This window comes from Gobio gobio, assembly GCF_949357685.1.
Source record: "Gobio gobio genome assembly, chromosome: 17".
In the NCBI taxonomy this organism is placed as follows: domain Eukaryota; kingdom Metazoa; phylum Chordata; class Actinopteri; order Cypriniformes; family Gobionidae; genus Gobio; species Gobio gobio.
The window spans coordinates 45002604-45127885 of NC_137110.1; the positions used below are offsets into that span (position 1 = coordinate 45002604).

Below are 125282 nucleotides of genomic sequence, written 5' to 3' on the forward strand. Positions count from 1 at the left end.
CTCCTTCACTTGGAAGGACAATATCTATCTATCTATCTATCTATCTATCTATCTATCTATCTATCTATCTATCTATCTATCTATCTATCTATCTATCTATCTATCTATCTATCTATCTATCTATCTATCTATCTATCTATCTATCTATCTATCTATCTATCTATCTATCTCACCTACCTACCTACCTACCTATCTATCTACGCCCAATAAATATATTATAATACATAAAAATAAGCAATTTTTGAATGCTAAAAAAAATTTACAAAATAAAACAAGCATAACAACAATCAACAATCAATCTAATCAAAATCTAAATCTAAATCTAATCTATCTGCCTGTCAATATATTATAAAACAACAATCTGCAATTGTGAATGTTAAACAAAATGACAAAATAAATAAAAAAAACATAATTATCAATCAGTCTGACAAAATAACAAATGACAATCTGCAACAAAACAGGATCTATATATCTATCTATCTAAGACCCCCCCCCCCCCCTGAACCAAATGCCGTAGATATGCTCCTCAAATATATTTATACAATTTTATCAATACATATATAGATATATAGTTTTACCTACCTTTGATGTCGCTGATGGTGCGGCACAAACGTGCGATGTCACAGATTCACTTCTGGACACTGCATTCACACTCGATGTGAATCAAACAGCAGCGCAACGGCACCAGAATCCTGAGCATATGCTTGAAAGGGATGAAAAATAAAATAAAGCCATCTTTTACTCACCCTGCTGTCGTTCCAATGCCCAGCTGAATCTTCATCCCTGGAGGACTCTAGGCCACCCTCTGATGCAGCGAATGAGATGCTGTGTCCCCCATGAGAAGGACCAGCAGCACCACCTGGAAGCTCCACAGCTTGTGATGTGATAGAGTGTGGGGGCTATCTATCTATCTATCTATCTATCTATCTATCTATCTATCTATCTATCTATCTATCTATCTATCTATCTATCTATCTATCTATCTATCTATCTATCTATCTATCTATCTATCTATCTATCTATCTATCTATCTATCTATCTATCTATCTATCTATCTATCTATCTATCTATCTATCTATCTATCTACGCCCAGCACCACCTCCTTCACTTGGAAGGACAATATCTATCTATCTATCTATCTATCTATCTATCTATCTATCTATCTATCTATCTATCTATCTATCTATCTATCTATCTATCTATCTATCTATCTATCTATCTATCTATCTATCTATCTATCTATCTATCTATCTATCTATCTATCTATCTATCTATCTATCTATCTATCTATCTATCTACGCCCAGCACCACCTCCTTCACTTGGAAGGACAATATCTATCTATCTATCTATCTATCTATCTATCTATCTATCTATCTATCTATCTATCTATCTATCTATCTATCTATCTATCTATCTATCTATCTATCTATCTATCTATCTATCTATCTATCTATCTATCTATCTATCTATCTATCTATCTATCTATGCCCACCACCACCTCCTTCACTTGGAAGGACATTATCTCTCTGTCTGAATACCTACCTACACTCAATACATATATAGATATATAGTTTTACCTACCTTTGATGTCGCTGATGGTGCGGCACAAACGTGCGATGTCACAGATTCACTTCTGGACACTGCATTCACACTCGATGTGAACCAAACAGCAGCGCAACGGCACCAGAATCCTGAGCATATGCTTGAAAGGGATAAAAAATAAAATAAAGCCATCTTTTACTCACCCTGCTGTCGTTCCAATGCCCAGCTGAATCTTCATCCCTGGAGGACTCTAGGCCACCCTCTGATGCAGCGAATGAGATGCTGTGTCCCCCATGAGAAGGACCAGCAGCACCACCTGGAAGCTCCACAGCTTGTGATGTGATAGAGTGTGGGGGCTATCTATCTATCTATCTATCTATCTATCTATCTATCTATCTATCTATCTATCTATCTATCTATCTATCTATCTATCTATCTATCTATCTATCTATCTATCTATCTATCTATCTATCTATCTATCTATCTATCTATCTATCTAAGCCCACCACCCCCTTCACTTGGAAGGACAATATCTATCTATCTATCTATCTATCTATCTATCTATCTATCTATCTATCTATCTATCTATCTATCTATCTATCTATCTATCTATCTATCTATCTATCTATCTATCTATCTATCTATCTATCTATCTATCTATCTATCAATCTATCAATCTATCTATCTATGCCCACCACCACCTCCTTCACTTGGAAGGACATTATCTATCTATCTCACCTACCTACACTCAATACATATATAGATATATAGTTTTACCTACCTTTGATGTCGCTGATGGTGTGGCACAAACGTGCGATGTCACAGATTCACTTCTGGACACTGCATTCACACACGATGTGAATCAAACAGCAGCGCAACGGCACCAGAATCCTGAGCATATGCTTGAAAGGGATGAAAAATAAAATAAAGCCATCTTTTACTCACCCTGCTGTCGTTCCAATGCCCAGCTGAATCTTCATCCCTGGAGGACTCTAGGCCACCCTCTGATGCAGCGAATGAGATGCTGTGTCCCCCATGAGAAGGACCAGCAGCACCACCTGGAAGCTCCACAGCTTGTGATGTGATAGAGTGTGGGGGCTATCTATCTATCTATCTATCTATCTATCTATCTATCTATCTATCTATCTATCTATCTATCTATCTATCTATCTATCTATCTATCTATCTATCTATCTATCTATCTATCTATCTATCTATCTATCTATCTATCTATCTATCTATCTATCTATCTATCTATCTATCTATCTACGCCCAGCACCACCTCCTTCACTTGGAAGGACAATATCTATCTATCTATCTATCTATCTATCTATCTATCTATCTATCTATCTATCTATCTATCTATCTATCTATCTATCTATCTATCTATCTATCTATCTATCTATCTATCTATCTATCTATCTATCTATCTATCTATCTACCTACCTATCTATCTATCTATCTACGCCCACCACCACCTCCTTCACTTGGAAGGACAATATCTATCTATCTCACCTACCTACCTACCTACCTATATATCTAGGCCCACCTCCACCTCCTTCACTTGGAAGGACAATATCTATCTATCTATCTATCTATCTATCTATCTATCTATCTATCTATCTATCTATCTATCTATCTATCTATCTATCTATCTATCTATCTATCTATCTATCTATCTATCTATCTATCTATCTATCTATCTATCTATCTATCTCACCTACCTACCTACCTACCTATCTATCTATCTATCTATCTCACCTACCTACCTACCTACCTATCTATCTACGCCCAATAAATATATTATAATACATAAAAATAAGCAATTTTTGAATGCTAAAAAAAAATTACAAAATAAAACAAGCATAACAACAATCAACAATCAATCTAATCAAAATCTAAATCTAAATCTAATCTATCTGCCTGTCAATATATTATAAAACAACAATCTGCAATTGTGAATGTTAAACAAAATGACAAAATAAATAAAAAAAACATAATTATCAATCAGTCTGACAAAATAACAAATGACAATCTGCAACAAAACAGGATCTATATATCTATCTATCTAAGACCCCCCCCCCCCCCCCTGAACCAAATGCCGTAGATATGCTCCTCAAATATATTTATACAATTTTATCAATACATATATAGATATATAGTTTTACCTACCTTTGATGTCGCTGATGGTGCGGCACAAACGTGCGATGTCACAGATTCACTTCTGGACACTGCATTCACACTCGATGTGAATCAAACAGCAGCGCAACAGCACCAGAATCCTGAGCATATGCTTGAAAGGGATGAAAAATAAAATAAAGCCATCTTTTACTCACCCTGCTGTCGTTCCAATGCCCAGCTGAATCTTCATCCCTGGAGGACTCTAGGCCACCCTCTGATGCAGCGAATGAGATGCTGTGTCCCCCATGAGAAGGACCAGCAGCACCACCTGGAAGCTCCACAGCTTGTGATGTGATAGAGTGTGGGGGCTATCTATCTATCTATCTATCTATCTATCTATCTATCTATCTATCTATCTATCTATCTATCTATCTATCTATCTATCTATCTATCTATCTATCTATCTATCTATCTATCTATCTATCTATCTATCTATCTATCTATCTATCTATCTATCTATCTATCTATCTATCTATCTAAGCCCACCACCCCCTTCACTTGGAAGGACAATATCTATCTCACCTACCTACCTACCTACCTACCTACCTACCTACCTACCTACCTACCTACCTACCTATCTATCTACGCCCACCTCCACCTCCTTCACTTGGAAGGACAATATCTATCTATCTATCTATCTATCTATCTATCTATCTATCTATCTATCTATCTATCTATCTATCTATCTATCTATCTATCTATCTATCTATCTATCTATCTATCTATCTCTATCTATCTATCTATCTATCTATCTATCTATCTATCTATCTATCTATCTCACCTACCTACCTACCTATCTATCTACGCCCAATAAATATATTATAATACATAAAAATAAGCAATTTTTGAATGCTAAAAAAAATTACAAAATAAAACAAGCATAACAACAATCAACAATCAATCTAATCAAAATCTAAATCTAAATCTAATCTATCTGCCTGTCAATATATTATAAAACAACAATCTGCAATTGTGAATGTTAAACAAAATGACAAAATAAATAAAAAAAACATAATTATCAATCAGTCTGACAAAATAACAAATGACAATCTGCAACAAAACAGGATCTATATATCTATCTATCTAAGACCCCCCCCCCCCCCCCCCCCCCCTGAACCAAATGCCGTAGATATGCTCCTCAAATATATTTATACAATTTTATCAATACATATATAGATATATAGTTTTACCTACCTTTGATGTCGCTGATGGTGCGGCACAAACGTGCGATGTCACAGATTCACTTCTGGACACTGCATTCACACTCGATGTGAATCAAACAGCAGCGCAACGGCACCAGAATCCTGAGCATATGCTTGAAAGGGATGAAAAATAAAATAAAGCCATCTTTTACTCACCCTGCTGTCGTTCCAATGCCCAGCTGAATCTTCATCCCTGGAGGACTCTAGGCCACCCTCTGATGCAGCGAATGAGATGCTGTGTCCCCCATGAGAAGGACCAGCAGCACCACCTGGAAGCTCCACAGCTTGTGATGTGATAGAGTGTGGGGGCTATCTATCTATCTATCTATCTATCTATCTATCTATCTATCTATCTATCTATCTATCTATCTATCTATCTATCTATCTATCTATCTATCTATCTATCTATCTATCTATCTATCTATCTATCTATCTATCTATCTATCTATCTATCTATCTATCTATCTATCTATCTATCTATCTAGGCCCACCACCACCCCCTTCACTTGGAAGGACAATATCTATCTATCTATCTATCTATCTATCTATCTATCTATCTATCTATCTATCTATCTATCTATCTATCTATCTATCTATCTATCTATCTATCTATCTATCTATCTATCTATCTATCTATCTATCTATCTATCTATCTATCTATCTATCTATCTATCTATCTATGCCCACCACCACCTCCTTCACTTGGAAGGACATTATCTATCTATCTATCTATCTATCTATCTATATATCTATCTATCTATCTATCTATCTATCTATCTATCTATCTATCTATCTATCTATCTATCTATCTATCTACCTATCTATCTATCTACGCCCACCTCCACCTCCTTCACTTGGAAGGACAATATCTATCTATCTATCTATCTATCTATCTATCTATCTATCTATCTATCTATCTATCTATCTATCTATCTATCTGTCTGTCTGTCTGTCTGTCTATCTGTCTGTCTGTTTGACAATATATTATAACACATCTGCAATTGTGAATGCTGAACAACAAAATGACAAAATACAAAAAGCATAACAAAAATAAGTACACTATCTAGCTATCTGTCTGCCTGTCTATCCTATATAAACAACTAACATAATAAAACAATTATAAATAAGAGAGAAATTGACATGCTGACAATATAACAATCTTCAAACAAACAATCAACAATTCAACAATATGCAATCTATATGCCAACAGAGTGCTATGGAAGCAACTAATAAAATATAATGCGAGAGAAATTGCTTGTAGCTTTTGGAGATTGTATAAAGACATGCCCCCAAAACATATTTATAAAATTGTATCTATACACATAACGTTATAGATATATAGTTTTACCTACCTTTGATGGTGCGGCACAAACGTACGATGTCGCAGATTCACTTCTGGACACTGCATTCACACTGTGATCGAACAGCAGCGCAACTGCACCAGAATCCTGAGCATATGCTTGAAAGGGATACAAAATAAAATAAAGCCATCTTTTACTCACCCTGCTGTCGTTCCAATGCCCGCTATGTCCTTCTATATTTGTCGGACCTCAAAGGCAGATGCACACGCCCCTCCATACAATGGCAGCGGCTAAAACTTAACGAAAAGGATAAAAAAGTATCACGCAATCATACAGTGAGACGAGCACCATAATATGGAAAGTGTTCAGGAGGCATACTATAAGATTTTGCGAGAAAAAAACCTTATTTTTCAGTCAAAATACTTTGTGCTCGTTCCTGTGTATGTGCAAGCCGTCTGCAGCGCTCATGTTTACTATAAAGTCGCACTGTTGTCATGGTAACGTTACCCAGGATAAGCACACACACACACACCATTTTGAGAAATCAGGCTCAATAGAAACAAACGCGACTCTTTTCTATAAGGTATATGATAAGAAATAATACACTAATGCTAATAATAAGGTAAACCCAGTGGCATACCATGGGGTTTTAGTCAGGGCCTTCACTAACCATCAACACACCCCACGCTGTTGCCATAACAACAACACACACACACCGATACATACAAAATACAAGCATGCACTGTATGCATTACTATTACGATTCCCGCTTTCAAAGTGCTCATTGGGAAGGTCATAAAGAACTTAAAAGGACACGCGAGAATTAAAGGCAATTTAACTATTTATTGATGCAACTGCACTCGCGCGTCACCGTTTAGGCAATTGGTGAAATTAATCAACATCAACTCACTGACACAAATACTCTTAAACAAACAAACAAAAAACACAGACCAACAAGAACATCAAGAAACACAGAAAAACACAGCTTGTCAGCTAACGTTACCGGCTTGACATCAGGATGCACGCGATGCACACAAAGCCCGCGCAGCCAGTCATCCGCAGCGTCCATAGCTCACAACCCGCGAACAGTTCAAACGGCTGATGACATCACCGGTCAACCTTCTCGGAGGTTGAAGTGAATGTTGTGTAGCGGTTGTCATGACAACATTGCGTGAGAAGCTACTGACGGCTCACGCAATCACTTTCTATCTTCTGTGCAGAGCTCTCAAGTCACAGAAATGTTGAATTAAATAAATAAAAAAAACACTATTATTATTTATTTATTTATACAAATTAGTGTCATTTTAACCTCCGCGCCTCGATCGCCCCCCGGTGGCTGGTCCCAGTATAGCTCATAAACTCCACCTCTTCATGTATTAGAATGGACGCGAGACACACTAAACAATTCAATTACTCTTCAAATAATTGTTTCCTACAGATGGTTTCTGTCATTTAAGGAAGTTTTTATTACGATGATTTCATTTCAAGTGTTCGTTTTTTAAATAAGCTTAGTTTTAGTTAGTTATTTGATGCTATAAAAACGGGGATGCGACGTCATGATTGACAGCCGAGATTGACGGCTTCCCCACCCAAACCCCTGCTGCCGTCGCCAAAATCTCACTCTGAACTCAGTTCAAAACTTGAGAGCCCTGTTAAAATGCTTATCAGTCTATAATATGTCATAACACTGCAATAATATTATCAGAAAGTAAGAGCAGCTTTATGTAAAAAACAACTTAACACGAAATGGGCCTACTTCTCTTCTAATTTGTTTCACAATATGGGCCACAAGAGAAATATTAAGAATATAAATTAAGACAGTTATAGGCTACATATTTTTTTTCATATTCTTTATATATATATATATATATATATATATATATATATATATATATATATATATATATATATATATATATATATTTTTTTTTTTTTTTTTTTTATTGCAATATATACATAAGACAGGGAACAACCAACAATGTAAGACACTTCCATTAGAATAAACACAGAATTTGACTTTACGCAGGAATAAAATAAAAAATAAATAAATAAATAAAAATAAAAAAGGCACAAGGGTCGAGACAAAATGGTAAAATAAATAAATAAAAATCTACAATAATTATGTTTCTTGAAACATTTGAAGCTCTGAAACATATTAACAAACTCACATAGAAATAAATTAAATGAGGGCTTACATTTTGTCCATTTACAAGTATGGATATGATATTTACACATTAATAAAACAAAATTTACAGTATCAGAGAAGGATGAATTTAAATCACATTTAAAGAAGAGGACATCTTTTAGGGTTATAGGAATTATTGTCTCCATTCTTACTGACATCCAGCTATATCAAACCTAAATTTAGAAGTAATACCACAATAAAAAAAATAAATGATCAAGTGTTTCAGGAAAAGAAGAGCAAAAGACACAAGGATCCACATCGAAATGAAATCGTTTCTGTAAAAAATCTCGTCAGATTTCACTTTCACCGACTTTCGCGTGATATATCCACTGACTCGCCTTCATGATTTAAAGCGAAAAGAAAAAAAATCTATATTATGCCGTGACATTTTGTCATTCTTTTCTTTCGTCAAATGATGGACAACGGTTCACATTTTTCCCATGATAATAAAATTGAGTAAATATTAAATAAAATAATTTGTGAAAGTAAAACAAGTAAGTTAATGTTCAAAGTTAAATGAATAAACGAGGCACCGATAGGCTAAACACGGTGGTTTGAACGTCTTAGATTATCCATTTTACAACACGAACTGGAGGCAAGCAACAGTTTGCTAAATTGCTGCTATTTGATAACTGCCTACAGAACTGAAAGATCTCCCTCTTTTCGTTTTCTTTCTTGCTGCATTAAAGATGCAATTGTTCAACTTCTGCTTTCACGCAGGCGCAGTGATGAGAGAGCAATCAGTTCCTAGCTCTGCTTCAGCTTCACCTCACGAGGACATGCCAGAAATTCATCCGACCATCCGATTGCCGTTCGGGAGAGGTTTGTCGCCTCTCGTTTCCCCCTGAACACTGCACAAACACCTCACGACAAACGACGCACGATAAAGCTGAATATCGGCCCGACCCAAAAAAAGAGTCGCTCGAAATCGGACGAAAATCGCACAGTGTAGGCTATTCCCAGCTTAACAAAAATAAAGTAACAAGCTTATCGCGATTTATTGGATAATGAACAAAGTTATAATAAAATAGACTAAACAATTGATTTGGTTAATCAAAACGATTAAAATCATTAAATCTATATTTTATTTTATTAGCTACTGCATCAATACTGGCCATATCCAGGTAAAACAACATATTACAGTTTTGATTTTCAAGATCTTTATTGAAATTCTAAATGTGTGTAATATTCAACTCAACACATATGAGATACAGTAAAAAACAAGGAAAAAAACGAGTGCTTGTTGAAGCCCTGATGGACTAAATATGAAGCATGGCATCTAAAACAGCACTTTAGATTAAGAGACACGTTTCTGTTGCTGTGATAAAGAAAAAGTGATTTAAAAAAAATCTTCAGTCAAAATTAATTACTCTTAAATGAAAACTATTCAGACCTACATGCCTCTGTAACCACTTGAAGTAACTTCACAGCAACGTATAAAAAGAAATAAGGATACCACACACTTATCTTGTTACTTTTGTGCAAGTGACAAAACCAATGGAATATTCTAACAGGAGGAAAATAGGTTTTCATTAATGGGGGAAAAAAACTGGCTTAAGACTAAAAATTCAAACATTTCCAAAACCCTAACAGGTTTACTTGTAGGCCTCAAACATTCTACAATAATACAGTATTGCATACAAATGCTGTCAGAACCAATAATCAGCTCCTTAATAAAGCTGAAAACAATCGGTGCAGAGTAAGCAGACTATCACAGCTCTAGGAATGAAAGAACGCATAAAAAGATGTCAATAGTTATACAAGCGCTACCAGCAAACTGTTTAAGCTGAATAGATTTTGAAAACACATTTATAAAGCTGCATATGAGATCTTAAATCATACCAACAATCATAAGTGTGTACATAGCAAATAAATAAACAGCATTCAGGCATCCATTATGTTTGTTCAAAGAAAAGAATTCCATTAGAATTTGATGCATGATGCCTTTTTCATGAAGAGTTTAGGGGTAAAGTGTGGCATAAAGCTTTTGTGCAGCTTATAGCCTTTGACAGAAGTAGTCTGAGAATGCATTTTCCAGATCTCTTGATTTTAGGGAACATCTACAGTATAAAAGTAAGGCCACGGCTCTTTGCCCTTAAGAACCATTCTCGCTTTTTGCTTGTTTGGAAACCGGTGCTTCATTATCCTGCCCGTTAGAATCAAGAGGTCTCTTCTTTGGACTGGCGGGTTCTGTTGGGGAAAAGGGGAAAACACATTGCTTTGAGTTTGACATCAGTCATATGAAAACAGAAAACTCAGCAATCATTTACTCAACACTTGACCAGTGGAAATGTCATCCTCAAATACACTCTTTTATTCTTTTTTTTTTAATTCAAACAATAACTAATACAGTTACATTTCTTTGCTACAATGTCAATGCTAGAAACACAAAAGGCCATGCAAAAAAACTAAACACACAAAAAACAAACAACACAGTTCTATATAGTTTTGAGTTGTAGTGTTTAAAACTGTCTGACCAAAGTCATCAATCAGGAATAATATCTTTAGGTGTTGCCTACAGAACAGAGTGACGCAATTATTAAAAACAAAATAAGCTTAATTATAATATATTAATAATAATAATTATAATTATTATTATTATTGTAATTTATAACAATAATGAAGATTTTTGTCAGACTATGTCTTAAGTACAGAAAATAATTACACCTCTAAATGGTTTTAAAAAAGAAATATTACTAGGCATGAGAACTTGGAGGTAAAAAAAAATAAAATAAGAAAAAATAAAACATTATTAATAATAATCATACATTTAAAACCAATTTCATTATAGTATTTTATTGGTAACACTATTTGACAGTGTCATTGTTATATACGTCACATGTAGTTGCTATAGTAATAACTTATGACAGTAACAACTTGAGCTGCACGATTAATTGAAATCGAACCGCAAATTGCGATTTGGCTTATGTGTGATTATGAAAGCGCAAAGGCTGCGATTTTAATGAAATAAATAAATGCCCAGCGTGTCAGTGAAGAGCGGCTCTGTGATCAGTAAACACAGCTCTGTCTGAAAGCACTGCGAGTTTGAGTCGCTTCTAACGTGCATTTGAAAAAGCAACATGCGTCAAACATCTTCACAAACTAGTAATGCGAAGCGTTCATAAACCTGTTGTCCAACCAAATACAACGTTTAATAACAGGTTTTAACTCACTTCATATCGTCAGTCGAGCTGATGTGGCTTCTTATCACAGAATGTCAATCAGCACTGCATACTTTATTATTATGAAAATACCCGAGAAGTCAAATACACCATATCTTGTCGCAGAAGTATTATCTTCATGTTTAATCAGTCAAAGCGTTTCTATCCTCGTTTTATTCAGCATACAGTGCAAGCTTCACATCAGGGATTTCCCAAAGGGATTTACTTCTCTGAGGCAAATGTGGAGTTTCTGCTCGAGGGCGCCCTCTGGCTTCCAGTTTGAATGAAACTTTTGGGTAGAAAATAAGAAAAATAAGCGTTATGAATCAGCGAGTCGAATCATGATTCGGATCACGTGTCAAACCGCCAAACTGAAATCACGTGACTTTGGCGATCCAAACCGCTGAATCGACTCACTGATTCATAACGCTTCGAAGCTTCATGATGCATTGTTTTGAAATCGGTCATCACTATACAAGTCGTTATTTAGGTTTTCGTCGCTTCATAAAGTTATTGTAGAACCACTGTAGTGAGATGGACTTTGTAACGACGTCTTTAGTACCTTTTATGGGTCTTGAGAGTTTACAGTGCATTGTGCCAATGGAGGCCTTTCTGAGCCATCAGATTTCAACTAAAATATCTTTGTGTTCCGAAGATGAACGGAGGTCTTACGGGTGTCGAACGACATGAGGGTAAGTAATTAAATGACAGAATTTACATTTTTGGGTGAACTAACCCTTTAATGTTACTCAGTGCTTAAATGTATAATTACAGGGTAACAAAGACACCTTAAAATAAATTGTAACCATTTTATTTTAAATTATAAAAAATAAAATAAAAAACACTTGTGACATCAATCAATGAGAAAAGGACAGGAGAATGTTTCTTTTACCTTCATCTCCCTCTTCATCACTATCAAATTTGGTCTTCTTTCCCTTGAACTGGGTCTGTTCTCTTCCTCCTCGGTCTCTGCGGCCTCCCCTGCCTCTTCCACGACCTCTGTGACCTCCTGCAATTATAGGATACGGCGTGAAATAAGTGCAAATGTTTTAAAAAGTGAGATCATATGGGTTAAAATACCTGTATGTGTCTTTATTGTGTCCTGTGAATTACCTCTGCTTCCTCTGCGTCTGTTCATGGACTCTTGCTGATCCTCAATGATTTTCTTCAGCATCTCCATCTCGGTGTCTCCCTCAAGTATCTCCCACTTAACAACCTGGTCTTTAACCTTCGGATCGTCCCCACCCCGAGCCTCGCGGACTTTCTGCAGGGCCTCCTTGGCGTTTGAGTGGAACAGGATGGTGCCCTGAAAAGGACAAAGACAAAAAATGAATGGAAGACGACATATTTAAGGTATAAATCAAACGATTGATCTGTTTATGTATATTTTTATATGATTAGTTTTATAAGGTATACATCAAATGATTTATTTTATTTGTATGATTTTATTACAGTAATTTGCGAAGCATTCCCTGTTCTCACCTCTTTTGCTCCTCTGGTGAAATCAATCCATTTGATCTGGGCATGATCAGAGAAGACCGCGTGGAAATCCTCTCTCGAGGTCTGACCCAATTCACCAGAAAACTTCAGCAGACAGCCTCTCTGATCATTCAGGGATTTCTGGGTAAACAGAAGAGTGATATTATTAAAGGGGACTCATTATGCCCATTTTAGTCTTCATTTTGTTTTTGGGGTCCACTAGAATAGGCGTTCTTGCTTCGTTTAAAAAAAAAACAAAACATTTGTCACATTTTTGACATTGCACTTTTTCTTCTTTTGCAACAATGTGCTGTGATTGGTCGGTTGGACCAGTGTGTTGTGATTGGTCAACTGCTTCTAGCCTGTGTTGGAAATGCCGCTTAGCATAGGTTTCAATACACTACTAACTCAACCAGGCCTCACCCCTTTATTTAGCACATGCCTTCGGCAGGAATTATTTAAATGAGGAATATTGTGATGTGTTCGTTCCCGAAAGAAGACTCACAACTACAATAGATGCATTTCAGGGAGTTCAGAAACATTGCGCACTGGTATAGAGAAAAGCCTCATTTGGAGTGACTTTGTGCTTTGTAACTTTTCAGACAAAAAGAAATTTGAAATTAAAATTCCATTCATTCACTGCTAAAGGAGAGGAAGAATTGTCTAAACTTCAAAAACAACATGTATGTTAGTCCCTATACTAACTAAACTACTGAAAGAGATGTTTCCAGAAGTCATAGATCATCATCTTAAAGGGGGGTGAAATGCTGATTCATGCATACGGAGCTTTTTACACTGTTAAAGACTTGTATTCTCATGCTAAATATGGACAAAGTTTCCCAAAAAAAAGTTGGGCGTTTGATGGAGTATTTCTGTGTCAAAAAAACTTCTGGTTTCTCACAAGTTTCGGAAAGTTTTTTTTCGAGTATGGGTCTCTCTGACGTTAGACAGGGCAGAATGTCCTTGTTCGGGCCGTACAGGCTCTTCTCTCGCGCGCGGCGAGAGAGCAAACGCTTTAGGGAAGCTGTCTGCGCTGCAGTCACAGGACTTCACGAAATCAACAATGTCACCAAAGAAGTGTGTTTTTGGCTGTCAGGGCAAGACAACCCTGCACAGCTTCCCAAAGAACCCAGCGTTAATGGGACAGTGGATGGAGTTTAGTTTTTGGTTTGTTCCCTGAATTTCGTCGACAATGGTTTATAAACAAGGTACGGTTCAACTCCGGATTTGTAGCTTGTCTAATGCTGAAAGATGGAGCAGTCCCAGCGATCAAGGTCACAGTTGTGAGTTGGGTGCAGGCGGTGAGTCAAACTGCTTCAAATGTCTTTGTGTTGTTAGCTATCGACTCGTACATTCAAATGCGCTGCTATTCCATTGTTTTTCTATGTAAACCGTTCCACTTGCTACTGCTATCATTAAATCACATACAGTCCATAAACCAAATGATGTCCTCATAAACCACGAGTAAGCACACACAAATGTTGTAAAACTCGTGAGCATGACAAGCCGCTAAGCAAGTATATAATTTACAGTTACAGTTACAGTACATACCATAGAGACGTCCTGCTGTAGTCATCGTTGCTGCTTCTCCTGTTCAATTTCAGCCTCTAGATCTGATTCTGGATCATATATGTATGGCTAAATCTGATTGATCTCAATGGTTTATTTAGGATAATGTTTTTTTCTCCACGTTTAAGGATGTCAGAGCTTTCAGACGCTCCAAACGCAATAGCTGCGCGCGCTCGTGATTCTTTAGCTCCGCCCGAACGATAGGCCTCCAACCGCTCGGTTGTTTTCAGAAAGACTCGGTACAGCCTATCTTTCTTTTATAAATATAATAAAACTAAATACTTTTCAGAGATATGAAGGATGCAATACTACTTTATAGGTACTCAAGACAGACATGAAAATTGACATTAGGATCATTAGGATATGTAACAAAAACTTTTAAGGTGGCTGTTATTGAACCTCTCATAAAAAAAACAACAACTTGACCCTAGAGAATTGGTTAATTACAGACCGTTCTAAAATCTCCCTTTTCTGTCAAAAAAAAAAAACTCGAAAAGGCAGTGTCCTCACAACTATGTTTCTTCTTAGAAAGAAATGGTATCTGTGAGGATTTGCCATCAGGATTTAGACCGCATCACAGTACTAAGCTCTGAGTTACAAATGATTTGCTGTTATCATCCAACCGTGGTTGTATCTCTTTATTAGTGTTACTGGATCTTAGTGCTGCATTTGATTTCATCCACAATGTTCTTTTGAATAAACTTGAAAATTATGTTGGCATTAGCGGAATTGCATTGGCATGGTTCAAATCTTACTTATCTGACCATACTCAATTTGTAGTAGTAAATGAGGTGTCATATCGATCGCAAGGCTCAGTACTAGGACCGTTGCTTTTCACCTTGTACATGCTACCCTTGGGATATATAATTAAGAAGCATGGGGTTAGTTTTCACTGTAATGCTGATGATACTCAGCTCTATATTTGTTTGCGCCCTGACAAAACATACCAATTGACAAGATTGACAGAATGCTTAGCTGATATAAAAAAAAAAAATTGGATGACTAGTCATTCTGGAAAAACTGATTCTAATTATTGGACCAAAAACCTTTGCATGTAATAACCTAGAATACAGTCTAACACTTGATGGCTCCTCTGTCAAGTCCTCGTCATCAGTTAGGAACCTGGGTGTGCTCTTTGATACCAAGCTTTCATTTAAAAGCCACATTTCTAGCATCTGTAAAACGGTCTTAAAAATATATCTAAATTACAACATAGTCTCTTAATGACAAATGCAGAAAAATTAGTTCCTGTGTTCGTGAACTCAAGGCTTTATTGTAATGCTCTACTGAGTGGTTGTCCTGCACACTTAAATGGATAGTTCACCCAAAAACGAAAATTTGATGTTTTTCTGCTTACCCCCCAAGGCATCCAAGATGTAGGTGTCTTTGTTTCTTCAGTAGAACACAAATGAAGATTTTTAACTCCAACCGTTGCCGTCTGTCAGTCGTATGATGCATGTGAATGGGGTCTAATTCTATTAGAGTAAAAAAAACATGCACAGACAACTTCAAATTAAACCCTGCGGCTCATGACGACACATTGATGTCTTAAGACATTAAACGATCGGTTATTTCGCAGGAAGTTATGGCGGTCTGGAGAGCTGATGACATTCGTCTGATATGAGGTGAAATAGCATAAATACCGTTCGGTTTCTCGCAGAAACCGATCGTTTCGTGTCTTAAGACATCAATGTGTCGTCACGAGCCGCAGGGTTAAATTTGAAGTTGTCTGTGCATGTTTTTTTACTCTAATAGAATTAGACCCCATTCACATGCATTATACGACTGACAGACGGCAATGGTTGGAGTTCAAAATCTTCATTTGTGTTCTACTGAAGAAACAAAGACACCTACATCTTGGATGCAAGCAGAAAAACATCAAATTTTCGTTTTTGGGTGAACTATCCCTTTAAAGGGTTAGTTCACCCAAAAATGAAAATTCTGTCATTAATTACTCACCCTTTTGTCGTTCGACACCCGTAAGACCTCCGTTCATATTCGGAAAACAAATGAAGATATTTTTGTGGAAAGCTGATGGCTGAGAAAGGCTTCAGATAGGCCTCCATTGGCATTCAGTACATTAATACTCCCAAGACCCAGAAAAGGCACTTAAAACGTCGTTACAAAGTCCATCTCACCACAGTGACTCTACAATAATTTTACGATGCGACGACAATAGTTTTTGTGCGCAAAAAAAAATCCAAATAACACCTTTATCCAACTTGTTCTTGCCTTCCGTGTGTGCCTCCACGACGCATGCGCGAGAATATGACGCAGATCCGGCGTTCGGACAGATGACCCAGAAGCGATTTGTTTACAAGCAGAGGAAGACACGCGTGTCTAAGCTGTTGGATTCTACATTGATTGTGCTTTAGATCTCGGCGTAGTTCTCAAAATGGGACTAAAGTGTGCATTTCATGGATTCCCGAACGCCGGCGATACGTCATATTCTCGCGCATGCGTCGTGGAGGCACACACGGAAGACAAGAACAAGTTGGATAAAGGTGTTATTTTGATTTTTTTTTTGCGCACAAAAACTATTGTCGTCGCATCGTAAAATTATTGTAGAGTCACTGTGGTGAGATGGACTTTGTAACAATGTTTTAAGTGCCTTTTCTGGGTCTTGGGAGTATTAATGTACTGAATGCCAATGGAGGCCTATCTGAAGCCTTTCTCAGCCATCAGCTTTCAACAAAAATATCTTCATTTGTTTTCCGAATATGAACGGAGGACTTACGGGTGTCGAACGACATGAGGGTGAGTAATTAATGACAGAATTTTCATTTTAGGGTGAACTAACCCTTTAATAAACAAACTCCAGCTGGTCCAAAATGCATAGACTAGAAAACGCTAGAACCAGGAAGTATGACCATATTAGCCCAGTTCTGTCAACACTGCATTGGCTCCCTATTAAACATTGCATATATTTTAAAATCTTGCTAATTACTTACAAAGCACTAAATGGTTTAGCTACTCAGTAATTCAGCGAGCTCTTAACACGTTATAGTCTCGTGTCTATGGCGATCTCAAAATTCTAAAACCATCTTCCTAGTGTTGTTCGGGAGGCAGACACATTCTGTCAGTTTAAATCTAGATTAAAGATCCCTCTCTTTTCCCTAGCATACACACAACAAAATCCATTCAAGTCCATTCAAATCCATTAAAGGACTGTTAGGCTGCATAAATTAGGTCAACCAGAACTGGGAGCACTTCCCATAACACCTGATGTACTTGTTACATTGACTGGCATCTACACTAATATTAGTCTGTCTCATCCTTTTCCCGAGGTTACCATAGTCAGCAGGATCCAGTCCATATCCAGATCAGATGGTGGACCTGCACCTAGACACGACCACAACGCAGCCCTGAATGTCAGTAGAGACCGTGTCTACTAGAACAATCCCCTGTGAAGACCCCGCAGACACGACAGCCATCGGGAAAAGATCCTCAGCAAAGACCACAAGAACCAGACAAGCCCTCTGCACAGACCCCTATGGCCAGCTTCATCTCCATACCAGCGTGATGAATCCGATCTTCAAGCAGAAGTAACTGGATGAAATATTTTGAGTGCTACCGATCAACAACCTGACGTGTGATGCAGCCTGAATTATAATCACACCGTGCTTGTTTGTTGCCGTTCCTAAGTTTTTTTTCATCATTTCTGTCACCTGATGAAGTTTGGGTTCCTTGCCAGTGTTGCCTCTAGCGTGCTTAGTTGGGGACACTTAATATTCAACAATATAACTGATTTGACTGCACTGACACTATTGGATGTGAACTCAACTTAGCTGGATGACATCACTGTTTTCAGCAGATTTTATTGTCCAGCCTTGGCTGAATAGTCTTTGGCCTCGCCATACAATCACAGTACAATTAACAATACACAACATCTACAAAACATAGCAATACACAACATCCACAATACATAAGGTAAAATACTCACATATCCTACCCCTTATTCAGAAGACCTATTGCATTTGGTACAAAAATGTGCTTATATATATATATATATATATAGCTTTAGCTGTTCTATAACGACGACATGTTAATTCAAAACTGTGATTCAAAGAGTGTTGTATCTCTTGTTACAGCCAAAGCTCTAAGCAGCAATTTCATATAATTAATCGAATTATGATAAATAAGATTAACTAATTTCATAATTGATGTACTTTACACAGTTATTGAACTAATGAATCAACACTGAACTGATTTCAACTGAACAATGATTGTTTACTGTTGTCTTTTTAGAGTTGCTTTACAGAAGAATTGAATTGTTCGCATCACTGAATCGTTATTTTCCCGTTCATCACTGTAAAGCTGCTTTGAATCAATCTGTATTGAATAAAGCGCTATATAAAGGTGACGACTTGAAAATGTCAAAAAATCATAGTAGGACCTCTTTAACACAAACACATCTGATAACTTGTTTTATTTGCGTTTCTGCATGAAACTCACCAGCTCTTCTTCCTCAGCTTGTTTCTGCTTGTCTTCCTTTTCACTGAAATGCAAAGGTTTACCAATTATAACATTTTAGATCTCATCTCCCTTATTAGTAAAATATATGTAGTGTTGTGCATTACCTTTTTGCTTTAGATTTTGCTTCCACACGATTCTGCTTCCTCTCTGCTATCTTTTTAGAAAAGTAGGCCTCTCTACAGACAGAGGTCAAAGGTTAACGCCTCTAACACCAGTTTATTCAATGCCATTCAGTTACTAGGTAAACATGCAATGCTAAATGAGGAACTAAACTGCAAAGGCACCTACTTCATCAAGACGATCATCTCGTTCCCTTTGTATTCTTTGACATCGGCACGTTCGACAAAAGCCTTGGCAGCCTCTTCAGATTCTAGAACCGCAAAGATTGATCCCTGCAGGCGACAACAACAGTATAGACCTCGGTTTTGATCAGGTAAACAGAACATAGCTACATTTATTCATATATAAATTTAATCCATCCCGGTGTTAACTAAGGGCGTTTTCAGACCTGTAGATCGGGTTAGTTCATTGAAAAATGAAAATTATCCCATGATTTACTCACCCTCTAGTCATCCTATATGACATTCTTCTTTCAGACGAATAAAAGCAGAGTTATATTAAAAATGTCCTGACTCATCCAAGCTTTATAATGGCAGTGAATTGTTTAAAAGTCCATAAAAGTGCCTCCATCCATCATATAACTACTTCACACGGCTCAGGGCGGGGTTAATAAAGGCCTTATGCAGCGTTCACACCGAACGCGAATAGAGCGTCTGAGTGATTTCCATGTTAAGTCAATGGAAAGGCAGGTTGACGCGCGTCTGGAGGTCCTGCAGCGCGTCAAGCGCGTTTCGCGATGGACGCGATTCCGCCTCATTCGCGCATACAGTTAGTGCGAATGACGTGAATTGAGAGCCTTGCACGATACGCGCGTTGTGCACGAGTGGTGCTTTTTGTGCATCCACGCGTTTGAAGCGAATTCGCGCCTGACGCCTGAGTTGAACATTTTTAACTTTAGCGTCAATTCGCGTCACGTTAACCAATCAGGAGCCTGCTTGCTGTGGTCACGTGGTAAAGTGACGTGACGAGAAACCCTGCATAATTTAAAAATACTACTATTGTGTCACAAAATGAGGTTAAGACTATCAGTTGAGAATGTAGTTGTTTAAAGCTCAAATCTGTGGTTTATGTATAAAGAGAGCGCCTATTTTTTTTTAAATATTCTTGCGTTTTTTGGAGTTGTGAGATCCAGGCGATCACCAGGCACTCCGCGCTTATTAACCCCGGCGAGAGCAGCCTTTCCTCGGCCAGTCCTTCTGACGTTTGCCGCTGGCTCTGATGTCCTGTATTGGTTCGTCTTGTGTGGATCTAACGGGCGATCTTTGGTCTCATGAATCTATAATTTGTTGTCTGCCAAAACGTTTTGACTGAGGGCAAAGAGAAGTTTGATAACTATTTTTTTAAGGATATTTAAATACACATGCAGTGAAGATAATGTAGGAGTTTGCCTGGACCACATTTGTGTGGCTATTAATGTTTAATATACATTTCTAATGAAAATGAAAAGAGGCAGAGTGGTGTTTTATGACATATTTCTCCTGGAGCGACTTGAACGTGCATCTATTTAGCTTCAAACTCTCAATTTATATGCGCGTCCAATTCGTTGTGTACGCACGAATGGATTAAAAATGTTCAAGCGTCCAACTAGACGCGGTAGACGCTCTATTCTCGTTTGGTGTGAGCGCAGCATTATGATGCGCTTGTGTAAGAAAAATATACATTTTTAAAACTTTTTAAAGTAAAATATCTAGCTTCCACCAGAATGCCGTCCGTATTCAACTTACGGAAAAAGTGTAGCACCTCTCGCAGAGCAAAATGCTTACGCTACATCTGACGACATTGCACACCAGTTACGCGTTTTCAGGTCTGGGGGAAGCTAGATATTTTACTTTATAAAGTTTTAAATATGGATATTTTTCTTACACAAACACATGGCTTCGCATCATATGGCCTTTATTAAGGCTTATGATAAAGCCCCCCCCCCCCCCCCCCCCTAAACATATATACAATTATTTAGACGCGCACCTGATGTATTATTAAAAATGACATTAAGAATTGACATTAAGATCGTAAAGTTAAAGGAGGCGCAAAGCGTCACCGTAAAGTTTTGCGCAATAACATCCAGGGAATCACCAAACCCGCCATCCGTCGTCTGGCTCGCAGCGGCGGTGTCAAGCGCATCTCCGGTCTGATCTACGAGGAGACCCGCGGAGTGTTGAAGGTGTTCCTGGAGAACGTGATCCGCGATGCCGTGACCTACACCGAGCACGCCAAGAGAAAGACCGTCACCGCCATGGATGTTGTGTACGCGCTGAAGCAGCAGGGACGCACCCTGTACGGCTTCGGAGGATAAACGCCTGAAATCAAGAGAAACCACAATCTGCCAGATCGCAGCTTTTAGCGTTTCTGGAGTTTTCAAAGATGCCATGTTCGTTGTTTTAATGTCCTTCCACCTCGCGCGAATGCGTGAATTCTGTGACGCGGCAAATTAAAATGTAAGCCTATTATTAAATCGATCCTCTGAGTTACAGATCGATCTTTAGAAATTAATATGAAAATCGATTCAGAATTGGTGAATCGATTTTTTCAACACAGCCCTAATTAATTTTCATTAAAACTAGATGTTGGATTAAAAAAAAAGATCCCGACTTTCTTAAAACCCTTACTTTGAAAGTCTTCTGGGGTCCTTTCCTCATGTAGATGTTCTCGACTGTGCCTTTATCAGCGAGCCACTCTTTCACCTCGTCCAGCGTAGTTTCAAGAGGAAAACCTTTCTGTTGAATTTAAACATTAACAACTGTCAACAAAAAGCAGCATGTGGGTAAAGTATCCTATTGTACAATTGTACTGCAGTGCAAAAACAAGACAACATGTCCCAGTTTTACAGAGGACTAGACATGTTCAAATATTATTATAAGCTGTTTGTTTTAGAGAGAAAGAGGACTTAATGTCATTGTTCCCATTCGCTCACCATGTAGATGGATTTGTGTTTGAGCGCGTCCCTGTATTCCTCATTGTTCTCTGGAAGAGGTTTGCTCGGGTTTCGCCTTATTTTGGTTTTGTCCTCGCTGAGCTCCAGCAGACCCGTTTTAGATTTCTGTAGCGACTCAACAATGACAGCCGTCTCTGACGTGAGGATCTTTAGTCTGTGAGGACAAATACAAAATGGGACACCCGCAGCAAAGTTAAGTGGACTGACACAATGAAGAAACATCATGTACCTATTTTTTCATGAAAGTAATTCATACGAATTGTGCAATACACAGAGTTCTCTGGAGCAGTATGATAGCTTTGTGTGAGAAACACACCAAAATGTAAGCTCTTATTTTGACTGTAAACTCACCATTGCAACTCTGAAATGTAATTCTCTGTTGTTACGCACAACGCATACAAAGGGGCCACATGTAAATTTGAATGCATGTGAGAATGACATTTGTGAACGAAATTTCTCTGTTCCGCACACAAAACTATCACATGGCTCCATAAGAGCATGCAGTATATATCATTGTGCATGATGAAGCTTATGGTGCTTTTTTCTATCCTTTTAGGAGCTTTACAGCCCATTTGAACTGTCATAAGGATTTGAGGAGTGTGTAGTCAAAAGTCAAAAATTATAGTATTACACACACACACAAAAAACAGGGTTGGCATGACATGAGGGTTATTAAATAATGACATCATTTTCATTTTTCAGCTTCCGTATTTACAATTCCCTTTTATGCGATAATGAACTGACTGCAGCCTCCATAAGGGGAGGGGCTAAACATGTTGCTCCGCCCCATACATACTCTGATCGGCTTGGTTGTCTTTCATAGGCATACATGATGGAAATGTGTTCGGAGTTGTCTTCACAATAATGAACAGACAATATAACATTAGCCTACATCCCGCAATGGCAAGAGAAATTAGTTATGAAACGTTTATTAGTGGTGGACAGTGTATACAAACCCCATACCTAAGTTAAAGTAGAGAAACACTAATAAAATATCACTCCAGTAAAAGAAAGGTTTCTAATGCGACACAAATAAGATAGACCTAAAACTATGACCATTGCTACGCATTATTAGGAGCACACTTGATCTGAGAATGTTATATTACTCCTGGATCTTGACTCGCTTTTAACGGCTGCAAGTTTAATCTTCTGGATCAGCGAAATCACACATTTTTATTTTATTGGTGAACCAGTTACAGGGCTCCAGACAAAAATATCAATTAAGGAGCCATTGGCTCCTATAAGGGAAAAACGTAGGCGCCAAATAATTTTTTCAAGTGCCACAAAAGAATAAACGCATTAACTTTTCATGCGCAATTATATGGGCGGTGGTGAATTTCATTTTTGGCTTCTTCCATTCTCTCTCATTAAGACAACAGGTTAAGTAAAAAAACATTTTTTTTGTCTTTTTTGCCTGTGTAGAACTGAAACAACTTAAATCCATGCGCCTCTTAACATTTTAACAACACCACACAGAGCGATTTTCGCAGTTTTCTCCACTATAGGCTTTAATTTATTGTCATATACATAGAGCGCTTCACAGCTGTTACACATCACATAGGCTACCCAACACTTGATTTGTCTTGTTAAACTACTTCACTAAAACGCTCCCACATTTTACTTTACTTTATTTCCTTCCTTTTGTTAATTTGGTAAATTTGGAGCCTGAAGAAAAAAGTTTTAAACATGTTGATATTTCCAATCACTATGTTGGACAATTCTTATCAGAATCATTTTTATTAAGTTAGTGTATATTTTTTTAGGTAAAACTGTTAAATTTTTGAGCAATATCTCATGTAGGATTTTTCCTTTGCGTTATATATACTGTCCACTAGGAGGTGCTCTAAGCATATCTTATCCTTGATTTGTTTTCCCTGAATAGACGCTGGTTTTGAAAGTGAAAGAGTGACGCACGTTTGTTGTGTTTTACAGTGAAATGAGAGTTCCGTGTCTTTAATAATATCAACACATTAATTATTTATCTCTCATCCACCCGTAACTATTTACAATGTTGTGATTAGCTCATCACAAACACACTCAAAAATATCCACGCACATACAGCCGCTAAACTTCACTGCGGACAAATAAGCATGATCAAAAACATCCGTGATCTTATTTTTCCTTCAGACAACAAGTTAAGAGAGTCAACAATTCAAAGCAAGAAAGGAATTTTATTCACTATTTAAAATAGCCCGTCGGGCAGGGCGGTGATACGTTTTGCGTATTCCTGTGAAGTTAAGGCAGTAACAGAAAAGTTTAATAAGAGTAAAATATATTGAGAATAAGTATCAGTATCAATTAAAAACGAGAATTGTTACTTATTAGTTGGCGTCCACACAGCCTTCCTGCACTTTTACAAGTAGAGTAGGGTACTTGGATATTCATTCATGGACACATCTCTGTCGCTTTCTATCTCTCTCCGGTTGGCACAGCCGTCAGTGTTGTTGATAAGGGCTTTGAAAAAGCATGATATTTTCCGTTTTGACATCCGTTTCTGACGCGTATTTTGGCGCTACGACTCAGCAAGGTTTATTCCTCTGTAACTTTGCTGTGCGTCGTCTCATTTTATTACGTCAACACACAACAAGACTGGTCGCCAATGGCGATCTCAGCAAAAATAATCACTCGCAAATTAATATTTTTGGTCGCAAATGCAACCTTTTAGTCGCAGTCTGGAGCCCTGCAGTTAAATGAAAAAAAAAAATCTGCTGAACAGATTAGCTCACGAAACGGACATCACTATCGGGTCTTGGAGAAGATCTTGATTTCTTCACTTTAAAATAACGATGAACAGCATTTTTTTCTGAATTGAGGTGGAGGACAAAATGCTTTGCAATGTAGTAAAGAAAAATTACATTTCATAAAAATTAAATTAACAAGGCAGACACATTAGCCCATTGCAGTGTCATTTAGTTATCATGCAACTGCACCCGACATGGCGTATATAAAACCAATAACACCTTCTGTAAAATAAGTTTTGCCATGTTATTTAACGATACTGATACATCTTTTAAATTTCCCTTCTCATACTATGGTGATATGAAGTAAATCACATTTCATTATTTAAAGCCACAATATGTAATTTTTGTGATCGCCACTCGAGGTCGCTTATTCAAAAAGGCGTAGCTTGATGGCGCATTGACTTCGCAGAGCTTTTATTATGCTGCAGACAAATGCTTCCGCTTCTTCCGTTCATTTGTATGTGGGGTAATGTTGTGCTGTTTTATCCTATTAGATTTGAGTGTGTTGAAAGTTCTGTGCTTTTGCTCGGCGGCTAGCATGAGACACTTGTAATTTTTACTTGATTTACTCATGGTAAATCAAGAAATACAGATTTAAACAATAAGACGAACTGTGTTGAGCTATATGATTCCTTTTCTGTCGATGAATGTATCCAAACAGTTGCTCACCTGTCTAATAAAACACATACTATATTAAAAATAATACTATAAAAATCAAGCATAACACTGGTATGATGTCATTGATAGGCGACGCACGGACATAGTCCGTGTCCTGGTTAAAATTGCTTATTTCACTGGATTTAAACATTCTTGGAAACATTTGGGATAATGGAAGTACAAAAGTCAACAAAATATATAACACTGTTCTAGTGGTTTTTGGGTATTTTAATCCAAAATTGTTACATATTGTGCCGTTAATTCATAATTCAGATCTGACCTTCCTGCTGTGGATAATCAACAATACATTTTTGTTTAAATGTTGTGGGGTTGTTCGTATCTTAGCCTAAAGACCAGCTTAATTTAGCAAAACAACAATTTCAGGGACATTGCAAGATACAGACTAAAGTTTTCTCTTCTGTACATTATAATGAAGGCTTTGAGAAACTGCACAGCTTTTACAGTTCGTATAGATTTGAATGACATGCACTCGATCATTTCATTTTCATATGTAGTACATCTATGCGAAGATAGAACCAATCTGAGTAGGTATGCATGTAGCCCCGCCCCGTTCTGCAGGCTTCAGCCAGGTGTACTTGATTTATTCAGAAGCATTTCTCTTGCAATTACCTATTAAATTTCAGCATTGTCTCCAGTGTGACCCAGCCGTCATCTAACTGCATCTGCTCCTTCAGAAACTTGTCTCGGGGGAGATTGTGGTCACCAAAATAGTACTAAACACAGGCAGAAACATTGATATTCATGTCACTGGTATGAATGAAGGCTTGGAAAGATCAAATACTTGTGACAATCTCACCTCAATCTGGTCTGCCACCTTCTTCTCCAGAGGAGACATTTCCTGATTGTCTGCCATCTCTGCTAGGATAAACAAAAACGGTCATGACACTTTCTTAAATTGTTAACACTTAAATTATTTCTATTTTGCATTTTCTATGAAAAAATTACATCACAAACTACATTCTCACGAAAAAATTTACATGAACATGAGTGTGTGATTCTCAAACCACGTGTGAGTACAGCAGTTTCTATTTTAACTGAAATGTTCTCTTTTGAAGTTTATAAACCCACTGTACAACATCATTAAAACACGCTGTATTAATAATATACATAAATGCAGTCAACGTCGGTTATAAGTGGTTATAAAGCATGTACGCCACGCGCGCCACATGTCACAGAATGATCCTGAACAAACGTCGCGCGCTCAATCTGTCATTGCTGTGTTTTCGAGGCTATTTGAAGCATTGCAACACAGTAAATATCAGGAAAAACAAGCAACGCCACCAAAAAACACCATACTCACTTTACTTGCGGTCTGATCTCAAAGAAACGCCACACTAAACGATAACCGAACGTGAGTCAAGTATGGCGTCGCGCTGTTATGATGTCACGCAGAGACTGGTGAAGAATCCTGGGAAATTGAGTACAACACGGAATCCACTCCTCTCCAAGCTTTTTAAATATTTATAACGCGTCATTGTTAAATAATTTATTTAGTTTACTTGAATGCGCATTAAAATTTCTAATTTACATATTTTTCAGTTGTTTTTATTTCCTTTCTCTCATTGAAATGTCCATAGTAGGGGGGAAAATACACTATGGTAGTCAATGGCTACAGTCTGGTTACCAACCTTCTTCAAAATATCTTATTTTGAGTTCAACAGAAGAAATAAACTCACACAGGGTTTGAACAACATGAGGGTGAGAAAATTATGACACAATTTTTAGGTAAACTATCACTTTAAGAGGTTTCTGCACATCATCCTCCACAAAGTGCTGGACTCGCTTCACCTCCAATCCGACACGGGCAATTATTCAAAGAAACAAAAGACAGGCCATGGCTTTTTTTTATTAATTTTTAATAGGACACTAAACATGTGTGTCACAAGTACAAAGGACACAAGATTTGTTGTAAATATTAACAGGAACAAGGTCTCAGTTAAGGTGAATATGGCGATGATCCAGTCATATAAATGGATTTGTTCTGACAGATGCAAGCTTCCCTGTAAATGGTCATATGAACCAATAGTAAAGTCCACATTGTCCTCCATTCATGTCTGTTTGCTTTGAATACAACGTTCTGAATCAGGCTGCATTTCCAACACACATCTAAACTTCAGGCTTATTCAAGAAGAAACATTCACTGCACTGTTAATCTACATCAAGAGCAGCAAGTCTGACACCTTACATGCTGTCAGCACGAGTTACTACGGCCCGGGAGAAAAAAAACGTGGGCCAAAAGTCTGAGAACACATTGAAAATCTGGAAATAAATAAGCAATTGTGCTGTAAAATATATACAATTTTTTTTTAAATTCAAATGTTACGTCTTGCTTATGGAAATAGTTTTAATATTCACAACTACATAGTGATCTCAGACTTTTGGGGCCCACTGTATATATGAAAATATGGTAAGGCAGATTAGTGCTTCCAATAATAATAATCTGTTTCGTATTATATCTTCTAGGCTATTTTCATTTTATAGCAGTACCAGATTGCAATGTTAAAGGCTTTCGCCACAGCCCGGCTGCATTAATTCATACATCATGACAATAATGGCATTCATTTGGTATAGTGATAATATTAAAGGGAAATTTCTATCGTGCAAATAAATATTTATCCAGCATGTTAAAACATTTACATTTGTTCATTTTAATGTTCTACAGCAAACCTCAATGGATTAAATATTAAGCACCTCAGATATCTGTTAAATCCTAACAGTAAGCTTATTTTATGATTTAACTCTCCAAGACAAATGTGCAACGAAACAAAAACTCCGATATTACACCATGCCCAAATGAATTGATCAAGTAAATTAAGTTGTGTGAATTATCTATAATAATAGGAGTACATGCACATAATGCATTACCTGCAGAATAAACATATTGATATTCTATTGGTCAGTCACAATATTGCCTATAATACTGTATTACTCAACTAGAGCTCGTAATTCCCGTAGGATTTCATTGCCACTAGTCCAGGGAATGATTTTCGCACTGAGTGCTTCTGGGCCCTCTGAAATGGCTTTGCACAACAGTTTCTCTAGGGTGAATCCTTTCCTAGGCATTGCAATATCCCCTTCTCTCAATTCTTTAATGGGGCAAAAGTCATTTCCTCCATCTCCAATATAGCAGATCCTCTCATAATGCACATCGGCTTTAGCTTGATTCTCTCTGAAATCATGCAGCACCTTCCTCTTGCACAGGTTTATAGGACATTGCGTACAGTCATGCGCGTGAAAGCAGCGCACACTCATGTAGCCGCGCGCATCTATGTTTGCAGGGTTAGTGAAGACGTCATCTATCGCGGACTTCAACCCTGATGCATGCAAAACCCAGTCTATGAAGACGGTATTAGAATCGGAGATTATAATACAGTCGATGTCGTGCTTGTTCTCGGATATGAAGGTCAGGAGCTCGATCATGCCCTCGGTGAACGGGATGCTCTCCATGACCGCGCGCATGTGGTCCGGGCTGACGGACTGTTCTCCGATGTAGGTCAAGACTCGACCCATATACTCGGTCCAGCGGCCTCTCTCGTAGGACTTCTCCAGCCAGTCCGGTAACGTCTGGTCGGGGGTGCAGCGGATCACCCATGTGTCGCTGTTGTCATCCACTATAGTGTGGTCGAAGTCGAACACTACTAAGGTCTTCATTCTGCGCTGGGAATAACACAAAAACACAATATTGACATGACGGCCGACAAACAAATGTTCCACGTTCCTCTCTCAACAAGTCAAGTAACGAAATGAGGACATCAAATATGTACTGACCTGAAGCGGCAGCCTGAGTGAATTATTCGACTTTGTTAGCGATTCTAAAATAGACACTTGCTTACAACACCAAGCATGATTAGTCACTGCCCGTCTCTGATAGGCTGCGGTGCACGTCAATCAAACCTCACGAGACGCTCTGATTGGTCACTCATATCGGGTCGTTCTTGTTTTCCGTTTCGTCAGTTATTCATTCAGTTATTCGAGATGAAACCGGAATTATCATTTTTGAATCGTCATATAACTGAAATACGTCAGCAGAATTTATGTCTGCAACACTAATTTTAAGCATGAATACGGAAAAAAATGAACATATATATATATATATATATATATTTTGGATCTCTTTTTTTAATCACTCAAAAATAAAAATAATAACCACGATAAATCATGTTTTAGGAATAATGTTATATATAGACTATAGTTTGTGTACGTAATAGCTTTTAAAGATTGGAATTGAAATCTATAAACACAAACAGATATGGTGTAATACACTAAGTGTATTTTGGAAGTTATGAAAGCAAAATAGCATGCGCAAAACAATTTTTTTTAAAGATCATATTGCAAGTCTAAGCATTTAGAACATTAATTTGCATCCATTACATATTGAAAAGCTAATAGGGATGCATATAAAACTACAAAAAATCGAAACTAAAATTACTTTCAGACTTTTAGATTTAATGGTATTCAATTATTTTTTGCTTTTAAAAGATTTGCTGTAATGTTTTACATGTTAATTGTAAAAATAAAAATCTCATATCAGCCAAACTCTACCAATATATTAATAAGCTAACTGTACTTGAATACATTTATGACGATTTCAATCAACAGGACCACTGAAAATCGATGTTCACAGGTTCAGTATCAATTTTTATTTGTCAAATTCAGCAGAACCTAACATTGTCATCTCTTTATAAACATAAAGCCCTTACAAAACACCAAGGTACGCAAACATGTCCCCAACAAACCCTTTTTAAAAAACTGCTCAGACCAGACAGAAACAAAAAAAATATTAAGCAACCATTTTCACTAAGGAACTCGCTAAACATTTACGTCGAGATATGGGCGAGAAAAAACAAATGTCAGATAAAAGCAGGACAAATATAACCGATTCAATTGAAACAAATGAGGATTTTACTGTCTGTATCAGTTATTAAAAATATTCCAGGCGTTGAGGACCAGGTTATGTCCATGATGTTTACACGATGACTAAAATGTCAGTCTCTTTGTATCGTTTGCTGAACAGCAGACCGTTGATGCTTGTGTGGGGAAAAGATAACTAAAAATAGGAGTGGCACACGCAGAGTCTCAGTCACTGTCACTGGAGGAGGCGTCCTTTTTCTTGGCTTCTTTTCTTGGACTCTTCGATTTGTCCTTTGCCCTCTCTTTTGATTTAGGACTCTCGCTCCTTTTTCTCTTCTTGTGTTTATCATCGTCGCTCTCCGAATCGCTGCTTCCACTGTCGCTCTTTTCTCTCCTCTTCCTACCGCTCTGTCGATCGTCTCGCTCTCGGCTTCGCTCTTTCTGGGAAGAGCGTTCTTTGGAGCTCCTGTCTCGTCCTCTGGTTTCTTTGCTCTTTGCCTCATCGGTGCTCTTCCTCTTGTTTCGGTCTTCTGCATCTCTCCCCCGATCCCGAGCTCTGTCTCGCTCTCTGCTTCTCGACCGGCGAGATGACCTTCTGTCCCGGCTGCTGCTGTGACGCCTGTCGCGGCCTCTGTCACGTGACTGGCCACGTTGGCCGCGGCCCCTCGACCGGGAGCGGGACCTCCGAGATGCATCGCGACCCTTCTCTCTGCTTCTTGATCGGTCACGTCGCTGCTCTCCATTCTTCTTCTTTTCAACCTCCTTAGATTTCTCCTTTTCGTTCTCATCCGGAGGTTGTTTGGTCCTTTCTTTGCTCCGGTCTTTCTGTTCGCCTTCCTTCTCTCGCTCTTTGCCATCTTTGTCTTTCTCTTTCTCTTTCCTGTCCTTGCTGCTCGAGCGTCCCCGCTTGTCATCTGCTTTATCGCGCTTTTCCTTCTCCCTCTTCTTTTCTTTGCTCTTGCTCCGGCTGCGAGCTTTCTTCTTTTCCGCATCGGCATCAGTCTTTTTCCGTGCATCACGATCTCTGCTTTTTGAGCGATGTTTGTCCCTCTTCCGATCTCTTCCTCTGGATGGACTGCGGGATTTGTCCCGCTTTGCATCTTTCTTTTCTCGTTCAGAGTTCTTTTTTGCTTCATCCTGTCCTGCAGCTTTGTTTTCGCTGGCTGGCTCAGTGGCTTCTGCCTTTGCTTCTGACATATCTCCTCTAAAATAAAAATAAAAATACACATGAAACATTCTTTTCAAGCTAATTCTAATAATAAATTCTGATTAGGGCTGGGCGATAACACAATGATAATTATCGCAACATAATTTTTCAACGTTAAAACGATAAGAGTTTGATAAATGTTTGTGCTAAAAGCGGCATGAATCGCCACATGGACCATTTATCCGCTCGGCTCAAAGTTCAAACGGAAGCGCAAGCTTACTATAGCAGATGCATTTACTCGCTGATCGGTTTCGGTCGTGTGACCACTAAACAGCACTGTGAGATCCAGTGAGAAGCGCTTGAATTCAGCGAAGAACACAAATGTCTCTGTGATTTATTCTAGTTTAAAGCCAGATGAAACAGCGCTGACAAGCAGGAAAAACACTGTGCGAAACGAAACAGTCAGAAGGCTTTTCAATCTACAAATCACCATCATTTACATTGGATTTACTGTAGGAACACTAACTACACTATGGCAGAAACATGTGATATTTATATAAAATGGTATTACATTATTAATGTATTAAAGGAGTAATGGGATATATAAAAAAAAAAAAAAACAGTATTTATGCTATAGCTTAATGCATTTAGGCTACTGTTTTTCATACAAATACATAGAAACCATAGTTCCATTTTACCATGGTATTTAGGTGCTATGTGTGGTTTTACCTGTGGTTACGATCTAAATGTAGGCTACTATGAAGACCAATGTTTAATTTGAATAAAACTCAGAATATTTACATTTTACTATATAAAATTGAGGTTCTCACAATTTTTACAGATGTTACTGTTCTTGTTGATGAACATAAATTTACATTAAGCTACCATTACTATCAACTCAAGCTACTGTCAAATGTGCATTCTAAGAAACAAAACATGTAATATTTAATACTGCAGCCTGCACTGCACTGAAGATATGCGTCAAAGTCAGGCAACACAAACCTGTATCATGACTTGAAACAATATCACCCGTTAAAATAAGCAGAAATTATTTTTTCTATGAAGATATTTATTTTAAGGAAAAATGACTGGAAAAGTGTAAAGAATTAAAAAATGTGAAAAGTGTGTCATGTTCTGAAAATAAAGAGTAGTTTAAAACCAAAATGAATGGTCTGGTGTCTACAACTTTCACTTAGGAGCAAAAATCTGCCTTTAAACTTGAAAGATTTGACATTTATCGATATCGACTTTGGCCATATCACCCAGCCCTACTTCTGATTAAATAAGTTTAAGAATTCCTCATTACATGAATCCTGTATATCCCATAATATGTGCATGAACTGTAAAATTAGACATACTTGTCCCCTTTGATCCATCTGTCCTGGGTGGCAGCTGTGTTAGTTTTAGCTTTCTGTGTCCTTTGCATTTCATGCCTCCAGTGTGGAGGCGTCTCGCTGCGCCGAAACCGATCCCACGACCGTGAGCGAGATCGAGATGGTGTCCGATAGCGCTACAGACGGACAGAAGAGAAAGTCAAAACAAAATACATACATTTAATTGAGTTTTAATTTCCTCACTACAATCAAAAAGGAAACATTTCAATTACGAATGCATCGAAATGAAAATTCTGGGCCAAAACCAAAACTTCTGTATACACTTGGCCGGAAACCAAAACTGAAAATGCTCTTTAAAAATTATTTTCTTATTTTAAATGACCTTTTTTTGAATAAAAAGGTAACATTTGTATTAAAAGACTTAATGAAATGTAATATTTTTTAAATGATACTGAATTTAAAAAATACAAGCCAATAAAATAACCACACTTTTATTAAAAGTAACACTATTGTTGGACAGAAAATATATTAATATTAAACATCAATATATTATTCTTTATTTATTATAAATATATTATTCTTTATACTTTTCTGTTCCAGAATTATTCTAACTAATTCTGGAACATTAGTTAGTTCCAGAATCAAATTTCATACAGATTTTTTTTCTGACCAATTATCCAAATAATGTATAGTCCTATAAAGCTATTATTATCAGAGCATGTGAGCAAAGTAATGTTGCAAAATATTTTTATTTGAAATTAACACTTTTAAACTTTCGATTCATCAGAGAATCCTTAAAATAAAATTGCATCAAAGTTCTCAAAAATATGAAGCAGCACAACTGTTTTCAACACTGATACAAATATTTCTTAAGCTGCAAATCAGTATATTAGAATGATTTCTGAAGGATCATGTGACACTGAAGACTGGAGTAATGATGCTGAAAATTCAGCTTTGATCACAGGAATAAATTACTTTTAAAACATATTCTAATAGAAAACGGTTATTTTAGAGTGTAATATTTTACAATATTATAGTTTTTAACTGTATTTTTGATCAAATAAATGCAGTCTTGGTGGGCAGAAGAGAACAAAATCTTACCAACCCCAAACTTTTGAACGGAAGTGTATTTACACTGAACTCTTTCAAAGCAAACCATAGTCATTCTCTCACCCTCGGTCCTCTTCCTTTAATCCTGCGCCCAGACCTGGTCATCACCAGTCTTGTGCGGTTTGGCCGTGCATTCGCCATGGGTCTAGAATATAACAAGTTATAAACTGGAGTAAATAATAATAATAATAATAAAATCACACAATATTAATATTTAATAATAAATGTCTTTACAAACAAATGAACCTCCACACCATTACTGGGTGAAATATTTAAATACCACATCTACCTGTCCCTTTCCCTCTCTCTCTCCCTGTCCCTGTCTCTTTCTCTCTGTCTCTCTCTCCCAGAGTCCTCCTTGTTCTGTTCTTTCCCCTGGTCCTCTTCTTTGGCTATCAGGGGGCTTCGCCTCATTAGGAAGCGGTTTTCTGGAATGGGCGGGACTTCCTCTGGGCGGACGGTTGACAAAGGTTGGGGTTCAGCTTCTTCCTCATCAGACCTGGAGAAAACATGTTTAAATTCTTACTCCATTATGCACACGATTATGAAGTTGTTAACAGAAGGTGAAAACAGCACTCAATGCATGTAATAAAATTAAACAAACTATAATTAATTATTGTGAAGTTGTGCATCCAAACAAACTTAACAGAATTCTGATTCACCCGTCACCTGGTAAAAGCTAGTCAAAGGCGGCAGATGCCAACATTGACAGGTTTTGTGACCTCACCAGGGGGTTTAGGGTTTCAGGTAGGCCTACATTAGGTTTATTTAACAGAAATTGAATAATCCAATGTAAAAATAAAACACTACTTAGCCTTCACTGTATGACATGAAATTAAATATACACTGATTCTTATTTACGCTATTAAAGTTCTTGTGTGAAGAGCAGAGAGTAATTTTCTCTTTGTCTATTGTTGTTTGATTATCATTTAAGCACTCACACAGAAGCAGGTTTATTATCAAAGGATCAAATATATTGTTGCACGCTCTCTTTTCTAACCGTTTACTCCACATTAGTCATAACTGACTGTTTATGTGAATATTCACCAAGACGTGTATTTTGACAATTTTGTGTGTATTCGGCCATATAAGCTGTGGAAGAGAACTGAAATCGGGATCACGCTCTCTGAGAAGCATCATCCTGTGCGAGTGAGTAGGCCCTACATCACTTATAGCGCCTAATAACATTAAGCACGTCACATGTATATAAAAGTCATGTGTCCAGTGTATTCTCTCCTCTCAGCATCTTTTAGGAACTTTTCGCCAAAAAAATTTTAAGTATTAAAATCATTATCATAATCATTAGTTATCGTAAGCCATTGCAAGAAGTAGGCCTACATGTAATATTTTGATCATATATATATATATATATATATATGTGACCCCGTCTGTGAAACCCCGGCTAAAGTCGCATAATCTAATGATGATATAGAACGTCAAAGTAGTCATAGCCATAAAAATGACCAAAACAGGTGATTTGTGTTTATTGCTGTAAATGATAGTTTATGCCAAGGGCTTTGAGATGCAGTACTCATTTTTTCATTTATAATATTATAAATACTGAAATTATTTTATTGACGCTACATTTTATTTTGCACCAAAAAATACCGGACGTGGGCTTCTTAAATATTGATTTAATGCTTACTTTCGACACAAACAACTGCTGATTCTTATATCATTCGGTTCAGAAACATATTTTTTACAATTACAAAGTGCAAACAGACCATAATATCAATCCGCACGAGCAACGATCAGGTAAGTGTCGGGAAAGGCAAGAAAACGGCGACTTAAGCTGGGTTCCGATTTCTGTGTGGATTTCTTTGTGCCATCACCGACATTTCAGGAACAGCTTATTCGTTTTCAAACTACACCTTCTGCCGATATATCCATCTTATTTTAAAGACATTTAATGGCTGCAACGTGTCGAAATAGTTTGGTTTTTGGATGCTGATGCGCTGGGTTTATGAATGCCCTCTCTTGACAGGGCGGCCGCAGGCACGCGAAGCGCAAGGAACAGAACAGCTGATAGTTTAATTAATAAGGATTAATATAGGCCTATTGTTTTTTGTAGGCTAATAAAGAACCCGTATTATATATTAATATAAAAAAGTTGCGTATGTCCTTCGGAAGCAAAGCTCTTGCGTCTGATGTTTTGGTTTCGGTTTGTAAGCGAATAGAACATGCCTGAATATGAGAACAAAGTGCAGGACGTGCTTTATGTAAAAGAGTTATTAAGCGCAATGAAACATGAAAAAATCGTAATGAATCATAATCTAATCGAAAAGTGAAGATTCACAGTTATCACTAACTGTATAAAAGTTTGAGACTGACCTGTTCACTTGGTAGGGCATTAGATTTACTTTACAAATGTTACACAGTGAGATTTTCTATGGATGTTTTATATATTCATGGATATATATAGGCCTATTAATTAAATGTTCTACTGAGATTTCATTTTACTAATAAAGTTATAGTCTACAAATCATTAGAGTGAACTGACTTTGTAAATCAAGCTCTTGTGGTGCCCCCATTTGTTTCAATGTTTCACGCTTTTTGGACAAGCACATCATAATAAATAGACTTGTTTTACAAAACTCTAAGAATTTTCCCATAAATGTGTCCTATATCACTGAAAACGGGAGAATCTTAGCTTTTATGTGGTATATGGCACGTAGTCAGAATAATAATGGTTAAAATGTTTTGCAATTTTAAAAATAAGCTTGATTTTAAAATTGGAATTTCTCAAAATCATGATTTTCTGAGGCCGAAATTCAAATAATTTTTTGACATGGTCTTACTCAGTCAATATTAAAGATATCAAGGTTATATTTTCAGTGAATCACCAAAAAATGACTTTAGCTGGGTTTTCACAGACAGGGTCACATATATCGTACAGCCATAATTATTATTAATACAGAAAACATTTTTTTGGTAATAATGTTGGTACTCATGTGGAAGGCAAATTTCAAACAACAACTGTTGAAAGGTGAAATATTCTCAATGTAAATGTGCACAAATTAAATGTATTCGCAAAGTACCCTTTCTTCTCTTTCTTCTTGTGTTTCGGTTCCTTCTTTTTCTTGTGTTCCTTCTTGTGTTTCTTCCGTCGCTTCTTCTCCTTCTCCTTCTCTGATTCCTCCGAGCCCGTGGAGCTGTCTGAAGAAGAGTCTTCATCACTCTCGCTGGATGACTGATGCTTCTTCTTTTCTTTCTTTGCTAAACAAAACAGTTTAAACAAAACTTTAACACACACATAATTTGACTGGGAAAAAATGTGAGTACAATTAAAGCAAGATGTGTGATTAAAGCGTGATGGCCACTATTAACTGTTTTGGATTCAGATATTTTTGCACTGCCGAGTATAATTTTAGCTCATACAAGTTTACAGGAATGGCTATAAAACTTTCTGTAATTAAAGTCAACCCCCTTGAATAACACAATTAGCCAAAGTGACTGTGAAAGTAAATATTGATTTATCACAATTAATGTCATTTAATAAACGAGTACAATCAAGGAGCCAGTTAATTTGTCAAATCTTAACTGATAGTGCTTCTGAATAATTTATTTTTGAGTGTAGAATGCAGCACAAAAACTAATAAGATGAAAAGACAGTGACTGGATCTAAATCATATCTTAGGCCAAAAACATTTTATACATTCAAAATATAAAAGGTCAGTGAGCATACTTGCATTCGTTTATGAATTGCAAACATTCTGAAACGCAATGACACGTGAACTTTGACAAAGACGTGTTACAGTATTTGGCCGTACACCGATTACATTACTTGCCCACCGCGGAACTGCATCCACTATCATTTAGCTTTTTTAAAATAAAAAAAACACCATTTAGTTCCATTGGACAACAAATGCTACAATTATGGTCTGAAAGGCTTGGGAGTAGGGATGCGACGGTGAGGAAATTTTCCCACCGGTTAATTGACGTGTGACAAGACTGGTAATACCGGTATCACCGACTCTGCTTTTAAATCACTAATTATATCTAACCGAAAGTAACATGCACACGACCGCTCAGTCTTTCATAACGCAACTGAAAACTGAACTGAAAACGCTCCAGTGCGTACGCACTGTGAATGACAGCTTGTCCGTAAATGCACGCTCTGTGAGGCCATCAGCTCCCTAGTTCAGTAGTCAGGGCACTTATCAGGCATTGAGTTGTGTCCTGATCAGTGCCATGACTACTAAACTGGGGAGCTGATTGAGACGCACGCCATGAATGAATGACAGTTCGTCCGTAAATGCGCGCTCTGTGCGGCCAGGCACATTTTACTTTCGGTTTTGAATTAGCGCCACTTCGGTGGCGGGTTGCTTGAATTGTGAGTTCATTAGCCTATTATTTTTAATGAAAAACACAACAACAAAAATGACAAACTCCCTTAAATATGCGCGTTTACATTTCGCTTTGAAATCAAATCTCAGTCAGCTCCTCACTCTAATGAATGAAATCTGATGAATGACTCCTGCCGCAACTCAGTCGAATCATGCTTTATTAAGCAGACTCGTTCAGTTTTTATTTGTATTGTCTGTTCTCTAACTGAACTCAATTGTATTACTATAAAAAAAATTAAAACGACGGTGGGGCGGTGACACGGTGGGAAAGTGATGTAACCTGTGTTGAGTCTGAACACCGGAAATACCGACTATCGTAGCAAGCCTACCTGGGAGCCTGTACCATGTTGGGTTAGTTTAACAAACTCAGGGTTACAGGATTAGTTTCAAAGTTGACAAAACCAAACTAATCTACTCAAGCTTTGTTGGTCCCATGAAGCTGATCATCAGCTTTCTTTGTCAACTCAGGCTTTGAGTTTAGGAGTTTAGCTGTGACATCAGTAGTGGACAGCCAATCACATGCTGTGGATCGATCAGTGAAACGGAGATTCACTTCTCCCGAGAGAAGCAGTGAGATTAATTTCTCTCTTCTGCAGAATATTACGAACCACTTTAATGGTACCTAAAACCCAGGATTGGCACAAACTAAGCTTAAACATATCTGGCTATACAGCTAAACCGGCTTCATGGTATAGGCCCCTGGTCTGCTCGATATGGAACAAGCTGTCACAGAGCAAGCGCACTGAACAAAACTCTTAATTTCAGCGATGACTAATCTGAACGCCTCTGATTGGCCATCACATTCATAAGCTCAACAGAAATGTGTGTGATTGGTTATAATGCTCAACACTGCAAAACGAATTCTGACAGTGCCACAGTTGGATGAATTGAATGAACATGAAGTATTTTAGTTTGTTTAACCAATATGAATCACTTAAACATTCTATTATATAAATATTTTGAAACAAATTTCCATGACTTTTCATACATTTTCTGGGTTTATTCATTTTTTCAAAACTTTTCCAGACCTGCAAATTGCCAAATTTCATGACTTTTCCAGGTTTTTTTATGACCGTACAAACCCGGCCCGATGTTATCATTAATAATCAAGCTTATATACTATGTGTTACAATTCCTAGTAGCTACAAGCTAATAACATAAATATGCATAAAACATCCTAAACATGAGAAGAGAAAATACAATACAATATCACCTTTAGATTTTGGAACAAGTTCCCCACAGTTGAGCACTTTGACCTCAGCATAGGGTCGGCTGTTGGTATCCGTCTTCTGACTCTCGATCATCCGGATCACCTCCTGGCCGGAGATCACCTGACCAAACACCACATGAATTCTGGTGGGGGAAAACGCAACAAAACCATTAAACACTGGAAATACAGCACATATAAAATATACTTGAATTTATGTTATCTAGCAGTTTGATTATCAAATATTACTAGTTGGTACTGCATTATCAAACATTAATCCTTAATGGATCACGCTGTACTCCACACTTACCCGTCCAAGTGAGGAGTTGGTTTTGTAGTTCTATGGTCAGGGACACAAAACAGTGAGGCAGAATGTAAATACAAATCTAACGAACACAAAAACAGTGATTAATGCACACCATAAATCGATTTGGGTCATTATCATCCGCAGTTCATAACTCATTCAAGACCAGACCAATGCACTGAGGACATATACATTTATTCAACATCACGGCTGCAAAAAAAAAAGAAAGCGATAGTTGCAGATTATCATCCATTATCCAAGAGGACAGTAAGGACGCCCGGAGAAGCCTGTGGGTTGGACTCACATAAAGAACTGTGAGCCGTTGGTGTCTTTCCCTCTGTTTGCCATTGACAGAAGGAACTCCTTGGTGTGTTTCATTGAGAAGGTTTCATCTAGAAAAAGAAAAATGGCAGAATATTGAACCCAGTGATGTTATGTAGACTCTTATGGTTATCTTATGGAGACACACCTTCAAAGAATCCTCCGTATATAGATTCTCCACCTCTGCCATTCCCTGTTAAAGCAAACATGTCTGTCAAATGTCACCGCACACAAGATATACATAATACAATGGAAAAAAAGTAAGACAGTGGTACCTTCAGTGAAGTCTCCTCCTTGTATCATAAAGTCCTTCACTATCCTATGGAACAGACTTCCTTTGTAGTGCAAAGGTTTCTGGGTAGTCTTGCCAATTCCTTTCTCACCTGGAGAAGAAAATCCCCACAATGCGTAAATACAGACATGTGTGGTGCTTCCCAAAAGTGTTGTGAACTAAGTTGAGTGGTAGAGAACATTAGTGGTATGGCAAGATCTCCAAGATCAACTTGGGCTTGTGGCGCTTTTGGGAAACGCACCCCAGGAAAGTGCAAGACTTGGGCTTCACCTGAAGTCGCATACTTCCCTACTATATAGTAGGTCAATAAACAGTATGTGACAAAATTAGTATGTATGAATTTACAGTACTCATTAAAAAGTACCCGGATGACCTACATCTTCAGGCGAGATTCTGAAGTGTGCATACAATGGATACCATCCCATGAGGCCACGGGAGAGGATTTGTGAATGGCAGTGAAGCGACTGACGCTGGCAGGTCACATGATAAGGCCAACATGGCGAATGTTTTACGTCCAGATTACATTCATACGACACACATTCGTTCTATATAGAACAATCTTTTTTTAATGGTCGTGAGAATATGCAATTTTGAACGCAGCCCCATGTAAAGCATCTCTCACTGAGATAGTGATCCATAGGTTAAAAAAACCCTGACAAATGGCATTAAATATTTAAAATCTAATTGTCTGTATTGATGAAATAATGGTTTCATTACAAATATATAAAAAGAAAGGATATATCAAAAGAAAAAAATTGAATACATTTAGAAATGTGAATTTTAGAGAGCACTTTCCTGTTTTATGCAACATAAGTGCTTGTTTTTGGTTTTGTTTTTTACCTGTGCACAGGCAGCGGAAGTTTTCACATGTCTTGGGACACGCCTCAGAGAAGAGCTCGATGACGACTCGTCCCGCTGTAGAAAGGAAAACCAGGAGAAAAAGATCACAGGGAAATAAACCCCACATTTTCAGACATTGAAGAGCAGCTCTCTAACAAAGTGCATATAGAGTCTTACCTGGTACATTACTGATGCCAATGTCAAAGAAGCAGCGAGGACGCTGCGCCTTCACCCCCATCACGCTGCAAAGACAGACACACACACACACACACACACACACACACACACACATCAAGCTCTAGTACAGAAACAGATCTGTGCTTACAGACTCAATACACATCCAAAACTTGCTTAACCGTTGTAACTCTTACACAGACTAACACACTCCATAAAGTGCATGCACTTTGATCTTTTGATTTTGGTGTGCATTATGACTTGGACACAGAGGACACTGGTATTTGTTATTGCTTGATGTAGCATCTTTCTACATATTGATAGTTTATGTCTACTCTAGCGGATTAATGAAGTAACTGACCGTAAATGTCATTGTAACGTAACCACTTTCACTATCAGCAGAACAACACATTAAGGCTGTGAACATGTCCAAGAGGTCGCTTCTACCTGTGTTTATGACGATTTTTAAGAGATAACTTTTTGAATAACACAACATTAAAAACCTTTATTCGTCATGCTGCATGTTTCCCCTAGCCTCACGGCACTAGTAACGTTACGCTAATACACAACACAAGTGAAAACATCAGCCGCACACCTAGTGTATCACATCGTTTAAAACAGCTTAATTATCTAATGAAGACTTGTGACCTGTATAATCAGCACTATTTGCTTACATCAGTTATAAAATCGTAACATTTAACCTTTTAATGATTGAATGATTAGCATGCTAACATGCTACTGTGTCAACTAGTGCGTCTTTTAATACTTCGTTCTTCCCTTTGTACTAGTAAACATCGGAATATAACTTACATGTCTGATCCAAGTTAAACCAATGCTAGTGTGGTACTAAAATGAAGAGAATATGAACAACATTGACTGCCGTTCTCGTGTCCTCAGCGCGCAGGTCTGTAAAAATGGCGCCGTGAACACTAAAGGAGCATTCTGGGTAAAAAGATGAACAGCCCGAACTGGAGACTATGGAAGCTTAATGCGGACAAAAATCTCACGCGATTTGCAGTTTCGCCTGAATTTAAAGGGATAGTTCACCCAAAAATGACAAGTCTGTCATTATTTACTCACCCGCATGTTGTTCCAAACCTGTATGAATTTCTTTCTTCTGCTGAACACAAAATAATATATTTTGATAGGCCCCATTGACTTCCACAATACTATGGAAGTCAATAGAGTGGTGCAGGTACGTAACTTTGTGGGCCAATCGGCAGTTAGCATCACGCTCGAGATAATACTAATGTCGTAGAATAAAAAGTGAAAGTGTCTTGAGCTTGTGTTCACCACAGACCTTATTTCAGCCATTTAAACAAAACACCATTCAAAAAACCCTTTGACTTTTGGATGAAGGAACCGGAAGTGCAAAAATGCTAACTCACTTCCGCGTTTTGGCCTACAAAGTGATGTCATAGGCTACCTGCACCACTCTATGGGGAACACAAACTGTTTGGTCACCCATATAGCCTATTCTTCAAAATATCTGTTATACAATAAAACTGACGCTCAAGGCCCTGCGTGTTCATTTAGAATGGTTGTCCGTCTCTGTGTGTCTCATTCATATCTCTGTTTGTTAATGTTTTTTTTAGCAGCAGATTGGCGATTCTCCACCTGTTTCACTGGATCAGCTTTTAAAGCTATTTAAATAAGGGCAAAATACTCTCTGCACTGTATTGAACTTCAGTGTTTGGATTTGAAGTGTCACAAAGAAGACAAAAAAGTGTAGGCCTACTCTGGGCTCTTCAGCATATCAGTGATAAACATGAAAACATGCAAATGCCGGTGAAACAGACTGAGAATAAGGCTGAGGTAAATGCCTCAGAGGACCAAATAAACCTGTGATACCAGTGAGTCCAGTCTGTGCTATTATTCCAGCAGCTGTTCAGACATTGACAGGGTTTGATGTTGATATGAGATTTGTAAGAGATGCTCATGATTCTGACATTCATTAGTGATGTGATGAAGCTGCTTCCACCAAACTACATCTGTTTCCGCTGTAGGACATCACATTAAAAACTGCACAACCAATGGGGTAACTGGGCTTCCTAAGATTACAGCTGTTGTGAGCTTGAGCTCTTCTGCCCATCAGTCTGTTAGTTTGAATGTCACTTGTGAATTTACAGGTTTTGCTCCTCAAAAACGGACATGGAAATGCATAGGGATTCCTCATAGTTTCATGGTGGAGGTGGGTTATCCTGACAGAAAGGGAGTCATGATGGACCAAAGTGGGAAATACGTTGTTCTCGTTATGTGTTCCTGTTTGTGTTTGATCTGTTCAGTGAGGCCTATGCTATTGGGAAGAAAGAGACACTGCCCAAGAATGAGCCTTCATCCTCATCCTCATCAGATCCAGTGCCTGATCTGTAAGGATCTGCTGACTGACGCTGTGATGATTCTCTGCTGCAGGAGCAGCTACTGTGATGAATGTGAGTTTGTTTAAGCAAACACCAGTCAGAAACAAACAAACAGGCTTTTTTGACAAAAACCAATACCATCTTCTGGTCTCAGTTATCAGAACGTGTTTTCTGGAGTCTCATGTTTGTCCCACCTGCAGACAGTCAGATGTTTCTCCTGCGCTTTGACAGAAAACATAGTTTTGCATCAAGTAAGACCTTAAACCCTGTTTCTTGTTGTTCATCTTCTGTATGTTCACTTCAAAACTATTTTATGATTCTTTCTCTCACAGGAGGTGAATCATTTTAGTAATGGAACCAGATATTTGCACTTCTACTGAAGTCCAAACCACAGCCGCCCATCCCGGTCCCCCATTCCAGAATCCTCGTCAAACAGGGGTTGAGATGTGAGAGGGAAACGTTCCCATTCTAGATATCCTCTGAACAGATATGTAGACCAGAAGAGACCATGATAAATGATCTCAAAGAAAAACTAGCAGCAAAAAAAGTAGTTTTTATTAACTATATTTTATATACATTTTATATTTTTAAGGAACATTGAGAAATAAATGTGTATACATTCTGCATATTTTTATAAATGCAATAAAGCTACAATAGCAAACAAAGATGGATTTAACACACTTTTTACAACTTCACCTACACACAGATTTTTATACTGTACAAACTGTATATTCTATCCCAACACACTAAACCTACCTATCACAGAAATTGCATATTTACATTTTCAAACCAATGAATACTTATGGGGACATTTTGACCCCATAACGTAGGGCAGGGGTCTTCAACGCTTTTCAGGGCAAGGACCCCTTAGGCGATAGAGACATAGAGCAGGGACCCCCGATACAAAATGTGTCAAACAGAGCTACATATTAAGCATAGCCTTCGATATTAATAGAAACTTACTATATTATGATTAATACTAAGACATATTATGTTAAGACAGTAGATCAGAACTATGCACATTAATGTTGTTGCACGCATGACTGTGTATTACTTTTCATTGTTAAAATTGAGATTTATACATCATAATTAACAACATGTTGCTATAAAAATCACAATTCAGTAGTTGTTTGCAGTTGTTGTAAATTATTTCAATTGATTTGCAGTCATACATTTATTTTTGTAATCAGATGGACAATTAAACATTTACTTAAACCTTAGCTACAAGTTTATTAAAATCAAATTTTAAATTGACTGTGAGATGGACAATTAAGAATCAAATCACTAGGCTATTAGATAGATAGATAGATAGATAGATAGATAGATAGATAGATAGATAGATAGATAGATAGATAGATAGATAGATAGATAGATAGATAGATAGATAGATAGATAGATAGATAGATAGAGAGATAGATAGATAGATAGATAGATAGATAGATCGCAAAACGTAAACTTAAACGTAACGTTTGCCAAATCTGTTTCGCCAATAATATTATACTATTACAGTACCAATGGAGGGTGCTTTGCTTTCGTTTCAGGGTGCTTATATTTTTTCTCCATGTTATAATTTGTTATGATTTAATTGCCGGACCCCCTGCAGTACCACTGCGGACCCCTTAGGGGTCGCAGACCCCCGGTTGAAGACCCATGACATAGGGTTTACTTGAACCACACACACACACAAAGTACTGAAAGAAATAGTATCTTTCAACTTCACAACAGCAGTGTAATATATCAAAACGGATGTGTTTCTGTAAAAACAAAGTAACTAGCCAGTCCTAGCCTAGAATATACTGTATAGTCAATATGTTATTTTCGCAATTATCAGGGAAATCAACAGTCTGCTAGAAAAACACCACAAGTTAGCTGATAGGGTTTAAAAATGTTTATTTTACAAAAAGAAATGCATATACATACATAGTAACCTACCAGTATTGTAGAGAACTAGAGTTTATTTTTATTACAGTAAGGTCACATGACCATATGGAGTCACACTTCAAAAGAGGGGTTTCATTTAGAGTTTGGGCATCCTGGCAGCATTCAGACGCATGCCAACGCAAGAGGAGCCAGAAGCGTAGCGCATCTCTCTCAGCATGCCGCTCCATGTCTTTTTGTCGTCTTCATGCCTGTGAAAGAAAGTAGGTCAATGCATGTGTCATGTGTCAATAGCTACGTTAACGAATGAAGTATGTCGTTTCTAGCCCTTTCGTGTGTCATACCTCCCCAACTCAAACGCAGATCTTATGGGTGCTTGTAAAGACATGTCTCAACAGGTAAAAGTACTTTTAGCTGTGTTGCTATGTGTTATGAGTAAGCAATTGAGTTGTCTAGAGTGAGCGCAAGTGTCTTGATTAAATAAACCTATCCAACGTATCTGCACTGGGCACATTTTTTTTATATGTCACAACTGTATGAGGCACACTGTTTACACTAGTGCGTTTTCGTTTTAAAACACATAATTTTTGCTATGGTTACACCTGGCGTCCACACTACTCCAGACTTTTCAACCCTTGAAAACTGAGACTTTCGAAAACGCTGCAGACCCCGTTTTAGTTTGAAAACTCCATGGTTGCATTTCAGTATAGACGGACCAAAATGGAGACTCTTGGCTGCCCACATTCGCTCCCTGATTGGGTCTTCTGTATCATTGCTTAACCTTCCCTGATTCGTCAAGCCTCTATATGACCATTATGCTACCATAACACGTCAATGACAGACCAGAGCCGTTTATCTCAACGGCTCTGTAACGGACCAGTCTTGACGACCGTGTAAATAATAACATGGAGACGGAACTGCAAGCTTTGCTGACTTTGTTGACTTTTTTAGCAGCCATTGGGCCCTATCTTGCACCCAGCGCAATTGACTTTGTACACCGACGCATGTGTCATTCCTATTTTGCACCCGCGCAAAGCGCGCTTTTCCCTCCACAGAAGCACGTCGCTAAACTAGTGAATGAACTTGCGCTACCTGGGCGGTTCAGCGCAAAAAAGGAGGCGTGTTCCGGCGCAAACAATCCCTGGTGCTATTTTGCTGTTCCATTAAACAATTGCGCCACTGACCAGAAAAAACCTAGTCTAAAGTCAGTGGCGCGTTGCGCGTTGTTCATTATGCTATTTTAAGGGCGCATGCTTGACCATAATGTATAGCGTGCACAACGCGCATACACTTTGCTCATGTAATCTACACAGATGCAACAGTTATTTTTGCAAATCATAAATTGTTACACTAAAAAAATATTAACACATGAGATGACGGAAATCATTGTGGTGTGCCACGAAGATGTGAAAAAAATAGGCATAAATCTAGCTTACAAATGATTCAGGCTAATTGTAATAATTAAGGATAAGACCTGTTTGCCCAATAGTGGCAAGACATATATGTATATAAGGACATCTGACAAATTGGTTTGTCCGTCAAGAACCAGGAAAAAAAATCAACTGAAAAACTGAAAAAACTGAAAAAACTGAAAGACTGAAAAAAAAAAAAGACTGTGAAATCACCTTTACCATAATGTACAACATTACAACTTCACTTCTCTGTCTTTCACTGCTCTTACAAGAACATCAGTCTCCTCGGCTGTGAACCGCTCCTGGCGTGCGCCTGGTAAATACGCCATAATAATAGCAATCCATAATGGAACTTGCGCACCTGCTTTTAAAGGGAATGTTGGATGACGCTCGGATTGGTTTATTCACGTTACGCCCAAACCACACCTATGAATAATGAAGCTACTTCAGACCAACCCATTTAAGATTTGCGCCGGGCGCAAGAGCCATTTATCCCGCCGGGAAAATAGCAACAGCGCCGAGACCCGCCCACAAAGTTACTTGCGCTTCACGCTTTGACACTTGCGTTTCAGATCGTTAAAATAGGGCCCATAGTGCTGTTCAACTTTATAATACTGCAGCTGCCTATATGCACCATTATTAGAGCAATCAGCACTTGTACTTTACAGTTGTAGGCACATGCCCAGTGTGCATGAATGGTCATGTGACATGCGTTTTTGGTCCTGTAGTGTGGACAGAGATCAATTCTGAAACGCAGTGGAAACGGCAGTATGGACAAGGATCATCTTCATTTTAAAAACGTTGTGTTAAATTAAAACTCAATAGTGTAAACATGGCTTAGGTGTGTTGGACACGTCAAAGTACATTTGTCTTTCAGAATGTGTACATGATGATGCTGTATGGTCTTGAAACATCGCAATGCCCGTTCGCTTTGACATGTTTATGAACTGTTTAATCTTTGAAGGTGTAAATGCAGCAAAATTTGGCTTGCACTTCTGTAATGTCTTCAGTAAAAAATCTTACATTATTCACGTCTAAGAAGGAAAATCATTGCTCATATCCAGTTCTACTCCAGACCTATTCCAGGGCTCTTTCTTGGAACTTAACTAATTAGGGGGTTTATTCATTGATTGATTGGTTGGATGAACACAACATCAGGAAACTTACTGCCAAATGTCAGTGACCTCGGAGGGTCCGATGTTTTTGTCTTCTAGCTCTACAATAGCAAAGCCGCCAATTGCGTAGAGGTTTCCTCCGGTGCTCACAAGATTCACAGAGCTGCGTTCTTGGGGGAACTCTGTGAATGTGTCCCACCTGAGAGCAAATTGTATTAATGAATTTAATGCATTGTATAGATTTATTTTTTACATGCAGAAACAGTGAAGAGATGAAAAATGATGGCTAAGCACAGGAAGACAACATCTAATGGTAAATCTCCTGGACAGACACAATATTATCTTTCAAATAACAAGCAAACCTGTAAATAACATTGATTTAGTTTGTTCAGGTGCACTACTCACAGTGAGAAACAGTGCTTTATAGACTTAGTCGGCATTACTGGGAACGCCAACACAAAAACGTAATATTTGCCATATGCCGTGGGGGAAAACAAGCCATTAGAATGAATGCAAGTAGACCTTGAGATGTAGACGCTTTATCTTTACTCTTTGTTATGATTAAGGTTTATTTTTGCTTGGTGCAGTTCCGAAAAGTTGCCATGTGGAATTCTGCACCTCTAGTAAGTTATCTGAAGTTTTAGAGTTAAGATAAAGCGTTTAACAAGGTCTATGTGCATTCATTCTAATGGCTTGTTTTCCCCCACGGCGAATATGAGGTTTTTGTGGGCGTTCCCAGTAATGCCGACCAAGTCTATAGTAAACTAAAACTAAAACTATTTGTTAATTGAAATAAAGCTGAAAAATGTAAATATTAGTTGTAATACTGAAATTAAATTTAAGTACTAACATTACCAATAAAAATAAAATGAAAGCTAAATAGAAATGACAAAAGCTCATGACAAAATGACTACAACTTACACTCAAATGAAAATAAGTACTATAAAAGTATATAAATAATACTAAAATAACACTGGTGAGGAATCATACTTGTTTGTTCCAAAATCGTAGACTTCAGATAAAGCTGTGAGTCCTTCTTCATTCACTCCCCCAGTTACAATGATTCTTCCTTTATGAACTACGGCACCAAACATTGCTCTGGGCGTCTTCATAGCAGCCAGTTCTCGCCATTCAGACTGCTTGTGGTTGTACACAAACATTTTATTGATAGCTTTGCTGTGAGAGAGACAAGAGAGATTTATTTAATTTCAGAAGTTTATCAAACGGGATTTACAGTGCACTGATTCGTGTCAGCTTTGAACATGAAATCAAAATTGACCTTATTTCTGTCATGACAACTCTCTGAGTGTTTGGCATGGTGGATATCACAATGTTGATATGTTTGATCTTGGTGGAATAGATCTGTTACTCTGCTGCTGTTGTTGGTTATTGCTGCTGCTGCTGCTGTTATTGCTGCTGCTGTTGGTTATTTCTGGTGCTGCTGCAGAGCAAGTACAGGACTTGCGACTGCCAATACTCACAAGACAAGCTGCTGTGAGCAAGTAAGACATGCTGCTGCTGCTGCACAATATAGCACATGAATTACCAGTAGATGATCTACAAGGGTGGAGCTGGGGAAGGTGGGGGGTTTCTGAAAACACGCTGCACTGCTAAGGCAAATGCTGACCAAGTATTTGGTTGCCCTGCGAGCTCATTGGCTACTGATACAACCAATCAACTGTGCCCTTTAGAGAATGATGTGATTGCAAGCAGATTGAGTTAAGGATCTATCAGCATCTAGAGTTTCATGACAGAACTTTGTATTTAAATTCAAAATACACATTCTTGGTGTGATTGTGTTCAAATACATTTTAAGAAAAATGCACTTTGTAATCTTTCTAGTAACTTGCGTTTCACCTCAAACTGACTTTCTGACTTTTTTATTTATATACTTATATAACGTGACAGAAATGTTTGTATAATTTGTATTATTTTCTTGTACCAAAATAAACTTCAGCCACTCATTTCTAACATAATTCTTCAGAAGGTTCTGCAGAGCAGTAGGTGCTACACACAGACTGAAGTTGTCAACTGAACAGAACGTGCACGCACGCTGGAAGAAGTAGAAGAAGAAGATGAGTGTAAACGATCTTTGCCGGTGTTGTAAAAAGAATTTAAGGATACACCGAGTACTTACCAATACGATCATCATTTTTGAGAGAAATAGTAAAGGTGAATGCATATACGAACAAGTTCTCCATTTAATAAACAAATTCAACCCAAGTGCTCTTTGGTGACGTGGATGATGATATTACTGTTGATCATCTGTCCATCATCGTATAAAGCCCGCCCTGACAATTTGATTGGTCCGAACAGCTCTGGTTCGAGCATAGTTGCTCCACAATGGATCAAGTCCAGACCGAACTTCCCGACCTCAAATGTTGTGGGCGGGGCTAAGTTCAGCTGGCATCCAGGCTAGACATTTTGAGTTTCATGAAGATGAATGCAAAATTGATTCCGCATGATAAGGTTTGCTTTAAAGGCCAATTCACACTGCACTGACAGACACACCAACCCCGACAGTCACCAAGATTACAATACGTCACTTCTCAGACATTCCAAGACCAACAAATGCATATTCAACATGTTCGATTGGTGAAAACGAGAGCCGATAGATCTGACAAAACCAGATGAAGTGTCTGTCACCATCTGTCCCCGTCTATTGCCTTAAGTGTCACATTGTACTGAAAGATTCTGGAATCTACCGCCGCTTCAATTAAATTATGTATATACATAAGTATATTGAAGCGACGGTAGAATAGAATATTTCTTTAAAGAATAGAGTAAATGTATGTGTACTTCTCTCTTTCTCTCTCTCTGGGGAGAGATTGTTGTATCAATGTTTTGGTAGTATGTGTTCTTTTGATAAAGTTCAGGCCCCACTGACATGGACTAAAAGCTGCGATGCCCTAGTGCTTGGGTGCGTGTGTTTTCCATGTTCTGTGCAGGTCAGTTGGAGCTAGCTGATCAGTGGGCCTGACCTCTCAGACCATCAGGCATCGTTTATGACATCCGAGGCCAACCTCTATCCTAATCTGGGGGGGTTTTGCAACAAGCATCCTGACTCAACGACACCACTTTCGCATATCTCTATACATGTGACTACTATTTAGACTTTTATGTTTCTGTAGCCAGTCAGGATTAGCCCATCTGTCAGTGTTGATGTAATCAATGTCCTTGAAAACAGTATAACTGTTGAAACAATTGTAGGCTGGTAGGCTGGTAGAGGGAGCGCGGCTTACGAACTCCTTGTGAGACTTGAAGCTGGCTTCTACTGATGAAACTGCAAACTATTCATCAGTAAATTTCTCTTTAATTAATTGCACTCCTGACTCTTGGTCTTCATTTTTCACTACTGGTCCTGGGTCCTAGACTGTTACCCCAACAGTACCAAGGATTGTTGAGGAACTTTGATGGAGCACAGACAGCTGCGAACTACACCATATGTTCTTGAGTACCACTGATCTCATTTACACACACACACACACACACACTCTTACTTGTCATCTGTCTTTCCTCCAATGCAGTATACCAGGCTGTTATGCGAGACAACTGCATGGCCGTGAATGTGCAGAGGAAGTTTCTTGGTCTCGCTCCATTTCATCTTTCTGCAATGACATGACATATTATTGAAGACACACGTCTGAGCCAGTAGCCCACTCATGTGTGAAGAGCAGAATCAGCAGTTAAACAGTCAAAATTATGGACATATTAGCTGAATTCATACTCAGAGTCATAACACATGACAGAGTCGAGGGACTCGCTGGTCTGCAGGTCTTTGCCAGCGATGGCGAACAGTAGGTGTTGACTTTCACCCAGATTGAACAGGCATCGAGGGCTGGGCATAGGTGGCATTGCCCTCCATTCAGCAGCAATACTGTCCAGCTGGATAGGACAAAATAGTTTTAAAATGACAAATAATTTCCATAACACTTCGGTTAACTAGGGTTCAACTCATTAACATTACAGTAGATATCATGAACAATTTTCTTTTACAGCATTCATTAATCTAGGTTCATGTTCATTTATAAATATAGGCTAATATTGTTTACATATGCTTATTATTTCATGTTTACATATCACCCAGCTCTTAAATAAAGCTATGGTAATATATAATATATAGCAAATCTCAACTTCTTGATTGCGTGTATATGGTAACAAAATGTAAACTATATTATTGCCCAGCTCTAATCTACTAAATGCGACAATAAGGCATGAAGATATCAAGATATTATAAATAATAACATCATAATTTTCTGTAAAGCTGCTTTGAAACAATGTGTATTGTGAAAAGCGTTATACAAATAAATTTGACTTGACTTGATACGTAGGTACATACAACTGATATTAGTTTATAACACGTTAATGTTAATTTATAAAAATTTTAATAATAATACAAAAAAGGTTAGTATATGTAGATTCGAATATAACGTAACCTAAATGCAGTAAAAGTAGCGATCATTGAAAGTTCATGATGTCCAGTGTTAACAAAAAACAGTGTTATCGCAAGTTGTTCACAAAAGTGGTTTCGCAGGTGACTCTAAATTGTGGAATGAAGAAAAGAAAAAATAGCCAGAAAAGTGTCTTGTAAATTGATTTAAGTTTGCAGATTAAAGGTAATTTAGTTTAAAGACTCCTGAAAAGATTATTTCCATGCTGGTCCAGAATGGATAAATGCCGGTGGACCAGCATAAAGACTATGGAGGTCTCAACTGGTAAAGCTAGTTTAAGAAACCTAGTGTGGTTATCACTCCAGCACCCAGTTTTCAAAGTTGATTTGTACCTGGTAGAAGTAGCACTGCAGTGGAGATTCTTTGCTGTCTTCATCAACGAACAGGCCCCCGATGACAAAGAGCTGGTTCTTCTTGGTGCAGAGACTCACATGGTTCTTTGGCACTTGCTCTGACATGGCAGCCAGAAAACACTCATTCTCGGCCACGTCATACGCCACAGCAGCCGTGTCATTGATCATGAGGATTAGATCTCGTCCGTACATCCCCAGTCTACGAGTATCATTCAAGTAACCTGGCAGCAGATCCTCTTCCTCCTCTTCTCCGGCCTCTCCTTCCTTCTTCTCTTTGGGTTTCTTCTCGGGGAGTTTTCCTCCGAAGGCATCTTTGATGACTTGCAGCTTCTTCAAGAGTTCTGGATCGGCCTTGATGACATCGTCGGCCTCGACCTTCTCCTTGAAGTACTTCTCTGGAAGCAGGCGGAAGCGGATGCAGTCGAAAACTTCCACCAGACTCTTGGCACGTTTGGCCTTATCGCTGCGCACCCACTTCATCACCGACTCGAACACAACTTCTTCTTTCTCCACATTAAGCGTGTCTCCACCGATCAGGGCCAAGAGCTCATGAGGTGCCAGCTGAAGGAACTCCTCCTCGGCAGCCACGGTTTCAAAGTGGTCAGCGATGAAATCGCGTGCCGATATGGCGAGCCTGGGAACGCTGAGGACCAGGCCGAGCCGGAAGACGGCTAGACAATTGGACAGTGAAAGCTTCTTCTGAAGATAGTTCACACATACCGTAAACACTGAGGGAATCTGGAAACGGTTCGCCACTGCAAAAATCTCCTGAACGTTGTCATCCGTCAAGTCGATCTCAGCCGAATACAGATACTGGATGATCATGTCCACGATGTTAGGATCGACGTCGTCCAGAACCACTTCCTTGCCGGTATCCTTCTCCTTGCCGTCCTCGGAGAAGAAGAGCTCTCTGAAGTAGGGGCTGCAGGCGGCCATGATCAGGCGATGGCAGGGAAAGCTGCGGTCACCGATTTTTAAAGTGCAGTCCACAAACTTGTTCTCATTCAGAAGTTCTTTCAGCCCATCCTGCAGCAAGGTGCTCTGGAACAGCCGCAGCTCCTCCTTTATGGCTTTGGGATCCATGTTGTTGTGTTTTGAGATGGGAATTGAAGGATAAGAGAAGAAAGAAGTGGAGAAGGTGGCTGCAGGTCTGCTCGCCACACCGTCCGGGCTGGAAAAGGAAAGAGTGCTGAAAAGATTCCCAGGGTGAAGGGGTTGTTATTTAATCCTGCCATTCTAAATATAACCCTCCCGCTCTTGTCCACCCCCACTGCCTCTGTCATCCCGCAATCCTAGTTGTGAAGAGGGGGATCCCAATGTGATGGCCAGCCAAGACTCTTGCCAGCTGCCATGGCAGGACAGGCCACATAAAGATCTGAGGAGACCTAGGAGTCAGCCAGTTCACCAATCCAATTCTATTCTTCTATACTATGTCTACAAGTTTCTGTTCAAGAGTCTTTGAGTTCAATTCCCCACATTAATGAAGGGTTCACTTGCAGTGTTTGGAGACAGCTGCGACTACAACAGGTGATGAGCCATTTTCAGCTGCCTCAACCACTCGATGCCTCGAGTCACCCAAACTTTATTATACATGCGTCAGATCCTGGGAGGAGATGGAATGCTTAGTTTACACTTGTGTGCTCTCAAAATAAAAGTGCAAAACTTGTACCTTTAGGAGTACAAGAGCTCAAAGGGAAATCTTTAAATCTTCTACAATGAAGTCTAAGGTACTAAAATGCACCTTTTAGGGGTAGATAAGCTACAAAGTTGTTCTCTCAAGAGTACTGCCCCAGTGAAAAGCTGTTGTACCCCTAAAGGTACAAAGACGAATACTTCCTAGTTAAAAACATCTCAAACTGATCATTTGAACTTCGTTGGAACATAGGTGCCATTGAAGAATATGTGTTAACTTGACAATCACAAATACATGGGACTCCAATGTTTTTCCAACCCTAGAAAATGCAATGATCTCATGGCTCAGGGGAGAACGGCAGTCAGACTAGAGACACTATTACTAAAATTAAAACAGGCAGAAAGGTGTTGGGGGAAGGAGTCATGTGTATTTTAAGTCAAAGCATAAGGGACAGATGTGTGACACTATTAAAGAGAAAGCATGAGTTATTAATAACAAGCACAAATGAGAAAGAGAGAGAAATGACTAATATACCAGCTTAATGTCATATTTTAAGACGGATATACTTTTTTTTTTGGATGCTGCCTTCTTAGAATTTTGGGTTTGATAATCTTGGGGCCCTACATTTAACAAAATCCAGGAATTTCATGTATATACATTTTTGTGAAAAGAGAAAAATTCGAGAAAGATGGAGAAATTGTGTAGTATAGGCACCAGTAGCAAGAAGCTAACTGGACTATGCTAAGACGCCAAACCTTTTATCCAAAGTAATTAGTCACATGAACAAAAATGGCAGGTCATGTACTTCCAGGACTGCATCCCATGCAACTGCCATTGAGATGAATGGGAATGCTAACGGATAGCCGTCTCAAGTATTATAGTCATCCTTGAACATCACAATACCACAGTATGGTAATTTTTTTCCAGGAGATGGCAGTGTGTCCCACATGGAAAGAACCTATATGAGGATATATGCGCATATATGAAACCTATATGCAGTTTATATGCACATATATGATAATATATATGTGGGCACATATGCGTATATATGCCACATATAGGCAAAATTGAGGTGCATATATGTGCATATAAAGGCCAAATAGGTCTCCTGTATTGCTTCTTTATATCCACATATAAGCCCTATACATACAATATATGTCTCCTATATAGCTCATGGCAGGAACTGGTCATTTTGTAGCTCATATCTCACTTTGGCAACTGTCATGATGCTTAGCTCATATTATCTATTATCAATGCAATGCAAGAACTAACTAAAAAAAATTATGCAAGAACTTATGTCTGTGCAAACACGTAAAATTGGTATCACATGTAATTGGCATGTTATGGAATTTAACTATGGCAATTAGGTGAGAGGAGATGGAAAGCTATGTCTGCACGTTTTCCTGAAACATTTACAAGGTTGATTCTTTCTTGTATGAAGATAGTGGAAAAGAAGGAAATGTAAAACAAAATGGTTTGTCGTTTTTTTTATTTTGTCAATCAAGCCTTTTTTCCAATTTCAAGTCACTTCCACTTGTTTTCTGTATTGTCTTAATGCAGTTTCTAGATGAATATGGCTGAAAGGTCATTACAGTCTAAATATAGGTGAACATATAGGTGCATGTATACGTGCATATATGTACATATATGTGTACATATATGTACATATGGTATAGGAAAACGGCCAATTTTATATATGTCACATATATTAAAAAGCTATATCAAAACCTATATTAAAACATATGTTCATATAGATTATTTGTGGCAACCTCCAGAAAACCACATTACCTTATTAGAAATATAACCAAAACCAGAGTTCTGTAAAAAAAAATCCTCCTTTAGTGGAACATAAAATAAAGCATAATTTAGTGAACATGGGATTACAGAACATCTGAATTGGTTGACAGCATAACAGCCAAGCCAATGATTCACGTACAAATTATTTTATTACAAAAAGTACATACAAGATAAAAAATTCACTGTTACTGACAACATTAGATCAAAATCAAGAACACGTTTCATTTATTACATACATGCCAATTCAGTTAATGTGTAACTATAACAGACAGTGTACAATATTACAATATTGCTTATTCACAGTTCTGTTGCATAACAATGTCCCTTAATAAATGTCCTTTCCTACTCTTTCTTTTTGATATTCTCTGTGTATTTCAGTGCAGGTCCGTCGTAGTGATAAGTGAGGAATTACAGACAAAGGAAAATGTATCCACAATTGACATCAGCCTCCTAAATGCAAAGAAAAGAGTGCGACTAAATGGCAGGAACTGGTGTCCATTTTCATTTGCTGTAATATTAACTTATCAGGTGTGTGTTTTACCTGATCTCACGACCACACATGTCCTCTTGCACTCTTCTTCTGTGTCAAATCGGTTACGATTCCCGTCACACCCTCCATACCAGAACTGAGCGCAGGCGTTGGCCTGCCGGTCGTAGTACCATCGGATGTTATAGTCCCGACAAGGGCCTTGATCCAGGAGCAGCTCACAACGAGGGTCCAGAGACACAACCTCTGAACATAGATGTAAAAATGTTTAGCAAGATTACATTTCAGATCCTTTCTGGTGGGCAATGTCTGAGAATATGTCACTTGGTTACTGGCAATTTTGCGGCCTTGAAGGGCACACCATTTCTAGGGGTGTTCCAAACGAAATCTGAACACCTGAATCCCTTCACAAAGGGCCCTTCCACAAATCAGTTACCAAAGAGTACATGCAATGGTCACTTCAAAGAAATAATGTTATAGTTTATAGTCATGTAATCCAGGGTGACGATTCCTTGTGATTCATTTTACAGCTAGATGGCGGGAGAGTTTGCATAAGGTAAGATCGGAATGATTTAAGTTGTTTTGTTTTGTTTGTACTATATTACACACATTTATGTCATACATTTCATATGAAGTTTAAATTAATTTCATGGTTAAGAAATGTGTTTAATAGTTGATACGCTATGTAAATAACTAAATGCATGGTCCAAAGGAGACGGAAAATACATGCGTACACACACACACACACACACACACACACACACACACACACACACACACACACACACACACACACACACACACACACACACACACACACACACACACACACACACACACACACACACACACACACACACACACACACACACACACACACACACACACACACACACACACACACACACACACACATTTAACACATATTTTAAAAATTAAATTATAATTGCAACAATTATATAAACAGCAATAATAAGAAATTGAGCATTTTTAGTTTAGTTTAGTTTAGTTAAGTTAACTTCTGATTGTAATTGGCCCATTAATGTAAGTAAGTAAGTAAGTAATGAATGAGTAACTACAAAATCAGGGATTTGCCCCATTCCCAGAATAGTATATAACCTGTTGTGGACTTTATCTTTGTATTTTTATAGATACACTAAATTCTAAAAAGCTTGCAGTCTCTAATATTTTTTTATGTGTAAACCGTGATTGTCATGATCACCAGTGAGAGTTCCCCTGATTACTACTAGAGGGCACTCATTCCATCAAAGACTACATTACCCATAATCCTTTGCCCAGACTCATCAGCACTCATTGTTTCCACCTGACTCTCATTTACCTCTTTACCTCTGCCTATATCTAGCCTGTTCCCCCTGTCATTCACTGCAAGGTTTTGTATGTGTTACGTTGCATCTCTGAGCATTCTTGATCATTTTTGGATTTCTTGCCTGTTTTTTGGATTACCCCTTTGCCTCTGTCCCCTGCTTTGTTTGTTTGTTTGTTTGTTTGGACTGCCTGCCTGTTTATTGGATTACGTGTCTGGATTGTCCCTCTAATAAAGCTGCATTTGGATCTCCAACCCAAAGTCTCAGAGCAGTTACGTAACAGTGATACATTTTTTGAAGAATATAAGGTTAAAAAGAAAAGCATTTACTTAAAATAGAAATCATCTCAGGTTCTGACTATAACCCTTGTTCCCTGAGAAGGGAACGAGACACTGCGTCGGAACGACACTTTTGGGAACGCCCTCAGCATTGCGCGTCTGAAGCATGAATGAAACTAAGACCGATCTTGATTGGTGCTATGTCATGACGTAGTATGTGACGGCATACCCGGAAGTATAAAGGGACGCCGAGTCACAACAGCGCTAGCTTTTTCGCGATGAAGCAAATCCCCCCCAGACATGGAGAGGCGTGGCAAGGAGACGCAGTGTCTCATTCCCTTCTCAGGGAACAAGGGTTATAGTCATAACCCGAGACGTTCTCTTTCGAGGGAACTCGCACTGCGTCGGAACGACACTTTTGGGAACGAAATGCCCACTATGCCACCACGAACCATGCCTGCCCTAGTGTGAAGCTGGAACCCAGGCACACTTAGGACGAGAGCACCCTAGCGCCTGGCTTCGCAGGGAGATACAGACTATAGAACCTGATAAATGTGTGTGGGGTAGCCCAGCCGGCTGCCTCACAAATCTCCTGAATCGGGGCCCCCATATGAAGGGCCCGAGAAGAGGCCATGCCCCAGGTGGAATGCGCCCTCAAGGCCAAAGGTGAAGGCAAACCGCGCACCTGATAGGACAAGGCAATCGCCTGAATGATCCAATTACTGACCGTCTGCTTGGACGCAGGCAGCCCCTTCTTAGGAGACCCAAAGCACACTAACAGTTGGTCCGATCTTCTCCACTGCGAAGACTTCCGCAGATAAACTTGCAGAGCTCTGACCGGGCATAGCAAATGTAGTCTCCCCTCTTCAGCCGACACATGAGGTGGAGGATGAAACGCCTGCAGAACCGTAGGCCGTGCCACATTAGATGGCACCTTGGGCACCTAGCCCGGCCTAGGATGAAGGATGGCTTAAACTCCGGCAGTGGCAAACTCCAGGCAAGTCGGCATAATCGCAAAGGCCTGAAGGTCCCCCACTCTCCTCAGAGAAGTGATAGCCAGGAGCAGCGCCACCTTTAGCGACAGAACTCGATCTGTCGCAGACTCGAGTGGTTCGGAGGGGGCCCTCGAGAACCACCGCCAGATCCCAAGTTGGAACTCTGGAGCGAGTCGCAGGCCTCATCCTCCAAGTACCACGAAGGAAACGTACGACCAAAGGGTGCCTCCCCAAAGGCCCATCACTTATAGGAGCGTGGAAAGCTGCAATGGCAGCCACGTACACCTTAAGCGTGGACGGGGTAAGCCCTGCAGAGAAGCGATCTTGGAGGAACTCCAGCACTGAAGCCACTGGGCAGTTAACTGGGTTCACCTCCCGCTCCCTGCACCAAGTGGAAAACACGTTCCACTTTAAGCCGTACAACCTTCTCGTGGAAGGAGCCCTGGAACTGAGTATGGTCTCCACTACACCTGCCGACAGGCCAGCCTCTAAGTACTGAGCCCCCTCAGGGGTCAGACCCAAAGCTTCCACAACTCTGGCCACAACTCTACTCCATGACCGCGCTCTAACCAGTGAGGGAGGTGTGATGCTCCCAATACTGGCCCCTGGGACAGAAACCAAGGTTTCTTCCATATTGATAGGGAACAAAGGCACCTGCACGTTACCCTGATCATACGGAATGGATTTCCCCTTGGGGAAAACCCCTTGGCTTTCAGCCACCACTGCAGGGGTCTCATGTACAGCAGGCCAAAAGGTATTACGTTGGACGCAGCTGCCATGAGCCCCAGCAGTCTTTGAAACCGCTTTACAGTGATGTTGCGGCCTAGCATCATGCTGGAGACCATCACCCGTATGGACTCCACGCGTGCGGGAGACATTTGTGCCCGCATCGCCGTCGAGTCCCACACTACCCCCAGGAACACGCTCTTTTTCGTGTTGAGTCTCAACCCCAAGCTTTGAATATGGCCAAAGACGACATCTCAATGCCAAACTGCCATCTCTCGTGACTGAGCCAGTCGTCGATATCGTTCAGCACACGGATACCCTGGAGTCTCAGAGGAGCCAGAACTGCATCCATGTACTTGGTGAAAGTGCGAGGGGAAAGAGCTAGGCCGAACGGAAGAACACGATATTGGAAAGCTTCGCCCCCGAAAGCAAACCTCAAGAACTTCCTGTACGCAGGACTGATGGAAATATGGAAGCATGCGTCCTTTAGATCTATCGTGACAAACCAGTCCTCGGACCGAATTTAATTCACGATGATAGGAATCGTGAGCATCTTGAACCTGAACCTGCTCAGAGACCGGTTCAAGTACCTCAGATCTAAAATTGGGCGCAGACCCCCGTCCTTTTTGGGAACTATAAAGTACCGGTTGTAGAATCCCGACTCCCTGTCTGGCGGAGGAACACGTTCTATGGCCTCCTTTACCAACAGGGATTGTACTTCCTGTTCCATTACCCGAGCCCGCTCTGGGACCACTGCAGTCCAGACCACCCCACTGAATCTTGGTGGGCTGTGGCCGAACTGCAGTCTGTACCCTTTCTCTACAGTGCGCAGGACCTATGGTGACACATTCAACAGGCGTTGCCACGCCTGGAAGAAATCTACCAAGGGAATCAGTCTCTCGAGACTGACCTCAGGTGTTTTTTGAATACCATTCTCGACCCCCTGAAGCGGCTGACTGGCAGGGAGAGGTTGTGGATGATTTTCGGTGTGCGGACGGCAACGCTGCCTGTCCGAAACCCCTTGGGGCGGACGAGGTAGCGCGCGTGCGCTGGAAACCGATGTGGCCCAAAGCGTCATTGACGGCGGGATTACCACATTGATTTCCAGAGACCTCCATGGAGGAGGAGACCTCGATCGCTCCTCCTCGGGAGAAGGGCTGGCCAACAGGGGCCTCATCTAAGAGAGCAACTTGACAGGGCCGCCACGATTTCGGGTGGACACTGCATAGTAATTGCTGGAAACTGATGTGTCCCGCAGCGCACGAGGCGGCGAGAACAAACATCGATTTCCCACATCTTAGATGATAATTCAAACAAGTGAAACACAGTTTGGATGACAGGCTGAATTAAAATATCTAACTTCTCAAAGTCAGATATCCCATTTAATTCCTTAGAATTAAATGCTGCCATAAATCACCCAACAAGTGAAAAACGGTCTGAATGGCAGGCTGAATAAAAATATCAAACTTCTCAAAGTCAGATATCCAATTTAATTCCTCAGAATTAAATGCTGCCGTAATACCCAACAAGAGAAACATTTCTGAATGATAGGCTGAATAAAAATATCTAACTTCTCAAAGTCAGATAAAATTCCATTTTAATTCCTCAGATAAATGCAGCCATAATCATCAAGCGATACTGTTTTAATATTTATTGTATATATGGTCTCGTTATCTACACGCTGCCTCGGCAAACGCAAGATCGATCCGTTCACAATATATTTGGCTTTCATCCCTCGAGATGAAAGTCCACAGGCACGAGGCTGAAACACCCAAAAGCGCACGGCTGTACGCGTCGAGTTATTTCTCAATGAACACAGCCAGCACCCTCAGGAGCTGACTGCATGCCTAGCACCCATACAATATCACATGTACACAGATCGCGTGTGTTCACTCTTGTTGCTGACCCGCAATTTACGTGCTGCCTCAGCAAACGTTAGATAGAGTCTTGTTTACTGCCCCCAAACTTATTGAGTGTGTTGTGTTTACCTTTAGGTAACGGTGGTCGTGGGGCTGGTATATACAGCACTGATGATGACGAGTTCACAGTTGTTGATGATGATGATGTCCCTGATGAAGGTCTGTTATGTGTGGATGTCCCAGTGACCGTTGGAGTATCTCCTCTACCGCTGCTCTGCTCTGAAGTTTTTGTGTCTGTCTCAGCTACACGCTCAGCCTCCTGAGAGAACATTACAAACAACACTCAAAATAAAATAAAATTAGAGCACAAATAAAAAAATCTATTCATTATCTTCAGTGCACTAACCTCATCAATGTTTGGACCAATTGTTGGAGCAAACGTGTCTCCCCTCCCTCTCTCTTGAGTGACAGTGTTCATCCCAGATTGTAATCCCTTGTTCTCTCTGCCTTCATTTATGTTGGTGCCATAATTATACCTGCCGTTTCCATTGATACGGTTGCCATTAATTCCATATCCATTTTCAAAACCATTAATGCGACTGAAGATAAGTGCTCCGTTTTCATCCTCACAGAGCTGATTAACTAATTTGGACTCCAGAGCTGTATGAGGGAGAATTAAAAGAGGGGGAAAATGGCAAACACATATTTACTTAATTTTCTGTAAGAAATTGCTAGTAAAATTCAAATAGCTAGTAATAATTACAAAAATGGCAAGTAACACGTTGAATTAAACATAACATTTTATAGTATAAAGACTGAATTATATTTACTTGTAAAACGTACTCCAAAAATCTTTGTTATATTTACAACAATGATTTTTTTTTACATTATATATATACAGGTGCTGGTCATATAATTAGAATATCATCAAAAAGTTGATTTATTTCACTAATTCCATTCAAAAAGTGAAACTTGTATATTATATTCATTCATTACACACTGACTGATATATTTCAAACGTTTATTTCTTTTAATTTTGATGATTATAACAGACAACTAAGGAAAATCCCAAATTCAGTATCTCAGAAAATTAGAATATTGTGAAAAGGTTCAACATTGAAGACCCCTGGTGCCACACTCTAATCAGCTAAGTAACTCAAAACACCTGCAAAGGCCTTTAATGGTCTCTCAGTCTAGTTCTGTAGGCTACACAATCATGGGGAAGACTGCTGACTTGACAGTTGTCCAAAAGACGACAATTGACACCTTGCACAAGGAGGGCAAGACACAAAAGGTCATTGCAAAAGAGGCTGGCTGTTCACAGAGCTCTGCGTCCAAGCACATTAATAGAGAGGCGAAGGGAAGGAAAAGATGTGGTAGAAAAAAGTGTACAAGCAATAGGGATAACCGCACCCTTGAGAGGATTGTGACAAAACCCATTCAAAAATGTGGGGGAGATTCACAAAGAGTGGACTGGAGCTGGAGTCAGTGCTTCAAGAACCAATACGCACAGACGTATGCAAGACATGGGTTTCAGTTGTCGCATTCCTTGTGTCAAGCCACTCTTGAACAACAGACAGCGTCAGAAGTGTCTCGCCTGTGCTAAAGACAAAAAGGAAAAAAAGTGGTCCAAAGTTATGTTCTCTGATGAAAGTAAATTTTGCATTTCCTTTGGAAATCAGGGTCCCAGAGTCTGGAGGAAGAGAGGAGAGGCACACAATCCACGTTGCTTGAGGTCCAGATGTCATCTGCTGGTGTTGGTCCACTGTGTTTTCTGAGGTCCAAGGTCAACGTAGCCGTATACAAGGAAGTTTTAGAGCACTTCATGCTTCCTGCTGCTGACCAACTTTATGGAGATGCAGATTTCATTTTCCAACAGGACTTTGCACCTGCACACAGTGCCAAAGCAACCAGTACCTGGTTTAAGGACCATGGTATCCCTGTTCTTAATTGGCCAGCAAACTCGCCCGACCTTAACCCCATAGAAAATCTATGGGGTATTGTGAAGAGGAAGATACGATATGCCAGACCCAACAATGAAGAAGAGCTGAAGGCCACTATCAGAGCAACCTGGGCTCTCATAACACCTGAGCAGTGCCACGGACTGATCGACTCCATCCCACGCCGCATTGCTGCAGTAATTCAGGCAAAAGGAGCCCCAACTAAGTATTGTTGTGCTGTACATGCTCATTCTTTTCATGTTCATACTTTTAAGTAGGCCAAGATTTCTAAAAATCCTTTCTTTGTATTGGTCTAATATTCTAATTTTCTGAGATACTGAATTTGGGATTTTCCTTAGTTGTCGGTTATAATCATCAAAATTAAAAGAAATACACATTTAAAAATATCAGTCTGTGAGTAATGAATTAATATAATAGACAAGTTTCACTTTTTGAATGGAATTAGTGAAATAAATCAACTTTTTGATGATATTCTAATTATATGACCAGCACCTGTATATAGATTTGCATTTTTCCCATTTTGTCAACAACCCTGTGTGTTACATTTTTATAAAAATGGTGAGGAACACATGCAGTTTTTAAATGTATATGTTTAAATCTAAAAGTTAATGAATAATGATTTATAACGTACCGGTAATTAAACAAAACTATGAATGATTCAAGCACTATTCTGCACCACATGATCTCTTTATTACAAATGTTTAATTGAGGAAGTGAAGTGCAGTTATTATCTTAATATTAAAGTATATTTAGGCATATTTATTAAAAAAACATTCCCGTGCTGGCAATACAAATATGGACAGCAGATTGCATACATCCATACGTACAGTATTCAAACGTATGTACTTTACCACCACCAGAGAAGTACTTTCATACAGTAGAAGTATGTGAATTGGCATTCAGCCTCAAGCTTGTTGTATCTATTACCTGGCAAAGTGTTGAAGTCATCTATGTAGAACATGTGCTCAGTATCAGGGTCCGACGCAATAAGATTAAGCTCCTGGAGGAACTCTTCCTGTGTCGGATCACTAATGTTAACAATCCCCAGAGCGTACATCTCAATGTTGGCTGCATGCGCCTCCCTAACAGCCATCTCCAGCTTCACGGGCTCCCTTTTATCCGTTTGCCCGTCTGTGATGACAATGGCAACCTTCCTCACACCCGACCTCGCGCTGTAAAACGCTTCCTGAGTTGCTTTGCGGATGGCAGAGCCGGTGTACGTGCCCTCGCCGATGTAGTGAACCCTACGTATGGCTTGTTTAACATCTTGTTTGGTCATGTAGCGAGCGAGGTTGAACTCAAGCTGGACCTCAAGGCTGTACACAACGAGGCCAACTCGAGTGGCATTACGGCCCACAGTGAGTCTGTCGACTAGTGCGGCCACAAAGTCCTTTATGATCTCAAAGTTTTCAGGCCCAACGCTCTCAGAGCTGTCAATCACAAACACTAGCTCCATAGGACGCTCTTTACATTTGACTCCACAGCCTGAAAGACAGTACAGTACATTTCATGAACTTATAACCAATGAGACTGGGCTAAAATTATGCTATATACCGTTCAAAATGTCGGGGTCAGTAAGACTTTTTAAAGAAATGAATACTTTTATTGAACAGGGATGCATTAAATTGATCAAAAGTGACAATGTTTTCAACATTAATAATAATAATCATAAATGTTTCTTGAGCAGTAAATCAGTATATTAGAATGATTTCTGAAGGATCATGGGACACTAAAGACTGGAGTAATGATGCTGAAAATTCAGCTTTGATCACAGGAATAAATACAATTTTACTATAAGGGTTATTATCGTTAACTATTAAAGCTACACTGTAAAAAAAAATCACGTCTCCAATTGAAAATGTTCTAGTGACTGATCACATAAAATGTTTTGGCCAAATTGAATTTCTGTGAATTAAATTGCATCAATTCACAGAAATTCAATTTGGCCAACTGAAAAATTTAGATGTGATCGGTCACTAGAAAATTTTCAATTGGAGAACTGAATTTTTTTTACAGTGTATTAAAACATTTCTGTTAATTGAAATAAAGCTGAAATGAAACAAAAAAATATTAGTTGAAAAACTTAAACTAAATGAAAATGAGAAATGTTGGCAATAAACTGAAATAAGTTTAAGCTGAAGCACAAAAATTATTAACAGGACATAAATAAAAACAAAAACTAAATTTAAACTGAAATAAAATTAATTAAACCTAAATAGCAATATAAAAATAATAATAAATATTAATATGACAAAAGCACAGTGAAATTGCTACAAATTAAACTAAAATGAATAAGAAAACTAAAAATATAAAAATAAAAGCCAATTCAAAATACTAATAAAACTATGATATAACTAAAATAACACCGATTAAAATAGAAACATTGTAATGTTTCACAATATTACAGTTTTTACTGTTTTTTTCAAATAAATCAAATAAATGCAGTCTTGGTGAGCAGAAGAATCTTCTTTCAAAATCATAAAAAAATCTTACCGACCCTAAACTTTTGAACAATACACAAAACAAATGATGTTCAAGTTTAATGTGGGATGCCACATACCACAAATCTCCCTTATCATTCTGATGATCTCGTCCCTCTAAAAATAAACATCACATTTGAATGAGAGAAATGTGCATGTTTTGAATGTTGTAGTATGATGTGAAAGACATACCGTTAACCCAGAGTCTCCTTTGATTCCTGGTCTACCCTGAAAAAGTGAGTTAGAATAAATGACAGCACTGAGATTTTTTTATAAACATTATTTTGCTTCTTTTTACTCTTTTACCGATAAATATAGGCTATATTGCTCGGTTCCACAACCTAGCAAATTACTTTGCTGTCTACTATTTAGGCTGCATCCTAAATTAATATATTTAGAAATTAATAGAAAGTCATTAGGTCATAAATACATATTATGACCGATTTCAAATGCTCTGTTAAAGTTGAGCTTAGTGTACTAACTGATTGTCCAGTAATGCCAGGATCTCCCATGTCACCTTTAACTCCCTTTATCCCTCTCTCACCCTGACCTCCACGATCCCCCTAAGAAACACAAATGGACCTCATATTACAATATACAAATATTCAATCAAATAACACAGATTATCTAACAAAACCTGAGACCTTTGACCCCAGCATTCCTTCTCCAGGAGGTCCCCTTGGCCCGGTTACACCCTGCGACCCCTGATCACCCTGTAAAAGCGTATATAAGATGTGCACTTAGGTTTAGATATAGATACTGTATGTGTTCAAATCTTTATGATGTGTGTATGCCAGTGTCTCACTTTTGAACCCTGTATGCCTTGTCCTGCTGGCCCAATAGGCCCAGGAGGTCCTGGTCTTCCCATGTTGCCCTGAGACAGAGTATTCGGCACAAATCAAAAGGGAAAAACACATTCAGATTCATTCATGCTGAGATAAAAGCAGCACTCTGACATCTAGAATGACGTTTAGGTTACTGAATTACATTAACCAGATTTGTTGGACATATGTAAAAGATTTGAAGCAGGTGCATGTGTGTATCTGGTGGTGAATATATGATACAGTACTATGATAAATGGAGTGTTAAGATGATGTGGTAATCGAGGAAGCCTTTGAGGAATGGGATGTATTCCAAGGAAAGTCTTTATTTTTGTGCTCTGGCATATACAGTGGCTCCAAAAATGTATTTAGATACTTCAGACACACTTAAAAATGTCTGAATATTATTGCATTGAATAATAAAAAGCAAGTGCCAATTATTTTTACGAAATATTGCAAAAAAAACAAAAACAAATGAAAATAAATAAAAATAAAATATTACTATTAATTATGAGAAAAGCACCAGCCACATTTGTTTGCAGATGACACCTTAATATTTTTATATACTATAAAATAAAAAATAGATAGCACTCAAACGTTTGAGATGGATATGTTTTTTATGTTTTTAAATAAGTCTTCTGCTCACCAATGCTGAATTTATTTAATCAAAAATAGATAGCAATATTTGTATAATATTATTACTATTTAAAATAAATGTTTTCTATGTGAATATTGTAAACTATAATGTAGTCCTGTGATCAAAGCTGAATTTTCAGCATCATTACTCTCCAGTGTCAAAAGATACTCCAGAAATCATTCTAATATGACGATTTGGTGCTCAAGAAACATTTATTATTATTATTATCAATGTTGAAAACAGTTGTGTTGCTTCGTATTTCTGTTAATATTTTTTCTAGATGTTCAGTCTTTTAATGTCTTTAGTGTCACTCTTGATGCAATTAATGTGCAATTTATTCTTAAAAAAAAAAAAAAACCATACTGACCCAAACTTCTTAGCAGTAGTTTAATATTATATTAACATAATTTATATTTAAGATTGTCACATCTTAAATTAATTTGACTTATTTTATTACACTATCTGTAACCCGTCTCATTTTGAAATCTTATGGCACAATGGGAGAAGATCCAATGCAAGAATGTGTTAAATCAAGGCTAAAAAGGCTGAAAGAGATTGACAAGGTCTAAATTAAGATATCATCATTATCTGACTGTGTTTGATGACGTACAGGTGGTCCTTGCAGTCCTTCCCCTGGAGGTCCAGGTTGGCCCGGTAAACCTCTGAAGCCAACATCACCCTGAGACACAGTCACAATGAAATATCTGCGTTTACACACTATTTGTTCATAATATTAATTTATATGATCTGTTTTAGGGTGACACATAAGAACCATCCTACCTTTGGTCCTTGTATTCCGATTCCCTCTTGACCAGGTTCTCCTGGAAACCCAGGGAGACCAGGAGGCCCCTGAAAATGAAGCCATGAAACAAATGAAACACACAACAACACAATATGACCTCATGCTGAATTATGAAGAGTTCTTCATGATGCCATGATCTTGTGGATGTTTTACGCACTGAAGGACCAGGATAGCCATCCCCTTTAAGGCCACTTAGACCAAGAGGACCTGGATCACCACGATCACCCTGAGAAACAAAGCAGGAGCTGTCTAATGAATTTTGATCAAGAACTGACATCATTAATAACATATTTATTTTAAATTTTTTAACAATAAATAAGAATGACATTTACCTTGGGTCCAGGAAGTCCATATCCTGTCTCTCCTACTGGACCAGATGGACCTGGAGGGCCTGCGTCTCCCTACAATGAGACATTACAATGCTTTTTAAATTGCATTATATTATTTTAAAGGTTCCTAATTTAGTTTTGGATTCTCCTACAATAGGTTCACATGCAAGGTCAAAAACACTTTCTCATAATATACATTGCACATCACCTCATCAAACAGTTTGTTCGAAGAGTTAAGACTCTCTTAACCCCTCCTTTCCGAAAACCTATACTCTGCTTTGATTGGTCAGACGGCCCAGTCTGTTGTGATTGGTCGACGGCTTACAGCGTGTGTCGGAAACTAAAAGCTCCGGATGCTTCCTCAGTACTTGATACACAATGATATGAACAGTAGCGATGGTGTCGGTTTTTCCATATCAATTCCAGCTTCCTCATCCTTTTAAAGTTCATGCAAAGTGGATTCGCAGCGCTGAAAACAGGATTTGAGCGTGTTTGACAAGGGCCAAATTGTGATGGCTCAGATGACTGGGTCAGAGAATCTCCAAAACTGCAGCTCTTGTGGGGTGTTCCCGGTCTGCAGTGGTCAGTATATCAAAAGTGGTCCAAGGAAGAAACAGTGGTGAACCGGCGACAGGGTCATGGGCGGCCAAGGCTCATTGATGCACGTGGGGAGCGAAGGCTGGCCCGTGTGGTCCGATCAAGCCTGCAGCACTCCTCTCAGAAACTGAAGCCTACGCGCCTCGATCGCCCCCCTGGTGGTTGGTCCCAGTATAGCTCCTAAACCCCACCCCTCCATGTATTACAATGGACGCGAGACAAACTAAACAATCAAATTACACTCCAAATAATTGTTTCCTAAAGATGGTTTCTGTCATTTTAGGCAGTTTTTATCACGATTTTATTTCAAGTGTTCGTTTTTTAAATAAGTTTAGCTTAAGTTAGTTATTTGATGCTATAAAAACGGGCGGTGTGAGGTCATGATTGACAGCTGAGATTGACAGCTTCTCTGAGTGAAGTTGTCACTGAGGCACTAACGGATTTTTCTGGATTTTCGGGAGGAGATTGGAGCTTTAGCTTTCTACATTTCCATAAATGTTTATTTCACACCAACAGTAAGCATCAGAACTGGACCATGGAGCAATTGAAGAAGGTGGCCTGGTTTGATGAATCACATTTTCTTTTACATCACGTGGAAGGCCAGGTGCGTGTGCGTCGCTTACCCAGGGAACACATGGCACCAGGATGCACTATGGGAAGAAGGCAAGCCGGTGGAGGCAGTGTGATGCTTTGGCCAATGTTCTGCTGGTAAACGTTGGGTCCTGCCATCCATGTGGATGTTACTTTGACACGTACCAACTACCTAAGCATTCTTGCAGACCATGTACACCCTTTCATGGAAACTGTATTCTCTGATTGCTGTGGCCTCTTTCAGCAGGATAATGTGCCCTGCCACAAAGCAAAAATGGTTCAGGAATGGTTTGAGGAGCACGAGTTTGAGGTGTTGACTTGGCCTCCAAATTCCCCAGATCTCAATCCAATCGAGCATCTGTGGGATGTGCTGAACAAACAAGTCAGATCCATGGAGGCCCCACCTTGCAATTTACAGGAACCAAAATAAATTAAACACTTTTCAAACTACACATCCTCAGCATGATTATGATCACTGTTAAATCTAAAGCATTACCGAGCTCAATGGCTCTGGACAGGCTGTGACTGTAACTAGTGAAATTTAAGTTAAGTTTTCTCTGATTTATAGTGCAAATACCAAAAAAAAAAAAAACTTAGATAGAAAAGCTCTTACTTTTGTTCCTGCTATTGCACGTCCTGGTAGTCCAGGTAATCCCAGTCGCCCAGGGGTGCCAGGCTCTCCCTACAAAAACATTAATAAAGAACAGAAGGAAATGTAGTTAATTTAGTTTTTTACCCTCAAACACATTTTGTATCATATAAAGTACCAAATTCACTGATATCACTCACCTTTGACCCTGAGGGTCCAGCTATTCCTGGTGGCCCTGATAACCCACGGATTCCCCGCTGACCCTGATCACCCTGCGCAACAACATCAATAAGCATCAAGTCAGCATGCACAGTTAAAGACTCCATTCAAACAGGAACACAAACAATTTTCATTTAATGGGTTTCCATGTAAAGCCGCCTAATATATTAAATAAGAGTCCATATTGAAATGGAACAGTTTGTTGAAACTTAAGACAATATCTAAAAAAAAAAGTTTGCATGCATGTTTTTTTTTTAGTGTCATATCTGATGCATCAAACTTTTATGGTTCATATAGTATGATATAATAAGAATATGGAGCTCATACTCGAAGAGGAAAATCACCTCCATTGTATGGCCCAAACTGAGCAGAAACGGAGCCAAAAAGTAAGATATGACCAAAAAGTAATATAAAATTATGATTGCTTGATATCTTTATAACATACTACTATAACAGACTACTTACATAAAATGCATTTAAATATCAGAGGTCATTCTATATCCCCAACAATATGTATAAGTACATTTATATTTAAATGCTTAGTTTTATGATCAAAGCTCTGTAGTTTTAATTGTTGCGGGCAAAACATTTCACAGCAAAAAGACAAGTGAACCACGACCTGAAGGTGGACATTTTTACAGTTACACTACAATTTACTTGCTAAAAAGTATGAACTATCAATCAGACGACAAAAGGCATGTAGTAGATTGTGGGCAACAGGTTTTCCAGCAAAGTTTTGATCATTCTGATAATTTAGAGGCCTTTGATATTTGCCTATCAAATATGATACAGTAGGCTTTATAGGGTTAAGATAATTTTAGAAAGGTAAACGTAAGAAAAGTGAAAGAGATACTTTTTCACCCTGGATGCCCACTCCTGCTGCTCCTTCAGGGCCCCTTAACCCCGAGGCTCCTGGTTCTCCCTGAAATACACACAGAGATACAAAAATGAGTGTGACTTTTTTCTGATGTGTTGATGCTGAGCAAGTAAAATGTCTTGGTGACTAAGGTGAGACTGATACCTTCTGTCCTTCTGCCCCATCTTCCCCGGGTAAACCTGGTAATCCTGATAACCCTGGAGCTCCAGGTTCCCCCTATACATGTATATAGACGATCATTTAAAATCAGTATCATTAAGAGTGAAGCACACACATATATACATTGTAAAAGCCAACTAAATACTTTAATGTGTATATAGAAAACTAATGTTTTCATGTTGATCGTAGATTTAATAGTAAATTGAAGAAGACTTACTTTAGCTCCCGTTTCTCCTGCTCCTCTCTCTCCTGGTGCTCCAGTCTCACCTGGTAAACCTTGATCACCCTTTAAGAGCACATTTACAAACACACAGATGTTTCCATATGTTATCAAACATTGTTTATCCAGGACCTATTACTATCTGAAGATACAACTGTGTTTATAGCATGAGGGGAAACTCTTGCCTTTGGTCCAGGGTAGCCCTCACCCAGTGGGCCTCTGCTTCCCGGGGGTCCACGTGGTCCTTCCACACCCTAAAACCAAACATTATCAATGCATTCTTGGCTATACAGAACTTTTTTTATGTCATCATGCACAAATCATAAGTTTATTAGCACCTTCTGTCCTTGGATCCCTTCTCCAGGAAGCCCAACTGGACCTTGAAGCCCAGGAGGACCAAAATCACCCTTAAGGGAATAAACACAAATATATTCACGTCAGTGCCAAGCATAAGCATATTTGTCAGCTTGTGTATAATCTAGTTATTAAAATGATTTGCAATGTAATAGATACAACATTGATATTCATATGTCTTGGCCACAGGCTGAGAACTGACACTGCATGCTGTGACATATTTCTTAAAACATCCACAGAGAGGGGTTTAATAATGTAAATTGTACAAATAATAAGGGCTGGGCGGTATGACGTTATATATTAAGTATATCGTGGTATGTAAATATATATGCGTAGCACAGCACTATTGATATTTTAGAGTGAAGAAACGCATGAATGAGACAATAAAGAGCGGGATGTACTTGATGCTAGCCTTATTAAGCGCAATATGCTGTGAAAAAAGAACTCAACGCGGTTCACTCACTGACTGACACACAGCGGAAGTTCGCGTGTTCGTTTGAATGGTCAAAATGCCCATCGTGTGCAGTATTCATGTGAACACAGTCGATTATGTCTTAACTGAAAGCAAAGAGTTGGGTGTAAACTCGATGTACATCAGTATAATCCTTGCAATCGGTCTTAAAGTGACAGCAGCATAATATACCTTCTGCTCTCTGTGAAGTTAAAGGCCCACTGAAGTGCCTTGAAATGCGCAGCATTATTAAATGTGTTTTGACGTAATTTCCACTGAAACAGGAAGACAGGGCAGGAAATATTGAGCAGCTCCTCCCCTTTTTTAAAATAGCCAATAGCGTTTAGTTTATATATTACAGCTCGGCCAGAGCCATTGAGCTCGGTAAAGCCTCAGTTTCCTCCTAATCTCTAACCGCTTCTCCTATAACTAATATCCTCCATATCGCTTCAAAATAGCATTCTGTGCAGAATTCAAAAGGGTTTGATACGTTTTCTGGTCTGCGCCAACTCGTGCATATGATCCGCTCTATGCTATTGTGTCTCTGTACCGGAGCAGATTGTGTGCGCACAGTGGTGGTTCATGTGACACTATCGTGAAACCAGACTTCATTCGCCCCAAATGGAAAGCATATTTACACTCTGCATCGCTGTCATTGAAAACCCATCCATATGTTTTACCTTGTCTCCTTTAATGCCAGGACCCACTGGTCCTCTGGGTCCTTTTGGCCCCTCCAGACCCCTCTCACCCTGTAAAAGACAAATCAAATTCATTAAATGCATTGACAATCCTTTTCCCAATTTCATATTCTGTTTATCATGGTGAATCACACAAAATTGTGCAAGTGACAATTCACCCTAAAATCAAACGAAAAAATAATAATAATTTGGATAGAGAAAATGAAGCTTGTTTTAAGGACCATTAAGATTTTTTGCATTGTTAATTATAATGGCAATTAGTAAAATATACCCAAATAGATTTTTACAGCTTCTAACAAAAAAAGAACAAACTTTGCCATGATGCTACACTGAACCAAATATTTTTCTAAATATTTTTTTAAATAAAGATGTGTAAAGTATGTTTTACAAAAAAAACTGCTTCAGTCTTTCTACTTCAAAATGTCATGTTTAATTCAATGTGTTTGTAATTATTACAGAAATTGACTAGCAATTTCTGAGTTAAAATTGTCTCAAAGTATATCAGTGTACAGTATCTGAGTAGTTACCAGGGAGTTGTTACGTGGTTGCTAAGGCGTTCTGGTTGTTAATTATGGTTGCCATCAAAATTCAACCTGAGCGATAACAATGCCAAAGTCATGGGTTTGATTCCTAGGTACACTTTAAGTCGCTTAGTATAAAAGCATCTGCCAAATGCATAAATATATATCTGACACACCATGCGTTTTTCATACAGAGTCAAATAACAGCAGGATTGATTATGTTCCATTACCTCATTAAAAAAAAACAGATGAAAGAATTCTGGATCACCCAGGAATATAAACTGAGGTCAGATGTCACAAGGTTCAGACATTTCAAAGGTTCTCTGATATAAACCATGCACACAAGGCACGACTTGCATAAAAAAAACATATTACAATTCTTCATAGCCTTGATATGACTCATGCACACTGAATCTGAAAATGATGAACACTAAAAATTGTGTGCAAAATGTGAGTACCTTTGGCCCTGGTAAACCCTCTCCTGAAGGGCCCTTCTCTCCTGGCATACCCTGCGGCCCCTGCGGCCCCTTTAGAGGTAAACATGATAGTAGAGTTTAATACTGTGTTTAATGTTGATTGCAACCCTAGTGTGAGCATGATCGATGCACATTTTTACCGGTTGACCCGGCTCGCCGAGCCCAGGCGGCCCGGGAGGACCCATTCTGCCTTGGAACCCCACATCACCCTACAGATTGAGAAAACGCACATTATGAGTACATTGGATTCCTGGTATCATAGTTTTTTTATATATAATTCAGGCCAACCTTTGGTCCAGGAAGCCCAATGCCAGTCTCGCCCTGTATTCCTGGTGGTCCAGGAAAACCTCTCTCCCCCTGAAGAAGCAGAACCATTCAGAACAATCACAACAGATCCAATACTGAAGTGTAATCTGTGAACGCAATGCTGTCCACTTATCTCAGCCATGCTGAAAAGACTGATTAGACCATATTTAATAGTGTAGAGCAAATTAATACTCATTTTATGCTGATGAGGGTTTCTGCAGAGTTTTTAAACTCAAATTTAAGACCTTCTTTTAGACCTTCACAAAACAAAAGTATTACCGTATGTCTATTCAGAACAAACCAAAACCATCTCAAAATAAATGTATATCAGATTCTTTTACATAATTAAACCACCTGAGGCACACATTAACTGCAAACCAGTGTAACTGCAACTGTTCAAAATACGTTTTATTCAATATATACAGTACTTAAGTATTGAATTTTGTTTATGTACTAATATATACATACAAACACATTTTTAAAAATATTAAAAATATTGATATGGGATCATGCAGATACGAAAATGATGTGCTTAACGAAAGGCAATACAAATATTATTGTGCAGATAAGATAAAATCTATAGATAGGTGTTGATAGTGTTGCCATAGAACAGCTCAACAGTTTTATCTTGAAAATATGATAATTACAACATGCCATGAACACAGCAAATGTTTTATTCTTTCCTTCCTGTGATGGGGCGGCCCAGAGAGAAGCCACACCTGTTTACGCTGAATTAAATGCCAGATACAGTTTATTGTGTAACCAAAATACCAATAACAGCCTGGACTTTTAATTCTAAACAATCCCAAAATACATAGCTTGGCATCAATAATGTCAAAACTGGTACAACCACCAAAGGTTTGCAGCTTGACCGCCCCTGATCACTGCGGCTGTTGAATGGGGAAACAATGAAACCACTCTTCAATATTTCTCATTATGTTTTTAGAGCGACATGAGGGTGAAGAGGGGGATCACATTAAATCCAAAAGGCAATTAATCTACATGGAACTGATCGCAAAACTCAAACATCATCTGGATTCAGTCATATTTACTGAATATATAAGTCAGTGTGCTTGTCAGCAAGCCTATGATAATATGGGCACCGAAATAAACATGTGTTGCTTTAAACTTGATTTAACCTTAAGGGAATGTGTCTGCTTTGAATATCCCCACAAGAAAAAATACTATAGTATATTATAGTAAAATTGTGAACCGTACTACAGTAACTATACTACAATTTACTGTAGTATCTTTACTATAGTATGGTTCAAAAACACTATAGTATTTACTAGAGTAATTTTACAATAATATACTATAGTATTTTTTCATGTGGCATATGTTAAATTGAGAAATAACAATAACCATGATATTATAAAAATAATTTCATGACTATTATTTATAACCGGTACACTTGTCTGCCTGCATTTGTCATTGGCAGATAAAATGGGGGTCTTTGAAGACATATGACTCCTGTCAGACACACTGAACTAAAGACTGCAATTACTGTGTTCACACACATTAGGCAGAACACCTTAACCTGTCAAAGACAGAAATACTGATCTGTGCTGCAACACACACATGCATTCTGCATGTGCAAGTCCAGACATTAATCTGTTGCTCAGCTGAAACATGAGAGCCATCAGTACATGAAAAAAGAACATTCCAGAAAAATAATTAAGCTCCGAGTTCTCCTTTAGCACAGATGCATATCAGCACTGATTGAGTGTCAAAATTAAAAATATGTTTTAATGTCAATCTTTCAGAGTGTCAGCACTCTACAAGCTCACACAGGGGATTTAAGTCATCATGCATGAATACGGAAGAACGTTTATGGCATTAGGTTGTCCCAAACATTTCCTATCCTTTTCTACCTTCTGTCTGGAAAAGTGCTGCTTCACTGTATTTGAAAACTGAGATTGTTGAATCGAACTCACTTTTTTCCCTGTTAGGCCCTCTGGTCCATTGTCTCCATTAGGTCCGGGCAAACCCTGCAGAATGAGTACAGTAAATTACTACTGAAAGAGAGAAACAATGCTTGTTTTGCATTTTCACTAATGTAGTTTAAAGTCCCAGTGAACTGGAAGTTGTGCTGTGACGTATTTCCAAGTGAAACGGAATATTGAATAGGGGACAGGGTTTTACTTCAGCGCTCCTCCTCTCCATCTCTCGCTCATAGCAGACTAACGGTTGGAGGGCAGTGGTTAAGGATATTCAAACCCAAGCCGTCAAACTGCCGTCATAGGAAAGGGAACGCCATTCCAGACCGGACGTTACTTTTCAGATTTTGATTAAAGATTACCACGGCAAACTATTTTTTTCTGTGTATTAACTTGCATGGATTAATTGTTCACCCTAAGACCTTTAATGTGTGCTAACAAAGTAAATAAGATTTTCATCGATTTCATGAGGACTTTAAAAAACATACCTGCAGCCCTCGACTTCCTCTGATACCAACAGGACCCTCCGGACCCTTAAAAGAATCAGATTCAGTCAATTAAACATACAGTATGTTATTGCGCATGAACTGATCTGTAGACCTGAAGTGTCACTCACTCGGTCTCCTTTGACTCCTGGTGTTCCACACTCTCCCCGCTCCCCCTAAAAATGAGTTTCATGGTCAGTGCCACTTTGTATATATACACACACAATACCATTTAAAGGTATGCCAAGTCATTTTCTGGACTTATAAATATATAGTACTTTTGACAGATATCTTTAATATGATATGATGAGATGAGATGAGATAAAGACTCAGCAGTGGTCTTTCATAAATTGTATTCTACCAGTCAAATATTACTTTCTTTGGCGTTTCATTCAGGCAAGGAAAATATTATCATTGTACTCCATTCAAATCTGTTTAGTTAGATTTAACATTTATTCATTTAGCAAACACGTTTATCCTTAACGACAAATTTTAAACAATTTATAAAATGAAATTCCACATTGTTAAAAATTATCCCCTGGTTTCACAGACAAGGCTTAAGCCTAGTCCCAGACTAAAATGCATGTTTGAGCTGTTTTAAAGTGTCCCTATTGTTGTTTTTCGAATATTCCCTTTCATGCAGTGTAATATTGCTGTTTGTGAATGTAAATGTTCTGCACAGTTGTAAACTCAAACCTGCACGATAAATAAAGTTATTGCCTCCAAAAAAAGAATCGAGTCGTCTGTAAGTTGAATCTCACTGCATTGCGGTTCTACGTCACTAGAAAATACATTTGCATAATGCCCGCCTATGTTGTAGGGGAGAGCTGGGCACAACCTAACGCGGGGTTAGTTGCAACGCACATGGTTTAACACTTTCCATGCCAGGATGACGAAACTTAGTGTATTTACTAGTTGCCATATCATAGAGAAAAAATTGTGTCAAAATTTAAAAATCTTTGGAAGATATCACTGAACATTTATTTAACCATAGCAAAAGTAAATTCTCTCTGTTTCTCTCTGTTTTGTGTGTTTATTTATAATAAGACAACTCTGATATTATTTGAATCTTATATCTGTTATTTAACATTTGAGATAGATCTTTAATGCTGATTTAACCAGCAGAAGACACGAGTCGGGTTCAAATCCCAGTTGAGCAGGTGGGGTGTGTTGTAACACTGCGTTACAATGAGCCCCTATTAGAAATATGCTATTATAGTCTATACTTTTATTAATTCTATTAAGAAACCATGAGAGTCAATGTTCAGAAATGCTTAATTATTATTTTATTTTTTTAAACTATGCTGTATAGCTGTGTTTTGAGGTATGTTTGTTGTCAAACTAAATTTTTTTTTTTTAATGATTAAAAAATGCCATTCTTTTTATTCTAAAAAGTTAATAATTGTATTTTATTGACAATAAATGTTTAGTTTGTCATGGATTTTTTGAAATTATATCAGGTAACATTTTAAGCTGTCATTTTTGGTCATGTTGCAATGTACCCTTCACATGTTACTATGCACCCCACATATGGGGCATGTTGTCACATTTCACTTCCATTCTTTCAGGGTAAATCAAGAAAAAAAGTATACACTGTATTAATGAAACAAAACCGCATAGTTGTACTAGACATGCGTGCAATTAATGTGTGAAAAAAGAAATATGCTGAACCTGAAGTGGATTTACACAAACTGAGAAAGTCAAAAAGCGGTGTGCCCCGCTCTTCCCCTACAACTTGACCAGCCCTCAAATCTCAAGTTCAGCGCGGGATTCGCAAAACGCTTGCTCTTGAAAGATGGGTCAAAAATTTAAATATGACCGTGCCATTGTTTTTTCTCAAGATGCACATCAGTAAAGTTTTTTAAGGAGCGTTTATAAAAGCTACTTAAATGCCCTAATTGAACTAAGGCCTAATCCTGGTTCAATCTAAGCCCCGTCTGTGAAACCAGGCCATTATTGTATAATTTTATATTTATTTTTCTATATTAACAGACAGTTAAAGACCTCTAACCCATGAGATGGCATTGCTAGCAACATGCTCTACTTGTTCTTCTATGATGCATCATTTTACCTTTTCTCCTTTGTATCCAGGTTTCCCCTAATGATCAGTGCAGAACATATGGTGAGAAAGAGCAATTACATAAGCAGATAATGTCAAAATAGAGATTTAGGCCTTGTTCTAGCCAGGTTCACCTCTGTCCCATCTCGTCCAGGAGGCCCACTGAAACCGCCCTCTCCCTGCAGGACGTGCAACACATTTTAGATGGTAACAAATAATTCACAAATATGATAGATGATTAAAGACAACTTTGACCTTTTGTCCTTTAGCTCCTGGACTTCCATCATCTCCAGGACGACCCTTTTTACCCTGTGGTTCTCAGAGAAAGAGTGTTCAGATTCAGATTGCCATGCAGAGCAGATCATTGTGTCGACTGTACAGACGATGACATTTTGTTGAAGTGGTACAACTAGTTGGTACAGAATAATTTCTTTATGTTTGTGTTTATGTGCTCCATTCTGTACCTATTAAAAAAAAATGAAAATTCTTTACAGTAATAAAGAAAGTCTTATTAAAAGACTGAATTTTTGAATTCTGTATTCTAGACCAAAATACTTCTTTAAAATGGCAGTGAAGCATTTTTGTTTTGAAAAGTTTATCAATATCTGAATTATTTATTTTACTGCAATATTTAAACAACTTTCACCATCATAGGGACAATACACCTTTTATGGTGTTGTTTCCCCTTTATGTTCCTTTTTTGGAGATTTCCCATCAAGATTTCAAATTCTTGTTTGTTCAGCCAAGTAGGCCACTTTAATCAATCTGGTGTTTCTTCTCTATTAAAAATGTGAAGAAACATAAAATCTCTGAATTTATATTAAATGCTGTGTTGGAACATCATGTAAGGGGCTGGAAAGGGTTTAAGAATGTTTGACACTTACAGCGGGTCCACTAGGTCCTCGCTCTCCTTTTTCACAAGTGCATTTTGGGGAAAGAGGACACTGTTGGGACACACAGACAGACAGACAGACAGACAGACAGACACACACACACACACACACACACACACACACACACACACACACACACACACACACACACACACACACACACACACACACACACACACACACACACACACACACACACACACACACACACACACACACACACACACACACACACACACACACACACACACACACACACACACACACACACAGCTTTAGTCTCAATAATGTCACAGAGTGTCCTAAATGAATTTGGTCAGACAAAAACTTACCACTTCATTAGCCACTTCAGTCTAGAAGGGAACAGAAGTGAAAAAGGTGAATTTACATTTTTTTTTTTACAAGAATTATATATGAAATTTACAAGAATGTAATTAACACTTCAAGAACTGAGCCATTTTCTGGTATCAAACATTTAACGTAAACTGAAGAGGTGGTGAAGGTCTGCAGGCGGTCTCTGACATGTTGTCATGAGCTAATTAACAATTTTTTTTAAAATTAACATTAAACATGTAAAACTCAAGCGGCAACCTCCCACAGTTTATCTTGAAGCCAATACGGAAGTGACTTAAACTGCATTTCATCGACTGGCCACTAGAGACAGGCTCCAGAAGGGAGCAGAGTCTCATTGAGCCCCATATTAAAATGCCCAAATTTACAGCAGGAAAAAAACGTGTTTACAGTAGGGTGACCACCTGTCCCGCTTTGCGTTGTACCGCACAGCATTTTCACCCCTTGTCCCGCATGTCGCATATTGAGAAAAATATATATATATATATATATTTATATATATATATATATATATATATATATATATATATATATATATATATATATATATATATATATATATATATATATATATATATATATATATATATATATATATATATATATATATATATATATATAAATAAAAACTACAGTTCCCCCCCCAAGAGAAAAAAAAAATTATATATATATATTGTTTTATTTTTTTATTTTTTTTCTCTTGGGGGGGGGGGGACTGTAGTTTTTATTCAAGTTGCACTTGGTCAGAACTGTTTCAAAAGTAGTTATCTGCATGATGCCTGCTGCCTTTGGGCTCAGTGATGTTGAATTTAAGATTATACAACAGTTTCAGGTTATGTTTTAGTTTTGCTAACATGTCCCACATTGTCCCACACAAACTTAGTAATCGTCCCACATTTTGTTTGTTTGATGGTGGTCACCCTAGTTTACAGCCTGGTACAAATTGTGGTTTTGGTCTATACGGCTAATTTTGCCCTTCATGACAACTGTGAGGGGGGTGAATTTTTTTTATAACTCATTTGTTTACATTATATAAAGCCTTAAAGTTCTGCATAATTAAGGGCGTGGCCACTTTGAGTGACAGGTGGATAGCCATTTATCTGCTGTCTGTTAGTCATCGCGTCACCTCAGCTCCACCCACGTCCCGCCTCTTTGCCCATTTTTAGTTATCCGAGTGTGACGCGCTGTCAAGATGGCAACGGCCAGCTCGACCCTACTTTACGCTTCAGAACTGCTCTTCAGAATCCTATTGGTGATGTCTCTGACACTTCTACGTCCATATTTTTTTTACAGTCTATGGTAATACTAGTTACTATAAAAGCTGTTCTTGAATATTAGAAGCCCAGTTAACCCTCAGAGCTACAGAATAAAGCGGAACTAATAATTTTTATGAGATTGTAATATTTGATATTCTGAAGTGTCCCAGAACGGCAGTCATGAAAACATCTAGAAATAGGAATTCAAAATCAAGCAATAATTTCTTCCTTATTTTGCATTAAACAATAACACTCACAAAGCCTTTAGGTGTGTAAATGTCCCAAACAACTTTAAAAATAAAAAAAAAATAAAAAATTGTGTTTTCTCCTCAAGACATGAAAGGTCATCAGGCATATAGGAAGAAAGTCTGAAGTTCCACATGCACGTGTACCACACGCCAAGGTGATTTTTTTATTAGATTTGTCTCATGCCAGATTTGATTAGAGTGTGAGTATTTTGCATGATGGGTGCACATGTGTATGAATGAAAAAACAGTGAGAGAGAGAGAGAGAGAGAGAGAGAGAGAGAGAGAGAGAGAGAGAGAGAGAGAGAGAGAGAGAGAGAGAGAGAGAGAGAGAGAGAGAGAGAGAGAGACACTTCCAACAACATTCCTTGGCTGAAAGATCTTGTTTAAAGACAGTGATGATAGACAGATGCCGTAATCTGGGAATCACAGGCACCATGAGAACAAAGGAAATTTAACTGTAGCACAATAGGTCATTTCTTCTTGATTGTAAACAGCACACACCATTGGCGTTGACATAATGACACATTGGAAAGAAGCATTTCCTATTTAACTCAAAGCGTGTGCGATGAGCAACATCACGCTTAGTTTGAACGAGCAGCTGATTAACAGATGTAAACACCGCGGCTGAGACAGTCGATTAGCAGAGAAGGCGATTTGAATGCTCCTGGCCTGCGATTAAAGCCCCTGATTGTGCTTTTCTTGTCTCTATGACAAGCACCTGCATCAACAGTCGTTCCAGAGCATGAATATAGCGTGCAGAAGGCTGGGTGAGATATTCATTCTGCATGCAGGATCATGCTGCTCGTAGTACCCTAAAGCTCTGACCTAGCACAAAGTCAGAAACAGATGTTCTTTGCAAATACTGCAACCCGCTAACTGTTATTCTGCTCTAATACCAGTAATACTGCCATCATACCAATTTAAGGTCAAGATTATTCAGATCTACACCTGTCAAGTCTTTACATTCAATAAATGAGGAAAATTACTATATTGTTTCATCTAAAACATCTCTGTAATCCTATTTGACTACATCAGATCAACAAACACATTGGTTATATCCACAAAACAGATACAATTAACATAAAAAGCATTCATCATTTAAAACCAGAGTAAGCTGGACAGAATATTTTGGTCAGTTTACTCTCAGAATTTGGATTTACCCACCACAAATGGCTCTATCACATATATTGTTTCTCAGATATCACTTATACACCCACCACTGAGCCAAAAAACAGCAATTCCTGCTAGAACAATTAACAGTTTGAGGTGGTCAAACTGATCAAGCAGTTCAGCCAGGTCTACACCAGTTTAGCCAAAGTAGTCAACCAGCTCTGACCAGATCTACCTGGACAACCTCAGTCCAATAAAACTGGTATTCTGGGGCCAGTTGCATAAACTAAGCCATTATGTTAAGACAGTGTCTTAAGATCTAGTATGAGCCACTAGCAGTTAGGCAAGTGGCATTCAGTCTTACTTTTCGTATCAAATTAGGCCAGTCTATGTTTTTATGTAACTGATTAAAAAAAATTATGAACAGTCTTAAAGAAAAAAATGTATGTCTAACTTGTAAGACTAGTCTTAACGGTTTATGCAACCGGCCCCTGGTTGATTAAAACCACCACAACCTACCAGATTGGACCATCTAATACCCTGCAAAACCAAATCATGTATTACTATAAATGTGGATATTCCAGCAGGGAACAGGAACATTTCGATGGAATCTGAGAATGTGGATCTACTTGCCATTCTGTCATTAATTACTTGCCCTCATGTCGTTCGACACCCGTAAGAAAAAAAACATTGATCTCTGTTGGTAACGGAGGAACTTTCGACCACCATAGTTGCTTTTCAGGTCAAAATCAATCCATTTGACTAAGCACCTAAACTAGTTTGTCCAGTCTGGGATAAACATTTAAAACCATCAAACGCTTATTCCGGCATCTATTTTGTGATGTCATGGGCTTGGTTGTCTCAGATCTGCTGTTTTCTATTATCAGAGAAGCACAAGGGAACCTCTAGCAGGAGACATCAGCGCTGGCTAACATATTCAGTCATAAAAGTTTCCCGACCATGTGCAGATGCTTTGTGCTGTGAGACACAGAGGTCAGAAAAGACATTCTGTAGGTTTACACCACTCCAGACACACTAAGATCCAACATTCCTGTCAACTAAAAGGAAACAATCCTAATAACGTCAGCCAAGGTCATTTGGAACTGTCGAAGGATTTTTTAGTAAAATTGTGAAGAAACAGATGGAGTCTCCCTCCTGTAGATGAACACAGACAGACATGACAACCAGTTTTACTGGAAGGAATATGTTGGTTGACCAACTTCACCAGCAACCTGACATTTATTCTGGTCTTTTCAGCAAGGTTTTTAGATGCATGGTGTCCATTTCGGTTGTAAACAAGACGAAAAAGCAGAATCTAAACACAGCAGTTGTGGTGTGTATTAAACCACAACTCAAACCTAAACACTCCGGATACTAAGGGTATGTTTACACGACAACGATGTACTGAAAACAGACGACAACATTGTCAAAAATCTGTGAAAATGACCAAAAAGTATGCAAGGCCAGTAGTTGGGAGATCGTGCTTTGTCAAGGTACACCCTGCGAACACGTAATACACATGCGTGTTACACACATGACATCACCGTTTTACAGATTCACGTTTTAGTTGTTTACATGGAGACAGTAAAGGTATTGTTTTCAAAACCTTGCACTTTGAAACCTGTTTTCAAAAGCTTGCGTTTTCAACCCCCCAAACGCTGTTGTCGTGTAAATGAACAGCCAAAACGTCTTACATTTTTAGGTGAAAACGGTGCCGCGTAAACAGCCCAAGACTCAAAAGCATGAACAGAACAACCGATATAAATGACTAGAACAGACAGTGAACTGAAAGAAACACGGAGCTTAAATACACAACCAAACCAATCAACGAAATGAACAACAGGTACGTACAACTGATAATCAAATCAATGAAAAACCATTGAAACGAACTGAAACGTAGGAAAGAAACCCACCCAAAACAGAAACAAACACAGATCAACCAAGGCTGCGTCCGAAAACCTAGGCAGCTGACTCGTTGCCGCGCTGCCCTTTCAGACAATGGCTTGTAAGGCAGCGTTTGTGCATGAAGGCACCTCACAAAACTAATTTCGGACAGACTTCTTAGGCAGTGTAACAGTTTAATGATCTACAGCAAAATAGAGAGAGCTTTGGTGGGAACTAAACAAATATTTAACTACTACATTAGTCATTTCTCAAAAATGTTGGTAAAAAACGTACATTTACACACAAACTGACCAGCAAACGCAACTTTCGGACGCCATCTTTTTTTTCCAGCTCAACTGTCACAGAATGGAAAGCACAGCATTGTGGGATATCAAAGGCTGCGAAGGATACAAATATGCTGCCTTCAAAAATCGATCAGATGAAGGTACCTCTGGAGACAGGAAGTGAAGCTAACATTAGATTCGGACATGCCTTGATGCCTTCCTGTCTTGAAATGTGTCCTCCGAAGGCAGCATTTTCCAGGTTTCGGATGCAGCCCATAACATATGGATGTGCCGTTATCATATCCAATCATTTAGAATGACATCTGCCTATATATATACCGATACAGAGAATTTGGTGGTTCTGCTTTTTATACCTGGTTTCTAACGAATTACACAATTCTGAAGTAAAATGTAAATACTTTTACTATCTCCATATCAACATGTTTTCCATGTTTAAGAGAAACTGCTTTCAGTTATAAATCCCCCCCTGATTGACAGGATTTAATTGCTCCTAATCATTGGCTGTTTTTAAACAATCAGGAGGACGTCCGATGTCATGGATACTTACTTTTATCGCCTGATTAATTCATTTATTTTTGCAGACATGCTTCGTATCTCTTTTATTAGGTAATGAAGAAAGAATTGGCTAAGGAATGGGAACTTTTCTCTAGTACTGCAAACAACTTCTTAAATCACCTTTAGGGGTTTTTAACTTGAGATAAGTGGTGTATGAGTGAGCATTTATTCATTATGCCCAATGCCCTGTTCAAGGAATTCATAATCAACTTTTTCCATGTCCTCAGGAGAGATATAGAGATAAGACAGCCCATTTTCCATTGCTGCTCCTGCAGATGTGTGGATGAGGAACAGTGAGGGTTCTCAGTAGCACACACTTTGAAACACATGTTCCCTTTTAATCTAAGATCCCTCAAGAGATATAAATCCTTCATTTGGGCCTTCACAAACATCTGAGCATCATAATTTCTACACTTCAAAGTTGGTCCCCAAGAACCAAAAGCTTATTGTTTTCACAGCTCTTGGATCAACACTGCTACTTTAAACTGCTTTGTTTGAACAATCCTGAGGGAACTTTCATTGCTCTTTTATGGCTCACAAGATATTTCTTCAAACAGTCCTCAGGAGAAATAAAAATAGACAAAAATGACACAACTGTTGACATTCAGTATACAAAACAGAGCTGTAAAGTAAATGTGGATCGCAGCTCAGATCACTGGATCTTATTTATATGTTTGAGTTCAGACTTAAAAGCACTATAAGCCTAAGTAGATTGTAGAAGACACTGGCACCAATGAGCTCTGCGATCAATTTAGGCTCACAATGGTTCTCTTTAGGAGACAAAGGAGATTCATGGGGTCTTATTAGAGAAGCAGGACAAAATCTCTATTTGCTTGATGTCTACTATGAAAAAAGGACTGACGAGTTTTCTCACCTATTGGAAAACAAAAAGCACTACTCACAATCTCCTTGACGATCTTGTCCACGATGTCCTTGTCCTGTAGGTTGTGTACGTAGCGGGTGGCTGGAGGACTGGCCAGTAATCGCAGCTGTTCCACGTTGGCAGCTGATGTGAAACCTACTGTAAAGAATTTAATCCCTTGGTTCTTGGCATCAGCTAAAGCAGAGAAAATATCAGGATTCTTGGGATGCGACACGCCGTCGTACAGCAGAATGGCCACCTTCACTGTGCCAGCGCCAGACTCCTCCAGGTAGATACGGGTGAGGTTGGTGATGGCATAGGTGGTGTAGGTACCATGCCCTATGTACGGAATGGGCGCAATACGGTCCTGAAAGGTGGGCACACCTCTCCAATCTTTGAAGGACTGCTCGGTGATCACATGACTGCTATACTGAAGGAGAGCAGTTCTGAAGTTCAAGCCCTGTCCTGTTTGGAGATGGATGTTCTGGATCCGGGTAACGAGATCCGTAACAAAACGCTTCTCTTGGGCATGGTTGCCTTTGGCACTTTCTGAACTGTCCACCAAAAATGCCAGTTCCAAATTACAGTCCTCATCTAAAAAAGATGGAAAAAAAACCAAAAAAACATTCATTCGAAAAAAAAGGAAAAAAAAACATGTTTTTGACATATTTCATTTTCATTTTCACATATGTACATAAACTTTTTCAAACCTCTTTGTTTCTTGCGTGTCTTGAGAGCAAATATCATTAAGGTCAAACATGACTGGTTTTATGATGTTTTTTGTCTGTATTTGGAGCTTGACACTGACAGCTGTAAATATGGACTGTTACTGAATTTAAAAGTGTTGTGTGAAGATTCTTGAAAAAATCTTGTTGTGGACCACCAAAGAAATAACGGCCTACTAGGGTTGTTTTTGTTAACCAAAACTAAAATTACTAATAAATGTTAATTGAAATAGAAAAACTAAATGTAAACTTATATTATTTCAGCTAGTGGCCAAGGCAACATTGCATTTCATTTAGTTGATGCACTAAAATAACTAAAGTTAAATAAAATAGAACTAAAACTACCCTAGTGAAAAATAAATATAATAAAATGTATTTGAAATACAACTAACAACTAAATTTGTAGTTGCACGGTAGTTATCCAGAAATAAATATATATATATATACACACACCGATCAGGCATAACGTTATGACCACCTTCCTAGTATTGTGTTGGTCCCCCTTTTGCTGCCAAAACAGCCCTGACCCGTCGAGGCATAGACTCCACTAGACCCCTGAATGTGTGCTGTGGTATCTGGCACCAAGCATCAGATCCTTTTAAGTCCTATAAGTTCTGAGGTGGTGCTTCCATGGATCGGACTTGTTTGTTCAGCACATCCCACAGATGCTCGATTGGATTGAGATCTGGGGAATCTGGAGGCCAAGTCAACACCTCAAACTCGTTGTGCTCCTCGAACCATTCCTGAACACTTTTTGCTTTGTGGCAGGGCACATTATCCTGCTGAAAGAGGCCACAGCCATCAGGGAATACCGTTTCCATGAGGGGGAAACATCCACATGAATGGCCAAGGTTTCCCAGCAGAACATTGCCCAAAGTATCACACTGCCTCCTCCGGCTTGCCTTCTTCCCATAGTGCATCCTGGTGCCACGTGTTCCCCAGGTAAGCAATGCACACGCACCCGGCCATCCACATGATGTAAAAGAAAACATGATTTATCAGACCAGGCCACCTTCTTCCATTGCTCCGTGGTCCAGTTCTGATGCTCACGTGCCCATGACCCTGTCATTACCCTATTTTTTTAAATTTTCTCCTACTATTTTGACTATTTAAACTATTTTTGCTGCTGATGATTTACCGTTTGTATTACTGATTGCCTTTTGGACTGAACTAATTTTGTTTAGTTTTTTTTGTAGCCTATTTTGTGGCTGGACAATTTTGAACTGAGATTTTTGTGTGTTTTTAGTTTTTTCTTCTTGCCTCGCTACTTAAAAGTAAATTTTGGGAAACTTGAATTTGCAAATGTTTGAATATATATATTTGAAAGCAATTCTATACGTGTGGTGTTGAATGGGTTTTGTTTTCTAAAGAGTGATTATTATGGGTATCATTGCATTAATTGCTGGTGTAAATTCCTTCTCTCATTGAAAGGGGTTTTGTGTAAGACCAAGACAAAGCAGACTACACAAGATCTTTGAACTTTTTTTTTACTTGAAACTTAAACTAATGACAGAAATCCTGTCTGGCACCCCAGCATATAAAAACCCCAAACAAAAAATTGGGAAAATGTTACTAAATGTCAAGGTTAAAGCAAATGTGTTCCAGCTGAAATGGCCCCAGTCTACAGTAAATCACATTTATGAAGAAGCATGTCAACGAGGAAATTTGCCCCAGGAGCAGAGCAGACCGCAGGGTGGCAATCTGCACATATGAACTTTTCTTGCTCTTGAGAAGTATTTAAATCAGTTTCATTTGTTAAAAAAAATAATTTTCAATCAACATACTGAAACGTTCAAATTTCTGAAAGTTGAGGACCACGCCCTGCCTGACAGATATGATGCATGAATGAAATGTCTTGATTATCTCATACCACCTGGACTAAAAACTTGTGCTTAGTTGAAACCAATGAGTATTTTGCAAGCATCTGCTCACTATGTACTTGCTATTTGCTGTGTTGAACGACAAATAATATTTACCATTGTTTTTTGGGATGACATTTGAGGTGATTGGTTTATTGTTGTTTCTTCCATTTCTCTTTTCTTCTACATCATCAGCATCGTCATCATCCAGATCCTCGAGCTGAGCCAAAACAAGCTGAACTCCCAACAGCAAAACCAGCCACCTTGCACACAGCCGTATCATCACTACAGTAGAAGAGAGACAAATAGATGCCCACCCAATATTAAGGATGGATTACCTTATTCTCAAATGCATTGCAACATTCAAAGTTTGCAATCAGTAGCTGCTTATTTACTGTTCACTCTAAATACTTAAAAATGTGTAGGAACGAAAAAGTGGAATATCAAAGAATGATGCTCATGGTTTTCACTGAACTCTTCAAACAGAACAGAATCATAAACAGCGAATGCAAGCAAAATGTGCACTTACTGTGTAAACCAGCTCTGATTTCAGTACAGTACCGGCTTGAGTCCAACCTGAATGATGAAGATCAGAAGCTCATGACAGACTTCACAGCCTCTTCTCTGTATGAGATCCACATGCAATAAAAAGATGCCATATGAAATGACTGAGAATCATTGGTTATGTGTGAGGACTAGAGTGCATGTGTTTGCTGTATAAGAGACGAAATGTAAAAATGTGGATCAGCTCCAGTCATGTAAAGCATTTGCTGCCATCCAGAGGAACACTAATATCCAGAGCTCCTCCCACGAACCCACCCATTTCTACATATATATTATTATATTTCATTATAAGATGCATGGCTGTGCATTAATGTAAAAAGACAGTTACAATTTTTTTCAGAGTTTAAAATCATTTTCATTTAAGAATATTTTGTAATATATAACAAATTATTCATGCACATTAAAACATACATTAACTACTGATCTACTACTAATTAAATCAGCTATGTCAAGTCATGTCAACTTTATTTATATAGCGCTTTTAACAATACAGATTGTTTCAAAGCAGCTTTACAGTGTTAAACAAGAAAATAATGCAGCATAATTTTATTCAGCCGTCTGGCCATTCTGTAGAAAAAATGTCATCAGTTCATTTCAATTATCATACAGTGACAGTGTGGGCTTTAGATCAGTAATTAGAGCAGTAATTTAGTTTATATGGTTCATTTAGTTTAATAATTAGATTTATTTCGATATTTAGTTGAAAAATTTAGAAAAATGTCGTTTTTTTTATTTTTATGTGACATTTTTATGTGTGAGGAGAATGTACAGGAGAATGCACAGCTCTTAATGATTTTGTGTGTAATAACTTTAAATTAAAAACAATTACTGTACACATCAACGGTCTTAAAAATGCTTAAAGGATTCATGGGAAATCTCCAGCAGGGATTGTTAACGTCCTGACCTGTTGTGATATACAGCTACATGCCATGTACCGTGTGTTAGCATGCTGTGTGGAAACACCACTGTACAGCACTGAAATGAAGCTGAAACATCAAAGCATGTGATGTTCAAAGCATGCCAGGCAGTAATTCAACAATAAAACATAAATTCTGTTTTGAGCCAGTGATGACGACAGGGCTTAACGTGAACAGAGCTAGAAAAAAGGATCAGGATGACACCATTCTCTCTGTGATGTTCTCAAGAATTGTGTGCCATGGAGCTGAGTAAATGTGTAAAATATCAATACATGGTGTAGAACATCTGTATATTCTTTCCCCTTACACTCACATATACATATATACAGTCTTGCTCAGAAGTGAAGTTTACACATCCCTTGCAGAATCTGTGAAAATGTGAATAATTTAAACAAAATATAGAGGGATTATCTAAAATGCATGTTATTTTTTTTATTAGTACTGTGCTGAATAAGATATTTTACATAAAATTAGTTTTTTATTAGTGTTACATATAGTCCACAAGACAAAATAGCTGAATTTATATAAATGACCCCGTTCAAAAGTTTATATACCCTTGATTCCTAATACTGGGTGTCGTTCCCTGTGTGTGTGTCGGCTGTTTTTTTGTTTTATGATGTTTGTTCTTGAGTCCCTTTTTTGTCTTAAGCAGTTAAACTGACCAATGTTCTTCAGAAAAAAATCCTCCAGGTCCCAAAATTTCTTCAGTTTTCCAGTATATTTCGCATATTTGAACCCTTTCCAGCAGTGACTATTTTGAGATGCATCTTTTCACACTGAGGACAATTGAGGGACTCAAACGTTCACTGATGCTCCAGAAGTAAACGTGATGCATTAAGAGCTGGGAGGGGGGTTAACACTTTTGAACAGGATGATGTCCAAATGTTTCTTATTTTGTTTAAATATCCATTTTTTTCATTTAGTACTGCCCTTCAGAAGCAATAGAAGATTTTCAGAAGACAAATGAAGTACAATTTACCTTGATCTACAAAAAAGATTGTGTTTACTTCTGGAGCATCAGTGAATGTTTGAGTCCCTCAATTGTCCTCAGTGTGAAAATATGGATCTCTTTTCCTGGAGCATCAGTGAATGTTTGAACCTTTTTTTAAACTTTTGAACAGGCAATTTTTTGTCTTGTGGACTCTATGTAAACATCTTTTATGTAAAATATCTTATTCAGGGCAGCAGTAAATAAAAAACAGGGCTCGACATTAAGCATGTTCACATGCTTGTCCTTCGGACAAGTAAATCTGTCACCCACTTGTCCGAGTAAAAAATGAGCTTGTCCGGAAAAAATTAAAAATAAATTTTGTGTGTGTTGTAAATAAAATTTATTCTGAAGCAATATTCTCACCAGTGTTCAATCAGCTTTGACATATGCATATTTGTGATATTTTTACCTTTTATAAAGGGCATTTCCCCTAATCTTATTAAATATAGGCTTTGATTCAGATTTCCTTTTATATTCTTAAATTGGATCAATAAATTAAATTAGAAGACGACACTAGCTGTTACAGTTAAATTAAATAATTTACACTGAAAAATTACAACTGCATTAAATAATGTTATGAGATTGTTTACATATTTTTTGAATATACAAATAAGAAATGTTGGAAAGATGAAACTAAACCACCAGTAGGTGGCAGCAGGTGACCGTCTGAATGAATGAGTCATTGAGTCGATTCGTTCAAACGCTGATTCGTTCAAGAATGAGGCGGTCGTTTACGAATAGTTCATTGAATCTTTGATTCTATCGATTCATTCAAAACGCTGAATCATTCACTAACACGCTGTTGCTGTGACACTCGTTCTGCTGTGATCTTTTGGAACTATTTTCGCTGCTGAAATAGAAAAAAAACACTCAATATTGCATCAACATGTAAGTGACTTAATGTTAATAATTGTTTATGGAGCTGTCATTTGAAATCAGTGTCCTTTTCAGTCGTGATGTTATTCAGGAAAACAGCACTCTTGGTAATGTGACATTGCAACTGTATCATGTTATAAATATAAATAAACTCCACATTTCTAAATTTTTACAGCAGTGTGTTAACTGAGTTTCTCTGTGTGAGCGGTGCACATATGTGTCGATTTCTCCTCGAGAGGCTGCGCGAGCGTAAACAGTGCGTTACCGTCAGTTCATTATACATTATTATCATTCACTGTCAATCGCCACTTACAGTAATGAATGCAGAATCATTCTTGCATTTGGGTGATTCCCTAGTTATTTTTGTTGACGTTTTATCAGGCTACTTGTCCGTCGGGCAAGTAAAATTCTCTTTCACTTGCCCCTTCAAAAAATCCACTTGTCCCGGACAAGCGGACAAGCGTTAATGTCGAGCCCTGAAAAAATAACATGCATTTAGTATAATCTTTATTTTGTTAAAATTATTAATATTTTGACAGATTCTGCAAGGGGTGTGTAAAATTTTGAGAAAGACTGTATATCACAAAAACATAAATAGCATATTATATTTTATTGTCCTGCTTCAAAAGAGAAGCAATATACAGCGTATGATCACAATAAATGCCTGAACGTTGGTCCATTTCTTTGGCAAGCTGCATTAGCTTTAGCAGCAGTACTAGTTGTAATCCAATTATGATTTGTAAAAACTAAAAAATTCCATGTTTCTCAAAATTCCAAGCCCATTTAAGCATTATTGAATTTTTACTACACTCAAAAAAATAACTTGTTGAATTTACTTAAAAAAGCATATATTGATACATTTTTACAAATAACAATTTAGTTATATGAACAAAAGAAAGTCAAGTAAAGCTGACAAAATGTATTTAAGTAAATACAAACCATTTTAATTTGTCACTGTTACATAATATTTATATGTGCAGTTATATATACATAATAATGTTATGTTAAATTTATAAAAGTTTATTATGTTAGGTGAAAACATTTATCGATTTAATTTACCTTATTAAATGAACTAATTGCTGTCATGAAGCTTCGAAGCGTTATGAATCAGTGAGACGATTCAGCGGTTTGGATCGCCAAAGTCATGTGATTTCAGCAGTTTGGCGATTTGACACACAATCCGAATCATGAATCGACTCGCTGATTCATAACGCTTCGAAGCTTCATGATGCCGTGTTTTGAAATCGGTCATCACTAGGTTTTTTTGGCGCACAAAAACTATTCTCGACGCTTCATAAAGTTATTGTAGAACCACTGTAGTGAGATGGACTTTGTAACGACGTCTTTAGTACCTTTTATAGGTCTTGAGAGTGTAAAGTGCATTGAGCCAATGGAGGCCTTTCTGAGCCATCGGATTTCAACTAGAATATCTTAATTTGTGTTCCGAAGATGAACGGAGGTCTTACGGGTGTCGAACGACATGAGGCGAAGTAATTAATGACAGAATTTTCATTTTTGGGTGAACTAACCCTTTAATTGAAGGCAGAAAGTCCATCCAATAAATGTGTGTATATGAGTGCCCAAAGCCTAAACACAGTACTGCAAAATGGTAACCACAAAATTAAAGAAACTCCTCTAAATGTCCAACATAAATGAACATTAAACACTATCATAAACTAACAACATCTTTCCCTTTACTGAAAAAACATAAAATAACACTTTAAAACCTTAAATTTGCTCTCCTAATGCAGTCCCTTGCAAAGCATGCTGGGAACTACAGATCCACTGCCCAGTTTGTTCGTTTTACTCAGCAATGTTAAGTTGACCGAACAAACACTTTTTAAGTAAAGCTGATGATATAAATTTTTAGTAGAAACAACTCAGTAAATTTAAGTTAATTTAGTTACATGGGTTTTTTAAGTAATGTGAACAAGGATGATTTAAGTGCAACTAACAACAGTGTTTTTTTAGTGTATTCATAGGTCTCCATTGACTCCCGTTTTTTAAATGCAGTATTTTAATTAAAGCACTGCATTTTTGTATTTTTTCCTCTTAATTTGACTAATAGTCAGAAATCAATCTTGACTAGAAAAAAAATGCAATTATAATTAATGAAAATGTATTCATGACTAGTAAATTGCAGATAAAACTAATTGTTGTTCTCACCAAAAATTACATTAAAACGAGTAACACTACTATGGGATTGAAAAGCTAAATCTCACCCAGCATGAAATACATCATGACATTGTTCACCTGCACTTCATCTGTGTTTCGTTTGATTCCCAGAAAGCTGAACCTCCCTGAGAGCAGTCTCACATCCATCATCATCATCCTCACTCGGATCTCTGGACATCTTTACGGCCTCTAAGACACAGTGAAGTCAGAAACAGCTGAATAAAGTCAGTCATGTTCATCTCATTTATCAGCATATACAGTATAGGGTTTCATATAAATAATGTAGAATTTATTAAAGCTCTATAAATGTATGTAGCATGATACTGTGAAGTTATATAATAATTATTAATATGATCATAATTACCATTAATTAACTTTAACATTAATCAAATATAATCTTGTTGAAACAATGTTGTGTCGTTGAGTCATTTGAAAAGTAATTTTTCTATTAAACTGGAAAAAAGCCAAATAATATCTGCAGCTCAGAAAAAAAAGATGACTTGTTTGATTCAGAAACTTACATTAGGATATCTGTAGCCTGGAGGACAAGTAAATGAGACATCTCAATAAACCAGACTTATACCTTTTAGACATGTCTAGAAATCCAGTCAATGCCATGTGTGTACTGTATTCTGCCTGAGGATACACAGGTGATCCTTCTCCTGCCATAAGAAACTTAACCATTTATATATTAGGACCTTAATTCCATCAAACCTACTATAAAATTAGAGGAGCAAGTCATCATAATTATGTCAAAAGTAAATTAAACTCTTGATGCGTACGTGACGTCATGACGAGCGGACCTGGTCACGTTAGTCTTTCGATCGGCAGGGGAACTTTCAACACTTTTTCCATAAATTGAACAGGGAAGGCGGTTGGTCGAAAGTTTACTTGATAAAGTTTTAAATATGGATATTTTTCTTACACAAACACATCGATTCACTTCAGAAGGCCTTTATTAACACCACAGAACCGCGTGGAGCAGTTATTTGATGGGCAGATGCACTTTTTATGGACTTCAAAAACAAACAGAGCAACTATTAATAAAATTCTATTGCTTGGAGTAGCCTGGACTTTTGTAATATAATTCCGATTTTATTCGTCTGAAAGAAGAATGTCATATACACCTAGAATGACTTGAGGGTGAGTAAATTATGGGCTAATTTTCATTTTTGGGTGAACTATCCCTTTAAGACACACACGTTTTAATGGCGTCTCCTCAGCAGCACAAACGGCGGTAGAGTTGGTAAATTTGAATAATTTTATGTGAATCAATCATAGGAATCGATTACAAAACTTTCAATGAATTGATTAAAAATGCGGACTCAGCTGTTCGTTTGGTTTAGACGCGTCACCACTCATTTTTGATGTATTTAATACAAATATGTGGATAAATATTCATGCTTATATCCGTTGTATTGGCAAATGTGTAGCCTATATAAATTGAAACGATTCAATGTTCTTGTTTATTTAGTTAAAAAATAGCATTGAAAACATTCATTGGTTAGCTTTTATTTTGCTTCATAAACATTGCGAACCTACATTGTGAAATGATGAAATGGTGGTTCCTCTATGGAGAAAAAAAAAATTCAGGCGATTTCAGAGCAAAAACATTAAATTGGATATCATATGGCTGAATGATGAAGGTGCAATGATGCTGTATGGTTGTATGCTTATATACCAGCAGAGGGCAGCAGAACCATGTGTTACATTTACATTTTTGTAGCCACACAAATACAAATATATAATTCTTTACCATGACAAAAAAGATGTTCAAAACAACGATTCACAATAATAATAAATACCTTAAGAGTAATGAATGAGTCTGAAAGCACTGAAGCTATTGCAAAACCTCAAGGCTATAAACTGATACATTTGTTTCTAAACTCCCAAATGTCTAATTCCCAGCATCCTCTACCTGACCTATTTGCATTTAGACACATCTTTCCAAACCAACGCCTGAACATGGACACCATGTGAAACAAGAAATAATGGAATAAGTTTGAAGTTTGAGGCAAAATATATTACCATCTTTATGATTGTTTCTATCACTTTCTATCAGACAAATGAATCCATACAGAGAACAAGAGGATCTGACACGCCTATTGAAATAACAAATGACGTCTTTTTCTTCTCACGACAATGTTAATCTCATTCCTGAAAAGGGCAATATTAAAGACTGGGGGAGGAACTGTCAGTTTTTGATGAATGTATTACAAAACCAACAAAAAAACAGACATCATATTCCGATTGGTTGATTCACCCCCCCCACCCCCACCCCCCCTGGTTTTAAGTAGTGAATTAGTAATATTATACACACAAGATGACAACAGGTACTGATCAAGATGTCTTTTGGATGTAACTCATACAGCCAAAAATGCTCATTTCTCACTGTCAGTTGCCTGATCTCGATCACCTCGAGGGTCTCAGGGGTGATGCAAGAGGGGCCAGGGGCTCTTTTGCTGATGTATTAGTTGGCATATGCAAGCTATGAATTATCAAGGAAAAAGAGTCAATTATCCAGTCCTGAAAGAGACCCGGCCGCTATGGCCTTAGGGCCTTCTGCATTTACAAAATCATTTCATGGAGAAAAACGCTGAGGAGCCAAGGGACTCCAGAGAGTGTCCACACACAAACACATATGGACACACACACACACACACACACACACACACACACACACACACACACACACACACACACACACACACACACACACACACACACACACACACACACACACACACACACACACACACACACACACACACACACACACACACACACACACACACACAAACAGCCTATAAACCTCTCAGCTTCACCATCCGGAAGGCAGAAAGCACATTTTGAACTCCTCGATAATAATCCATATTTATAAACAGCGATTCCTCATAGAGATTTTGCTCTGATGGAAAAGCTCCGTGCCCCACTTCTTTCTTCTTCTTCCCATTAAAAATCAAAATAGGTTCTGATTAACTGTGGCCCGTCTTGTGTTGAGGATGATGGCAGCATATGGGACAGACCATTACGGTCTCATAACCGAGCCACGTTTCATTCCTTATTGGTTTGATTTTTCCAGTCAAGCTGCTTGACTAGTTTGAGCTAATTTAAATGCATAATGTGTTTTGTAAATAGAAATAAAATACATTTCGCACCGCAATATCTCCAGTTGGGAAAAAAATTGGTTTGCTATGAAGGATTTATAAGTTCTATGACAGATATAGATATTCTATGATGGGGATATTTCATTGATTTTTTCAAATGTGATATAGTATCCTTTCCATCACTTTACAACACTTAGGACACCATGCTTTTTTTTCTCCTTCTTCTTGCTTTAGTTTTTTGGAGGGAAAATGGGGGTGCAAGATTTTGTTTAACAATGTAATGTAAATTGAGAAGACGTTTTTTCAATGTTGTATAAACTGTATGTGATTTGAATTCAGTTCTGTCTCTCTCCTCAAAAAGCAATAAAGAGAATGTAGAAAAAAATACATTTCCCTCATGATTATCCTGTGACAGGACAAAAATTGAGAGAGGTTTAAGGTGACGGCACAAATATTTCACAATATTATTGTTTTTACTGTAAATGCAGCCTTTATGACTATAACTGACCTCTTACAAAAACATAACATCTTGTGGGGTTTTTTTTTTATATCTTTGCGGTATCAATGTTTTGCGTGGTCCCTATATCTATAGATCTCCCCTGGGGGCCGTTTACCTCATGCTGAGGAGCCATTTACCCAAAGTGTGAACTACAAGACCCCTGAAGTGGCCTATTTACATGAGTGTTAAACGAAACAACCTTCTTTTGACAAATTGTGTTGCTCCATCAGTATTCAGGAAACAGAAATGCATTTTGATCGACATACACAAACAAAAAACGTATGTTCTGTGAGTAGGAACTTTAGTAGGAAAATTGAACACCAAAAAGAGTGTGCAATAGACCACACACACACACACACACATAAACCGAGAGTGGTTAAACAGTTAGTAAAAGTGCATTATGGAAAGAGCTTTGTTACTGCGGTGTTGTCATGCGGATTTAGATCCTTTGTCGGAATGTAAAAATGTTATTCACTCGCCTCACAAGTCTATGTTTTATTTCTGGGTTTCATTCAGCGGTACATGCTTTCTTACTTATCCAAACAGCCGGTTGGTTTTGATTCTTCTAATCTGTCTCTGCCTCTCTCGGTACAGTAAGCATTTGAGAAAGCACTTATTGAGAGGGAAGGAGAAAGGCTCTAACCTCTCCTGAAGAGGTGAGCTCCATCTCCACTCAGGGCTTAAGTGACAGGTAAATTGCAAGTTAAGTGGGGAACACAGCCTTTTAACAAGAGGCTTCGAGCCGCTGCAAATCCTCCTTAGTCTCTAATCTGAATACAAAAGCTTGAGGCGGGGTGGATTAAATTTGACCCCTGAATGAGGTGTTTGTTCCAGCCAAGGAGCCACTTTAGCCGAGAGGAGCGAGCCAGGTTTACGTTTCCTTTTGTGCGACGCGGCCGCGTTTAAAAACAACAGGGCCACAATGAATTCTCTTCAGAGGCTCATTTTCCGTGGGACAAAGGAAAGTGTAGAGCCACCGGCTTCCCCCGCAGGCTCGCCTATTTAGACGACTCTAAAAGACTGTTTATTTAATTGGGGATGAAATGCCATAACGGGCTCTGCTATCGGTGGCGCAGGAAAACAAATCCAGCTTTCTTCCACGACAGGCTGAAAGGGGAGAAGGGCTGCGGCGAGAGCAAGAGGGGGAAAAGCGCTTTTGGGTTGTCAACTTTTTAGAGGCTTAGAGTCAAACCTATCCGGGCTCAGGGAAGAGAAGTCGGGTGTTAGGGAGGCAAAATGACTCGTGATAGAAGGTGTTTGCGGCTCAAGTCGGGGGGAATCGTCTTCGCTCGCAGGATGAGGGTTGGACTAATTGATTTTCTGAAGTTTCCTGTCGTAGATTATGATTACAGGTACGACTGGATCCTTGAAAGCACGCGTGCACACACACACACACCGTCAGGAAAGCAGTCTTACGGAATCAAAGGGAAGATGAGAGCTGCCAAACCTAGCGTGAAAATACTGGGATAAGAGGATGTGAGAGTGTGTGTGTGTGTGTGTGCGTATGACACGCAGGTGCTGTACTTATCAAGCAGGTGCATTAAGGGGGTCATATCAAACCTTTTTTTAACATTATTTAGCTTTTTCTCAAGGTCCACTCACTACATTAGGCAAGTTTTTTGCACCTAAATCAGTTTCAAATAAGTTTTCATTACCATTTTCATCTCTGACCCTTAAAATCAAACGGGCCGTGTTTTGCTGTTATAGGCTGCGTTTATAAATGCATGAAAAACAGAAATATTGTTAAATATTGTTACAATTTAAAATTAGTTTTATTATATACTACACTCACCTAAAGGATTATTAGGAACACCTGTTCAATTCCTCATTAATGCAATTATCTAATCAACCAATCACATGGCAGTTGCTTCAATGCATTTAGGGGTGTGGTCCTGGTCAAGACAATCTCCTGAACTCCAAACTGAATGTCAGAATGGGAAAGAAAGGCGATTTAAGCAATTTCGAGCGTGGCATGGTTGTTGGTGCCAGACGGGCCGGTCTGAGTATTTCACAATCTGCTCAGTTACGGATATTTTCACGCACAACCATTTCTAGGGTTTACAAAGAATGGTGTGAAAAGGGAAAAACATCCAGTATGCGGCAGTCCTGTGGGTGAAAATGCCTTGTTGATGCTAGAGGTCAGAGGAGAATGGGCCGTCTGATTCAAGCTGATAGAAGAGCAACTTTGACTGAAATAACCGCTCGTTACAACCGAGGTTTGCAGCAAAGCATTTGTGAAGCCACAACACTCACAACCTTGAGGCGGATGGGCTACAACAGCAGAAGACCCCACCGGGTACCACTCATCTCCACTACAAATAGGAAAAAGAGGCTACAATTTGCACAAGCTCACCAAAATTGGACAGTTGAAGACTGGAAAAATGTTGCCTGGTCTGATGAGTCTCGATTTCTGTTGAGACATTCGGATGGCAGAGTCAGAATTTGGCATAAACAGAATGAGAACATAGATCCATCATGCCTTGTTACCACTGTGCAGGCTGGTGGTGGTGGTGTAATGGTGTGGGGGATGTTTTCTTGGCACACTTTAGGCCCCTTAGTGCCAATTTGGCATCGTTTAAATGCCACGGCCTTCCTGAGCATTGTTTCTGACCATGTCCATCCCTTTATGACCACCATGTACCCATCCTCTGATGGCTACTTCCAGCAGGATAATGCACCATGTCACAAAGCTCGAATCATTTCAAATTGGTTTCTTGAACATGACAATGTGTTCACTGAACTAAAATGGCCCCCACAGTCACCAGATCTCAACCCAATAGAGCATCTTTGGGACGGGAGCTTCGGGCCCTGGATATGCATCCAACAAATCTCCATCTACTGCAAGATGCTATCCTATCAATATGGGCCAACATTTCTAAAGAATGCTTTCAGCACCTTGTTGAATCAATGCCACGTAGAATTAAGGCAGTTCTGAAGGCGAAAGGGGGTCAAACACAGTATTAGTATGGTGTTCCTAATAATCCTTTAGGTGAGTGTATATTTTTATTATATAGCCTCTTATTTTAATATATTTTAAAATGTAATTTATTCAAGTCACATGATCCCTCAGAAATCATTAATATGCTGATTTGCTGCTCAAGATTCAGTTCTTATTATCTCAGGATTCTTTGATTGATTATAAAGTTAAAAAAATAACTTGAGTTAGAAAACATTTGTAACATTATAAATGTCTTTACTGTCACTTTTGATTAATTTAATGTATCTTCATTATTAAAGTATTAGTTCTACCAAAAATGAAAATTATCCCATAATTTACTCACCCTCAAGTCATCCTAGCTGTATATGAATTTCAGCTAAACACAATGAGTTATATTAAAAAATATCCTAGTTCTTCCAAGATTTATAATGGGAGTGAATGATGGTACTTTAGATTTTGAAGCCCAAAAAAGTGCATCCATCCATCATAAAACTAATCCATACGGCTCCAGTGGATTAATAAAGGCCTTCTAAAATGAAGCCATGCATTTTAGAAAAGTATCCGTATTTATAACTTCATAACTATATCCTCTGTTTCCACATATGTCAATAAGCCATGTGTTGGGTCAGAGGTCACTCTTCGGTTGGAACTCAATTTGTGTATGTCAATTTAAAGTAAAATGTGAGAACAGAAGCAGAGGTGAAACAGGCCATGCTTTACACGACCAACCAGTGTTAAGGCTTATATCCTGCTGTAAGCTGTCATATAAGAGTGTAAAATGGCTTGCTTATTGACCAAGACTTGTGTAGGCCCTGCGAGAGCCATAACTCAAGCTCTATCAAGCTCCCAGCATTCCCCTGCAGCCTCTGATCCTGTACAGTAATAATTGTACTCATGTCACGCTGGTAATTATCATTGATCTACAGAGAGCGGGTCAGACGCACTTGGAAGTGATTCATGCCTGACATGGGACAGTCTCCCTCTTTCTCAGCGGGTAACAATAGTGATGAAGCACTGCTAAGGGGACGTCTCTCCACCTGCACGTCCAGCATGAGACGGCAGCTCTTAGCCGCCTAATAAAGCATAGCTCCTGTTTCTCAACAAGAGAGGTTTATTTCGGCCCCAGACACTGACATTCACTCCTCAAGGCCACAAGATATCATTATCAAAATCATTACAGGAAACTATAAGACCATAAAATCCCAACTTTTCTAATCACAGACATCATTTAGATGATAAGTGTTCATTTTCAGCTTGTGGTTATAGTGCTCTGAAGACTAAAGCACAAAAGCACTTGCTAGCCATAACTTCACATTGCAAGATTTATGAACAAAGTTGGGGAAACGCATTAAGAGTAGCATTTCAGTCAATGTGAAATAATATTCTCCTTATTCCAGGCAAAATATTTCATTTGGTTGATGCAGGACTGTGTAAAAATATAGATTTTCTGATTAATCACAATTTTCATTTGAACAATCCCATATCTAGTTTTAAAATCTAGTTTTAGAAGTGCATTATCTCCTCCTGAAGATATCCCAAATCTGGCATAAGCGACAGTCACTCTCTGAGATGTGCTCTTGAACATGAAAAACATGTTTGGACATGTAAATAAAGTGAAAATTGAGCTTTCAAAATGCATGTTATACCTATCAATTACGCAAACACTGAAATGTTGCTGCTGAAACACTGCACTGAGAGCTTGTGAACTGTCATTGAATAGATTTGGAAAACTAGTGCACTTATTAGGGAAAAGCTTATATGACTTTAGCATCCCTTTTAAAAATTATAACATTTACTGCATGCAGTTATTCTTACGATGAAATTCGTACAGAAACGTAAAACTTCAAAGATGATGGCGACTGGCATCAGCATTTAATGTAATGTAACACATAAAGACACATTGTATTTTGCTTTTCGTCAGCTGTTTATAAAGCGAACGTGAGTGTGACAAATATTTTTCCATAACAGGCAAATTGCCATATGTTTAGGCACCATCTTGTGGTGTACATGTGACCCGTGACGTGTGTTTGACTAAAACACAGTGAGCTAGGACGTAAACTTTCTACTCACTTATTCACAACTCTAGCTTCATCGCAGTATTGCCACCATAGTAACGTTTTGTCACCACAATCACAAATAAGATCTTTTTAATGCTAAACTGACTGACAAAAAAGAGTAGGTAACACTTTATGATATGGTTCCATTTGTTAACCTTAGTTAGCCTAACTACATTAGTTAACATTTCTTAAAGGTATTTAAGAAATTTTCGGGGAGAGGCAAGCAATAGCATGTTAGCTTTGAAAGCATGAGATCCCATCCTCCCTTTCGGAGCCTCTCCAAAGCCACGCCTCCTTCAAACCCTTACGAAAATGAACCATCGATTTACTACAAATAAAACCAAAAAAACATGGTTATTATAGTTAAACCATGGTAACCACAAATAAACCATGGCTTTACTACTCTAACCATAGTTTAACCATGGTATTTGTGGTAAAACTGTGGTTATATAAATGGTAATCAATTAGCCAAAAAAACATGGTTACTACACTATTACGATAATAAAAACATGGTTAATTTTCTTAAGGGAAACACATGAACGCAAACAGCAGAGTTTGCAAAGCGTCACGAGACGAGACACGGTGTCTCAAAGCACATAACATTATAATAATGAACATAAAACCCTTAAAGAGCACTGACCTGTACCACCTGACTGCTGCAGATTAATTTAGCCGTTGATAGTGTCGCATACATTCAAGTCACGGGTTTCTATCTCTTCCAATTACAGTTGTTATGGTGTGAACGGAGCGTAAGCTTGTTGTTTTGGTTCAGGGGGACTGTAAAAGGGGCTCCTGTTTCGGTTGTGGTGCTCGGTGACTGACATCTGTCTAACTCATAGCATGAAACGCGCTATGAACGCATGGACGTAATGTCCCTGACGACACACATAGGATTCTGAAGAGCAGTTTTGAAGCGTCAAGTAGGGTTGAGCTGGCCGTTGCCATCTTGGCAGCGCGTCATCGCGTGTCACACCCGGATAACAGAAAATGGGCAAAGAGGCGGAACGTGGGTGGAGCTGAGGTGACGCGATGACTAACAGACAGCAGATAAATGGCTATCCACCTGTCACTCACCTGAACTTTAAGGCTTTATATAATGTAAATGAATTAGTTATAAAAAAATTCACCCCCTCACAGTTGTCATGAAGGGCAAAATTAGCCATATAGACCAAAACCAAAATTTGTACCAGGCTGTAAACAGGTTTTTTTCTGCTGTAAAGTTGGGCATTTTAACATGGAGCTCAATGAGATTCTGCTCCCTTCTGGAGCCTAATGAATTGCAGTTTAAGTCACTTCCGTATTGGCTTCAAGAGAAACTGCGGGAGGTTGCCGCTTGGGAAATACATACGTTGACAGGCATGTAGGACATCATACCATTGCATTCAGACCGAATGTGAAGATTGGACAAACATTTTATGGTACACCTTCCACGGACGATATAAATACATATAAATACATTTAGACCACTTAAAGGGGCTATATGCAACTTTTTCCCCAAAATAAACGTAACAATAGCCTTTTTATTTTACCATTTATGACTCAAACATCTCCTGATGAGCATACTGACACCTTGTCCGCTCACAGTGGGTGCACCTATAAGCCTGTATCCTATTTGTCCTATTTTCTGGCGGGTCGTTTTTTCCCGCGCTGTCTGCGGATGTGACGTCACCACCGCTGCGAGAGCGAGCAGAAAATAAGAGCAGTTCTGTTTTTTGGCCACAGGTGTCAGTCGCGAGTTTAAATTTCAGAAAAACGCATATAGCCCCTTTAACTTAGTGATTGCTATGTGAAGAGACTTTCAACTAGCATAACAAGAAATGTTTCTGGAACTAACCTGCCTTTACTAATAAATTATTCAAATAAAAAGTTGTATCTGTTAATATTATTTAATGAACCTGAGCTAACATGAACAATTTTATTTTTATTAATGTTTTATTAACGTTACTTAACCTCATCTTTAAAAATAACCCTACGCTTTCACTTTCCTTTAATCCCTCCCTATCTGAGCAACGTCTGAAACTTTGTGTTTTGAGCACTTTTTGTGTTTATCTGCTTCTTCACGATGAATCACTTACTGCTGTATTCCTCATTTGTAAGTCGCTTTGGATAAAAGCATCTGCAAAATGAATAAATGTAAATGTTAACAAAGATGAAGAAATACGAATGTAGCAGACTGCTCATTGTTAGTTAATGCATTAACTAATCGAATGGGACCTTGTTGTAAAGTGTTACCAAAGAAGACTTTTGCTTAAATCTCTTTCTTAGAAGTTTTACTAAAATGTCTAATCTTACATTTTATTTATTTTATTTTATATTAAAATTATTGCTTTTAAGAGAAAACAGTACATTTTCAGTCCATTAAGTGTCCCGAGTTATGAAAGGGACATCTCTGAGCAATACAATTTTCCTCTGAAATGGAATGAATATGAAAACAGCACAACGTCTTAATTTCCCTATTTAATGAATCAGATGAATGTGTCTTTGCATTTCAGGCCTCCTTCTGTTGACAGCGAGGGAAAAACCAATTGTGTATCTGTGTGTGTGTGTGTGTGTGTGTGTGTGTGTTGGGAACGGATGAGTTGCAAGGTTGAAGGAGGTGAGATTGAGTGAGCGGGCCAGACAATCAGTTTTCTTTTTTGCGGCCATTGGAGCGAGGGGTGTGCATGTCACCATCAGACAGAACCCCATTTCCAGCGATTAAGCCCTCCAAAAATATTCCATTTGTCAGTGTCACGGCCCCGACACACTGCAGCCACTCAGCCATGTCTGTTGACTATGTCGCCCTGCAATTTACATCAGCCACTGACAATATTATCTCGCTGATAATGTCCTACGGCCTCATGCCTCCATCAGATGTGTGTCCCAGCGCTCACGGCCTGTTTGCATGCCCTGCTCACAAAGTCTGCTTGTAAGGTTGACTGGTGATGATTTGCTGTCAAAATTTGTATAAAAAAGAATGGAGATCACTGCTTTTTATTACGCTTTGAGATGATTTTTGTTAGGAATGTTGTTCAACTTATATCCCTATATAGGAATGAAAAGTGTTTACAGTGTAACTGAATATTCAGGCTATGGCAGGCAACATTTACAAGATGCATATATGCATAGCCTAATGTATACAATATCAGAATATGACCACGTTCATATTAATATTGAAATATTCTTGTATGCAATCAATGGCCACGTTTATCGGATGTTTAAGCTGAAAAAGTCACAGTAACTGGAATCAAAAAAGGTAATTTCCATTCTCTTTTGGTAATAATTGAGAGAACAAGATTTGCTTACTGTAAAAACAAAATTGTTAAGTTTGGTTTCAACTTAAAAAAGTAAGTGCTGCACTAAATATTCAACTAAATATTCAAACTAGATATTCAACTACATCTATATTACTGATCAGCTCATTTCAATTATCATAGGCATAATTAAGAGATTAAATGTTAAAAATATGATTTTAAAAGTCATAATAGTGAGATAAAAAGTTGAAACTACGAAATTCTAAGTCATAATTATAAGACAAAATGTTGAAAATATGATTTTAAAAGTCCGCATTATTAGATAAAAAGTCAAAAATATGATTTTAAAAGTCATAATAGTGAGATAAAAAGTCAAAAATACGAAATGCAGTCATAATTATAAGACAAAATGTTGAAAATATGATTTTAAATGTCCTCAATATTAGATAAAAAGTCAAAAATATGATTTTAAATCGAAAATACGAAATGCTAAAATTCTAAATTTTGGATTTAAAGTCAAAACGATAACTTAAAAATCTAAATTATGATTAAAATTCCTAATTATGAGATAAAAAGCTAAGATTAGATTAAAAAAATCATGCTTATTTTTTTAAATGCGCTTTTAATTTTTCGATTCACACTTATAATAATAATATTTACATTATTGTTTTCATTTTGTGCAATATATATGTTTTTGTTTTTACAACAGAAATTAATCAATCAAAAATTTACTTTAGCTTTTCATCTAAAACAAAATGCCTATCCTATCACTGTAAAGCTGCTTTGAAGCAATCTGTGTTGTGAAAAGCGCAATAGAAAAAAAGGTGACTTGACATTAAAATTTTAAGTTTAGTCAACTCAATATCCAATTTCTGACTTAGTACAACAGCACAGTTCAAGTTGACTAAATACCTGGATACCTTGACAAAGGCTACTTGTGCCAAAATGTTAAATAAAATGTGCTGAAGAGAGTGTGTAGTTATATTTTCTTTGCATTAAGTTTTCTATTTTAATTCAGCACAATTACTTATTTTTTTATGTTGATACAAGTTTTTTTCAGTGATATAAAATGTAAAAAAGGAATTGTTGAGAAAACTTAAAAATTCAATGCAATCCTATCTAAGTTATAGGTTCTCTACTTAACTAGGTAAATTGTCCTAAGTAAAACCAGGGTTTGGCCAGGGTTAGAACCACACTGCAAGCTTGCAAGAGACTGAAATACAAGGACATGTGAAATATATTTCCATCTTTATCTTCCGAAAATGTTCAGGGGGAAAAAGTGTTTTTGTATTAATAGGAGTCCATTACAATCTCCTGATGGAAAACCCTCGCCGTCCTGCTCTTGTGTTTTCTCTCTCCTGACAGGGAGCGGCGTTCGCCCTGACTTGATGACTAGACTCAATCACCTGTGACAGAGTTGATTTGATGTCACTTGCCAGGTCTCTCCATTTGTTTGAGCACTTAAGAGGTAATTGTGTGACATCTTAGAACCGACAACTTGCTCCAGGAGAGCACGGTGGAGCTGATGAACCACGCACAGGGCGGAAGAGTGAAGCTGTTATTAATGACATCTATTTTCTCCAATATCCACTGGGAGAGACAGCTATACTGGAAGAAATGTCATAGTTCATGACAACTATCAAACATACATATTAAGGTCATATTAAAGATCATATTATTAATTCCAAACCCACATGCTGTTAGTTTTTCTGTGGAGCACAAAAAGAGGATTTTTGAAGAATCAAGAGGAGTAATTAAAGGTACAATATGTAAGTATTTGTATGTATTGATTGCTTTTTTTATTGCCAATATTATGTGAACAGCTTGTAACAAAACTTAATAAAAAACGAGATCGTCCCCGACTTCATAGGAAGTCTATGAAAGCCTGTGTACTGATTTTTATGTGAAAGAATCAAAAGCACAGTCAAAAGGTTGTGACGTTTAAGCGCGCTTTTGTTCAGTATGTGGGTCAATGACATGACATGTAATTTTTTGTGTCCGAATTCATTATATACCTAAAAATAATTTTAATAAATACATGTCATATATCAAATTGATCTACAATATTTCCTAAATAATTTTTTGAAATTTGACTTTTTGAGTTGTGGTGTTTGAAAAACCAAAAATGTCAGGTGGTGCAACTGTCCGAACGTACAAGCAGAAAACAAAACTGCAATAAAAAGGTTAATTTTCTCAGTAAAATTCTTAATAAAATAGTTTGGCATGATTTTACGTTAAATTCCTTATAAATAAGGGAAAATAGTGTATCGGTCCTATTTCAGAACTATTCTATTACTTAAAGCTTTTGTCCAAAAAATGTACTTCTCCAAATGTCATTTTGGAGTAATGATGAGGTTACTTATCATGTCAGGTCGTATGACCCCTGGAAAACTTTGAAAATGTGTTGTTATTATACAAATGTGTATTTGATTAAAAAAATTGAGCCTATGTATAACCTTGAGCATATGGTCAAACATTTGTATAGGTGTCCAAGTTAATGCCTGCTAGATTTGAATTGAGTTTGAAACGTCAGGTGGTGCGACCAGATATGCCATATGCCAAAAGAGCCATTCTCTTCATTCATTTAAACTCACATAACCATATCTATAGGCTATAGTCTAGTCTTAAATTTACTTTATAATTAAACATCGTAAAAGTGTAATTTTCATTACCTCATCTGTCGACTTGATTCCGGTGAACTGCAGAGCTGGTGCAAACAAATCCACATCTCTATGATCAGATGCTTTCTTAGCTGCTGTTTTCTATGGTGTCGTGTGTTTGTTTTGTTATTGAGAGGAAAGCGCGCTGCACAATCACATTTACATATTCGTCGTCTCTCTCAGCAGCGTGGACGGCGTCGGGATGTTCGTTAACAACAGTATCGCTGCAAAGGTATTTCCAACTTCCTTTTACTTCTAAACGAAGAACGAAAAAGAACTTTTTCGTGCGTGAGTATATTGGTACCTTGAATCACGTTCAGTCTCTTGCACAGTACCTGCGCACGAGCAGTTACTGCTGGCTGCAGTTCACTCAACGGCCACAGATGTCGCTAAAAACAAGGGTTTCTGAATTTTACATAATATAGCCCCTTTGATGACAGAATGTTTCTCGATTTTTCTTTCATGTTTTTACTTTCCCTCACGTGCTCCTTGGTTTCCAGCCATATTATACTCCAGGATGAAGAATGTTCGGATTAAACCTGCTCTTGACCCATCACCTCAATTGTTCAGCCGTTTTTTGCCTCAGGCTAAAGAGAAACAAAACTATTTGAAAAGTCTTTGCAGTAAATCTGATAAGAATGGCCATGCATTGTGAGATTATTCACAGACATGGTGCATTCACTGTGCAACGCTTTCAAATTCCAGGTTCTCCACAGATTTGCAATGAATGAGAATCTCCAATCTGCTTTTTCTACTTTTGCACAATAAACTGATACACAACTAAGCTAATTAGTGATTACTGCTGCAATGAAATCAACATAGTAGACTCTTTAAAAATTAATTTTTCATGTTCTTTCAGTTAAAATGATTATTATCATTATTATTTATTTAGATTGTTCTATAGTAAGTGGTTTTGAACATTACATTGCATCTCTTTCATCCCTGTGGAAAATTAAACTTTTATGATGCAGCAGAGATACTGTTGTAAGAAGTATAATAATATAAAGAATCAACAAGATTATTAAAAACCAATAGAATATGGTTTATAATTTGATTAATGATGTTAAAGGATAATAACTGAATCAGCAGCTTCTCCTTTTAAATTAAATATGGGGAGACCAGACTTAGTTGGGGAAGTAACTTGTCACAAGAGCTAAAAAGAGTCTGTTTATTGGCTTTCCTGAGGAGTATAGTGTTGATAATGTTCAATAAGTGCATACATGATTTCATATAATTGTATGCATTTTCCCTACAGATGAAATCTCGAACCAATGCAGTTTATTTTCCCATGCATGCAAGGCTTTTCCTCAAAACGCTGCTCTGATACATTTGTTTGCTATCTCAGGGAGGGATTTCAGGAGATTCAAAGCTGATCAAGACACAAAAGCATATAGCGGATAAAAGACACTTAGGTAATTGGTTTAGAGCGGCTCTTCAGTGTGCTAAAACTCATCCTCTTTCTTCTCACTTTGTTTTCTTTTTTATTACAGTGACTTAACTGAGGAGCAGAGAAAAGTGGGTGAGAAAGCAGAAGGGAAGACAAAGCGGGAAAGGGAAGAGGCTTTTAGGCTGAGAAGACGGGAGATCAGAAGCACTGAAGGCCTCTTTATGGGCTGCTTGGGTTTTATCCGGCTGAGAGTTGCGGACAGATGCTGTATCATTAGTTGTATCATGTCTCACATTAAGAGAATGGTACAGGAATTGGAAATTGTCACTATTTATTTTAAAGAACCATTTTCTAATTCATACATAGTTATTATACACTAATGTTCAAGAGTTTGGGGTCAGTAAGATTTGTTTTAAAGAATACTCTTATTAGTAATGATGCATTAAATGTTCAAAAATGACAGTAATAATAATGGTACACAAGATTTCTATGTCAAATAAATGCTGTTCTTTTGAACTTTCAATTCATCAAAGAATCCTGAAAAAAAAAAATTACAATTTCCACAAAAATATGAAGCAGCACAAATGATAATAATATTAGAATGATTTCTGAAGGATCATGTGACACTGAAGACTGGAGTAATGATGCTGAAAATTCAACTTTGCATTGCCGGAATAAATTACATTTTACAATATATTCACATGGAAAACAGTTCTTTAAAATTGTAATAATATTTCACAATTTTAAAATAAATGCAGCCTCGGTGAGCATGAGAGACTCCTTTCAAAAAAATCTTACCCACCCCAAACCTTGAAACCTTGATCAGTATGTACATGCATTTTCGTCCTCTTTGCCTGTAACTGAGAGACCTTTCTATGTATTCATTTTTTAAAATAAAAAATATAATAAAACATTTAAATTATTGTTATGTTACAGTTTTTCTCAGTCTCTTTGGTACATTTCTCAGATCAGAATTGAAATTCTCAAAACTACCTGTTCAATCTTCACATCATTGTGTCACTTGTGCACATCAAAAAAGCAGTTTCTCATTTCTTTGAACAAGTTGCAAATGCTTTGGTACATCCATAAAAATGATTATGTACAATTCTCTGCTGTTTCCTACATTATCAATTGCTTATGTTGATCAAAATTTATTATAATGGATCTCTGTTGAATAGTCTCACCCCCACAACATTTAGGCATTAGTTCATTAGCCTTTACATGCAAAATGGTTGAACAAGTTGTCAATATGTCAAGCATATTTCTATACATTTCCATTAGACCTTTTTTCTAAAGATATTCGTTGTGATGTGGGTGAGAATTTGTGGTCTAACAGACAGGAACGCCAGGAGGTGTAGGAAGACTGCACTGTAATTCCTACAGCACTGCATGTAGGTTTCCCTAAGGAGATTGTCCTATGTTCACATTTCTACTTTTCTTTTTTGTTTGTGCTATGCAGTGCTGTCTTTTCCTTTCTGTCTCGCAATGACATGGTCTGTCAACAAATTACCGTACAAACAGTAAAAGTGTAAATGTGAATCTTGTGCAGTCTCTTGCAATCAGACTCTCACTTACACTAAGGTGTAACCTACAATTTACAATAATTGTCATCAAAACTTTAGCCATATTTACATCAGAACATCCCTCCAGAGTACACTGTTATATTGACAACATGACTCAGCAATTTGACTGTGTTATCCGTACACAGTGACACAAGGACTTGTCATTCTGATGGCACTGACATGTTCATTGACACAGATATTTACTTTTGAGAGATGAATTAATGATTTTGAGCAAGAGGCTGGCTTTTGGAGGTAATCCATGGTGTTTTGCTATTTGTACGAATTGTTTTGAGAAATGCACTTACTATTTTGCAAATGTCGAGGATGATTGAAGAAATGTACCAAAGCGTCTTAAAAACTGTAATAAATGCAATAAAGCAGCCAACACGTGCTCATCACCATGCGAACCTCATGAAGTTGTTCAAATATTTTTTAATAACTTTTAATGACTGCTATTACCCGAAAATATGACAAACAGTAGATGTACTAATTAGATACTATACATTTGAACTTAAAAACCTGATGTTGAAAAAAAAGTTTGCCAACTACTTTTTAACAAATGTATTTCTAGTGTAAACACAACGAGACTAAAAACAATACATCTTTTTTTTTAAATGTGGACTGAAATCTTCATTAATAAGATTGGTGTATGGGGTCAAGGACACTGAGTGAAAACAGCAAACACGGTAGCATCGTTCCTGACGCTTTCCATATGGAAATAACCTGTGAGAAAGGTGCTTACTGAGGACAGATAACAGCAAAGATGAGCAGCTATGGATTAGAGACTGGAGGCGATTATGGCCAGAAGGAGGTGTGTGCGTCTGTGTGTGTGTGTGTGTGTGTGTGTGTGTGCGGGTTGTGTTTGGAGGGGGTACTGATTCCACTGTGAGTGTGTAAGTGTGTGTCTGGGCTGCTGGATATAAAGGAATATTAATCTGGGTTTAGTACAAGCAGGACCCCACAAACGGCTCAAGCAAACAGAGCTTAGAGGAGGCCAAGCCTCACAGAAAGTCCTAAATCTTCACATTAGCTCCCCACGTTTCTTCAACTGAACCCATAAGCTCTTTTTCTAAAGGACATCACAAACAACTCGCAACCCCCCAGCACTACCCCTACGCCACCCCGCACCCTCGCAGACCCACGAAATCAAGACGGATTTGAGAATCCAAGATTGCTGGGAATTTATAAATCCGAGACCCAAGTGTGGATCGCCAGAGATTAGACGAACCCCCTCCCGTCCCGAACCCGAGGAGGCAGGGAGCCACCAAAAACTGCGTTCTTCCAACGGTATGTCCTACTTCTGCATCTGCAGCAACTAGGGAGGCTGGAGTCACTTTATGAGGTGAAAATGAAAGGCATGCAGGTACATTTAGACTAACCTACATTCCCTTACTATTGCATTATATGTACGTCTGTTCTGCTTGACAGCAGTTTTAGGGGCTGATGGATGCTCGTGTGGAAAATGATGAGTTTTATAGCTTTATGATTTTATAAGAGCTCTATATCATGGTGAATTCTGGTACTTTTGAATTCAGACTTAATTAAAAATGAAACAAAAAATTATAAATATAAGTAAATATATATATAGTCTTTAAAACATTAAAAAAATCGTCTGTAGTTTCAAAGCTGTGATCTTTTTTTCTTTCAATATTAACAGCATTTTACTTTGTAATTGTTCATAAAAATGTTAATAAAAGAGTTTAATTCGGATTAAAATATTTTATAATAAAAAGATAAATATGCTTGATTTTGGAGATTATGCTTTATTCCCTTCATTAATTCATAAACATAAAACAAATACATAAATATAATACTTGTCTGTTTCAAGGCTCTCATTATTTTTATTTTTTAATTTAGTATTCAATAGAATTTTACTTTGTAGGCTAATTGTCAATAAAAATGTTAATAAAATGCACTTTAATTCTGAATAAAATATTTTATAATAAAAAGCTTTATTCTATTGATTATGCTTTATTCCCATCATTAAAGTTCATAAACATAAACAAATATATAAATATAATATTTGTCTGTTTCAAGGCTCTCATTTAATGTTTTTTTTTATTTACTATTCAATAGACTTTTACTTTTTAGGCTAATTGTCAATAACATTTTTAATAAAAAACACTTTAATTCTGATTAAAATATTTATATATATATATATATATATATATTTATATATATATATATATATATATATATATATATATATATATATATATATATATATATATATATATATATGTATATATATATATATATATATATATATATATATATGTATATATATATATATATATATATATATATATACAGAGCAAACCTGAAGAGGGGCATCAAAAAGGCCAAGCACTGCTACAAGCTAAAGATAGAGGGTCACTTTTCCAACTCTGACCCTCGACGCATGTGGCAGGGCATCCAGGCCATCAGTGACTACAAACCCACCCACTCCACCCCCGCAGCCACTGATGTCAACTTCCTGAACGAGCTAAATCACTTTTACGCTCGTTTTGAAAGAGACAACAGAGAAACTGCCACCAAGCTCAAACCCTCAGCTGACCCACCAATCACACTCTCCTCCACAGATGTCTGCAAGTCACTGAGCCGGATCAGCGCACACAAGGCTGCTGGACCAGACAACATCCCTGGTCGTGTGCTCAGGGCATGTGCGGAGCAGCTCGCTGGGGTTTTTACAGACATTTTCAACCTGTCTCTTGCCCAAGCAGCTGTACCTTCATGCTTTAAACGCACGTCCATTGTGCCAGTGCCAAAACACTCTAACCCGAGGTGCCCTAATGACTACCGCCCTGTAGCACTCACACCCATCGTCATGAAGTGCTTTGAGCGGCTGGTCCTGGAACACCTAAAAGACTCTCTACCATCCACATTGGACTCACACCAGTTTGCCTACCGCAGCAATAGGAGCACAGAGGATGCCGTTTCCATGGCACTGCACTCTGTGCTCACTCACCTGGACAATAAGAACACTTACGCACGCATGCTGTTTGTTGACTTCAGCTCAGCATTCAACACTGTCATCCCAACCAAGTTAATAGCCAAACTTGGAGACCTGGGCATCAATACCTCAATGTGCAACTGGATTTTGGACTTCCTAACTGACAGACCCCAGAATGTTCGTTCAGGATCCACCTGCTCCACATCCATCACACTCAACACTGGTGTACCACAGGGCTGTGTGCTAAGTCCGTTTCTCTACTCCCTCTTCACCGCCGACTGCAAGCCTGTGTATGGATCTAATTCTATCGTCAAGTTTGCGGACGACACAACGGTGATTGGTCTCATCAGCAACAACGATGAGACTGCCTATAGGGAGGAGATCCAGCACCTGGCCACATGGTGCGCTGATAATAACCTGCTCCTCAACACCACCAAAACGAAGGAGCTCATCGTGGACTTCAGGAAGGAGTCAAGAGGCACACACGACACCATCCACATCAATGGAATGGCTGTTGAACGTGTCTCCAGTTTCAAGTTCCTGGGGATCCACATCTCGGCGGACATGTCGTGGACGACCAACACCTCCAGCCTGGTCAAGAAGGCTCACCAGCGCCTCTTCTTCCTGAGGACACTGAGGAAGAATCAGCTCTCCTCGGCTATCCTGGTGAACTTCTATCGCTGCGCAATAGAAAGCATCCTGACCAACTGTGTGGCAGTGTGGTATGGGAGCTGCTCTGTTGCGGAGCGCAAGGCACTGCAGCGGGTGGTGAAAACTGCCCAGCGCATCACAGGGACTCCACTACCTGCCATCGAACACATCCAGAGGAAACGCTGTCTGCATCGAGCTCGCAGCATCCTCAAGGACTCCTCGCACCCAGCCCACAGACTATTTTCTCTCCTGCCCTCCGGCAGGCGTTTCAGGATCCACCGGACCAGGACCAGCAGACTTAAGAACAGTTTTTTCCCCAGAGCTGTCTCTTTACTGAACTCAAACCCCCGTTGATCCACTTCCCTCATAAACTGATAACTCTCCTACCTCACATCCACCTTCACTTTGTTATTTGCACTACCGACTCTTTATTACAGTAACAACTGTTTACTTATTCATTTTGCACTACCACACCGTAACTGGATTATGCTCATTTGCACTGCCGACTGTTATTTACAGTACCTACTGTTTACATTTGTATTTTGCACCGTACTTCTAACTGTAATATGCAATCACTTCCACTGCACTTTTACACTTTTTTTCGGATAGCTTCTGTCCATAATTTATTGCACTACCTTAATCCACTGCCATATTCCTCATTTTAGCCTAACATATCATTGTATACCTCTATCTGTAAAATTCTGTTTATAGTAATAGCCATCTGTATATTATATTATATTCATAGTACATATCCACCTGTAAATTCTGTTTATAGTATTAACCATCTGTATATTATTCACTGTACATATTCACCTGTAAATTCTGTTTATAGTAATAACCATCTCTCTATTTATAGACATATTTATATATACTCAGTACATATCCATGTCCTGCACTTATGCAAACGTTGTATATCCTGCACTTGCTGCTATTGCACTTCTGGTTAGACCTAAACTGCATTTCGTTGCCTTGTACTTGTACTTGTGTAATGACAATAAAGTTGAATCTAATCTAATATATATATATATATATATATATATATATAAAGGTTCAAGTAAACAGAATGCATTATTTTGGAGATGCTGATTTTAACCTATTCCCATTATAATCTTTGTATTTAAAAAACAAATTAACTGTATAAAAAAGTGCTATATGTTTAATTATTAATTATTGCTATTCTAATAACTTTTAGCAGCTAGCAACAAGCTAAAAATCACTCAGAACATCTTAGCAACCGCATAGCAACACAACCACCCAGAACACATCAAGTTTTGCATAGGCAAACACTCACACTTTCCTGAGAAAGTGTAAAAAAATCTAGCACTGATATTAATAAGTTAAAGTAGAAGAAGTGTAACATTTTGGAATAGGATGCAGGGGCTGTGGTGGCACAGCAGTCAGCAGGTAGGCTGAGGTGAAGGTGGGGGGATTTAACTAGAGATACTAAACCCTATTCTGTCACCTGCAGTTCTCCGGCAGGGTGTAAACCCGAAGAAGCTGCTGTCCTGCAGAGTTTCATTAACCTGCCTGCATGTCCCTAAAACCCTGCTTTACGCTTAATCAAACTGCAGCCGCTGCAGCTTCCGTGCTCATAGTGGTCAGCTGGGCGTCCCGCACACACTTTTCCCAGCATCCACCGCAGGCCACATGTGTGATGGACCCAACACAGTTTCAGTCCAATGAGGGTCATCTATAATAGGAGAGAGGTCTGCACTGTACTATTATATATAACAGAGGTCAGACATTAAAGGATAAGCACTTCAAAATTAAAATTTACTGATAATTTACTCACCCCCATCTCATCCAAGATGTTCATGTCTTTCTTTCTTCAGTCGAAAAGAAATTACATATTTGGAGGAAAACATTCCAGGATTTTTCTTCACATAATGCATTTCAATGGCAACCAACGGGTTGAAGGTCCAAATCAATGCAGTTTCAAAGGGCTTTGAAGGGCTTCAGAGGCTCTGCACAATCCCAGCTGAGGAATAAGGTCTTATCTAGCAAAACCATTGGTCATTTTCTAAAATAAATAAACATTTATATACTTTTTAACCTCAAATGCGCAACTTCTGTGTTGTTGTTCTTCACTGCGTATAAGGTCACGTCGGTGGAAGTACCGACCCAGTGCCATATAAAACTCCATATCATGTTCTCCTCCAACTTTAAAATTGTCCAACATCGTTGTTTTACCTTTATTTTTGTAAAGGGCGTCTTTGCACGTTCGTTTTAACACTTTGTCGGTACTTCTACATATACGTTACAAGCGTGACCGTTACAACTTGATGACATCATACACAGTGAAGAATAACAACACCGAAGTCGCGCATTTGAGGTTAAAAAGTATAAACTTTTTTTTTTTTTTTAAATGGCCGATGGTTTTGCTAGATAAGACTTTATTCCTCCGCTTGGATCGTGTAGAGCCTCTGAAGCCCTTCAAAGCCCTTTGAAACTGCATTGATTTGGACCTTCATCCCGTTGGTTGCCATAGAAAACCATTATGTGAAGAAAATTCTTGGAATGTTTTCCTCCAAAAACGTAATTTATTTTCGACTGAAGAAAGAGAGACATGAACATCTTGGATGAGATGGGGGTGAGTAAAATATCAGGACATTTTAATTTTGAAGTGAACTAATCCTTTAATGGGTGTTAGAATCTATTCTAATTGGCAAGATAATAATTGAAAAAAAAATAATTGAAAAAAGGTAAACTTTTTTCTTAAAAAACGTTATATAATTTACACTTTATAACACGTAACTTTATATATTGTGCATTAACTAGCACAAACTAACAATGAGCAATTTGAGCAATTGAACAATGAGCATTTGTTACAATATTTATTAATGTTATTTAATAAAAAATACAACTATTCATTGTTAGTTCAAGTTAGCTCAGGTCCATTAAATAATATTATCAAATACAACTTCCGCTTTCAATACTGTATTAATAAATTATAAAATTAACTTTAACTTGGCTTAAATGAATGCTTTCGACGTATTCTTTCATTGTTAGTTCATGCAGTTAACTAGTGATAAATGGAATCTTATTGTAATGCGTTAGACAGATTAGATAGATAGATAGATAGATAGATAGATAGATAGATAGATAGATAGATAGATAGATAGATAGATAGATAGATAGATAGATAGATAGATAGATAGATAGATAGATAGATAGATAGATAGATAGATAGATAGATAGATAGATAGATAGATAGATAGATAGATAGATAGATAGATAGATAGATAGATGTACAAGAAGGCGTACTATTGCTGCAAGTAGCCTATGCTATTCCAATTTGAGGCATTTTAAAGGTTCCATATTTTTTTCTAATACATATTTTATTATATCAACAAGAGTGACAGACCTGCATTCCATTTTTGGGTTGTTACCCAGCGGATGAGAACCAGTGATTCACAATTTTCAGTCTTTAGTAATGATTCTAGAGTCTCTTTAAGAGCAAAAATGTCAGACAACCGTCAGTCATTTGAAATATAATATCATCAATTTAGCATCCTGTCAAATGTTCAAACCAACCCATGTTCTTGTTAACAAACTAACAGGTCTAGTGTAGTTTTCCCACATCCCCCATCACACGTGTCTGCACTCAGCTGTGTAACGCACACGTTTAGCAGGTCTGTGCACCGTTCCCTCAGTGATGCTGCACCATCAGGCCCTGAGGCACTGCGGCCCGGCGGCGGACGCTCACGCAGCGACTTCCACAGATCAATCTTCCTCTGACACTTCATTTAGACTGCATTAATGTGGAATTAGGAGCCATTATGGCCATTGGCAGGTCTTGACAGTCCTGAAACGTGAGCAGTTATCCAGCCTCATGGGAACCGGCGTGAATTTGAATGGACCAGATCAAGCTGATCCAGCCCCCGCTACAAAGCTGAATAAGTGATTTGATTATTTAGCTCCACATTTTCATTCAGCACTGTCAGTGTTTTCAATCAGCTAAAGGAATGCACAAGGATTTTTTTGTTTACTCTTTTTCGAGTGTAAATTAAATGCCGCAATGACGTTGTCAACCACAAAAATAACTGTTTGGACTTTGGACAACACACGACATCCCAGTGTGCTGATATCAATATCTGATACTAATACTGATATCAAAGATACTAGCCCTCAATAGTTTTTTGGATACTTTTCTGCTGCAGTACACTTTTAAGGTTCGTTTTTAGCTATGTTTAATTAAATCTTATTAGGCTACTTACATTTTACTTTTCACATAGTCCCAACTCGAAAGCAATAACGAGCCCCTAGTATGCTTTTTCTCGGATATGAACTTTCATGTAGTGTGTAATATAGCTGTTTGTGAAGGTAAAAGGTCTTTTAAAGTATTAAGTAGGCTATTAAAGATCAAAGTGCAGATAAATGGAGTTATTGTCTCCCAAAAGAAAGAAGTGATTCTGAACTGCCTGAAACGAGTCGTCAGTACCTCCAGTCTTATGCCGCGTTTCAGGCAACCCGTAACCCGTGTTTTTCTAGCCTTATACCCGTGAAAGTGCACTGGAACGGCAGTCAAACCCGTGACTTCCCACCCGTAAACTCGTACTAGATCGATGTACTCCCAGTTATGAGATCTGACGTCACATAGCTCGCGAAACAACAATGACAGCCCCGTACGGATGCAGTGTTTATGAAACAAATATACATTTAACGTTAAATAAAAGGTATAACAGTTTCTCTTGCCGTATGCGCCATTTTTCCCCTCCGTTTCCCTCAAATAAGCAAGCAAGCACCTTTGGCGATAGAAATGATTGTAAATTTAGCATAAGCCTCATACGGTCCGCCATGCTTTGTTTACATCTAGCTACCACACGATTCCTTGCGCTCAGGCAGTTTGGCGTGACTTTGCCTGGAACGCTACAAAGTCGTGAGTCGTGGTTTGAAGTTGTAACTTACGGGCTCAAAAACCTGCCTGGAACACAGCATTACTTCCTGCTCAAACTTACATTGGTTTGTAACAAATTTGCATAATGCCAGCCTAAGGTCTTCATTGGCTGCCCACAAACAACAACTAACTTTGCCTCGGCCTCAAACACTGTAGTTGTAGCTGACACCAGAAGAGTTTGGTTTGAGTTGTTCATGTCGAGAAGATGCTGTTTTCTGCGCTGTGAATGCAAATCCACTTTGATGCACTTCCAAAGGATGAGGACTTGTGCTTGAATTAATACAGAAAACAAACACCATCACAACAGACTGGGCCATCGGACCAAACGGAGCAGAATATGATCTTGGAAAGGAAGAGTTTTCGAGAGACCGAATCCTTTATCGAAACATTTAAGACATGAAAGATAAATGAGCTGATGCTGCAATATTATGAGGAAACTTTAAGTGTTTTTTGACATGCATGTAAACCTACTGTAGGAGACTCCAAAACTAAATCAGAAACCTTTAAGATAGGGATAAATAGGGGCACTTTAAAATCGTAATGAAAAAATTTATTTTGCGACAAATTGGAGTTGATTTGGCTTGTTTTAATTAGGTAAACTGGACAACCAGGAAAAATATTTTTTCTTCATTTTCTGTAGCTTTTTATGACCATTTTCACTGTCTCTCTGACCTGAAGAATTACATTAGACATTTTTTGTCATTAGTGTTACAGTTAAAGCACATACAAAATGAAGGGCCAGATTTACTAACAGCAGGGTTGGACAGGGTTATTTTTACGACTGACCTTATTACATATGCATTATTTGTAGGAGTTTCCCTTTCAGATGCAAAATTTATAGGAGGAGAGTATTTAAATGTATCACGCAAGGTGATTTAAGGTTTGCGCTCATCAATTTACTGGAGTTTGCGGCATTATTTACTGCCCAAAAAAGCAAGTCTTAAACCAGATGCTAACTAGATTGCATTGGTCATTATGGAAATGATCCGTCTGCGTCTGTGTTCTTTAATGTGTGCATCAGTAGATCACGCACAGAGCTTTCCACTCCCATCTGCGCCATTTTGGAATAGTACTCTCATGCTAATTTGCCCTGTTTAGTAAATCTGGCCCTATATTCATACTGTAACATGACCTCATAAAGTTGTGGGTTGGGATCCAGTTACTGGACACATAAATACCAAATAATACCACATAAATACACACCTGATTCTGTCATGAAACTCTAGATGGCGCAGGCTGATGGATCCTTAAAGGGATAGTTCACCCAAAAATTTTAATTCTGAAGAATGTTTGTGACCAAGCAGATAGAGCAAACATTGTCTACCATAGTAGGGTAAAAATACTATGGTAGTCATTGGTTGCTCTCTCTGCTTTGTTACAAACATTCTTCAAAATATCTTCTTTTGTGTTCAGCAGAACAAAGAAACTCATACAGGTTTGGAACAACTTGAGGGTGAGAAAATGATGACAGAATTTTAATTTTTGGGTGAACTATCCCTTTAATGCAACTGATGATTTACATCGTTGACTACATGGCACAAGCTGATTGGTTCATTTCACATCTGCGGCCAATGAGCTTTCTGTTTAATGTTTAAATAGCTGGTTAGCGTTCACTATAGCAGTTTGCAGCGCGCACTCAGAGTTCCTTTGAGACCCTCCACCTTCCCCAGCTCCACCTGTATAGATCTGCTAAGGGGAATTTTAGATATGCTATTTGTGCAGAAGCAGTATGTTTTACTACAGTTATAGTTATTCACCATTTTTAATTGAAATGTGAACATTTCATTTGACAGAAATGGCAGATTTGAACTTTTAGTTCATTTTACTAAAAGAGCAAGTTGAGCACATCAGACATTAGATTGTTGGATAGAGTAGGTCATCTGGGTATACAGAAAATCTGCATAATATTCACAATATACATATTATTTACAGTAAGAATAGTAAAGTATCTTTACATTTGCAAACATACTGTATAGTGTCTGTCATACTTCCTCCGCATTACCTCTGTAAATCTGGTTTGTTGCTCATTGGCCACTATGTTGGATTAAACAGCGTACTATGTCTGAGAGAGCAAATATTTGACAGCTAAAGAAACAGCCTTTTGAAAAGGCTAGATAGCAGCATCTTTTGTCACTTTCGGTGACATTTTTGCCCCAACACCTGGTAAATGTCTGACCTTGCTCTCATGTCACAAAGTCAGGGACAGGATAGTTTGGCTTCACACTGTTTTCTTGACTCAGTGTGACTCCTTTTGATTTGGACGCTTGTGTGGCGTCTTCAATCACACAGTAATTAGGATTAAATAAGCAAAAGCTATATGCAAGAGCAAAAGCACATTATATCTATGCCACGAACGTGGCCTGTGTAAAAATAGCTCGCCACCCCACATGAAAGCCATATGAATGGGTGACTCGATAATCACATCACGGCTATCCTTCAGACGTAAATGTACGAGATGACCCTGGTTGCCTTTGCATTGGTGTGTTATAAATGCAGTCTGTTTCCCCCTCCTCCTCCTCCTCTCACTGTAAGTGACCAGGCGAGTGAGAGGCACACCGATACTCCTTAAGGAGCTTTGCTCTTGGGAGGAAACCTAATCTTCTTTTTTAACGCCATCCCAAAGCTCCTCGCAGACTCTGAAAAGAAGGGGGCGGAGTCCCGTCCTGAGTATCTCTGTCCCCATGAGACAGCGTCGCCCTGGCGATCACACTCGAGGGAATTAGCCGCTCTAAACGCGGGGGTAAATCGCTCCGCCCTGCCTCTGCAGCGCCTCCTACAGGGTGGGTGTTTATTCAGCTCTTTTATTTGTTTTATAAACAACTACACTGAGAGAAGACACACAGGCTGAATCCCAATTCCCATAATATCCAATAGTATAGAGTGTGCAAAGTTAGGTTTAGTGCATCCCAAAAAAAAGAATGCAAATTGCAAGTAATTTAAGGATTCTGATTTAACCAGTAACCAGAATAAGATTTTTTTTTTTTTAAAGGAGTATTTAACAAATCACAACTCAAATGCATGTGCTCATTAAGATTTTATTTCTTTGAAAGAAATGAATACTTTTATTCAGCAAGAACGCATTAAACTGATCAAAAGTGACAGTGAAGACATTTATAATGTTACAAAAGATTTCCATATAAAACAAAAATGATTTTCTTTTATTCAAAGAATCCTGAAAAACGTGCATCATGCATGGATTGCACAAAATTAAATCATAATTTGCACCAAATCAGCATATTAGAAAGATTTCTGAAGGATCATGTGACACTGAAGACTGGAGTAATGATGCTGAAAATTCAGCTTTGATCACAGGAATAAATTACATTTTACATATATACACATATTTATATATATAAAACAGCCAGTCTTTGGCAATAAATGTTAATGTTTCTTTAAATTAATTACCATTTATTATGAAAAACTATTTATTAATGTTTATCTTTAACTTTAATATTTTTTTCTTTGTATTTTTCTCATTGAATATTGTATGTCACTGTGAAATGTGGGTTGCAAACACTGTCAAATAATTGTAATTCAATTATATGGTAATAATTATAGTTTTACGTAACTAAGTGAAGTCCCAATATTGCCTACATATTTAAAATGACTTTTCCATCAGTGAATGATATGCTTTCAGTGTAAGAATGAGAATTGGGATGCAACAATAGCTCTAAATATAATTTTCTCATTTGGTTAAAGCAGTTTGAGTCCATGAATGTTTTCCCTGTCATTTTTTTTTTTTACTCTTTTGGTGTTTATGCCCCCTGAGAGGTAGGCAATACAGATACTTATATGTGGACACAGTACGTAAGTCTTCTGATCTAGATGTATATTACCTTATTGTTTTTATTTTTTTCTTAATCTTACTTATTTAAAGGTTCTTTGATATATATATATATATATATATATATATATATATATATATATATATATATATATATATATATATATATATATATATATATATAAAATAGAAAGATAGAAAAACAGAGACGTTCACAACACCAGCGTGTTTGAGGCCAGTCTTAGACACGC

At 38.2% G+C, this 125282-nt stretch overlaps 5 protein-coding genes across 8 annotated transcripts; all 5 read right to left on the bottom strand.

Moving 5' to 3' along the window:
- Nucleotides 1-9089: 9089 nt before the first annotated feature.
- ssb (small RNA binding exonuclease protection factor La) lies at nt 9090-26965 on the bottom strand. Of its 3 annotated transcripts, none has more exons than XM_079841125.1 (12): nt 26869-26965; nt 26365-26423; nt 26178-26281; nt 22129-22303; nt 21824-21931; nt 19386-19489; nt 19202-19273; nt 19077-19119; nt 13056-13193; nt 12687-12879; nt 12466-12582; nt 9090-10602 (listed from the first exon to the last, which is right to left on the bottom strand). In XM_079841125.1, exons 2-12 carry the CDS (start codon nt 26419-26421, stop codon nt 10508-10510), a joined length of 1206 nt encoding a protein of 401 aa, XP_079697251.1. In that variant the 5' UTR covers nt 26422-26423; nt 26869-26965; the 3' UTR covers nt 9090-10507. The 3 variants fall into 3 exon arrangements, with proteins under 3 accessions (XP_079697251.1, XP_079697253.1, XP_079697252.1); XM_079841127.1 differs by having other exon boundaries at nt 26365-26426; nt 26869-26958; XM_079841126.1 differs by lacking the exon at nt 26869-26965 and adding an exon at nt 26546-26776.
- A 429-nt stretch (nt 26966-27394) lies between these two features.
- Nucleotides 27395-29427, bottom strand: phospho2 (phosphatase, orphan 2). Of its 2 annotated transcripts, none has more exons than XM_079840196.1 (2): nt 29337-29427; nt 27395-29220 (listed from the first exon to the last, which is right to left on the bottom strand). In XM_079840196.1, the coding sequence occupies exon 2, from the start codon at nt 29217-29219 to the stop codon at nt 28494-28496; it is 726 nt and encodes a 241-aa protein (XP_079696322.1). In that variant the 5' UTR covers nt 29220; nt 29337-29427; the 3' UTR covers nt 27395-28493. The 2 variants fall into 2 exon arrangements, with proteins under 2 accessions (XP_079696322.1, XP_079696321.1); XM_079840195.1 differs by having other exon boundaries at nt 27395-29225; nt 29337-29422.
- Nucleotides 29428-30180: 753 nt separating this feature from the next.
- Nucleotides 30181-42458, bottom strand: ppig (peptidylprolyl isomerase G (cyclophilin G)). Its single transcript, XM_079840665.1, has 13 exons — nt 42305-42458; nt 41498-41562; nt 41321-41395; nt 40464-40571; nt 40337-40381; nt 40172-40259; nt 39874-39903; nt 39570-39709; nt 37049-37226; nt 34300-34509; nt 34074-34155; nt 32925-33076; nt 30181-31623 (listed from the first exon to the last, which is right to left on the bottom strand). Exons 2-13 carry the CDS (start codon nt 41556-41558, stop codon nt 30645-30647), a joined length of 2148 nt encoding a protein of 715 aa, XP_079696791.1. The 5' UTR covers nt 41559-41562; nt 42305-42458; the 3' UTR covers nt 30181-30644.
- A 3269-nt stretch (nt 42459-45727) lies between these two features.
- On the bottom strand, nt 45728-54615 carry klhl41b (kelch-like family member 41b). The gene is made up of 6 exons (XM_079841885.1): nt 53043-54615; nt 51987-52144; nt 51760-51867; nt 49250-49435; nt 48312-48458; nt 45728-45983 (listed from the first exon to the last, which is right to left on the bottom strand). The coding sequence occupies exons 1-6, from the start codon at nt 54144-54146 to the stop codon at nt 45872-45874; spliced, it is 1815 nt and encodes a 604-aa protein (XP_079698011.1). The 5' UTR covers nt 54147-54615; the 3' UTR covers nt 45728-45871.
- Nucleotides 54616-56935: 2320 nt separating this feature from the next.
- On the bottom strand, nt 56936-87943 carry col28a2b (collagen, type XXVIII, alpha 2b; the record flags this gene model as incomplete). The annotated part of the gene is made up of 35 exons (XM_079840048.1): nt 56936-56943; nt 57035-57226; nt 62293-62482; nt 62570-62823; nt 65052-65609; nt 66685-66721; nt 66797-66832; nt 67087-67167; nt 67249-67317; nt 67410-67478; nt 68673-68741; nt 68843-68911; nt 69022-69090; nt 69197-69265; nt 70995-71063; nt 71171-71242; nt 72043-72111; nt 72211-72282; nt 72443-72511; nt 72631-72699; nt 72784-72852; nt 73931-73999; nt 74928-74996; nt 75086-75154; nt 75234-75302; nt 77186-77239; nt 77677-77721; nt 77805-77849; nt 79745-79771; nt 79867-79911; nt 79988-80041; nt 80617-80676; nt 80958-80978; nt 87237-87790; nt 87907-87943. 35 exons carry the CDS (start codon nt 87941-87943, stop codon nt 56936-56938), a joined length of 3477 nt encoding a protein of 1158 aa, XP_079696174.1.
- Between the last annotated feature and the right edge of the window lie 37339 nt (nt 87944-125282).

Excerpts from the sequence above, each read along its gene's own strand:
- ssb (XM_079841125.1), bottom strand. The coding sequence starts at position 26,421 with ATGGCAGACAATCAGGAAATGTCTCCTCTGGAGAAGAAGGTGGCAGAC. Across the intron at positions 22,304-26,177 it reads ACAATGCTGAAATTTAATAG|ACTAAAGATCCTCACGTCAG; the intron begins GTAATTGCAAGA and ends TTGTCCTCACAG. Across the intron at positions 19,274-19,385 it reads GAGATGATCGTCTTGATGAA|AGAGGCCTACTTTTCTAAAA; the intron begins GTAGGTGCCTTT and ends CTCTGTCTGTAG.
- ppig (XM_079840665.1), bottom strand. The coding sequence starts at position 41,558 with ATGGGGGTGAAGGCGCAGCGTCCTCGCTGCTTCTTTGACATTGGCATC. Across the intron at positions 37,227-39,569 it reads ACTTGTTCCAAAATCTAAAG|CAAAGAAAGAAAAGAAGAAG; the intron begins GTGATATTGTAT and ends TGTTTTGTTTAG. Across the intron at positions 34,510-37,048 it reads AAGAAGAAAGAGAAGAAAGG|GTCTGATGAGGAAGAAGCTG; the intron begins GTACTTTGCGAA and ends TGTTTTCTCCAG.
- phospho2 (XM_079840196.1), bottom strand. The coding sequence starts at position 29,219 with ATGAAGACCTTAGTAGTGTTCGACTTCGACCACACTATAGTGGATGAC.
- klhl41b (XM_079841885.1), bottom strand. The coding sequence starts at position 54,146 with ATGGATCCCAAAGCCATAAAGGAGGAGCTGCGGCTGTTCCAGAGCACC. Across the intron at positions 52,145-53,042 it reads TGCAGTGCTACTTCTACCAG|CTGGACAGTATTGCTGCTGA; the intron begins GTACAAATCAAC and ends TGTCCTATCCAG. Across the intron at positions 49,436-51,759 it reads GGAGGAAAGACAGATGACAA|CAAAGCTATCAATAAAATGT; the intron begins GTAAGAGTGTGT and ends TCTCTCTCACAG.